The following is a 144,179-nucleotide window of genomic DNA, read 5'->3' on the forward strand; positions in this document are numbered from 1 at the left end:
CGATAGTCTAAGAGTTTAACCACGTGGTATGGTTAAAAGATTCAGCAATGGTCTACAACCTTTGTCTCCCCTAAAGGAGAAAAACATGGTTTGCAACCTTTAGCCATCTCGTAATTGAGGTAAGCTTGATCTGCTGATCGAAAACACGAGTGGGGTTTTTTTTCGGAAGGGCCGAAGAGGGCTGTCCCAGGATGTCTGACCCTAACTGGGCTCAGGGCGGGTCCTCTGATTTAGTTCAAATCAAAAGGGAATTGTATTTTTCTTCATTAAACAGTCCAAAATCATATTACACAATTATACAAACAGTATCATACTCACTCATTCATCTTATACAACAATTAGATGTAAATCTCATATCTGAGGCTATTATATAAACAGCGTTATGGTAATGTGGCCACACCGTCTCCCAAGAGCTTCCCCAAGTTGTGACAAACGGACCAGTTCGTAGCTGGATTCTTCACCAATCTTTAATACTTTCTCCGGAACATGACATTTGTTCGTACCTCAAGTTCTGTGAGGTGGAAGGAATTCCTTTGTCCTCTATGAAAATGTACTCTGCCTCTTATACTGTGTGTCCATGATGGGAAACCTCAGGAATTTATGACGTCTCTGACCACAGCAACCTAGTTGAAGGAGGCAAGTCATGACAGTGGGTATTAAATCAATAGATTAGCGATGGTGTTTATTGTGTGGTGAACAAACTTGCCCAATCAAATCTATCCAATGATCAGTCAGGGGCAAATCTTAACTTCCACCTAATTAGAATTTCCATTCCCATTGACATCAATGTGTGACTAATTGAAAATTTGACCTAAGTGGAGTTTAGTATTACCACATGTAACACACCAATAAGTTAACATTTAACATTATTAACAAATACCCATATTGATTCATCAACATATATACATAATGATTAGTAATGATTGTTGATTCATATTCATATTCACCATTTGACATGAAATATATTGTGGAAATATATTGTGATGAGCCTGAATGGACAAGATTATAACAGTAAAGTAAATAAATATCTCATGATCAAATCAGAAAAGAGCATTATAAAGCTTCACTCTAGTGTGGTGACCTCTACCACAGTTTACACAGCTCTGAAGTATCATGACTGTGCTGATAACAAACCCCAAACTCCTTATAGAGGGGCTGAGTGAATGTTGTCTGAACTCTATGGAGGAGGGTCATTATGTCCGAAACTCTAGTTGATTGTGAACGTTAAATATTTAAAGTCATTTTAATTCCTTCAATCTCTAAAGATCAGCAGTGAAGGAATTCAATCGCTAAAGATCAAACTTTTCAGAAAAATAATCAACCTTTTCAGAAATAAAATGTACTGCTGAAGCATCAGTCTAGCTTGTGTTCCTCTACCACTGTTTACACAGCGCTACAGTACCAGTGGGGTAAAACCCAGGATAGGAGGGGCTGAGTGAACATGGTCTGGACTGTGGAGGAGGGTCATTGTGTCAGAAGAGATGTTGTACCTGCAGCCCAAAAATTTGAGGGGGAACAAAGTACATGAGGAGGCTTGAGGGAGTTCTGGAGGGAGGTGGAGAATTTAGCATGTTTCAAACACCTGAATCTTCTTTTTTCTGCAATCGACACAGATCCTACCCTCTCACATATACTATGTTAGCCCAGGGTTATGGAGAGAACAATTAGTTTTTGTCTGCCCTGAATGCTTATTCATTGGCCTTTGCTCCCGCCTTTAACGAAACATTAGGGGAAAACCCTGCTCATCCGCTAGTGAGATGTTAGACCAGGGCAGGCAGGGTACAGACTTACCCTCTAGTTAGTTGTTAGACCAGGGTAGACAATGTGCAGACTCACCCTCTAGTTAGTTGTTAGACCAGGGCAGGCTGAGTACAGACTTACCCTCCAGTGGGATGTTAGACCAGAGCAGGCTGAGTACAGACTTACCCTCTAGTGAGATGTTAGACCAGGGTAGACAGTGTGCAGACTCACCCTCTAGTTAGTTGTTAGACCAGGGCAGGCTGAGTACAGACTTACCCTCTAGTGGGATGTTAGACCAGAGCAGGCTGAGTACAGACTTACCCTCTAGTGAGTTGTTAGACCAGGGTAGACAGTGTGCAGACTTACCCTCTAGTTAGTTGTTAGACCAGGGCAGGCAGTGTGCAGACTTACCCTCTAGTTAGTTGTTATACCAGGGTAGACAGTGTGCAGACTCACCCTCTAGTTAGTTGTTAGACCAGGGTAGACAGTGTGCAGACTCACCCTCTAGTGAGATGTTAGACCAGGGTAGACAGTGTGCAGACCTACCCTCTAGTGAGATGTTAGACCAGGGTAGACAGTGTGCAGACTCACCCTCTAGTTAGTTGTTAGACCAGGGTAGACAGTGTGCAGACTCACCCTCTAGTTAGTTGTTAGACCAGGGTAGACAGTGTACAGACTCACACTAGTGAGATGTTAGACCAGGGTAGACAGTGTACAGACTCACACTAGTGAGATGTTAGACCAGGGTAGACAGTGTACAGACTCACACTAGTTAGTTGTTAGACCAGCGTAGACAGTGTACAGACTCACCCTTTAGTTAGTTGTTAGACCAGGGTAGACAGTGTACAGACTCACCCTCTAGTGAGATGTTAGACCAGGGTAGACAGTGTACAGACTCACCCTCTAGTGGGATGTTAGACCAGGGTAGACAGTGTACAGACTCACCCTCTAGTGAGATGTTAGACCAGGGTAGACAGTGTACAGACTCACCCTCTAGTGAGATGTTAGACCAGGGTAGACAGTGTACAGACTCACTCTCTAGTGAGATGTTAGACCAGAGCAGACGGGGGTACATGAAGGTAGCGTTGGTGATCTGCTGACTGATGTCCTCATCCTCGTTGAAGGGGAACGCCCACATGTCCAGCGAGTTGTTGTAACCATGAAACAGTAACCATAATACAGTATATAATCTGAATAGAAGAAACTAAATGTTCCTACCAGGTAACGGAACTGATGTCCTTAAACACAGACAAACGCATGACCACAACAGCCGCAACTATGGTGAAGAATACTCATGAATGAATCATGAATAATGATGACTGAGAGAGTTGCAGAGGCTCTAAGATCCAAAATTCAAATGCTTGAACATTTCTGTATTTCTGGGGGTATGATCATAATTATTCTAGATTCATTCAGGATTATTATAATCATGGTAGTATCCACATTAATGTGTTCCCTCCTCACCCAGCCTGTCTATCATTCAACATCTCCCTCGACTTGTTACCTGAGATAATGTAGCTTTGTAATGTACTGTTAATGTGTAATGATCCCTCCTGGTCATAGAGAGAAGGGTGAAACACACACAGACACAAACTCACAAGACAAACAGGTGAATCAGACCATTGCCTCACCTACATCTGGCTGTTTCACAATCAATCATCACATCCTGCTTCATAGAGAGAGAGAGAGAGAGAGAGAGAGAGAGAGACAGAGAGAGAGAGAGAGAGAGAGAGAGAGAGAGAGAGAGAGAGAGAGAGAGAGAGAGAGATATAGAGAGAGAGAGAGAGAGAGAGAGAGAGAGAGAGAGAGAGAGAGAGAGAGAGAGAGAGAGAGAGAGAGAGAGAGAGAGAGAGAGAGAGAGAGAGAGAGAGAGAGAAAGAGAGAGAGACAGTGACAGAGACAGAGACATAAACAGAACTTACCATGAGTAATTCAATGATGTTATAACTAATCAGAGAGAGAGTCTTCTCATGCTTTGTTGATTTAAAAAAAGCCTTCGACTCAATCTGGCATGAGGGTCTGCTATACAAACTGATGGAAAGTGGTGTTGGGGGTAAAACATACGACATTATAAAATCCATGTACACAAACAACAAGTGTGCGGTTAAAATTGGCAAAAAACACACACATTTCTTCACACAGGATCGTGGGGTTAGACAGGGATGCAGCTTAAGCCCCACCCTCTTCAACATATATATCAACAAATTGGCGCGGGCACTAGAAAAGTCTGCTGTCATGTTTTGTCATATATTGTCATGTCTTGTCCTTGTGCTTCCCCTTCTGTTCGTTTCCCCCTGCTGGTCTTATTAGGTTCTTTCCCTCTTTCTTTCCCTCTCTCTCCCCCTCCCTCTCTCCCTCTCTCGCTCTCTCTCTCTATCGTTCCGTTCCCGCTCCCAGCTGTTCCTCATTCTCCTAACTACCTCATTTACTCTTTCACACCTGTCCCCTATTTTGCCCTCCGATTAGAGTCCCTATTTCTCCCTCTGTTTTCCGCTTCTGTCCTTGTCGGATCCTTGTTTGATGTTTGCTGTTCTGTGTCCTTGTTCCGCCCTGTCGTGTTTTTGCCTTCTTCAGATGCTGCGTGTGAGCAGGTGTCTATGTCAGCTACGGCCTGTGCCTTCCCGAAGCGACCTGCAGTCTGTGGTCGCGTCTCCAGTCGTTCCTCTCTACTGACGAGAGGATTTCAGTTTTCCTGTTTTGTATTTACCTAAGATAATATCCAGGATTATCGTTTTTGTTTAAGACTGGAATAAAGACTCTGTTTCTGTTAAGTCGCTTTTGGGTCCTCATTCACCAGCATAACAGAAGGATCCGACCAAGAATGGACCCAGCGACTACGGATTCTCTCTACTCTGCTGTCGAGTTCCAGGGAGCGATGCTAGGAAGACACGAACAGGAATTGTCTGCTGCTCGACATGCCGTTGAGACCCTGGCCGCCCAAGTCTCCGGCCTCTCGGAGGAGATTCGCAATCTCCGCCTCCATCCACCGGTTACCTCCTGGGCTTCCGGGTCTCCGGAGCCCAGAATTAATAACCCACCGTGCTACTCTGGGGAGCCTACTGAATGTCGCTCGTTTCGAGTTCGTGATTTCTTATCGCCCGGGTACTAAGAACACCAAGCCTGATGCTTTATCCCGTCTCTTCAGTTCTTCTGTAGCGTCTACCGACCCCGAGGGGATTCTCCCTGAGGGGCGTGTTGTCGGGTTGAATGTCTGGGGAATTGAGAGACAGGTCAAGCAAGCACTCACTCACACTGCGTCGCCGCGCGCTTGTCCTAGTAACCTTCTTTTCGTTCCTGTCTCTACTCGTCTGGCTGTTCTTCAGTGGGCTCACTCTGTCAAGTTAGCTGGCCACCTCGGCGTTCGGGGTACGCTTGCTTCTATTCGCCAGCGGTTTTGGTGGCCTACTCAGGAGCGTGACACGCGCCGTTTCGTGGCTGCTTGTTCGGACTGCGCGCAGAATAAGTCCGGTAACTTTTTTTCTGCTTCTGCTCCTGACCTTGCTGTGTCTCAGTCTGTCCCCTGCCACCGCCTCTCTCCTGTTCCTGGTCTTAGCCTTGCTGTGTCTCAGTCTGTCCCTAGTTGTTACTCTCCTGGCCTGTTTGGTCCTGATTGCTCTAACGCTTACAGTTCTCTACCCGTGTCTCATTTTTATAAGCGTAATAGCCCTAGATTCCCTCTTCATCGTCTCCCGTTACGGTCCTGAGGAGAGGAGTTGGGTTCTTTCTCGGGACGTGCTGGACCATTTGTTGATCAATGATTTCCTCCGTGCCGCCAGGGTTCCTCCTCGAGTGCGCCAGGAGGCGCTCGGTGAGTGGGGGGGTACTGTCATGTTTTGTCATATATTGTCATGTCTTGTCCTTGTGCTTCCCCTTCTGTTCGTTTCCCCCTGCTGGTCTTATTAGGTTCTTTCCCTCTTTCTATCCCTCTCTCTCCCCCTCCCTCTCTCCCTCTCTCGCTCTCTCTCTCTATCGTTCCGTTCCCGCTCCCAGCTGTTCCTCATTCTCCTAACTACCTCATTTACTCTTTCACACCTGTCCCCTATTTTGCCCTCTGATTAGAGTCCCTATTTCTCCCTCTGTTTTCCGCTTCTGTCCTTGTCGGATCCTTGTTTGATGTTTGCTCTTCTGTGTCCTTGTTCCGCCCTGTCGTGTTTTTGCCTTCTTCAGATGCTGCGTGTGAGCAGGTGTCTATGTCAGCTACGGCCTGTGCCTTCCCGAAGCGACCTGCAGTCTGTGGTCGCGTCTCCAGTCGTTCCTCTCTACTGACGAGAGGATTTCAGTTTTCCTGTTTTGTATTTACCTAAAATAATATCCAGGATTATCGTTTTTGTTTAAGACTGGAATAAAGACTCTGTTTCTGTTAAGTCGCTTTTGGGTCTTCATTCACCAGCATAACATCTGCAGCACCCGGCCTCCCCCTGGTAGAATCCGAAGTCAAATGTCTGCTGTTTGCTGATGATCTGGTGCTTCTGTCACCAACCAAGGAGGGCCTACAGACCTGGGCCCTGACAGTAAATCTCAGTAAGACCAAAATAATGGTGTTCCAAAAAAGGTCCAGTCACCAGGACCACAAATACAAATTCCATCTAGACACTGTTGCCCTAGAGCACACAAAAAACTATACATACCTTGGCCTAAACATCAGCGCCACAGGTAACTTCCACAAAGCTGTGAACGATCTGAGAGACAAGGCAAGAAGGGCATTCTATGCCATCAAAAGAAACATAAATTTCAACATACCAATTAGGATTTGGCTAAAAATACTTGAATCAGTCATAGAGCCCATTGCCCTTTATGGTTGTGAGGTCTGGGGTCCGCTCACCAACCAAGACTTCACAAAATGGGACAAACACCAAATTGAGACTCTGCACGCAGAATTCTGCAAAAATATCCTCCGTGTACAACGTAAAACACCAAATAATGCATGCAGAGCAGAATTAGGCCGATACCCACTAATTATCAAAATCCAGAAAAGAGCCGTTAAATTCTATAACCACCTAAAAGGAAGCGATTCCCAAACTTTCCATAACAAAGCCATCACCTACAGAGAGATGAACCTGGAGAAGAGTCCCCTAAGCAAGCTGGTCCTGGGGCTCTGTTCACAAACACAAACACACCCTACAGAGCCCCAGGACAACAGCACAATTAGACCCAACCAAATCATGAGAAAACAAAAAGATAATTACTTAACACATTGGAAAGAATTAACAAAAAAACAGAGCAAACTAGAATGCTATTTGGCCCTACACAGAGAGTACACAGCGGCAGAATACCTGACCACTGTGACTGACCCAAAATTAAGGAAAGCTTTGACTATGTACAGACTCAGTGAGCATAGCCTTGCTATTGAGAAAGGCCGCCGTAGGCAGACATGGCTCTCAAGAGAAGACAGGCTATGTGCTCACTGCCCACAAAATGAGGTGGAAACTGAGCTGCACTTCCTAACCTCCTGCCCAATGTATGACCATATTAGAGAGACATATTTCCCCCAGATTACACAGATCCACAAAGAATTCGAAAACAAATCCAATTTTGAAAAACTCCCATATCTTTTGGGTGAAATTCCACAGTGTGCCATCACAGCAGCAAGATTTGTGACCTGTTGCCATGAGAAAAGGGCAACCAGTGAAGAACAAACACCATTGTAAATACAACCCATATTTATGCTTATTCATTTTATCTTGTGTCCTTTAACTATTTGTACATTGTATATATATATATAATATGACATTTGTAATGTCTTTACTGTTTTTAAACTTCTGTATGTGTAATGTTTACTGTTAATTTTTGTTGTTTTTCACTTTATATATTCACTTTGTATGTTGTCTACCTCACTTGCTTTGGCAATGTTAACACATGTTTCCCATGCCAATAAAGCCCTTGAATTGAATTGAATTGAATTTAATTGAATTGAAGAGAGAGAAAGAGACACAATAAAAGACGTAAACCCTGTTATAACCTTTATTATTGACCCCTCAAACAGCATCATCAGTACCTTGATCTACTCTACATAGTTGATCAGAAACACCACACATCTCCAAATTATTATTTTTATTTGTGGTCCTATTTTCCCTTCTCAAACAATAACAACCATACATAAACCATAGAGATTTCAACAATGACATTACACCTGCTCAGACCCACATGCTGCTAACACAACCATGCACATCATGTTCATTCTCACAACAACACTCCCCCACATCCTTCATCCTCTGGAACTTTCCAGTGTACGTAGCACTCTATATGGCCTCAAATCGCACTAAATCGTACTATTCACACACTCGACCAACTTCAAATCCAAGATGGCAGCATGTCAAGTCGTTTGTCTGTGTCTAGTACATTTTAACCTACTAATAACCTATTTATTTATGGTTGCGTTACTTCGTTGTTGTGTAGTGCAAACTATTTTGTTTTTGCTGGTGTAAAGATCACGGGTCCTCCTCAACTTGGCACTTCATTACTTCAAGTTAACCAAAGTAACCCTATCTCTGGCTATCTCTGGCTATCTCTGGCTATCTCTGGCTATCTCTGGCTATCTCTGACTGGCCTGAGTTCCTCCTTCGTCTGCTGAGTGTCTCGTCCAAGCTGCTCCTTTTTTCTCTTCGCCTGGCTGTCAGTGGCAGCTCAACAATCCCCAACCCGTTCTCTCTATCGACCTCAACACCCAATCGACTCACATGCGCAAACACTAACATTCAGACTCATACATAGACGCTGTCTCTCTCTCCCCTTACCTTCGTTGGCCTCAAAACATTTTTTTTTTTTTTTTGTCAGAGAAAATGACAGTTTTCGTGGTATTGCTTTGTGCGCTGACTTTACTGAACTCTGGAGAAAACGAACATTGTCGCTGGGTGAATACATTTGACAATGTGCTCTCCCGTCCATTGGACATTTTGTCTGCAGGAACTCGCTCTTTTTCACTCGGTCCACTCGTCCAAGTACCGATGTATTTGTGGCATGATGTGAACAGTACGAATTTGTGTCACTACCAGTGACAGGGTTTTAAATTACTGTTTTGTATTGTCTGGAAACTCACTTGTAGAATTTGCTTGCAGTAGGTCTCTTAAAAAAGAGAAGCCGTACAAGGTTATTAAACAGAGGTGCCTAGTTATTCTTCTTTTGTTGATATCAGGTAACGTGCAACCTAACCCTGGCCCTGATATGCAATGTCTCCAAACCCCCTCTGATTTTAAATCAAGATCTGGTTTTGGATTTTTATTTAAATGTACACAGCCTGTTATATGTCAAATTTAAACTAAATGTAAGTGTGACGAAGTCTTAAACTATTTGTAAACAGTTGGAATTTCTTGCTTCGAATATTGAGGTTTCAAAGGGCCTCTCTATAACTGTGATTGGCTGTTATAGACCCCCCTCTGCTCTCTATAACTGTGATTGGCTGTTATAGACCCCCTCTGCTCTCTATAACTGTGATTGGCTGTTATAGACCCCCCTCTGCTCTCTATAACTGTGATTGGCTGTTATAGACCCCCTCTGCTCTCTATAACTGTGATTGGCTGTTATATTCCCCCTCTGCTCTCTATAACTGTGATTGGCTGTTATAGACCCCCTCTGCTCTCTATAACTGTGATTGGCTGTTATAGACCCCCCTCTGCTCTCTATAACTGTGATTGGCTGTTATAGACCCCCTCTGCTCTCTATAACTGTGATTGGCTGTTATAGACCCTCCTCTGCTCTCTATAACTGTGATTGGCTGTTATAGACCCCCTCTGCTCTGTATAACTGTGATTGGCTGTTATAGACCCTCCTCTGCTCTCTATAACTGTGATTGGCTGTTATAGACCCTCCTCTGCTCTCTATAACTGTGATTGGCTGTTATAGACCCCCTCTGCTCTCTATAACTGTGATTGGCTGTTATAGACCCCTCTGCTCTGTATAACTGTGATTGGCTGTTATAGACCCCTCTGCTCTCTATAACTGTGATGGGCTGTTATAGACCCCCCTCTGCTCTCTATAACTGTGATTGGCTGTTATAGACCCCCCTCTGCTCTCTATAACTGTGATTGGCTGTTATAGACCCCCTCTGCTCTCTATAACTGTGATTGGCTGTTATAGACCCTCCTCTGCTCTCTATAACTGTGATTGGCTGTTATAGACCCTCCTCTGCTCTCTATAACTGTGATTGGCTGTTATAGACCCCCTCTGCTCTCTATAACTGTGATTGGCTGTTATAGACCCCCCTCTGCTCTCTATAACTGTGATTGGCTGTTATAGACCCCCTCTGCTCTCTATAACTGTGATTGGCTGTTATAGACCCTCCTCTGCTCTCTATAACTGTGATTGGCTGTTATAGACCCCCTCTGCTCTGTATAACTGTGATTGGCTGTTATAGACCCTCCTCTGCTCTCTATAACTGTGATTGGCTGTTATAGACCCCCTCTGCTCTCTATAACTGTGATTGGCTGTTATAGACCCCCTCTGCTCTGTATAACTGTGATTGGCTGTTATAGACCCCCTCTGCTCTCTATAACTGTGATTGGCTCTTATAGACCCCCTCTGCTCTCTATAACTGTGATTGGCTGTTATAGACCCCCTCTGCTCTCTATAACTGTGATTGGCTGTTATAGACCCCCTCTGCTCTGTATAACTGTGATTGGCTGTTATAGACCCCCTCTGCTCTCTATAACTGTGATTGGCTGTTATAGACCCCCTCTGCTCTCTATAACTGTGATTGGCTGTTATAGACCCTCCTCTGCTCTCTATAACTGTGATTGGCTGTTATAGACCCCCTCTGCTCTCTATAACTGTGATTGGCTGTTATAGACCCCCTCTGCTCTCTATAACTGTGACTGGCTGTTATAGACCCCCTCTGCTCTCTATAACTGTGATGGGCTGTTATAGACCCCCCTCTGCTCTCTATAACTGTGATTGGCTGTTATAGACCCCCCTCTGCTCTCTATAACTGTGATTGGCTGTTATAGACCCCCTCTGCTCTCTATAACTGTGATTGGCTGTTATAGACCCTCCTCTGCTCTCTATAACTGTGATTGGCTGTTATAGACCCTCCTCTGCTCTCTATAACTGTGATTGGCTGTTATAGACCCCCTCTGCTCTCTATAACTGTGATTGGCTGTTATAGACCCCCCTCTGCTCTCTATAACTGTGATTGGCTGTTATAGACCCCCTCTGCTCTCTATAACTGTGATTGGCTGTTATAGACCCTCCTCTGCTCTCTATAACTGTGATTGGCTGTTATAGACCCCCTCTGCTCTGTATAACTGTGATTGGCTGTTATAGACCCTCCTCTGCTCTCTATAACTGTGATTGGCTGTTATAGACCCTCCTCTGCTCTCTATAACTGTGATTGGCTGTTATAGACCCCCTCTGCTCTCTATAACTGTGATTGGCTGTTATAGACCCCCTCTGCTCTGTATAACTGTGATTGGCTGTTATAGACCCCCTCTGCTCTCTATAACTGTGATTGGCTCTTATAGACCCCCTCTGCTCTCTATAACTGTGATTGGCTGTTATAGACCCCCTCTGCTCTCTATAACTGTGATTGGCTGTTATAGACCCCCTCTGCTCTGTATAACTGTGATTGGCTGTTATAGACCCCCTCTGCTCTCTATAACTGTGATTGGCTGTTATAGACCCTCCTCTGCTCTCTATAACTGTGATTGGCTGTTATAGACCCCCTCTGCTCTCTATAACTGTGATTGGCTGTTATAGACCCCCTCTGCTCTCTATAACTGTGATTGGCTGTTATAGACCCCCTCTGCTCTGTATAACTGTGATTGGCTGTTATAGACCCCCTCTGCTCTCTATAACTGTGATTGGCTGTTATAGACCCCCTCTGCTCTCTATAACTGTGATTGGCTGTTATAGACCCTCCTCTGCTTTTGTGAAAAAAATCTCTGACGAAGGCCATGAGGCCGATACTTAAGCTTATTAAAGTTCAGTGATACTATCAAGAGCAGTGTGCGGTTTCCTTTTTCATTCATCTTGTTCAACTGTTACCAGGCACCTGCAAAAAAAGATTGCTCAGATGTGCAAGTGCCTTTTTGAATTAGTGTTCTTAACTATGAAAGGATGCATGTTCTCAGCTTTACTTTTTGAAAATAGGCACCTGAAAAGATTCTGGGGATGAGCATCTTCAATATGTACCCATTGTTCCTCTTTAGTGCATTGAACAAATGACTATATCGAGAATAATAAGCTAAACTTTGGGAGCCATGCCACTCTGAAGAGGTTTATGTGACCAGCCTGTTGGAGCTCCTTCAGAAGCTTCTCTCTGTCCTGAACTCTCTGCTGGAACTGCTGACTCATCCCCAGCTGGCTCTGTGGAGAAACACTCTTCATTGACCAATCAAGCTTTATTGGTAGAAACTCTTCGAATGTCATGTTTTATGTCAAAATAAAGTGATACTATATGGCACAGCCAATAGTCCAATAGTATGCTAATATCCTTACAAACATACAGATACTGGTATAAGGGCTCAAATATTGAGGAATTCTCTTTGCAAAGTCATATTATCTATGTTGTTTAGGTCAATGACTTTAGCTTTACAGTACATGTATCAGAGAGCTCAGACTGAACTTGGGACTCATAAAATAAATGATGGGCTGTGCCACTAGAGATCCTGGTTCGAGTCCAGGCTCTGTTGCAGCCGGCCGCACAATTGGCCCAGCGTCGTCTGGGTTACGGGAGGGTTTGGCGGGAAGGATATTCTTGTCCCATCGTGCACTAGCGACTCCTGTGGCAGGATGGGAGCAGTGCATGCTGACACGGTCCCCAGGTGTACGGTGTTTCCCCCGACACATTGGTGTGGCTGGCTTCCGGGTTCAGTGGGCATTGTGTCAAGAAGCACTGCTCTCGACCTTCGCCCCTCTCCCGAGACCGAACGGGAGTTGCAGCGATGGGATAAGACTGTAAATTCCAATTGGATACCATGAAATTGGGGAGAAAAAATGTATAAATGTATAAATAAATAATAAATAAAACAAGATGGTGTTTGACAACAAAAATGGTAATACATTTGGAGAATATCTTTCATGTGAATAACTAATGATTCTTGTTTCTCTCATATTCAGACAGCCTTCCCTTTGTATCTTAAATGATTTGTTCATCTCCAACAAGTTGTTCTTGTTTCTCAGTTCTCTCTGCTGCAGCTGACACTGCATCATGGCCTTTCTGTTCATCCATAACACACAGATAACAGATACACTGTTGATCAGTACGACAGTAAACCTCCAGCAGCTTGTGCTTCTTAAGTCCAGGAATTTCATAGCTAGGTTGGAGGTGAGCCTCACAGTAAGACACCAGACACATCACACAGGACATGAGGGGTTTCTGGTCCCAGTGCAGAAATCACAGGCCACACCTCCAGGTCCAGCATAGCACAGAGCAGGAGGGGAAGCATCCTGGAGTCATGTCTTCTTCAGTTTCTCCACCAACTCAGCCAACATCTTATTTTTCCTCAGAGTAGGCCTTGGAGTGAAGGTCTGTCTGCACTGAGCACAGCTGTAGAACCCTTTCAGAACATCTTGATCCCAGCATCCCTCAATACATCTTCTACAACAGTGTTACTCACCATTTGTTTTGTAAGGGGGCCACTTTGGGTTGAGACAATCATTCAGAGGGCTACACAGATCTTTATTTGTTGTACTTTTTCTTCCAAAATGGTCAACTACCAATTCAGAACAAATTCAGAGCAATAGAGCACATGCAATTGATTTGATGTACAGCACATCACAAATATTTCCATACACACATCAAATGAGCTACATCACATGTATAAGGCCCATACTAAGGGTTACAACAGTAGCTGGATGAGTGAAAATGTCCCTTCTGCTCCTTGACTGAATTAATTCTAAATGTGTAGTCTGTTGTTGCTATCCTTGTGAGGCAATCCAGGTGTCCATTGGTCAGTCTGTTCCTCTGTTTTGGTTTCACAATGTTGATTGTGGAAAATGTGTTGACAAAAAATGATGTCACCTTTTGCACACACTGCTTCAGAAGTGGATACTCTGTGTCTGACACAAGGCTCCAGGAATGGGAAACACCTGATATTAGTTCACCTTGCAATGTGTCACTTGCCTGCAGCTCCACTATCTCACTCTCTATTCCAGCACGGTCAGGACAGAGGGCTGTGATGACTGGGGTCAGAGATTACACTATCTCACTCTCTATTCCAGCACGGTCAGGACAGAGGGCTGTGATGACTGGGGTCAGAGATGACACTATCTCACTCTCTATTCCAGCACAGTCAGGACAGAGGGCTGTGATGACTGGGGTCAGAGATTACACTATCTCACTCTCTATTCCAGCACGGTCAGGACAGAGGGCTGTGATGACTGGGATCAGAGATGACACTATCTCACTCTCTATTCCAGCACGGTCAGGACAGAGGGCTGTGATGACTGGGATCAGAGATGACACTATCTCACTCTCTATTCCAGCACGGTCAGGACAGAGGGCTGTGATGACTGGGATCAGAGATGACACTATCTCACTCTCTATTCCAGCACGGTCAGGACAGAGGGCTGTGATGACTGGGATCAGAGATGACACTATCTCACTCTCTATTCCAGCACGGTCAGGACAGAGGGCTGTGATGACTGGGATCAGAGATGACACTATCTCACTCTCTATTCCAGCACAGTCAGGACAGAGGGCTGTGATGACTGGGATCAGAGATGACACTATCTCACTCTCTATTCCAGCACAGTCAGGACAGAGGGCTGTGATGACTGGGGTCAGAGATTACACTATCTCACTCTCTATTCCAGCACGGTCAGTACAGAGTGCTGTGATGACTGGGGTTAGAGAGGACGCTATCTCACTCTCTATTCCAGCACGGTCAGGACAGAGGGCTGTGATGACTGGGGTCAGAGATGACACTGGCACATGAAAGGGGTTCTCAAAGAAGTTGAAAAACTTGTTGTACTCCATGACATCCTTGAATCTTGACTCAGACTCCAACTTCGACTCTTCCAACACACGCACAAATGCATCATAGCTAAAATGTTGCAGTGTGTCTTGCCATGTTCAGGTGGCAGGTGATGTCTGTTAAAAAAGCCAGCTTTAATATCCACTGTGGATCATCCAGCTCTGGCTCCTTTCTCCCCTTGCTTGCAACACATTTGTGGATTTGAGGGAGGAGAAAGAGGAATCTTTCCAAAACTCTACCACGAGACCACATTGTGAAATATCAAGTCTCCGTATTCTGTCTGGCATTCCTCCAGCAACTCACGGTGATTCAGTGCCCTCGCAATAATAATGTTCACCACGCGCACAACTTGCTGCATCGCATTCTGTAAGTCACAGATGAATGACACAATGAACCGTAACAAATTTGGGCATATCCTCTCTTTTTCTCATCAGGCCTAGGAGTCCCTTCTCCTTCCCTCGCATGTTTTGGGGAGCCGTCAGTTCACACAGTTGACAGATTTGACCAGTCAATATTATTACCAGCAGAAAATGTAAAAAGGTCTTTCAGAACATCCTCTCCTCGTGTTGGTCCCTGAAGGGGCAGTAAACATAAAAGTTCCTCTCTGAACGACTCATTTTGAGGGAAGCGGACCTAAACACATAATTGGCCAATGTCACCTACATCAGTGTTTTCGTCAAATGCAATACTAAAACACGGCACCACGGATATGTCAGTAATCCGTTTCTTAGCAATGTCCTCGCCGATGTCTTCAATGCGTCTTGTTATGGTAGAGTCTGAGAGTTGCAGTCCCTTCATTTGTTTTAAAATAGTTTCCTTGTCTGTGAAATCAGCGTACAATACTTTGGCTGAGGCCAAAATACAATCATTTGACAATCTCCGCATCTGTGAAGGCCATCTTGTTTCTCGCGAGTATCCAAGCAATCTCATATGTTGCCTTTGTCGTTTTCTCTGCAACAGTGCTAGATCCTTCCATCATTTGTTGTTGTCCTTTGAGCTGTCCTTTGAGCTGTCCTTTGAGCTGTCCTTTGAGGTGTCCTTTGAGCTGTCCTTTGAGGTGTCCTTTGAGCTGTCCTTTGAGCTTTCCTTTGAGCTGTCCTTTGAGGTGTCCTTTGAGCTGTCCTTTGAGCTGTCCTTTGAGCTGTCCTTTGAGCTGTCATTTGAGGTGTCCTTTGAGCTGTCCTTTGAGCTGTCCTTTGAGGTGTCCTTTGAGCTGTCCTTTGAGCTGTCCTTTGAGGTGTCCTTTGAGGTGTCCTTTGAGCTGTCCTTTGAGCTGTCCTTTGAGGTGTCCTTTGAGCTGTCCTTTGAGCTGTCCTTTGAGGTGTCCTTTGAGGTGTCCTTTGAGCTGTCCTTTGAGCTGTCCTTTGAGCTGTCCTTTGAGCTGTCCTTTGAGGTGTCCTTTGAGCTTTCCTTTGAGTTGTCCTTTGAGCTGTCCTTTGAGGTGTCCTTTGAGCTGTCCTTTGAGGTGTCCTTTGAGCTGTCCTTTGAGGTGTCCTTTGAGCTGTCCTTTGAGGTGTCCTTTGAGCTGTCCTTTGAGGTGTCCTTTGAGCTGTCCTTTGAGGTGTCCTTTGAGCTGTCCTTTGAGGTGTCCTTTGAGCTGTCCTTTGAGCTGTCCTTTGAGGTGTCCTTTGAGCTGTCCTTTGAGGTGGCCTTTGAGCTGTCCTTTGAGGTGTCCTTTGAGCTGTCCTTTGAGGTGTCCTTTGAGCTGTCCTTTGAGGTGTCCTTTGAGCTGTCCTTTGAGGTGTCCTTTGAGCTGTCCTTTGAGGTGCGAAATTGAGTTGTTTCTGAGGTAGCTTTGTGGCAGATATGTTTTGTGAAAGTGGGCATGGTGTGACTGGAAATGACGCTCTAAATTTGCTCATTTAAAACAATTGACTGCCTTCTAGCAAATAAGACAACGTGAGCAAGTCCCATCATGCAGTACACAAAATACTTGTCTGTCCATTTCTCTTCTGCTTGAATCGACGGTATCCTTCTCTTTGCCACCGGAGCCACGTTAACTAGCTGCATTTCCCCGCAGCCATCTTCCTGGTTCTCCTGGTTCTCCAGTGGTTGTTCGTTCATAACTGTCAAGTTGTCCTCCAGCTCGTCCCCCTCATATTCATTGTCAATAGAGTTACGTTCTTTTCTTAAATAATAAATCGATGCTAGTAGCAAACTGATATGTGTCGGTCGCTGAAGCTGAGCAGTTGCGTTCTATTTCAGTAAACCTTCTATTAGGCCTTTCTGTTCAACAGCTGCGCTATACTGTCATCTATCTGCCGTCCAGGGAACAATAGATATATTAAAAGAAGTGATTCAGGCCTGCATTAAACACATTGAATTTAAAATGTATCATTGTTATGTATTATGAATGTGAAAATAGAGAAATCACCACAGGCCGCAAATGAAGGGCCGTATGAGTACCACTGTTCGAAAATAACTGTGTCCACAGGGGATTGTGACGGGCTCCTTCAGTAGATCCAGACAGAAAGAACAACAACAGAGCTGGTCCTGGTTCAGCAGACATCCTTGTTGAGCCATTTGGACTGTTGTTCACCCGCGCACAGACAGACAGCACAGATACTCAGATCAGTTTCCTTGGAAGATAGTGTAGGAGGGGTACTTCCAGAGGGGCGGGGTTAGAGGGAAGGAGGGAGAGAGAGAGAGAGAGAACACTACATAGCCATACTATAATATTTCAAATGCCTCTATTCTTTTGAAACATTTGTGGGTATAATGTTTCATGTTCATCTCTTTTGTTCATTATCTACTTCACTTGCTTTGGCAATGTAAAGATGTGTTTCCCATGCCAATAAAGCCCTTTGACTTGAATTAAAACTGAGAGAGACAGAGATAGAGAGAGAAGTAAGGGGAAAATGTGAACTTATTAAACTGACAAACATTCTAGGAGTAATTAAATGATGGCCAATCACAGTGAGTTGTACATATGCATCTCACATAACAATAAATTGAGAGAGTAAGAGAGAGAGAGATAGACAAGAAGAGATTTAAACTATTTTAAAACCTTTATTATTAACCCCCTAAACAGTAGAATCAGTTACTTGATCTATTTTCACTCTAGATAGTGGATTTTTAACATCATACATTTCCAATTATTTAAAAAAAAAGTTACTGATTGTCAAATTTGACATTGACATTTTTCTGTCATTTAGTAGACGCTCTTAACCGGAGCTACTTACAGTCAGACCAGGGCAGGCAGGGGTCATATGGAGAGACAGGGTGGAGACAAGTCTCCATAGCCAGGGGAAGTAGGGGTGCTGAGGGTGGTGCAGCACACCCTGATAAATCACAAGAAAAATATTTTTATCCCACAAAATTTGTACCCCTTTGTGAGCGGAGAAAAAACTGCCACCTATGGTTTATATTTCTATGGCTGGTTGTGGCTGTAGGTTTGCCTTTTGCACATTTCAAAATATGACCACTGGGAAAAGCATATAGTTTGGAAAACAAAAATGCTTACTGCTGAAAAGAGAAGACTAATCTGTGATTAGACTATGGCTTCATCTTCATCATTAGGTGAGTCAGCGAGCTGCTGGAAATGTCAATGTCGAAAGTTCTGTGTTGGGTCCAATACTAACGCAGACAAGGTCGGTATTCTAACTGGAAGAATACTAGTGACAGTACTAAAGCATTTGCTAGGCACGCATCGAACAAAGAACAATTTATATGCACTGCTGTTGGAGGAAATTAATAGTTGAAATGATTCATTATGTATACATTTCAATCAGGACTGACTAGTCCAAATGCTATTATGTACTGTACATAAAGAATTGTCTCTCTTGCTCCCATTCCCAATTGTATGTAATATAGTCAGGAGTTTAGAACAGTGCCTTGGTACAAATGAATGAACTATCTCCAGATGGCAGGGATGGACTATCTCCAGACTGTCTAGAATGTTATCTACACAAACGGACCTTGGCTACAGGCGAGGAGGGAAGGCTTGAGAACTATAGGGCCTCTCTACCGGTGTCATGAAGAGATAGAACATTTAGGAAACGCTGACGTCATTTTCAGTTTATAACCTGTGGAAAAATGTGTATATACCCAGTACTCTCTTGAATGAAACGCTGTTACCTGACTTTTAAGACCGGGGCTCTGTCCATTTCTTATAATAATATTGGGTCTTACAATCCCTTCGAATGCATTGACAGAGTAATAATTCTGATTGGGAAACAATACAGAGGAATTTAGAATTCCACTAACAACTGCACTGTGGAAAGACAAACTAGTTTGACGTGCTATGGAAACACCAGTGTCAAAACTTGTTAATGATGAGCAGCTGGCAAGAAATCACATGTATTTATAAGACCTCAGAATAAGACCCAAATGCAGACAGTTCGAATCACAGATGTTTATGAACAAAAACAGGGGCAGGCAAATGACAGGTTAAGGGCAGGCAAATGACAGGTTAAGGGCAGGCAAATGACAGGTTAAGGGCAGGCAAATGACAGGTTAAGGGCAGGCAAATGACAGGTTAAGGGCAGGCAAATGACAGGTTAAGGGCAGGCAAAATGACAGGTTAAGGGCAGGCAAATGACAGGTTAAGGGCAGGCAGAGGTCGGTAATCCAGGACAGTTTCAGATAGATGCAGAGACGGCAGGCAGGGCCAGGGCAGGTGAAGGGGTTAAACCAAGGCCTCATATACCCTTCAAAGGGTTAACAAATAGTGTTATGATAAACTGTAAGGTCTCCTCTTCAGGAGACCTCTCTGTGTGTGTTAACACCTGTTTTGAGTGTTGTGCCCTTCAGACACTATCAGAAGGTGGAAACCGCGTACGTTCATACATACTCCTCCTGTCTGTGCCCCACCGTGGCTGTCTGAGGTTTTGAGAATACCACTGGTTTACTGAGAACACAAGGCTGCCACAGGCCTGATGAAAACAGCCAGCTGCCAGAAGATGCTTGGGCTCGTTCACCTTGTTATGACCTTATACTTGTGAAGAAAGATCAAGTTTCAGTCAAACCCACTTCTGAGCTTTTAACTGCTGACAAGATGGTTTCTGCTGTCAGGGGGAGGTCAGATTTAGTCTTATTCTGAGCACAGACAGTAGAAGCGGCAATGAACACAGAGACGTCAGAGACCATGGTGGGCCACCAAAAGCGCCTCACGTACCTGGTTCTCTATTCCCTAGATCAGTGAAGCCGCCAGGAACGAGGTAGAAAGGATGGTCTCAGGGTTCGAGGGTGTAGCAGCGGGGCTATAATGGCGTGAAAAATGCATCCGACTTAACATTCTTGGACCCCAGGCGGTAGGAGATGGTCAAGTTGAACCGGGTGAACAGCAGGGCCCATCGAGCTTGCCTGGAGTTGAGACGCTTGACGGTGTGGAGTTATTCCAGGTTCTTGTGATCCGTCCACACAATGAATGGATGTTTCCGCCCCCTCTAACCAGAGTCTCCATTTCTCCAATGCCATCTCCCCCGCGATTAGTTCTCGATTCCCCACATCATAATTCCTCTCCGTGGCGTTAAGACGCTGGGAAAAGAAGGCGCAGGGAAGCAGCTTACGGTCCAGGGCAGAACGCTGGGACAGGACGCCCTCCACTCCAACATCCGAACCATCTGCCTCCACCACAAACTGACGTTACGGGTCGGGATGGATCAATATAGGAGCTGTGGGGTTCTCGGGAAGCTGGGGTAGTTTGGGGTGAGGTGCCGATGGTAGCGCGGTAACTGACAGTTTGGGCGGTTACTGTAATGGCGGGCTGCCTAACAGACAATCCGCGGAATTGCTCCAGCAATGTATGGAAAGCACGGTCATGGCGTTCCGCCAAGTCTGGAATCCTCCCATAAGACCTTGAAGTAACTCCTCTGTCTTCCAATGGTGGCTCCTTGGGAGGAGACGGTGTTGGGGAGCTGGCCTGAGTCTGCTGGGTCAGTCATGGCCTTAGGATAAGACCCAGATGCAGACAGGTCGAATCACCGATGTTTATTAACAAAAACAGGGGCAGGCAAACGACAGGTCATGGGCAGGCAGAGGTCGGTAATCCTTGAGCCTTGAGACAATTGAGGCATTAATTATGTATGTGTGCCACACAAAGTGTGAATAGGCTAGACAAAATATTTATGTGCCATTGAATGGGGTATGGTAGTAGGTGCCAGGCACACCGGTTTGCATCAAGAATTGCAACGCTGGTGGGTTTTTCAAGCTCAATGGTTTCCCGTGTGTACCAAGAATGGTGCACCACCCAAAGGACATCCAGCTAGATTGACACAACTGTGCGAAGCATTGGAGTCAACAAATAGCAGCATCCTTATAGAACGCTTCCGACACCTTGTAGAGTCCATGCCCTGACATTTACATTTACATTTAAGTCATTTAGCAGACGCTCTTATCCAGAGCGACTTACAAATTGGTGCATTCACCTTATGACATCCAGTGGAACAGCCACTTTACAATAGTGACGAACTGAGGCCGAATTAGGAAGGTGGTTATGTTTGGTGTACCCAGTGTAAATTGTGTCATTCCTTCATCGATCTGGTATTTTGTTTAATAGGCTTACTACTTGGTACCGCAGTTTTTCTTCTGTTCGCATTCGTAGTTGTGTAACTATTCTAGGACAAACTGCTATCCACTATATTAGTTTGCATGCAGTAATAACTAGGCTACTACGTTCAGCATTTAGTTTGTATTATCTTGGGAAGACAGCTGTGTGTGCAGCTGCATTCTCATAAGGTAACTCACCTATTACAAACAGCCTAGCTATATCGTAGCCTATATTCATTACCAAAAGGCCTTGCTGTAGGGTGCTGTCCATTGTGCTGTTGCAGTGTAGCAGAGATAGGCTACAGATTTCAAAATAACCGAATGATCTCTGCATTTGAACCTTATATTTATTTTGGTACATTGTGATTCTATATCATTCAAATAAATTTTAAATTGCCCCTCAGCCACTTTATCCTGGGGCCAAGTCCGGTGGGGGTACATGAAGGCAGCGTTGGTTTTCTGCTGTGCGATGTCCTGGTCTTTGTTGAAGGGGAACGTTCCGCTCAGCCTGACTTACAGGACCACACCCACAACCTCCCACATGTCTAGCGAGTGGTTATAACCATCGCTAGCACGTTTGGAAAAGGGAAATGATATTACTATATATTAAAAGGACAGTATATTACTATATGTGTATTTGTGTTGTGTTTTTATTTCCCATAGCTCACCATAAAGGGAGTGGCAATAGTGTTGAAGTTAGTTCAGTTGCAGCTGTTCAGAAGTACAGAAAATGTCCAGGACAGTTCCTAGTTATACTAAAGAAGTACAAGAAATAACTATTTAAGGTTTGTTCAAATGTAAACACTCTGACGAGACTCTAAGACAACTAAAATACACACTTTATAGAAGAAACACTCAAAGACACAAATATCATATTTAACACAGAGTTTATTAGGGGTATAGTAGAAATACAGTATTAGTGGATATTAGCAGAGAACCTCAACCAGACACTCAGACTAAGTCATTCTTAACAGGACCATATTGAATATGTAAACACACGGCCCTGTTCACACTCAACTTGTACAACTCACCTACCACACATTTGGCACAATGGTTGTGATACAACAGAGAGTTTATCTGCAGAAAAACAATGAAGTGCTGTGGAGACACCACACAATGGTAGTGTAACAAACACAGAAACTAAGACAAAAATGTCCTTCACATCACAAACATTGTGTTAAGGTCTTCATACATTCATGCCAGGTCAGAATTAAGGAAGAGACAGTAGAGTTGAGGCACAGACAGACTGCCTACTACTGCAAGACTACTGAGACTTGTTATTTAGCACAAACACTAAAGGCAGAAAATATCACGTGAAACACTGAGTTTATTAGGTATATAGAAGAAGTACGGTATCAGTGGACATAAGCAGAGCAGCTCAATCATACTCAGGCTCAGGAGCACTGTTTATACCTGCCACTTATATGCGATCCTGTCCTGGTCTTGTACTGATCCTGGTCTTGTACTGATCCTGTCCTGGTCTTGTACTGATCCTGTCCTGATCCTGGTCTTGTACTGATCCTGGTCTTGTACTGATCCTGTCCTGGTCTTGTACTGATCCTGTCCTGATCCTGGTCTTGTACTGATCCTGTCCTGATCCTGGTCTTGTACTGATCCTGGTCTTGTACTGATCCTGGTCTTTGTACTGATCCTGTCCTGGTCTTGTACTGATCCTGTCCTGATCCTGGTCTTGTACTGATCCTGTCCTGGTCTTGTACTGATCCTGTCCTGATCCTGGTCTTGTATCCTGTCTTCCTGTCCTGGTCTTGTACTGATCCTGTCCTGGTCTTGTACTGATCCTGTCCTGGTCTTGTACTGATCCTGTCCTGATCCTGGTCTTGTACTGATCCTGGTCTTGTACTGATCCTGTCCTGGTCTTGTACTGATCCTGGTCTTGTACTGATCCTGTCCTGATCCTGGTCTTGTAGTGATCCTGGTCTTGTACTGATCCTGTCCTGGTCTTGTACTGATCCTGTCCTGATCCTGGTCTTGTACTGATCCTGTCCTGGTCTTGTACTGATCCTGTCCTGATCCTGGTCTTGTACTGATCCTGGTCTTGTACTGATCCTGTCCTGGTCTTGTACTGATCCTGTCCTGATCCTGGTCTTGTACTGATCCTGTCCTGGTCTTGTACTGATCCTGTCCTGATCCTGGTCTTGTACTGATCCTGTCCTGGTCTTGTACTGATCCTGTCCTGATCCTGGTCTTGTACTGATCTTGATCTTGCCAGTTTACACTTAAAATCTAATCAAAATCAGTTCACAATGCATCTTTTAATCGTCTACACATCAGGACAAAGGACTCATGATAGAAGCAGGTCTAAAAGTTGCTTCTCACAGGCTAATCAGTTACTTTTCATGATACCTGTGCTGTAGCAACAGTACATCGTTAATGGGGAAAAACTCAGTGATGCCAAGTGGAAATTTGTTTGCAATCATTTAACAATAACCTATGTAATTAAATAGTTAGTTACATTTATGATTGTGCCGTTATATCCACATTGCAGCACATTTTCCATCAGTCCAACTGTAGCCCACATGAAACAATGAGAAAGAACTGGCTTTTCATTTGCTTGGTGAAGATAAAGGCAATGTATAAATACTCACATTTTTAAAGAGCACTTTAATTAATTTTACACATTAGTTTCTCCCCCACACACACACACACACCTCCTGTCCTCCGCTCTCCTGAGAAACTTAGCTGCACTATCTAACCTCAATTTTTATTTTATTTTTTATTAATAATTTTTTCTTCACATTTTCAAACAGTACATTTATATTTTCCAATGGGGCTATACATTTGGGTGAGTTCTTTTTCTTGCCTGAGTAGCCTCGTTTCACTACCAAAAATAAAATTAAACCATCTAGTGTTCAGCTAAATAAAAACAATGTCAAATACAGGTTGCCTAGTCAAATAATTAACACCCAATCACATTAACCGTTACTCTCTCACGGGAAACCTTCACTCTCGCACAGACATTTAGAAATGAAACATGACAATTTGAAAAAATAAACCACGGGAGTTTATTTAGCGAGAATAAGGACGACTTTCGAATAGTAAGAAATTGTTGTGAACGTTGTGCAACAGGTAATTCATATGTTTACCTAAGTAGTGAGATGGTTTGTCATTAAAAGAATAACAACAATGTACAAAGCCATAATATGACATTTTTTTTTTTTACCTTTATTTAACCAGGCAAGTCAGTTAAGAACATATTCTTATTTTCAATGACGGCCTGGGAACAGTGGGTTAACTGCCTGTTCAGGGGCAGAACGACAGATTTGTACCTTGTCAGCTCGGGGGTTTGAACTCACAACCTTCCGGTTACTAGTCCAACGCTCTAACCACTAGGCTACGCTGCCCCCCATTTGAAATGTCTCTATTCATCCGAGACATTTGTGAGTGTAATGTTCCTCTATTCTGGGCTCTGTTATTTCCTTAAATAAGGAACACTCAAAATGTGCACTTAGAAATCATAACAATGTTAATCAAAATACAGCTGTAGATGGAAGTGAAAGACCAAACATACAGCTGTAGATGGAAGTGAAAGACCAAACATACAGCTGTAGATGGAAGTGAAAGACCAAACATACAGCTGTAGATGGAAGTGAAAGACCAAACATACAGCTGTAGATGGAAGTGAAAGACCAAACATACAGCTGTAGATGGAAGTGAAAGATACAGCCAAACATACAGCTGTAGATGGAAGTGAAAGACCAAACATACAGCTGTAGATGGAAGTGAAAGACCAAACATACAGCTGTAGATGGAAGTGAAAGACCAAACATACAGCTGTAGATGGAAGTGAAAGACCAAACATACAGCTGTAGATGGAAGTGAAAGACCAAACATACAGCTGTAGATGGAAGTCAAAGACCAAACATACAGCTGTAGATGGAAGTCAAAGACCAAACATACAGCTGTAGATGGAAGTGAAAGACCAAACATACAGCTGTAGATGGAAGTGAAAGACCAAACATACAGCTGTAGATGGAAGTGAAAGACCAAACATACAGCTGTAGATGGAAGTGAAAGACCAAACATACAGCTGATGTCTCTCCTGAGTTCTGCCCCGAACAAAAGAAAGATAGCATCTTATATACCCGAAACCTTACGGTGTGACCAGCTTTGTCAAACCCTGCATGTGCAGCTAAAAAACAAGTTGAAAAACAGAAGCTGTCTCTCTGTCTCGCTAACACTCAGCAAGGAGCTATGCAAATCTACCCAGAAAAACAGAGCTGTCTCTCTGGCACACTCAGTCTCTTTTCTCACCTTTTCTCACAGACACGGGGCTGTGGGTTTTGGCAGAGAGCTAGACACAGACAGAGGCCTCAATATTCAGCAATACAGAGGGCATCAGTGCAACGGCTCATAAGCAAATTCATAACAACATAATCAATAGTGGGGTTCTTTAGAAGACCCCCAAAATCAACTTTAACCCTACAAATGTTTACTGTTCATTTCTGATTGTTTATTTCGCTTTTGTTTATTATCTATTTCACTTGCTTTGGCAATGTTTCCCATGCCAATAAAGCCCTGAATTGAATTGAGTGAGAGAGTGAGACATAAATAATTAGCTTTGACTAAAGGCGGAAATTAGAATTTACAAAACGAACAAACATTCTAGACGTAATTCACTGAACGCTCTAGCCAGTCACACTGCGTTAAGTTCGCACCTTAATAAGAAACAGAGAGAGTAAGAGAGAGATAGACAAGAGTTTAAAACCCTTTATTATCAAGCCCCTGAACAGTAGAATCAGTTACTCAATCTATTATTCACTACAATAGAGATTTAGAAACACCCTACATCTTCAAAGATTTCATAGAAAATGTAGCTAATTACTGACTTACTGAGTGTCAGATCTACAGATTAGCAATGCTGTTTATTGTTTGGCAAACAGCCCCATCAGCTGGACAGGTTTATGATAGTTGATCAAGCTGTATGTGCAACCTAAGAGCAAACTATCCCAAAGAAATCTATCCAATGATGTTAGGGGCAAATCCTAACTTCCACTTTAGTCGAATGTTCACTATGTCTCCTATTAACATCAATGCATTAATAAATTAAAATGTAACTCGGAGTGGAGTTTATGATTCTCACCTAAATACGTATTACAGCACATTACATGCTAGTAGGAAAACAGATTAATACCAAGGAACCTATTTTGATTCATTGACTTACAGTACATAGATAATAATTAGTGATGATTAACAATTTTCAGTATTTGACATAAAAGTGAAAATATATCAATGATGAATCTGAGATTACAACAGTAAAGTCAACAAAAATCTCATGATCAAATCAGAAAAGAGCATTATAAAGCTTCACTCTAGTGTGGTGACCTCTACCACAGTTTACACAGCTCTGAAGTATCATGACTGTGCTGATAACAAACCCCAAACTCCTTATAGAGGGGCTGAGTGAATGTTGTCTGAACTCTATGGAGGAGGGTCATTGTGTCAGAAACACTTGATGAATTTGAACATGCAGTATAAGATTAAAACATTGTTTTATCAAAATATATTTAATTCATTCAATCTCCAAAGAGCAACGGTGAAGGAATTATATAGCTAAATATCTATTCGTTGAGGGGGGGAAAAGCACGGGGATTTCTACCACAGTTTATGTCAAAGCATAATCCCAGGATAGAGGGGCTGAGTGAATGTTGTCTTGGCTCTGTGGAGGAGGGTCATTGTATCAGAAGAGACGCTGTAGAAGGACAGAGTACCTGCCTTGTGATTCAGGTACACTCCTACTCTGGAAGACAGAGGGCCTGATACTTTGGTGGTGGAAACTCTCATCATTGCTGGCGCAGTTGAAACTCCAGGACGTTTCAGTGATGACCCTCTAATGACGTCTTTATAGGAGACTGCTATATGAACACTCCTCTCAACCACCCAGTAACAGCGTCCAGACTGGACCTGGATGGTCACGATATGGTTGGGGTTGTCTTGTATATGTCACCTTTCTGTTCTCCTCAGACAGTTTGTGTGCTGTGTGTGGGTCCAGTGTGAGCTGACGGGAGTCTAGGAGAAGAGCAGAGCAGAGACCAATGACGGGAGATAGATAGAACAATAAGTTCACTTGGTCCCACTGTATTTGAAGTGCATCTTATGAATGCTTCATATACACTGCATAAATGGGTCACAAGTCCTCTATAACCGTATTTCATGGTCTATAATAGATTCATATATGTGAGCAAATAAATGTATGGTTATGTCACTAGGTTATACCACATAACGGTTATAGATGATTTGTGAAGAGAACATTTAGCAATTTTATACCTCATTTCATACAATTCTACTCATTAAACCATGGGGCGGAGAGAAAAATGTTCCGTTTTACAGCTCATTTCCTGCAATTCTACACATTTTGCAATAAGGTGAGACAAATGTTTGCAATTTTTTTATATGACAACTGATGATCAATGTGCCTCATCCCGGTCAGTAATGCTTACTACAAGTTGAGATAGCTGGCTGCTAGACTAATTTACCAATAAATAAATAAAATATCTGACATGGGATAATTGAGAGACTGCTGATGCACAACCAAATTTATAAATGGCACCTTCTGTATTCTATTATTCTGAATCTCAACAGTAAATTGAGACCCCGACTGAGTCCCCCCCCCAATCATAAAAATAAACCATTTATTTTTATTGGTCTGCGGGCCACCAGTTGCCCGTCAATGCCTCAGAACCACTGCAATTTGCATACCGACCCAATAGATCCACGGATGATGTAATCTCCATAGCCCTGCACACTGCCCTGTCCCATCTGGACAAGAGGAATACCTATGTAGGAATGCTGTTCAGTGACTACAGCTCAGCCTTCAACACCAGGTGCTGTATATATCCTCGTTACATCTGTTGTATTAGACGCATGTGACAGATACCGTTTGATTTGATTTGCAACCGCAGGGCTCTCCAGAGGGTGGTGCGGTCTGCCCAACGCATCACCAGGGGCACACCGTCTGTCCTCCAGGACACCTACAGCACCCGGTGTCACAGGAAGGCCAAGAAGATCATCAAGGACTTCAGCCACCAGAACCACGGCCTGTTCACCCCACTAGCATCCAGAAGGCGAGGTCAGTACAGGTGCATCAAAGCTGGGACCGAGAGAAGGAACAGCAGCTTCTATCTCCAGGCCATCAGACTGTTAAATAGTCACCACTAGCCAGCCTCCGCCCAGTACCCTGCCCTGAACTTTAGTCACTGGCACTAACCGGTTAACACCCAGATACTCAACCCTGCACCTTAGAGACCGCTGCCCTAGGTACATAGTCATGGAATACTGGTCACTTCAGTAATGTTTACATACTGTTTTACACCCTTCATATGTATATACTGTACTCTAGACAAGACCTATCCTATATAATAATTGCTGTACAAATACTATTCTATCCTACATATTCTACAAATAAACAACATATTCAATCCATATATTCATGTCCGTAATGTCTATACGTCCCATCATATACATATATATTTATTTATATTGTGCTTTCCGACATTCCTCATCCTAATATTTCTATATTTTTTTATAAAAAAATTAAAACACATATTTGTGTGTATTGATTTGTGTTGTTAGATATCCCTGCACTGTTGGAGCTTGGAACATAAGCACTCCTCTACACCTGCAATAAAATGTTTAATATGTTTATGTGACTAACACTATTTTATTTTATTTGCAGGGAAGTGAAAGGGTGTCTCTATTCAGGTAAAAATAGAATACTCACCTTGAGAATCTCCTCAGCCTGCTGGAGCTCCTTCAGAAGCTTCTCTCTGTCCTGGACTCTCTGCTGGAACTGCTGACTCATCCCCAGCTGGCTCTGTGGAGAAACACTCTTCATTGACCAATCAAGATTTATTGGTAGAAACTCTTCTAATGTCAATGTTTAATGTCAAAATAATATGACACCATATGGCACAGCCAATAGTATGCTAATATCTTTACAAACATACAAAGTCATTATCTAGGTTGTTAGTTCAATGATTATTGCTTTACAGTACATGTATCAGAGAGCTCAGACTGAACTTTGGACTCGTAAAATGAGATGATGGGGTTTGATAGCAGCAAATGGTGATACATTTGGAGAATCTTTTTCATGTGAATAACTGCGCATGTTCTCTCATATTCAAACAGCCCTCCCATATTATCTTAAATGATTTGTTCATCTCCAACAAGTTGTTCTGGTCTTACCTGTTTCTCAGTTCTCTCTGCTGCAGCTGACACTGCATCATGGCCTTTATGTTCATCCATAACACACAGATAACAGATACACTGTTGATCAGTACGACAGTAAACCTCCAGCAGTTTGTCATGAGAACATATCTGCTCCTGTAGTTGGGCGGTGGTCCAGGGATTTCATAGTGAGATTGGAGGTGAGTCTCACAGTAAGACACCAGACACATCACACAGGACATGAGGGGTTTCTGGTCCCAGTGCAGAAATCACAGGCCACACCTCCAGGTCCAGCATAGCACAGAGCAGGAGGGGAAGCATCCTGGAGTCATGTCTTCTTCACTTTCTCCACCGCCTCAGTCAGCATGTTATTTTTCATCAAAGTTGGCCTTTGAGTGAAGGTTTTTCCTGCACTGGGGGCAGCTGAAGACACCCTTCCAATCATCTTGATCCCAGCATCCCTCAATACAGCTCCAGCAGTAACTGTGTCCACATGGGGATGGTGACCGACTCCTTAAAGTAGATCCATACAGAAAGAACAACAGAGCTGGTCCTGGTTCAGCAGACATCCTTGTTGAGCCATTTGGACTGTTGATCACTCTCACACAGACAGAGCACACAGAGACTCCGATCAGTTTGGATTGATAATGACAATGGAGTAGGAAAAAGCACAAACAGGTCAGAGAGAGAGAGAAGAGAGTGTGACATACAGACAGACACAAAGGCAGAGACAGACGGAGAGAGACAGAGGTGTCTTGCAGCCCAAAAATCTGAGGGGGAACAAAGTACATGAGGCTTGAGGGAGTTCTGGAGGGAGCTAGGCCGTCAGTCCGGAAGGTGGATAATATAGCATGTTTCAAACACCTGAATAATATTTTCCCTGAAATCTAGAGCCACACTCGTTATGTTTAATTCTATGAAAAAAAGTATTTTTTTCTGCATATTTAAGCATAACTCTTAAGCTGTCTGTACCCTCCAGACTGGTCCTTCTTTTTATAAAGAAACTAAATACCCTTCTCTGCATCTCTTCTAAAATCTGGGCATAAGATTAAAAGGAATGATTTAGTACATTTAGTTATTCCTTGCTTTTCTAAAGTTTACCAACCTTGCCAGCAGGCATGCCAGCTAATATACTATAGTTAGACAAGCTAGCTACTCTAGAAATGGCTTCTTAGTAGCTAGCTATGAGGTTGGGAGATTGGGAACCTATCTGGGCTGGCTAAATTCAACTTTATACAATTGCTAGGTTGCTAGTATTATTACAGAGAAACAACAACAACAACAATTAAACAGGACCAATCTGTGCCCCCTATGGACATGACTCCTCTGGAGAGAGAGATGAGACTGATCACTTTTGTTCTCAGAAGAGGTTGTGGGAGGGGTTTTGCCAGAGGGCGGGGTTAGGGGGAAAGGGGGAGGAGAGAGCGATAGAGATAGAGAAAGACAACCTAGATTTATACCCTTTTAGAGCCTTTAATATAAACCCCCTAAGCAATAGCACCAATTAAATGTATCTATTTTTCACTCTATATAGAGGATTTTAAACACCATACATTTGCAAATATTTGATAAAAAATTAAGCAAGTTACTGAGCAATGCTGTTTATTGTTTGGTGAACAGCACCATCAAGCGGACAGGGGTATCGAGAGCATCACGGCCTGGGACGGCAACCACACCTCCGCTGATCGCAAGGCTCTACAGAGGGTGGTACCATCAGCCCAACGCACCATGGGGTGCTCACTGTCTGACCTTCAGGACACCTACAACACCAGGTGTCACAGGAAGGCCAAGAAGATCATCGAGAACTTCAGCCACCCGAGCCACGGCCTGTTCTCCTGGCTTCCATCACTCAGATGCAGGCAGTATAGGAGTATCATGGCAAAAAAAATCACAGTGATCATATAAGACTTTTGTCCATAAAAAAAACATAGGTCGCTGTGTGCTTCTTTATCAGTTCATCAGAATTCATTTTCTTTTTGCTGGTCACCACCGAAACACACCAGTAGTCATCTTGTCCAGCCATTGACCTTTCACCTTTGTGCCTTAGGGTCACAGGCTGTTGTCGTGCCCTGGGGTCCAGGGGAGGTGAGAAGGGAAGTGCAGGCCTCTCTCCTGAGCGTGGTGTCTCCAGCGGTCCTCGTCTCCCTTATGGGTCAGGTACTGGCAGCCCATCCTCTGCTCAAACTCCCTCAGGTCACACCACAACTGGAAGTCCTGGGGTGTTAAGGTCATGGTTTTGGTTAAGAATAGGGTTATGGTAAATGGTTAGGAGAAGGGTTGGGATAGGGTTATGGTAAATGGTTAGGAGAAGGGTTGGGATAGGGTTATGGTAAATGGTTAGGAGAAGGGTTGGGATAGGGTTATGGTAAATGGTTAGGAGAAGGGTTGGGATAGGGTTATGGTAAATGTTTAGGAGAAGGGTTGGGATAGGGTTATGGTAAATGGTTAGGAGAAGGGTTGGGACAGGGTTATGGTAAATGGTTAGGAGAAGGGTTGGGATAGGGTTATGGTAAATGGTTAGCAGAAGGGTTGGGATAGGGTTATGGTATGTGTTAGAGTTATGGCTAGGGTCTCTTGGTCCTCCCACCCTTACGGGTGGTCAGCTCCCACTCAGCCCAGTCAAATCCCTTCTCTGTCCTGATACACCAATGGTGGAACATGCTTCCCCATGACGCTAGGAGAGCAGAGTCCCTGGTATCTTCAGAAAACATCTGAATCCCTACCTCTACACACAGTATCCTAAATAACCCCCCAGCCTTTCAGTGATTGTCCATTCATACAGGTTGAGGTCTCTTACCTGTAGCCAGGCGTGTCCCAGGGCCTTCCCCACACTGAACCTACGTCTCACTGACACCTGGAGAAGGTTGTTGATCAGACTCACCGCTACAGAGATAGAGACAGAGACAGGAGAGAGGCAATGTCAGCCCTGAATGCTGATTCATTGGCCTCTGCTCCCCGCCTTTGACAAAACACTAGCGGAAAACTCTGCTCACCCTCTAGTGAGATGTTAGACCAGGGTAGACAGTGTGCAGACTCACCCTCTAGTGAGATGTTACACCAGGGTAGACAGTGTGCAGACTCACCCTCTAGTGAGATGTTAGACCAGGGTAGACAGTGTACAGACTCACCCTCTAGTGAGATGTTAGACCAGGGTAGACAGTGTGCAGACTCACCCTCTAGTGAGATGTTAGACCAGGGTAGACAGTGTGCAGACTCACCCTCTAGTGAGATGTTAGACCAGGGTAGACAGTGTACAGACTCACCCTCTAGTGAGATGTTAGACAAGGGTAGACAGTGTGCAGACTCACCCTCTAGTGAGATGTTAGACCAGGGTAGACAGTGTACAGACTCACCCTCTAGTGAGATGTTAGACCAGGGTAGACAGTGTGCAGACTCACCCTCTAGTGAGATGTTAGACCAGGGTAGACAGTGTACAGACTCACCCTCTAGTGAGATGTTAGACCAGGGTAGACAGTGTGCAGACTCACCCTCTAGTGAGATGTTATACCAGGGTAGACAGTGTACAGACTCACCCTCTAGTGAGATGTTAGACCAGGGTAGACAGTGTGCAGACTCACCCTCTAGTGAGATGTTAGACCAGGGTAGACAGTGTGCAGACTCACCCTCTAGTGAGATGTTAGACCAGGGTAGACAGTGTACAGACTCACCCTCTAGTGAGATGTTAGACCAGGGTAGACAGTGTACAGACTCACCCTCTAGTGAGATGTTATACCAGGGTAGACAGTGTACAGACTCACCCTCTAGTGAGATGTTATACCAGGGTAGACAGTGTACAGACTCACCCTCTAGTGAGATGTTAGACCAGGGTAGACAGTGTACAGACTCACCCTCTAGTGAGATGTTAGACCAGGGTAGACAGTGTACAGACTCACCCTCTAGTGAGATGTTAGACCAGGGTAGACAGTGTGCAGACTCACCCTCTAGTGAGATGTTAGACCAGGGTAGACAGTGTACAGACTCACCCTCTAGTGAGATGTTAGACCAGGGTAGACAGTGTGCAGACTCACCCTCTAGTGAGATGTTAGACCAGGGTAGACAGTGTGCAGACTCACCATCTAGTGAGATGTTAGACCAGGGTAGACAGTGTACAGACTCACCCTCTAGTGAGATGTTAGACCAGGGTAGACAGTGTGCAGACTCACCCTCTAGTGAGATGTTAGACCAGGGTAGACAGTGTAAAGACTCACCCTCTAGTGAGATGTTAGACCAGGGTAGACAGTGTACAGACTCACCCTCTAGTTAGTTGTTAGACCAGGGTAGACAGTGTACAGACTCACCCTCTAGTGAGATATTATACCAGGGTAGACAGTGTGCAGACTCACCCTCTAGTGAGATGTTAGACCAGGGTAGACAGTGTGCAGACTCACCCTCTAGTGAGATATTATACCAGGGTAGACAGTGTACAGACTCACCCTCTAGTGAGATGTTAGACCAGGGTAGACAGTGTACAGACTCACCCTCTAGTTAGTTGTTAGACCAGGGTAGACAGTGTACAGACTCACCCTCTAGTGAGATGTTAGACCAGGGTAGACAGTGTACAGACTCACCCTCTAGTGAGATGTTAGACCAGGGTAGACAGTGTACAGACTCACCCTCTAGTGAGATGTTAGACCAGGGTAGACAGTGTACAGACTCACCCTCTAGTGAGATGTTAGACCAGGGTAGACAGTGTGCAGACTCACCCTCTAGTGAGATGTTAGACCAGGGTAGACAGTGTACAGACTCACCCTCTAGTGAGATGTTAGACCAGGGTAGACAGTGTGCAGACTCACCCTCTAGTGAGATATTATACCAGGGTAGACAGTGTACAGACTCACCCTCTAGTGAGATGTTAGACCAGGGTAGACAGTGTACAGACTCACCCTCTAGTGAGATGTTAGACCAGGGTAGACAGTGTACAGACTCACCCTCTAGTGAGATGTTAGACCAGGGTAGACAGTGTACAGACTCACCCTCTAGTGAGATGTTAGACCAGGGTAGACAGTGTGCAGACTCACCCTCTAGTGAGATGTTAGACCAGGGTAGACAGTGTGCAGACTCACCCTCTAGTGAGATGTTAGACCAGGGTAGACAGTGTGCAGACTCACCCTCTAGTGAGATGTTAGACCAGGGTAGACAGTGTGCAGACTCACCCTCTAGTGAGATGTTAGACCAGGGTAGACAGTGTAGACCAGACTCACCCTCTAGTGAGATATTATACCAGGGTAGACAGTGTGCAGACTCACCCTCTAGTGAGATGTTAGACCAGGGTAGACAGTGTACAGACTCACCCTCTAGTGAGATGTTAGACCAGGGTAGACAGTGTACAGACTCACCCTCTAGTGAGATGTTAGACCAGGGTAGACAGTGTACAGACTCACCCTCTAGTGAGATGTTAGACCAGGGTAGACAGTGTACAGACTCACCCTCTAGTGAGATGTTAGACCAGGGTAGACAGTGTACAGACTCACCCTCTAGTGAGATGTTAGACCAGGGTAGACAGTGTACAGACTCACCCTCTAGTGAGATGTTATACCAGGGTAGACAGTGTACAGACTCACCCTCTAGTGAGATGTTATACCAGGGTAGACAGTGTACAGACTCACCCTCTAGTGAGATGTTAGACCAGGGTAGACAGTGTACAGACTCACCCTCTAGTGAGATGTTAGACCAGGGTAGACAGTGTACAGACTCACCCTCTAGTTAGTTGTTAGACCAGGGTAGACAGTGTACAGACTCACCCTCTAGTGAGATAATATACCAGGGTAGACAGTGTGCAGACTCACCCTCTAGTGAGATGTTAGACCAGGGTAGACAGTGTGCAGACTCACCCTCTAGTGAGATATTATACCAGGGTAGACAGTGTACAGACTCACTCTCTAGTGAGATGTTAGACCAGGGTAGACAGTGTGCAGACTCACCCTCTAGTGAGATGTTAGACCAGGGTAGACAGTGTACAGACTCACCCTCTAGTGAGATGTTAGACCAGGGTAGACAGTGTACAGACTCACCCTCTAGTGAGATGTTAGACCAGGGTAGACAGTGTACAGACTCACCCTCTAGTGAGATGTTAGACCAGGGTAGACAGTGTACAGACTCACCCTCTAGTGAGATGTTAGACCAGGGTAGACAGTGTGCAGACTCACCCTCTAGTGAGATGTTAGACCAGGGTAGACAGTGTACAGACTCACCCTCTAGTGAGATGTTAGACCAGGGTAGACAGTGTGCAGACTCACCCTCTAGTGAGATATTATACCAGGGTAGACAGTGTACAGACTCACCCTCTAGTGAGATGTTAGACCAGGGTAGACAGTGTACAGACTCACCCTCTAGTTAGTTGTTAGACCAGGGTAGACAGTGTACAGACTCACCCTCTAGTGAGATGTTAGACCAGGGTAGACAGTGTACAGACTCACCCTCTAGTGAGATGTTAGACCAGGGTAGACAGTGTGCAGACTCACCCTCTAGTGAGATATTATACCAGGGTAGACAGTGTACAGACTCACCCTCTAGTGAGATGTTAGACCAGGGTAGACAGTGTACAGACTCACCCTCTAGTTAGTTGTTAGACCAGGGTAGACAGTGTACAGACTCACCCTCTAGTGAGATGTTAGACCAGGGTAGACAGTGTACAGACTCACCCTCTAGTGAGATGTTAGACCAGGGTAGACAGTGTGCAGACTCACCCTCTAGTGAGATGTTAGACCAGGCTGGACAGTGTACAGACTCACCCTCTAGTGAGATGTTAGACCAGGGTAGACAGTGTGCAGACTCACCCTCTAGTGAGATGTTAGACCAGGGTAGACAGTGTGCAGACTCACCCTCTAGTGAGATGTTAGACCAGGGTAGACAGTGTGCAGACTCACCCTCTAGTGAGATGTTAGACCAGGGTAGACAGTGTACAGACTCACCCTCTAGTGAGATGTTAGACCAGGGTAGACAGTGTGCAGACTCACCCTCTAGTGAGATGTTAGACCAGGGTAGACAGTGTACAGACTCACCCTCTAGTGAGATGTTAGACCAGGGTAGACAGTGTGCAGACTCACCCTCTAGTGAGATGTTAGACCAGGGTAGACAGTGTACAGACTCACCCTCTAGTGAGATGTTAGACCAGGGTAGACAGTGTGCAGACTCACCCTCTAGTGAGATGTTATACCAGGGTAGACAGTGTACAGACTCACCCTCTAGTGAGATGTTAGACCAGGGTAGACAGTGTGCAGACTCACCCTCTAGTGAGATGTTAGACCAGGGTAGACAGTGTACAGACTCACCCTCTAGTGAGATGTTAGACCAGGGTAGACAGTGTACAGACTCACCCTCTAGTGAGATGTTAGACCAGGGTAGACAGTGTACAGACTCACCCTCTAGTGAGATGTTAGACCAGGGTAGACAGTGTACAGACTCACCCTCTAGTGAGATGTTAGACCAGGGTAGACAGTGTGCAGACTCACCCTCTAGTGAGATGTTAGACCAGGGTAGACAGTGTACAGACTCACCCTCTAGTGAGATGTTAGACCAGGGTAGACAGTGTACAGACTCACCCTCTAGTGAGATGTTATACCAGGGTAGACAGTGTACAGACTCACCCTCTAGTGAGATGTTAGACCAGGGTAGACAGTGTACAGACTCACCCTCTAGTGAGATGTTAGACCAGGGTAGACAGTGTACAGACTCACCCTCTAGTGAGATGTTAGACCAGGGTAGACAGTGTGCAGACTCACCCTCTAGTGAGATGTTAGACCAGGGTAGACAGTGTACAGACTCACCCTCTAGTGAGATGTTAGACCAGGGTAGACAGTGTGCAGACTCACCCTCTAGTGAGATGTTAGACCAGGGTAGACAGTGTGCAGACTCACCATCTAGTGAGATGTTAGACCAGGGTAGACAGTGTACAGACTCACCCTCTAGTGAGATGTTAGACCAGGGTAGACAGTGTGCAGACTCACCCTCTAGTGAGATGTTAGACCAGGGTAGACAGTGTACAGACTCACCCTCTAGTGAGATGTTAGAACAGGGTAGACAGAGTACAGACTCACCCTCTAGTGAGATGTTAGACCAGGGTAGACAGTGTACAGACTCACCCTCTTGTGAGATGTTAGACCAGGGTAGACAGTGTGCAGACTCACCCTCTAGTGAGATATTATACCAGGGTAGACAGTGTACAGACTCACCCTCTAGTGAGATGTTAGACCAGGGTAGACAGTGTACAGACTCACCCTCTAGTTAGTTGTTAGACCAGGGTAGACAGTGTACAGACTCACCCTCTAGTGAGATGTTAGACCAGGGTAGACAGTGTACAGACTCACCCTCTAGTGAGATGTTAGACCAGGGTAGACAGTGTGCAGACTCACCCTCTAGTGAGATGTTAGACCAGGGTAGACAGTGTACAGACTCACCCTCTAGTGAGATGTTAGACCAGGGTAGACAGTGTGCAGACTCACCCTCTAGTGAGATGTTAGACCAGGGTAGACAGTGTACAGACTCACCCTCTAGTGAGATGTTAGACCAGGGTAGACAGTGTGCAGACTCACCCTCTAGTGAGATGTCAGACCAGGGTAGACAGTGTGCAGACTCACCCTCTAGTGAGATGTTAGACCAGGGTAGACAGTGTACAGACTCACCCTCTAGTGAGATGTTAGACCAGGGTAGACAGTGTACAGACTCACCCTCTAGTGAGATGTTAGACCAGGGTAGACAGTGTACAGACTCACCCTCTAGTGAGATGTTAGACCAGGGTAGACAGTGTACAGACTCACCCTCTAGTGAGATGTTATACCAGGGTAGACAGTGTACAGACTCACCCTCTAGTGAGATGTTAGACCAGGGTAGACAGTGTACAGACTCACCCTCTAGTGAGATGTTAGACCAGGGTAGACAGTGTACAGACTCACCCTCTAGTGAGATTTTAGACCAGGGTAGACAGTGTACAGACTCACCCTCTAGTTAGTTGTTAGACCAGGGTAGACAGTGTACAGACTCACCCTCTAGTGAGATATTATACCAGGGTAGACAGTGTACAGACTCACCCTCTAGTGAGATGTTAGACCAGGGTAGACAGTGTGCAGACTCACCCTCTAGTGAGATGTTATACCAGGGTAGACAGTGTACAGACTCACCCTCTAGTGAGATATTATACCAGGGTAGACAGTGTACAGACTCACCCTCTAGTGAGATGTTAGACCAGGGTAGACAGTGTACAGACTCACCCTCTAGTTAGTTGTTAGACCAGGGTAGACAGTGTACAGACTCACCCTCTAGTGAGATATTATACCAGGGTAGACAGTGTACAGACTCACCCTCTAGTTAGTTGTTAGACCAGGGTAGACAGTGTACAGACTCACCCTCTAGTTAGTTGTTAGACCAGGGTAGACAGTGTACAGACTTACCCTCTAGTTAGTTGTTAGACCAGGGTAGACAGTGTACAGACTCACCCTCTAGTTAGTTGTTAGACCAGGGTAGACAGTGTACAGACTCACCCTCTAGTGAGATATTATACCAGGGTAGACAGTGTACAGACTCACCCTCTAGTTAGTTGTTAGACCAGGGTAGACAGTGTGCAGACTCACCCTCTAGTGAGATGTTAGACCAGGGTAGACAGTGTGCAGACTCACCCTTTAGTTAGTTGTTAGACCAGGGTAGACAGTGTACAGACTCACCCTCTAGTGAGATGTTAGACCAGGGTAGACAGTGTACAGACTCACCCTCTAGTGAGATGTTAGACCAGGGTAGACAGTGTGCAGACTCACCCTCTAGTGAGATGTTAGACCAGGGTAGACAGTGTACAGACTCACCCTCTAGTTAGTTGTTAGACCAGGGTAGACAGTGTACAGACTCACCCTCTAGTTAGTTGTTAGACCAGGGTAGACAGTGTACAGACTCACCCTCTAGTTAGTTGTTAGACCAGGGTAGACAGTGTACAGACTCACCCTCTAGTTAGTTGTTAGACCAGGGTAGACAGTGTACAGACTCACCCTCTAGTTAGTTGTTAGACCAGGGTAGACAGTGTACAGACTCACCCTCTAGTTAGTTGTTAGACCAGGGTAGACAGTGTACAGACTCACCCTCTAGTTAGTTGTTAGACCAGGGTAGACAGTGTACAGACTCACCCTCTAGTTAGTTGTTAGACCAGGGTAGACAGTGTACAGACTCACCCTCTAGTTAGTTGTTAGACCAGGGTAGACAGTGTACAGACTCACCCTCTAGTGAGATGTTAGACCAGAGCAGACGGGGGTACATGAAGGTAGCGTTGGTGATCTGCTGACTGATGTCCTCATCCTCGTTGAAGGGGAATGTTCCGCTCAGGCTGACGTACAGGACCACGCCCACAGCCCACATGTCCAGCGAACGGTTGTAACCATGGATACTGATGACCTCGGGCGCCAGGTAGGCCGGCGTCCCCACCACTGAGCGGCGGAAAGACTTCTCGCCGATGATTCGGGCGAAGCCAAAGTCACACAGCTTAACCTGGGAGGAAGGAGGAGAGGAGTCAGCGTAAAGTCTGATGTGGAAGGATTATTAACCAAGTAGAGAGTCACACAGACAAACTGAAGGAACTAGACAAGTGTACACACACCGACCTGAGGGAAAGGATCTGGGGAGGCCACCAATACATTCTCAGGTTTCAGGTCACAGTGAGCAATGTGTTTGAAGTGCAGGTAGCGCAGGGCCTCTAGAATCTACACACACACACGCAGCAAATTATAACAGACAAGTGTTATAAAAGTACTACTTTTCCCCAGAACTACTTCAGTACCGCAGACCGTTGAAGAAACAATCAGTGTTCCCTTGCTACGTGACCAGTACCTGTGTAACCAGGAAGCGTGTCGTGCGCTCTGGCAGACGGCCCTTTTCATTGGACAGAATCATCTCCAGCATGTCTCCATGGAGCTTCTCCATGACAACGAAGACATGCTCCAGGGTCTCAAACATTCCCTCCAGTAGAACTACACCCAGGTGAGACAGATTCTGGACACACACACCACAATGGATGTTTTATTTATTTAACCTTCATTGAACTAGGCAAATCAGTTACAATGACGGCCTACACCGGCCAAACCCAGATGACACTGGGCCAATTGTGCACCGCCCTATGGGACTCTCAAACACGGCCGGTTGTGAAACAGCCTGGATTTGAACCAGGATGTCTGTAGTGACACCTCAAGCACTGAGATGCAGTGCCTTAGACCGCTGTGCCACTCGGGAGCCATGTTCATTTCAACTCCCTGTAATACAAATTGAATCCAAACACACAGCTCCTTCACCTGTAGAATTGCCTGCTCGTTCCTCAACTGTCTCTCCTGTTTGGTTGGGAAACGGGTTTTGTCGATGACCTTGATGGCCACTGGGTGACCAGACTGTCTGTGGGTGCCTGGGGACGAGAGTAGACTCTCAGCTAGCCATCTAATACAATGATAATACAGTATATCATCTGAAATGAAGAGACTAAAAGGTTCCTAACAGGTAACAGTATAGAAAGGATCTCTTCTAGTGTAACGTATCGTATCTAGAGTGATGTCAAACCCACCTCCATACACCACTCCAAACTGTCCCGAACCAAGCACCTCCTCGGTGAAGATCTGATACACTGAACTGATGTCCTGAAAGACACACACACATACACACACACACACACATGTACAGAGCATACAAAAACAGTGTTAGTTACTCATCTATCCATTTCAGACAAAAGCAACGAGTCTTTGAGAGTTCATACACAATATAGAGCCATTACCCTCCATCCTACCAACCCCTCCCACTTACCGGTTTCTCTCCACTCTGGGGTCCATGGTCTATAACAGAAAGAGTATTCTTTGATCAAAAGTTATGGAATATGGACATGAACTAAATCTAACATCCCTTAGGATCACAGCTTTACTTCAAAATCATTATGCAAACCATGTGAGAGACCATCCCTTGGCATGTCACAGAGATATGGAGAGTTTGGCCAACAGTGACACAGGATGCCATGGTGAGGAGTCGGGGTGCTCACAGAGGGTTCAGACAGAAACCTCAATGACCAGATTGTCTAAAATACATTACTCGGATGTCACTCATTTGCATGTCTCAGAACAATACGACACCACATAGTTTCTAAACCCAGAGGTGCAACATATTGATGCTACCGGGAACATTTGCGAAACAGACCACGCAGACCAGGCTGAGTTTCAATAGGCTGTGTTCAAGAGGATCAAAAACGCAATGTATAGCAGGGATAAAATGTGACTGACTGACTGATCTACAAACAATAACGAGTCGTTATTTATGATGAGGTGATTTGTAGATCAGTCATTCGGTTGTTGCTCTCGAACACGGCCATTGAGAGAAGCTTCCTTCATTTCAAATGTTCTCAAAATCAAAAGGCATGACCTAGATTCCAATGTCTTACGTAGTTGAACATGTTATTAAGGTTTGCCGTGTTCGCGGTTTTCCTGTACATTGTTCTACTTTGAAAACGATATCGCAGGTGAGCATATATGGGTTGCGGGTTTTGGGGCTACTTCTATATTGCACTGCGGCCGCCACGGCATTTCTCTTTTCTATTATCATCTATGAATTTCACTGTGACCAACTGCTGCTGACTACCAGGCAGTCAGGCATATGAGGCAGGCTGCTGCTGACTACCAGGCAGTCAGGCATATGAGGCAGGCTGCTGCTGACTACCAGGCAGTCAGGCATATGAGGCAGGCTGCTGCTGACTACCAGGCAGTCAGGCATATGAGGCAGGCTGCTGCTGACTACCAGGCAGTCAGGCATATGAGGCAGGCTGCTGCTGACTACCAGGCAGTCAGGCATATGAGGCAGGCTGCTGCTGACTACCAGGCAGTCAGGCATATGAGGCAGGCTGCTGTTGAGAGTTAGTGAGAGGTGGCGGGGAAGGAGCTTCATGTACAGTCAGTGGAAGTGAGGGGCGAACCGGGGGGGTGGTACAGTCGAGAGAGTGTGCAGCACCATGAATTCAACAACGAACAGCAGCGCTAGATAGCTACATACTTCTCCCTCAAAATGATTTGCTTCTTTCTTTGTATCCTGACCGCCCCCAGTCCTACCAATATTTAAAGCCAACACATGAAGGGAGAGAAACTGACAAATAATCGTCCAATAGTTTCAGAGAGGATCGAACAATGTGCTTCCTCTGTGTATGTATCCAGCTAACTAGCGAACATTGGGAAGAAAGTTGAAGTCAGAGGAACGAACCGGTTTGACGCGACAGTTTACTGGCAAGATACGATTCTACTGTCAGAATGGCAGGTAAATGGGCGAAAATATCGCAAAGACAGGGAAAGAGAACGGGATATAAAGGAATGGACTAAGAGCACCCCAGGAGATGACAGACGGTGTGTAACGTTATTGCAACAAAAAAAAATCGAGTCCATCACGCCGATCTTAATTCTCATGCACAAAACGGAGAAACACAAGAGAAATGCGGCTCCATTGTCTAATGCAATAACATTGTCTGACACAGGAACTACATTTGTACGGGAGAATAACACAGTTAAACGATCAGTTACAGATGGCTGCACATATTGACATGTCTCTCCAGCATTGCAACTGTGGATCACCTGGGATGTGTTGTTGAAGACATTGCTAACAAAGGAATCAATATCCACATAACAAAATGCACAGAGCTCATAAATGCATTTGTAGGGCCTGAGCTAGTAAAGGACATTGGGAATGAGTCTTACTCGTTGATTATTGATGAAAGTCACAAGAAAGAAGCAACTGTGTGGTGATAAGATACCACAGCAATAAACTCTCAAATTATAAGCACATTTGGAGAAATAATCAACAATCCAGCTGGTAATTCAATGACCATTGCCTTGTTCCAGTTTCTTGATGAAAATAAATTGCCCATTGACATCTATGTCTGTTCCTCTACTCTCTGTCTCTCGTGTGGTGATGGGGAATGGCAGCAGCACAAACAGGCATGGGGATCACCAGCATGTCCCTCCTTCGGCCCCTCACTGGCTGGAACCCTGTTGCTGAGGGTCCCCACCTCTTAACCATTCACTATCAATCACTTGGTTTGATTAACCAATAACAAAGGGAGAAATGCGGAGAAAGCAATTTGATCATATTGAGATGGTCATTGCGGAGAAACCTATTGAATAATTGTGCTAACTTCTCTCTTGCCGCTGAAAAAAATGCCGTAGTTTTCAGTCCTTATTTTACCTCGTAAAAGAAGTGACATACTAACGTTTTCATTTTCATCAACAACTTTATATGGACGGAGCGCATTTGATTTGACGGCCTGTACATGTGCAGTTCGCCGCGAGTCGACCGTTAGACCCGATGACATGTTTATGCACATGAGTTTAGCTGGCCAACGTCGCCTACAAGTGTGATTCTGCCCATCTTCATACGGTACTGTCTTTGACTACACTTCTACCACAGTCCAAACATGCTAGCTAACTCTCTGACTCACCCTGTCCCTGTTTGCCCGCCTGCCCGCTGCTCTGGACGGGCATCAGAGCCTGGCGTACTGCGGTCTCCCAGGCCTGCCCGTCCCTGCCCGCCAGCACACAGTATACCAGCGTGCCCGTCACCACCTCGAACGAGTGCGCACTGTTGTCTGGCAACAAGGGGCCAGACAGTTGAGCGGGGCCTCGCACCTGCAGCACATTAGACAGAGGAAGCTCCTAGAGATGGAGGGAGGGAAGACGGGAAGGAGAATGGATGAAAATGTAAGGAAAAGAATGAGACATGGGATAATTTTATTTAACTAGGCAAGTCAGTTAAGATCAAATTCTTATTTACAATGACGGCCTACCGCGGCCTAACCCAGACGACGCTGGGCCAATGGGACTCCCAATCACGGCCATTTGTGATACAGCCTGGAATCAAACCATGGTCTGTAGTGACACCTCTAGCACTGAGATGCAGTGCCTTAGACCGCTGCGCCACTCGGGAGCCCAAAATAAGGAACGGTGGAAGACAGAAAAAAAACATTTGTTGATATTCTATTTGGCCACTAGAGGTCAGTACTGTCGTGTTGAGGTGACTGACTGGCCTTGGTTTGGGAAACGCCAGATGATTCTCATCCCATTTTTAAATGTTTTATTTGACCTTTATTTAACCAGGCAAGTCAGTTAAGAACAAATTATTATTTACAATGACGGCCTACCAAAATACCTCCTGCAGGGATGGAGGCTTGGATGAAAAATAAATGAAATAAAAATATAGGATAAAACACACATCACGACAAGAGACAACACTACATAAAGAGAGACCTAAGACAACATAGCATGGCAGCAACACATCAAATCTAATTGTATTTGTCACATTCACATGGTTAGCAGATGTTAATGAGAGTGTAGCGAAATGCTTGTGCTTCTAGTTCCGACAATGCAATAATAACCAACGAGTAATCTAACTAACAATTCCAAAACTACTGTCTGATACACACAAGTGGAAGGGGATAAAGAATATGTACATAAGGATATATGAATGAGTGATGGTACAGAGCAGCATACAGTAGATGGTATCGAGTACAGTATGTACATATGAGATGAGTATGTAAACAAAGTGGCATAGTTAGTGGCTAGTGATACATGTATTACATAAGGATACAGTAGATGGTATCGAGTACAGTATGTACATATGAGATGAGTATGTAAACATAGTGGCATAGTTAAAGTGGCTAGTGATACATGTATTACATAAAGATGCAGTAGATGATATAGAGTACAGTATATACATATACATATGAGATGAATAATGTAGGGTATGTAAACATTATATTAGGTAACACAGTATGGTTGCAACACAACATGGTAGCATCACAAAACATGGTACAAAAATTGTTGGGCACAGACAACAGCACAAAGGGCTGCAGTAGATATCTCAGATAGGGGCAGTGTGGTCTGAGGCTGAGCAAGGGGCAGTGTGGTCTGAGGCTGAGCAACAACCAGTGACCTACCTTGTAGTACTTGGTGCTTGTCTCATTCTGATACAGAGTAATATTCTTCCAGTCCAATATCCAGTAATGACGTTTCCTCTGACAAAAACAATAGGAAAGTATGTTATAGGTGTTCTCCGTCTCTCTGTGTGTGTGTGTGTGTGGGGGGGGGGAGGGGGGGTGATAAAAAATATATATTATTGAGTGCTGCCTTATGGGGCTCCCAATCACATCCGGTTGTGATACAGCCTGGAATCAAACCAGGGTCTGTAGTGATGCCTCTAGCACTAAGAAGCAGTGCCTTAGACCGCTGCGCCACTTGGGAGCCCTCTTTTGTTTTAGGCAAAGACCCAAAACAGCCACATCAAATTAATATTTGTCTTGATGAAATAACATGGAAAACAACCACTTTCTGTGCAGTTTTCATTTACCATCCTTACAAACCACTTAATGTAAATGTACGTTACTGTATTGTATATAGGCTGGTCATCTAGGTTAGAACCTGTAGACTTTCCATCACCATGAAGAAAAACAATGTTCAATACAGTAACTGAGTACATTGAGACATCAAGTGGTTTGCGATGTGGCTCAGCATGGTGCTTACAATGCTCGGGTTGTGGGTTCGATTCCCACGGGGGACCAGAGTGAAAATGTATGCACTCACTGCTGTAAATTGCTCTGGTTAAGAGAGTCTAGTAAAATAAACGAATAAACCATTTCAGTTCACATAGAAATAAGTTACATTTACAAATCCATTGATTTGATATTTTGCACTGGGCCTTTACTGGTCCTGTATTAGCAGACCGATGTAGACGTCTTCAGCGCGGGCAAAACAAATGTTCTTCTGCATCCCCCCTTCCCCCTCTGCAGCTACTGTGTGTGTGTTCTCACCAGTGTGTCGGTGTTGGTGTGATGCAGTAGCCAGCCCGCTCTCAGGACTCCACTGGTCCTTCTCTTAGTGTGACGAACTGATTGGACCACCCGCATCAGAGGAATATAACTACTGAAACACGGACTGGGAGAGGGGGGGGTGGAGTGGGAGGGAGGGAGGGGAGGGGGAGGGAGGGAGGGATGGATGGAGAGATAGGGTGGAGGGTTGAGGGGGAGGGATGGAGAGATAGGGAGGAGGGGGGGGATGAAAGAGGGAGAGAGGACTATTACAACTTCAGTTGACAGACACTGATGTACTATACTCTATCATAAGTAAGTAATCATCAAAACTCAAAGTGGAAACATACTGAACTTTACGTCCTATCAAAGCCCAGCATTTTGTTATCACTCTTACGTGATTGGTGGCTGTTGTCCCACCTCCTTGATCTCAGCAAATGGGTCCTCAGTAGACGGCTCATCGTCATGGTCTTCTAGTGATGTCATACTGCATCTCATATCCTCCTCCTCTGTGTCGTCCTTATAGCCCAGACTGGCCACGGAGTCTGTGTAACATCTTTACTGCATCAATACTAAACCACAACACTAAACCACTACAATAAACCACAACACTAAACCACTACACTGAACCGCAACACTAAACCACAACACTAAACCACTACACTAAACCACTACACTGAACCGCAACACTAAACCGCAACACTAAACCGCAACACTAAACCACAACACTAAACCACTACACTGAACCGCAACACTAAACCACAACACTAAACCACTACACTAAACTGGAAACACTTATCTCCCTCACTAGCTTTAAGCACCAACTGTCAGTGCAGCTCACAGATTACTGCACCTGTACATAGCCCACCTATAATTTAGCCCAAACAACTACCTCTTTCCCTACTATATTTAATTAATTTATGTATTTTGCTCCTTTGCACCCCATTATTTTTATTGCTACTTTGCACATTCTTCCATTGCAAATCTACCATTCCAGTGTTTTACTTGCTATATTGTATTTACTTTGCCACCATGGCCTTTTTTGCCTTTACCTCCCTTCTCACCTCATTTGCTCACATCGTATTTAGACTTGTTTATACTGTATTATTGACTGTATGTTTGTTTTACTCCATGTGTAACTCTGTGTCGTTGTATGTGTGGAACCCCTTTGCTTTATCTTGGCCAGGTCGCAATTGTAAATGAGAACTTGTTCTCAACTTGCCTACCTGGTTAACTAAAGGTGAAATAAATAAATAAATAAACCACAACACTAAACCACAACACAAAACCACAACACTAAACCACTACACTAAACCACTACACTAAACCACTACACTAAACCGCAACACTAAACCGCAATACTAAACCACAATACTAAACCACTACTAAATCGCAATACTAAACTGTCACTGAATAAGTAAATACAGTACACAGTCAATTACATATGCAGTTTTTCTTTCATCTTGAAAGCATTAGGAATAGTTAACATTTAAGGCCATTATGTTTGTCATTGTCTCGCACCTCCTTCCCCATTGGTGTTGGTCCTCACTCCAGGACAGTCAGCGGGGACCAGGGAGGACTCACAGCGACGATGGCAGTTCAGCTTACAGTCTATATATATATGAATGAGAGAGAGAGATCAACTTCAGTGCACAGACTACTGACACAGCTGTAACACAAGATCTGGAATCTGACCAAGTGATTGACATACCTGCTTCAGAAACGTGTGATTAGAAAAAGCATCATACATGTATTTAGTACCCCAGTGACCAACCTCCCAATCTGAACTATGACCTTCAACCCCTGACCTCAGGCCCCTCTCACCGGAGCACTGCAGGCCCTGACGGAACAGGCCCTTAAGGAGGTGGTAGCAATGTTGGCACACGGTGGGCTTGGTGTAGCTGTGGATGTGGAAGGTGTGTGGCACCCTGGCCCTCCCCGCCACGCCACCCTTTCCCTGGACCAGCCCCAGCCACACCGGTTGATCTGCCCACGACGGAGGTCTGGGCCCGGGCTTGAACATACTGATCTGGAAGAGGGAGAGAGGGGGAAATGGAGAGAGGGGGGAGAGGAAGAGGGAGAGAGGGGGGAGAGGAAGAGGGAGAGAGGGAGAGAATAACAAATATTTCATGTCAGATTTTAGAATCACACACATAAATGTCACTTAAACAGCGGAATGGATTCGGCCCATAATGACTGGTGCTGACCTCCTCCATACTGCCCCCTGCAGGTGTGGAGAGGGAGTGTGTCCGGGGCCTGGCAGGGGGGAATAAGGACAGGCTGGGGCCACACACACGACGGCGTGCATGGCTACAGTCACTAGGCAACTGCAGCGCACAGCGCTTATGAAAGTCTAACCCGCAACCTACAGAGACGAGAGAGATGTGAGACATAATTAAGACAATCTATTTAGGTAAAATGGTAGATACGACAAAGAATTCAACACAATTCAACATGAAATAAATAGTGAAGGTTCTCACTGCGATTAAAGACATGAAGGATCAATTATTACTGTATCTACTTCCTTACCTTCACATTTTAACCCTTGACGTACCAACCCCCACAGCATCTCCCCACAGTGATGACAGAAGGTGGGGGTGCGATATGATTGGACAGCCAGGGAGTGTGGGCGGATCTTTATCCTCGTCACAGTAGCTGATCCTGAGTCAGATCGTAAAGAGCAGATATTCCATTACTTTATCTGGACACTTAACGTACTACATTTCAGTACATTCAATGAACTATATGTGGGCCCTGGTCATAAGTAGTGCACTACAGGGAATAGCTGGCCATTTGGGACACAACCCCGGTCTGACCTGAGAGGATGATCTCTATGAGGTCGCCGTCCAGCAGTGCATCCTGGTCCGTGAGTCTGTGGAGGAGGTGTTCCGAGCCTGTCTGGTGTCTGAACAGGAGGACCTTCTCCCCAATACCCACCACACTACAGTCTGGAGCCTGCAGTACACAGAACATGATCAATCAGTATACATCGGCTGATCGATCAATCAAGGCAGAGCAGGAGAGACAGATTATAGAGGAGGTCTGTCTGGTTAACATCACCGAAAGCATGCAGACAGACGTTGGCATTGAGGGAGGGTAGGCCATTATAGCGAGAGACTGGTCATGGAACTATGTGAGCGCTGTCGTTAGGGGCCAGAGCATTGGGCCAGGAACCGAAAGGTTGCTTGATAGAATCCCCGAGCTGACAAGGTAAAAATCTGTCGTTCTGCCCCTGACTATGGCAGTTAACCCACTGTTCCTAGGCTGTCATTGTAAATAAGAATTTGTTCTTAACTGACTTGCCTGGTTAAATAAAAGGTTAAATTAAAAAAACAAAGAAAATAGATTTTCAATTAAGATGGAAACAAGTGTGAGTGTGTGTTTGTTTGAGTGTTTGTTCCTATAGACAGGAGAAGTGCAATGATCTGAGAGATACAGATTATTCACACAAACCGCATACAAGTTCTCACACAAAGACTACACGGGCCAACTGACCTGCTGCCTGGAAACAGTCAGAAGATCAAAGGATAAGGGGGCTGATTTGAGCGAGACAGGCACGGCGGTGTGTGTGTGTGTGGAAGGCTGTGGTTGGAAAGTTAGCTGCAGACACAGCTAAACCACACGGCAGCCCCTCTGGCTGATGAAGTAACATGGCCATCTCTCACAGAGGTGAGGTAGAGACAGAGGGGGGGGGGGGGATAACAGTCAAAATTGGAAATAAACACAGACATGTATTTTCCCAAGGGTGCGGAGTGAACCAGGAACAACCTGAACTCAAGTCTATTTATTCATATACAGTGTACATTAATTGGCATAAACACTAGAACAACAGCCCCCCTGGTCTCACTCTTAACGACACAGAAATAAAATGCCTCCTGTATGCAGATGGCCTGGTGCTACTGTCCTCCACAAAAGAGGTGTTACACCAACAATTAGATCATCTGCAAACAGTTGTCAGACCTGGGCCCTAACAGTCAATCTCAAAAAGACAAAAATCGATCCAAAATACTCATTTTTACTGGGCTTTACTAATAAACAACACACATCTACACATATTTAGGAATAAGAATCAGCTCCAGAGGGACATTCAACCTGGCTGTGAAGTAACTGAAAGACAAAGCAAGGAGGGCTTTCTATGGCATTAAAAATATATATTAAATGAAATGGCTCAAAATATTCAACTCAATAATATAACCAAATGCACTATATTCAAGTGAAGTGTGGGGTCCGCTTACAAAAGAAGAATTTGACAAATGGGACAAACACCCAATTGAAACTCTGCAAGAGCATCCTCAGAGTACAGAGAAAAACTCCAAACAACGCATGCAGAGCAGAATCCTCAGATCCTCAAAAAGTTCTACAGCTGCACCATTGAGAGCATCCTGACTGGCTGCATCACAGCCTGGTATGGCAACTGCTCGGCCTCCGACCACAAGGCGCTACAGAGCATACTGCGTACGTCCCAGTACATCCCTGGGGCCAAGCTTCCTGCCATCCAGGATCTCTATACCAGGCGGTGTCAGAGGAAGGCCCTAAAAATGGTCGAAGACTCCAGCCACCCAAGTCATAGACTGTCCTCTCTGCTACCACAAGGCAAGCGGTACCGTAGCACCATGTCTAGGTCCAAGAGGCTTTTAAACAGCTTCTACCCCCAAGCCATAAGACTCCTGAACATCTAATCGAATGGCTAACCAGACTATTTGCATTTGCATTAAGACTGCATTGTTGGTTAAGGGCTCATAAGTAAGCATTTCACTGTAATACCTGTTGTATTTGGGGAATGTGACTAATAAAATTGGATTGAATTTGAATCAGCCCAATTCCTAGTTCTGATTATTATCCTAAAAAGAGACAACAAATGTTATTCACCAGCCAGCTGGTTCTGAGGCTCGGTTCACTAACCGCTACCAACCCAATAAAGCCTCAGGCACTCACAATCTGGCCCAATAAATCCTCAGGCACTCACAATCTGGCCCAATAAATCCTCAGGCACTCACAATCTGGCCCAATAAATCCTCAGGCACTCACAATCTGGCCCAACAAAGCCTCAGGCACTCACAATCTGGCCCAACAAAGCCTCAGGCACTCACAATCTGGCCCAACAAAGCCTCAGGCACTCACAATCTGGCCCAACAAAGCCTCAGGCACTCACAATCTGGCCCAACAAAGCCTCAGGCACTCACAATCTGGCCCAACAAAGCCTCAGGCACTCACAATCTGGCCCAACAAAGCCTCAGGCACTCACAATCTGCCCCAACAAAGCCTCAGGCACTCACAATCTGGCCCAACAAAGCCTCAGGCACTCACAATCTGGCCCAACCACAAAAAAAATTGAAGGAAACTTTAATGCTATTTGACCACTGAGACTGAAAACCGAGGAAAACACTATGTACAGACTCAGTGAGCACAGCACTGTCCATAGACCGGTCGTCGCAGGCACATCTGGCTGCCCAGAGAGGACAGGATGTGCTCATTCTGCACCCAGGAAGAGATGGAGACAGCTGCATTTTCTGTCAAACTGTGACAGATATTCTGACATAAGAAATACATTATTCTCCAAAAATGATAAAAAACAATATGAAGAATTTGCAAAAAACTTCAATGATGAAGACAAACTTAAATACAAAACTTGGTGAAAAAAACTAAATGCTGTGTTTTAATCAGCCAAATGTGTGGCGTCCTGCCACAACCTGAGGGACAGACAGTGAGAAGAGTGTGATTATTCTTCATTAATATGTGTTGGAATTGCTGTTAATATGAGTGACATTGTCATTTGTATTGCTTAATTACAAACAGTCTAGTATATGTTGGTCTTTGACCATCGTTAATATATTTACTTTGACAATGCGTTTTATTTCCATGTCAATAAAGTATGCTGAACTGACTTAACAGAGACAGAGAGAAACAGAGAGAAAGAGAGAGATGGAGAGCCCGAAAGAGAAAGATTATATATAGCCACTGTATGGTATCACAACGATAGTCAGAGTAGTTGGCTAAAATAAAACACACAGGTCTGGGACTGAGTGTACAAAACATTAGGAACACCTGCTCTTCCCATGACAGACTTTCCAGGTTAATCCAGGTGGAAGCTATGATCCCTTATTGATGTCACTTGTTAAATCCACTTCAAGTCAATGTAGATGAAGGGGAGGAGACAGGTTAAAGAAGAACAATTTGTAAACCGTGGCAATGAGACATGGATTGTGTATTTACAAAATACGTTTTTTTATCCGAGCAGCTAATCGATCGCAGCAGCTGTACATAGCCCATCTGTAAATAGCCCATCCAATCTACCTACCGCATCCCCATATTGTTTTTATTTACTTTCTGCTCTTTTGCACACCACTGGGCCTTTTTCTTTCATGTTTTATGAGATGGGAGAACACATTGGGTTGGATCTTAGACCATTCCTCCAAACAGAATCTTTCCAGATCCTTGATATATTTGGTCTGTGCTTATGGACTCCCCTCTTTAATTCAAACAAAAGGTTTTCAATGGCGCTGAAATCCAGAGACTGAGATGGTCATTACAAAATGTTGGTTTTGTGGTCAATTAAACATTTCTTGGTGGAGTCGGATGCATGCTTGGGGTCATTGTCTTGTTGGAAGTTTCATTTGTGGCCAAGTTTCTGCCTCCTGCCAGCAGCAAACAGGTTTTTGGCAAAAATGTTCTGGTACTTGGTAGAGTTCATGATGACGTTGACCTTAACAAGGGCGCTAGGACCAGTGGAATCAAAACAACTTCATAACATCAAATATCCACCACTATATTTTACAGTAGATATGAGGTTATTTTCTGCACATTGCATCAATCTTTCAATGGCAAACCCACTGCTGGTGTGGGTGGACAAAGACCTCTATTTCTGTCTCATATCACCATAGCGCCGGTTCCAGGGCAGTTTAGCAAGCTCCAGGAGTTTACATTTGTTGATCACGCTAAATAAAGGCCTTTTTACTGGCCACGCCCCTGAAGAGCCTATTGCCATGGAGCTGGCATCTAATTGTAGATTAAGAGACTTGGGGACCCCAAGATGAGACCCAGTTCCGTATTTCTCCAACTGCCCTTGGACTTTTCCTTGCTTCCAGAAGCATCTTCTTCACTGTGCGTGGGGACAAGATACACAGGCGAGTTTACCACTGTTCAAGTGGTTTTAAACTTCTTAATTGCCGCCTTAATAGTTGAAAGTGATATATATTTTTAGCAAATTTGTTTTGCCCATTGCCTGATTTATGAGGGTCACTAACCATTTTTCTCTCTTCGTTTGTGAGCTTTTTGCCTTTCCCCCAGTGTTGGAAAAAGCACCCATTTGTCACACTTGAGTAAAAGTAATTATAACTTAATAGAAAATGACTCAAGTAAATGTGAAAGTCACCCAGTAAAATACTACTTGAGTAAAAGTCTCAAAATATTTGGTTTTAAATGTACTTAACTATCAGAAGTAAATGTAATTGCTCAAATATAGGTAAGTATCAAAAGTTAAAGAAAAATGTATAAAACATTTCTTACATTAAGCAAACCAGACGGCACAATGAAAAACAATGTTTATTGCCGGATAGCGAGGGGCACACTCCAACACTCAGACATAATTTACAAAAGAAGCCTGTGTGTTTAGTGAATCTCCCAGATCAGAGGCAGTAGGGATGGCCAGTGATGTTCTCTGTTTAGTGAGTCTCCCAGATCAGAGGCAGTAGGGATGGCCAGTGATGTTCTCTGTTTAGTGAGTCTCCCAGCTCAGAGGCAGTAGGGATGGCCAGGGGTGTTCTCTGTTTAGTGAGTCTCCCAGATCAGAGGCAGTAGGGATGGCCAGGGGTGTTCTCTGTTTAGTGAGTCTCCCAGATCAGAGGCCAGTGATGTTCTCTGTTTAGTGAGTCTCCCAGCTCAGAGGCAGTAGGGATGGCCAGGGGTGTTCTCTGTTTAGTGAGTCTCCCAGCTCAGAGGCAGTAGGGATGGCCAGGGGTGTTCTCTGTTTAGTGAGTCTCCCAGCTCAGAGGCAGTAGGGATGGCCAGTGATGTTCTCTTGATAAGTGTGTGAATAGGACTTTTGGGTGTCAGGTAAAATGTATGTAGTAGAAAGTACATTATTTTCTTTAGGAATGTAATGGAGTAAAAGTAAAAGTTGTCAAATATAAATAGTAAAGTAAAGTACAGATATCCCCAAAAACTACTTAAGTACTTTACACCACTGCTTTCCCCGTGGTGATGAATGACAAATGGATTTGACATGTGTGTTAACTCATTTTTTTATACCCCAGTGGCACAGGAAACCATGGAAGGCCACATTACAGTTTCTTAAAAAAGTAAAATGTTAATGCAGATTCAATTGTTTGATTTCATCTCTAGGAATCTTTAGTAGTAGCAATAACCTTTACACCTTGCATTTTGGGAAAAAAATGGTTACTTGGTAAACAAAATCTACTTTTCTATATTAGCTTAAAATAATACAATTCTCTCATTTATTTTGAGCATACATTATAGCGCAGTATTTGTATTATTTATTTGATGGTATTTTGTTCTCATCTTTAACAGGGGTGACAGTACTTTGCGAAGTGATTGCATGTAAGGTCTATAAGTTCACCTTGCGTTCTATGATCTCTGCAGCCAGTCTCTTGGCATGGCAGTAGCTGAGCTGCCCCCCAGACACCCGAACCACCTCCCTGAAGAGGCCTAGCTGGAACTGGACCAGAGCAGTGCCGAGAGGACCCTGGAGGGGCCCGGGGGCAGCGGTGTGGGGGGGTCGACCAGGGCTGGACTGGGTCATCGACATGCTGGAGAGAGAACCTACAGGTGCAGACACAGAGGGACATGGCAGAAAAGCAATAAACAATATGATTGATTGGTTTGTTAATGCATCAGACTACTGATTATTGTATATAGCACTGTTTAAATGAAAACAACTGAGGGCATGAATCTACTACACATACAACTGCATGTAGTAGCTTCAAGTGAAGACGTTTTGCTGGCACTTTAAGCTACGGAGAACATGCATCATTTCTTCAGCTTCCATGAACCTACAGTACATTGATGATCATTGGTTTCCAAGAGTGAAACAAAAGCTTACTTGATATTCCAGAGTCCATATGGTCCAGCTTACACCTTCCAGGCCTGATCTCCTCTCCTTCAACAGACACCTTAACATCCACTCTTAAAAGTACAGCTACTGTTGTGAACCTTTTCTTCACACTGGTGGGTTTAGTTTCCTCATGTGAAGCTGTAGGTTTATAACAGTGACAGGAAGCCACTGAGAATCTCACCTCTGTGTGGTACATCTTCCACTACTAACACCCTCAGCCCAGGGTGTGAACACACACACACACACACACGTTTATGTGAAATAGATCTGGTAACTTGTGTTCCAGGATGCCCCTGGTTACACATGCAATATCTGTATTTAAAACTCATTTCAAATCAAGCTGTTTCATTGTGTTAAAAGAATGAGGAAACAAACCGATCAGGATCAGCTTGAAAAGTGGAGTTTTTCCTTTATTGAACCTTTAATAAAACATACACAATGTTGTTGGCCACTAACAATGAGACACACCCCCCCCCCTCCTACGGCTACATTCTAGTTTCCATAGTGACACACTGATTCACAGATGGTGAGGAGGGTGTTCTTACTTCTACATGAACATGTGGTATACATTTGTAGGAGCACTGTTTAGGTGTGTTCTTTGAAACATTTGTTGGTGTGTAAATACAGCATCTACAGACTACAGTCCAGTGTTTCAACAGACTTGTACATAGCTAGACAACATGGGTGCTTGCACATGTTGAGTGTGACAGAGATTGACAATTCTGTACATTATTTGCTGCAATGATACTTAAAAGCACTTTTCCATATTCCGCTCTCAAATGTTCCACTTTCCATTTCAATCACTGAATCTTTCGATTTTCTCACCAAACAGCACTTCATATTTCTATTTCCCCCGTTATCATTCATCATCAGTGTTCTCCTCCTCAGCCCTTCTAGCCTGTATTTGTCACATACTTAAGCTTTTGTTCCATCTGTTTCCCCAGTAAAAATCTAAAAATCCATCCCATTCCCACTTTACATTGCACTGAGCAACAATCAGGAGGTGAAACTCATTAGGACATATACTAATATACATTCTGTTGGCCAAGACTCTTGGTATCAGTCTTGGGACTCCTAACTCACAAACCAGACACTTAAAATAGCCAACACAACACAGTACACAGTCAACCTCTTCCCTCCCTGCCCCTCATCAAAGTAAAACCCAACATTCAAATCATCATTCAGAGTTCAACAACAGTGCCCCGCACATCGTCAATCGAGGTTGGAGCCAGTCACAGACAAGAATAAGACATAAATGATGAGAACATTTGGTGAAGGACTGTCATTGGTTAGATCAGAGATAAGTTCTCTGTAAACCAATCAGATTCTTTCCAAACAACATCAAGTTATAATAAAGGATCACTGTTGTATATAAAAAGATAAGGACATATCATGCTCTCATTGTTCAGTAAAGGCCAACCAAGGACAGATATCTATGATACGGTACCTACGGGATGCCTAATGCTTCCCTCTTACAGAAACACTGTATTGTATCATCTTAACTAATACGAGGGCATTACAACTATGTAGAGATCTAATAATATTTGGCTGGGGGAGAAACGTTGTGCTGTGGTAGCCATGTGACCATGCATTTGCTAAAACCAACGCTCAACATAGGAACACGTTCTCCTCCACAGCATCAGTCAGGCTAATAATGTGTTTTTCAGTACCAACACCACCGGATCACGTAAGAGAAATGGGACTTCAGTGGTGGAGTTAAACAGGCATTTGTACCACGCTTTGCTAACAGGCTGCACACGGACTGAGATACACTGGTACTGCTTGTCAGCATTTCCAGTATATTCCCCAAGTCTGAGATGAACTAAGATAACTTGGTCTCGCCATTCATTAGTGCACACCGTACAAAACCTTTTTGCAACAGAAAATGAAAATGAGAGTTTCTTATTGTAAAAATCCAGGTAGTTCCTCCCTGTTTCAGTCCGTTTTCTTCTGGAACCTGGTCTCTGATATGTTTGACCTTTAGCCAACTCTTATCTGTCATGTTCATAGTTGTCTGACAAGGCAACAAACGGAACAGTAGTTGATTAGAGCACAAACATATCTGACCAGATCAGGCTATAGATTCAGGGGGAAATTCTAACCTCCATTTTGTCAAAATTTCACTTCATATCAGTGGAAGACTAAGTTAGGACACCCATTAAGTGCCAATATTCTCCCCGTTTCTCTCTTCACTCTTTTCTGACTGTCCTCTTCCAGCGTCTGTCTCCAAATCAGAGGTTCTCCTAACCTCTAACCAGTTTAAACAAGAACCTGTCTGTGCGCTATATACAAAGAAAGAAATAGAAAATAACTTAAACCTGTATATACATAACCATTCAGACAGCAAAAAGGAGAGGTTAAACTGGTCAGCGCTGTTTTTTTCTCCCAGATGATGTTTAAATACAATGATTTATTTGACATCCCAAAAAGATTGTGTACCATCTGTCTTTTACATCGCTGAAGTTTCTAACAGCTGTAGTTCATACCTCGTCTTAAAAACAAATATGATTTATATGGCTTTCTTCACTGTGATTTCCATTGAATGGGTTGTTAGCATTCAGTAATCATGCCACTAGTGAGCGGAGTGTGATGCTTCTGTAACAGAGTTAGGAATGTACCGTAATGCTCCGCAGCTAGCTTGAAATGTTGCCGATGGAGCTAACCGATTGGTGCCTTTTGTATAGCTCAATCGTGTTCCCACGTTGTCATGGAAGGCGGTCACGTGTGTGACAAAACAGAGGATCACTGGTTCGAGCCAGGGATGGAGACAGGGACGGTGGAGGAAGCTAAACCGTTAGCGGCACACTGACGTCGGTTACACTTCTCTCAGATAGAAATCAGAATAGAACTAGCCTACCTAAGGTTGAGTGTCTGCATGAGAGTGTGCGGGTTAAGATAGAAATTCGTCACATGGCGATAACAATATGGATTCTGTCATGATGCTATGCCTCAGACTCACCATCATGAGTGTCTAGTGCAAAAATTCCACCTTCTAGTAAGCAGCATGCCGTTTAAATAGGATTTTCTCTACTTGTTTGATAGATGCCAGCGAAGTATATAGTAAAACAGACAGAGACGTCTGAGTCACTAAAAGCGTCAAGTCAGGTTTTTTTGTTTCTTTAGAAAATATGTCTTGAATGTGAGTGTTGGATCGGAAGTGTTTTGATCGCTTTGGGCGGCAAACTGCCTCTCCTCATTGGACTTTCTTCCTCCTGGTCCCGTCATTGGACCTTCCTCCTCCTGTCTCTGTTTAACCAATCAGGGAGCTGCGTCTTGACAAGTCCACATTGCTGGCACTCAGTCCTCTGCATTCTGATAGGCCGGTGTTGGCGTCCTGGAGAGAGGGAGGGAGAAAATAGAAAGGATATTTTTATTGATTTATTTCACCTTTATTTAACCAGGTAGGCCAGTTGAGAACAAGTTCTTATTTTCAACTGCGACCTGGCCAAGATAAAGCAAAGCAGTGCGACAAAAACAAGTTACACATAAAGGTACAGTCAATAACACAATAGAAAATAAAAATAGAAGTACAGTGTGTGCAAATGTAGAAGAGTAGGGAGGTACGCAATAAATAGGCTCTAGAGGTGAAAATAATTACAATGTTTGATAAAGGGTAGGCACCAAACAAGTGTTAACTAAATCTGACACTAATGAAAGTAAAATCATTTCATTCAGATGTACATCTCAGGAGCTCAGTGACAGCAGTCCTTGGCTGGTAACTAGCAGGTTAATAGCTCAGTGACAGTGATGGACAGCTAACACCAGGTACCTGTGAGGGGTCTTCTGCACTCTTGTTGAGGAAGTTGAGGGAGCTGGCTCTCTTCATCCTGAAGAACACACAGACAGACATTAAGGATCCAATTAGCCTCAATAGAAACAGTGTTATTGCCTGGGTTTTCCTTTAACATTAGGTTACTAACTCAAGTGCCTTGTCAGCTCCCCAATAAAGAACAAACCCACTGAGGCAAACACAAAACTGATTCACAGAGTATGAGCAGTGATGGGCTAGGGTGCAGACATACACGCAGTCTCTCTCACCCTGGGTTGCGGGGCTCCTGGGGGCCACTGCCCTGTAGTTTCTTCACCAGCATCTCACTGCTCCTACGCAGCGCTTCACGGATCTTCCCAAAGGAGCCGCTCCGACGCAATGAACCGTTACCTTCCTGAGAGAACAAGACAACCACTGCATATTAAAGGAGTGGCCTTTAAAACAGAATGTCATTTTTTAGGTAATTATTATTTTCAAAAACGTTTGTGTGAAAAAATGCTGTAAAGTAAGAATGCTTTCAAAAATATGTTTTTGAAAGAAAAGCACATTTGGTCCATTAAAATAACATCAAATTGATCAGAAATACAGTGTAGACATTGTTAATGTTGTAAATTACTATTGTAGCTGGAAACAGCAGATTGTTAATGGAATATCTACATAGGCGTACAGAAGCCCATTATCAACAACCATCACTCCTGTGTTCCAATTGCACATTGTATTAGCTAATCCAAGTTTATCATTTTAAAAGGCTAATTGATCATAAAAAAAACCTTTTGCAATTATGTTATGAAAACTGTTGTTCTGATTAAAGAAGCAATACAACTGGCCTTCTTTAGACTAGTTGTGTATCTGGAGCATCAGCATGTATGTTTGATTACAGGCTCAAAATGGCCAGAAACAAATAACTTTATGAAACTCATCTAGTCTTGTTCTGAGAAATTAAGGCTATGCCATGAAAGAAATTGCCAAGAAACTAAAGATCTCATATGATGCGGTATACTACTCCCTTCACAGAACAGCGCAAACTGTCTCTAACCAGAATAGAAAGAGGAGTGGGAGGCCCCGGTGCACAACTGAGCAAGAGGTCAAGTACATTAGTGTCCCGTTTGAGAAACAGACGCCTCACATGTCCTCAACTGGCAGCTTCATTAAATAGTACCCACAAAACACCAGTGTTTACGTCAAAAGGTGAAGAGGCGACTCCGGAAGGCTGTCCTTCTAGGCAGAGTATCTCTGTCCAGTGTCTGTGTTCTTTTGCCCATCTTAATCTTTTATTTTTATTGGCCAGTCTGAGACTGGGCAATAACTCTGCCTAGAAGGCTAGCATCCCAGAGTAGCCTCTGCGGGTACTATTTAATAAATCTGCCAGACTTGTGAGGCGTCTGTTTTTAACGGGCCTCTGTACACCTATGTAGATATTCCATAAAAGTAAATAAGCCATTTCCAGCTACAATAGTCATTTACAACATTAACAATGTCTACTGTATTTCTGATCAATTTGATATTTTAAATGGACAAAAAAAAAAGTGATTTTCTTTCAAAAACTAGGACATTTCTAAGTGACCCCAGACTTTTGAACGGTAGTGTACATCAAATCAATATTTGGTGTGACCACCATTTGCCTTCAAACAGCATCAATTCTTCTAGGTACACCTGCACACCGTTTTTGGAGCTCGGCAGGTAGGTTGGCCCAAATATCTCTGAGAAATAACCACAGTTCTTTGGATTTAGGCAGCCTCACGTGCTTCTCTCTCTTCATGTAATCCCAGACAGACATGATGATGTTGAGATCAGGGCTCTGTGGGGGCCATACCATCCCTTCCAGGACTCCTTGTTCTTCTTAACGCTGAAGATAGTTCATAATGAATTTCGCTGTATGTTTGGGGTCGTTGTTATGCTGCAGAACACATTTGGGGATCAGATGCGTCCCTAATGGTATTGCATGATGGATAAACATTTGCCTGTACTTCTCAGCATTGAGGGGACCATCAATTCTGACCAAATCCCCAACTCCATTTGCAGAAATGCAGCCCAAACTTGCAAGGAACCTTCACCTTGTTTCACTGTTGCCTGCAGACACTCATTCGTGTACTGCTCTCCAGCCCTTCAGCAAACAAACTGCCTTCTGCTACAGCCAAATATTTTCACTAATTAGTCCAGAGCACCTGCTGCCATTTTTCTGCACCCTAGTTCCTGTGTTTTCATGCATAGTTGAGTCATTGACCTTGTTTCCACGTCGGAGGTATGGCTTTTTGGCCGCAAGTCTTCCATGAAGGCCACTTCTAACCAGACTTCACTGGACAGTAGATGGTGTACCAGGGTCCCACTGTTTTCTGCCAATTCAGAGCTGATGGCACTGCTGGACATCTTCCGGTTGAGAAGGGAAGTAAACATGATGCGTCTCATCTGATGCAGTAAGTTTCCTTGGCCGACCACTGCGTCTACTGTCCTCAAAGTTTCCCGTTTCTTTGTGCTTCTTCAAAAGAGCTTGGACAGTACATCTGGAAACCCCAGCCTGCCTTAAAATGTCTGCCTGGGAGACCTTGCTGATGCAGTATACCTTGTGTCTTGTTGCTGGGTTCAGTCTTGCCATGGAGTAGGACTTTTGACAGTAAAATGTCTTCAGCAACCTCACCTTGTTAGCTGAGTTTGGCTGTTCTTCACCCAGTTTTATTCCTCCTACACAGCTGTTTCTGTTTCAGTTAATGATTGTGTTTCAACCTACATATTGGATCGATGATCATTAGCACCCGTTTGGTATAATTGTTTCATCATACACCTGACTATATGCCTACAAAATCCCTGACTTTGTGCAAGTGTACCTACGAGAATTGATGCTGTTGAGAAGGCAAAGGGTGGTCACACCAAATATGGATTTGATGTAGATTTCTCTCTTGTTCACTCACTTTGTATTTAGTTACTTGATAAATATAATATTTTAACATGTCTATTTTTTAAAGCATTCTTAGTTTAGAGCATTTTTTACACACCTGTCTAAAACTTTTGCACAGTACTGTATATCAATGTCTTTATCAGGTATATCATTATCTTTATCAGGCACAACAAACATCACACTAGATTTAAGCTACATAGTCATTAGTGTCAAAACGCTTCATTTCTTCAAACTTACGGGCGCGTCACAATATATATCTCAATTGTTCTTTTTCTCTCTAAATCAATTTGTTGCACAATTCTAGGTATATACACCGCATTTCAAAAAGTTTGGAATAATTTTATGAATTCAGGGCTTGTAAAATTATACCTAGGATAAATAAAAGCCTTCAACCATAAGACCCACTAATAATTACATTATTTTAACCTGCTGTTTTGAAATAATCACTGATCAAGCATTCAAGTCTACGAAAATGCCCCTTTTGTTACAAATGTAACCAGAACCGTGCACATCCACTAATAATGACCATCTTCTGGTAGCAGGCATTATAGAACATGAACACAGGTCTCATTAACAGCCTCTCAAGCACAAGCCCATGGCTAGTAAGTAGCCAGCTATTCTTTATATTTAAAGTCTGGCCAACTTGGATCTATTTGCTTGCTAACAAGGTAGAACAGTTGAGTTAAGAAGATGTTTTCATTCTGAGAAATAAGTGAGTTGGCAATTCCTTAAACAAATGCATATTTTTATACTCATTGCACATTTCTAAAACACAGACTAGACAGCTAGCACATAACAGTCTGTGGCTAAAACTCTGCTCGCATTACCAACAATCATGTTCATTGATACTCTCGTTTTAGTAGGGTCTGCTCGGTTCTAAAAGTTAGGAGTTGAGACAAAGAAATTATTGTGAAGTAAAAGTTAAGTTCTCCTCTATTACAAACAATTAAAATTATGTCTGAATGTGTTTCGTGTGTCTAGAAGACCGGTTATGTCGGACCAAACCTCAAATGCAAATTGTGAATTTAAACTGCTTGTTGTCAGAGAGAAATAAGGTGATATTTAGTTTCTTTGTTGTGAGTGGTAGGGGAGGGGCTTGGTGTCTGTGTGTGAGTGGGAAGGTGCACAGTACACACAGCACAGAAGGAGCGGAGACAAGACCATAAAACATTGATTCTTGCTAACAACATGTATTGGAATTCATTCCCATCCCTAATTTGACTGTATGTTCACACTTACGAATGCTTCATCTTTCAACAATAATAAGACAAAGGAGGTTCGTACCCCGTTCCACTCTGCTCCGTCGTCCCCCTCACAGTCCCCCCGCTGGGGCCCGTTGAGACCCTCCCGGCTCTGCCGTCGCTCACCCCCTCCTGGGGCCCCATCCTTCAGGAGCTCCACCACCTTACTCTGGTTAATGGCATCTATACCCTGGGGGAGAACATGATAATGAATCCTAAATGTCAGCAGGGTTGAAACAGAGTGTGTGAGAGCTTCAAGACTCTAGACTACAGTCTTTGATAATTGCACTGCCAGTGTCTCAGTGCTTGTACCTTCTTTTTCAGTGATTGTGTAGGACCTGCTTTTTTGAATGATTGCATAGTAAAACCTTTTTTGACTGAATGTGCAGTAACTGCTACCGATAGCGCATCACTGCTACCTGATAGCGCATCACTGCTACCTGATAGCGTTCTTTCCCTCTTTCTATCCCTCTCTCTCCCCCTCCCTCTCTCACTCTCATCACTGCTACCTGATAGCGCATCACTGCTACCTGATAGCGCATCACTGCTACCTGATAGCGCATCACTGCTACCTGATAGCGCATCACTGCTACCTGATAGCGCATCACTGCTACCTGATAGCGCATCACTGCTACCTGATAGCGCATCACTGCTACCTGATAGCGCATCACTGCTACCTGATAGCGTATCACTGATACCTGATAGCGTATCACTAGTGCCTGATAGCGTATCACTAGTGCCTGATAGCGTATCACTAGTGCCTGATAGCGTATCACTGATACCTGATAGCGTATCACTGATACCTGATAGCGTATCACTGATACCTGATAGCGTATCACTGATACCTGATAGCGTATCACTGATACCTGATAGCGTATCACTGATACCTGATAGCGTATCACTGATACCTGATAGCGTATCACTGATACCTGATACGCTATCACTGATACCTGATAGCGTATCACTGATACCTGATAGCGTATCACTGATACCTGATAGCGTATCATTAGTGCCTGATAGTGACAGCAAATTACTAGTGACTGATAGTGAATTACTAGTACCTGATAGTGACAGTGAATTACAAGTCCTGGATAGTGTAGGTACTAGTACCTGATCGTGTAAGTACTAGTACCTGATCTTGTAAGTACTAGTACCTGATCGTGTAAGTACTAGTACCTGATCGTGTAAGTACTAGTACCTGATCGTGTAAGTACTAGTACCTGATCTCTCAAGCACAAGCCCATGGCTAGTAAGTACTAGTACCTGATCGTGTAAGTACTAGTACCTGATCTGAGAAATAAGTACTAGTACCTGATGCAAGTACTAGTACCTGATCGTGTAAAGTACTAGTACCTGATCGCATGTACCAACAAAGTACTAGTACCTGATCGTGTAAGTACTAGTACCTGATTGTGTAAGTACTAGTACCTGATCGTGTAAGTACTAGTACCTGATCAAATGCAAAGTACTAGTACCTGATAAGGTGTATTTAGTACTAGTGGTACCTGATGGTACTAGTACCTGATCGGAAGGTACTAGTACCTGACAGAAGGAGCGAAGGAGACAAGACCATAAAACATTGATCGCTAACAACATGTACTAGTACCTGATCTGTATGTTCAAGTACTAGTACCTGATCGTGTAAGTACTAGTACCTGAGTGTGTGAGAGCTTCAAGACTCTAGACTACAGTCTTTGATAATTGCACTGCCAGTGTCTTGTACCTTCTTTTCTAGGACCTCTTTTTTTGCATAGTGATTGCAGGTAAGTACTAGTACCTGATCGTGTAAGTACTAGTACCTGATCGTGTAAGTACTGTACCTGATAGCATCACTGTACCTGATCGTGTAAGTACTAGTACCTGATCGTGTAAGTACTAGTACCTGATCGTGTAAGTACTAGTACCTGATCGTGTAAGTACTAGTACCTGATCGTATCACTAGTAAGTACTAGTACCTGATCGTCACTGTAAGTACTCAGTACCTGATCGTGTAAGTACTAGTACCTGATCGTATCACTAGTACCTGAAGCGTAGTACTAGTACCTGATCGTGTAAGTACTAGTACCTGATCACTGATGTAAGCTATCACTAGTACCTGATCGCTATCACTGTAAGTACTAGTACCTGATCGTGTAGTACTAGTACCTGATCGTGAAGTACTAGTACCTGATCAGTGAATTACTAGTACCTGATAGTGTAGGTACTAGTACCTGATCGTGTAAGTACTAGTACCTGATCGTGTAAGTACTAGTACCTGATCGTGTAAGTACTAGTACCTGATCGTGTAAGTACTAGTACCTGATCGTGTAAGTACTAGTACCTGATCGTGTAAGTACTAGTACCTGATCGTGTAAGTACTAGTACCTGATCGTGTAAGTACTAGTACCTGATCGTGTAAGTACTAGTACCTGATCGTGTAAGTACTAGTACCTGATCGTGTAAGTACTAGTACCTGATCGTGTAAGTACTAGTACCTGATAGTGATAGTGAATTACTAGTACCCAATTGTGAATTACTAGTACCCAATTGTGAATTACTAGTACCCAATTGTGAATTACTAGTACCCAACTGTGTACCTGACAATGAATTGCTAGTAACTGATAGTGATAGCGTATTACCAGTACCTGGTAGCGTATTACCAGTACCTGGTAGCGTATTACCAGTACCTGGTAGCGTATTACCAGTACCTGCTTGCGTGTCTTGGTAGAACACTCCTCCAGTGTCTCAGCTGCCTGTAATTTACCCTGTCTGCGGTACAGCGCCCCCAGGCTCTTCAGGGTGGTATTGACAGTAGGACTGACAGGAATGAGGTACATGTCAACATCATGTCATCATTAAACCACAATGTTAATATAATTTAAAACACTGAGTTCTGTGTATTTATCTCCCATTCAAATTAAGTTTAATACTAAGTCTCACCTGTCAACTTTGCAGGCCTTGTACCAGCTTCCATACTCTACACAGGGACTAGCTTCCTTCCTCTTCCCCTGAGAGAGAGGGGGGGCAAGAGAGAAATCGAGAAAGAGATAAGAGAGAGCGGAAAGGCCAGGAGAATAGAGGGGCAGTTAGCAGCAGTAGACATTAATTATGACCATATATAGACCCTCAATTATTAATACATGAATATTCTCCGTCTTTATTGGTCTACCCATCCATCAGAGTTCATAAGCTGCCATTAACAGGTATACAGAAGGACCATGGTTCAGATCAGTTATACTGCAGCCACCTTGCTCTCCTCTCTCTCCTCCGCATGCATCCAGATTGGCTTGTTGTCATCTGCAAGAGAAGAGGATGAAGAGAAGAGGGGATGAAGAGAGGAGGGGATGAAGAGAGGAGGGGATGAGTGGCATAGTTTTATTTGTATATTCATATATTTTGTTTCATGGACCAGAACCGCACACCGTGCGTAATGGACCGTATACCATACGTTTACCACGTTATGAACCGCACACCCTACGTTATGAACCGCACACCCTACGTTATGAACCGCACACCCTACGTTATGAACCGCACACCCTACGTTATGAACCGCACACCCTACGTTATGAACCGCACACCATACGTTATGAACCGCACACCATACGTTATGAACCGCACATCATACGTTATGAACCATGAACCGTATACCACGCGTTATGAACCGTATACCACGCGTTACGAACCGTATACCACGCGTTACGAACCGTATACCACGCGCGTTATTTAACCGTATACCACGAACCGTATACCACGCGTTACGAACCGTATACCACGCGTTACGAACCGTATACCACGCGTTACGAACCGTATACCACGCGTTACGAACCGTATACCACGCGTTACGAACCGTATACCACGCGTTACGAACCGTATACCACGCGTTACGAACCGTATACCACGCGTTACGAACCGTATACCACGCGTTACGAACCGTATACCACGCGTTACGAACCGTATACCACGCGTTACGAACCGTATACCACGCATTACGAACCGTATACCACGCGTTACGAACCGTATACCACACATATAACATATGGTATGAACCTTAAACTATATGTTGTGAACCGTATACCACACATATACCGTACGTTATGAACTGTATACCACACATACCGTACCTTATGAACCGTATACCGTACCTTATGAACCGTATACCATATGTTATGAACCGTATACCACACATATACCATACGTTATGAACTGTATACCACACATATACTGTACCTTATGAACCATATACCGTACCTTATGAACCGTATACCATATGTTATGAACCGTATACGTTTAGTATACCTTATGTTCCCTCACACGACAAATAAAAGGTATTTGCATTTAAAACCAAAATGGATTAATTTATGGCATATCATTAAAGATTATTCCACCTCAACGCAAATTCCGTGAAACCTACAGTGTGTGTGGAACACAAAGTGTCCCATGCCAGACCCCTGTACTGTGCTCTACTGAGCGTGACAGTGTTTAAGGGTTTGATTGGCTTCAAGGCAGTGCTGCATTAACATGTTTTACACACAACAGATAGCCTGTATTAACCCTGAACTGGCTGACTGGCCAGGACAAGACCACGCATGGTCAGCCAATGACCACAGGGTTTACAGGGTAGTCCCGGCCAGAATGGACATACTGTTGAATCACACATCTTCTAATGCAACATGAAGAGTTGGAGGTGGTTGGTCTGGTGGTAAATGTAGTAGTAGGGTGCATTCCAAATGGCACCCTATTCCCACAGAGCTCTGGTCCAAAGTAGTGCATTACATAGGGAATAGGGTGCCATTTAATTAATAATAATTGATTGGATTTATATAGTGCTTTTCTATCGAGGTACTCAAAAAGCTTTACATAGTAGGGGGAATCTCACCTCTTCCACCAGCAATGTGTTGCACCCACCTGGATGATGCATGGCAACCATTTCTGTGTCAGAACTCTCACCACACATCATCTATCAGGTGGAGAGGTGAGGAGTGATGTATGCCCATTAGGAATGAGGCCATGATGGAATGGGGCCAGGTTGGGAATTTAGGATGCAGCCCTAGCTTGTCAGTAAGTGTTGTGTTAATGTCCACTGTAGGACGGCTGGTCGTAGGAGACTCACTGTTGACTGATCCAAACTCCTTCTCATGTGCTCTGGTTAGGATCTCTTTGTACAGGGACTCAGCATCCTTGAACTTCCCCTGTTTGAGGTAGCATGTAGCCTAGAGAGATGAGATGAAACCTCAAATGGTTTGATGTGAAAATACAACTCAATACACAAGCCATTAAATGTAACAATACCAAGATTGCAAAAAAAACATCCGTCTGTTCAACTTGAATAAACTTGATTAAATCTCTCAGGGGGAATTCATTACTGAAAATGTAGCTCGTCAACCCTCTACGACAATGTCTAGAACCCCTCACCAGGTTGTTCTTGGTCTTGGCTACGTTGGGGTCATCAGCCCCCAGTTTGGACTGATAGATCTCCAGGGCTTGTCTGTAGTAAAACTCCACCTCCTCGTACTTTCCCTGGTTCTGACACAGCAGGGCCAGGTTGTTCAGCTGCTTGGCCACGTCAGGATGGTACTTCCCCAGGACCTGAACACACAACCATTTAAATACTTTACCTACAGAAAACGACAAGTCATACATATACTTTCACTTGTGAGTTATCATGGGCTATGAATTTATCTGACCAGGAAGAACTCTGTAATGATCCATACCTTCTCTCTAATCTCCAGGGCTCTCTTACAGAGCGGCTCAGCCTCCTTGTACTTGCCCCTCTTCCCGTAGAGCACAGCCAGGTTGTTGAGAGTGGCGGCTACCGCAGGGTGGTCCTTCCCCAGGGTCTTCTCTCTGATGGCCAGGGCATCGTTCAGCAGGTGGGCTGCCTCTTTGTACTTGTTCTGGTCCCTGGAACAAAACATCTCATCATGTTAGAAGATGAATACATGTACTACCAGTAGTTAATCATTAAGTCTTCAGCCAGCTAATCATCTGAGCAAGTGTATCTAAAACTATCCACACATCCATCCATCCTACACACACCTGTAGACCAGGGCCAGGATGTTGAGCATGGTGGCCACGTCAGGGTGGTCGTGTCCGGAGGTCTTCTCCAGGTCCTCCAGGGCCTGTTTGCAGAGGGGCACGGCCACCTCGTACCTCCCCTGGGAGGCGTACTGGATCACCAGGTTGTGGAGAGTCCTCAGGCGGGCCGGGATCTCATAGCCACCCTGCTGGGCCGCCACCTCTCCGCTGGGCTGGGCTGGAGGGGAAACACGGTGGAGGGGAAGCACAGCGGAGAAGGGAGGGGAAACACAGCGGAGGGTAAACACAGCGGAGAAGGGAGGGTGGGGAAACACAGCGGAGGGGAAACACAGCGGACAAGGGAGGGGGTGGGGAAACACAGCGGAGGGAAACACAGCGGACAAGGGAGGGGAAACACAGCGGAGAAGGGAGGGGGTGGGGAAACACAGCAGAGAAGGGAGGGGGTGGGGAAACACAGCAGAGAAGGGAGGGGGGTGGGGAAACACAGCGGAGGGGAAACAAGCGGACAAGGGAGGGGAAACACAGCGGAGAAGGGAGGGGGTGGGGAAACACAGCAGAGAAGGGAGGGGGTGGGGAAACACAGCAGAGAAGGGAGGGGGTGGGGAAACACAGCAGAGAAGGGAGGGGGTGGGGAAACACAGCAGAGAAGGGAGGGGGTGGGGAAACACAGCAGAGAAGGGAGGGGGTGGGGAAACACAGCAGAGAAGGGAGGGGGTTGGGGAAACACAGCAGAGAAGGGAGGGGAGTGGGGAAACACAGCAGAGAAGGGAAGGGGGTGGGGAAACACATTACTCAATATGTCTATAGGCATTTGGGAATGAAACCCTGTGACATCAAAGTTAGTGCCCTGCTACAGCTGATGATGTCACAGGTTTGGGTTCTCTATTGCTCTCCTACAGGTGTTGACTACAGTCTCTGGGTTGGACACATCGTAAACATATTTCGATTTTTTTAAATTATGTTAATCATTTAGACTTGTGGGATTCCCCTATATGGTCCTCTTCTTTATCAATTAATCAATCAAAACAGTAAATCATCATCATACCCTGTCCCTGGTCGTCATCGTTGGGGAACAGGTCGTCCAGGCTGTCTTTAGACGTCTCCCCTGCAGCCTTCTCCTCAGACTGCGACACGTCGTCATCAAACTTCTTGATCTTGTTCATGAACTCCAGGTGCTTCTTCTCTTCCTCCAGCTGGGCAACACTCTGCTCACTACGCTGCAGCTTGTGCTGGGGGGAGAAGAGGGGAAGAAGAGGGGGTATGGGTGTGAGGGAGGTGAAGCTCGACAAATGTTTTGCTTTGGAAGGGTATAAAATGATAGCATACTCCAAAATCTAAATTGACGAGATGAGCCCACATCATCGATGGTATACATTGGGACATGGACTCATAACACTTTAATCACTTTGGGTCTAGAAACATCTGAAAACCATTGATATTAGAGTGAACTACCAGTGCAAGCAGTATGTAGTGATATGCTGTACACGTACCTGTGTTCCTGCTAGCTCATCTCTTAACCACTGGTTCTCCTGACACAGTCGTCTGACCTGGGCTCTTAGCTTCTGTTTCTCTGACTCCACAGCACTCAGGTGACCCGACAGGGCAATGATCACCTGGGGGGAGAGAGAGAGAGGGAGGGATGGATGGAAGGAGGGGTTAACCCTCTAGAGTCTAAGCCGGAGGGGGGTTTCTACTAAGTTATGGAATCCTTATAAGGACCCATTTAGGTATCCCCAAAACATATAGTCATACAGACGTCTCATGGTCTGACAAACACGCTGTAGCTCTGCCACCTTTCACAGCAGATGCGGAAGGCAGATATCGGTGATTGAGACGCAGCCCACGGGGAAAGAAGAAGATATCTAGCTTAGACAGACAGATATTTACGGGGATCTATATTATGCTCATTAGATTTCCGCAAGGCCACAGAAATGGATTCAAGAGGATTAATTGAAGGAAGAGAGAAAGCTTTGAGAATGTTTCCGTTTCTAAAGAGTAAGCGGCTAGCCTTGGGGTGATGATCACCTGAAGAGAGGGACTCTGTTTGATCTATTCCATCTTTATTTATCTAGGCAGGTCAATTAGGAGCTAACTCATTTTAAATGACAACCTGGCAACTATTTGCCAGGGGGATGGATTCAAATAATACAGGAAAGCTTTGATAATGTTTTGGTTTCAAAGGGGGGGGGTCACGTGTGTATAATATTATTAATTTAGTGGGTGTTTTTTCTGTTCTATTGAACACATGTACACGTGTTTTAATACATGGTTTAATTGGAAATGTTTTTTTGTTGTTGCATATCCTATTATCAACAGAGACTCTGGAGCGATTAGGGTAAGTGCCTTGCTCAAGAGCACACCTTGTCGGCTCGGGCATTCGAAGAGCAACCTTCCTGTTACTAGCCCAACGATCTAACCGCTAGGCTACCTCCCATGACTGACTGCTTGTTGTAACCTATTCTGAGACCAGTGCAAATAACGTCCTCTTTGGAGGACAATAATATATTGTTCTATTCTACTCTATTCAAAACAGGGTGGGGAGGTGGAGGAGTGAGTTGAGTCGGAGCGAAAGCTTTGCATGTCTTTTGGGACGTTCTTTTACACATTTCATGTTTCATATCAGTCCATTAGTGTCTAAGGCAGATTCCCACTGGCACCTTCCTACAGGAACAACAACTCCCCTATTCTCTATAATTCAACGTCCTCTCTTTCTACAAGAGACATTATCTTTCTACAAGAGACATTATTCTAAATAAATCCTCTTGTTGAGTCTTAGTCACACAATGTACCACGTCGTCGTCGAGGACCAGAATCATCTTTCCCCCCCCTTCACTCATGATTTGTCATCATTGCATCATCATCCTGTACCTCTAAACCAGAGTAGTAAGCATCTTCCACTCAACCCATCTCTCCTGTCTCTCTTTCATCTCTTCCCCCTCACTGAATCCCTCAACCCCTTATTTGCCCCACATCTCTCTCCTACCTGTGCCTCTCCCAGGCCTAAATCTATGGCCTCCAGGCTCTTCCGCAGCAGGCCTGACTTCTCCTGGGCAGCAGGTGGCTGGGTGCAGTCCAGCAGGGACGTGAGGAGCTGGGCATGCTCCCCTCTGAGTGTCTCCAGGCCCTGCATCACAGTCTTTGTGTTGAGCACGATCTCATCCTGGGTCAGGCGCTCCAGGGCCTCCTCGCTGCGTGGGTACACCATGGTGGACATAACCTGAGTTCACACACACTGGAGGGGAGAGAGATTGTTTTGAGTTAGCATATTCTTGTTCGAAGCTCTTAGAATCAAGTCTAGTTGGAGAACGAGCCATCTAATCATATTACAAGACTCAGAAAAAAATAATGTCCGATTATGAGATTATTTCAAGGATGAGCATTAGAGGAACAAAATCCCTCGAGAGATTATGTTTACACAACTGTTCAGTCTGTTACCAACAACCAACCATGCCACAGCTCACTCCTCTGGGCCCTCTGCCTCTGTTCCAATGGGACTCATCTTTTGAGCTTGAATAAACCAATGAATGAGCTGTGAGCATTTCAGTTACAAACCTATTCGATGCATAGTTTGCGTGGCACTACCTTTATAGACAGTCTATATCGCGACTCGCGAGAGAACAGAATTGACTAAGTGGACTCATGGAAGTTAAAGACAGGCATCGTTGCAGACTTATAGCTGGACCGAGCAGAAATGCGCGACTCCGCGACTTCTCCTCCACTCCTCTGCTGTAGACGCGCACCTGTTCTCGTCTCGCGTCGCCAAGAGGCCCTCGCCCACACAATCACCTCCCTCCCCCACAATCCATTGACTGCAATGCACCAATATGAGCGATCCCGTAATTTCCCATCCGATTGCCACAACTAACAAATCTCTCAAACGCTGTATGGAACGTTTGGCAATTTGCAACGCTTGTTGTCGATCCATCTTACTGTCAATAGTAGCCTAGTATATGGACCAACACACTTTCGGAATCGCCCCTCTCACGGGATGACAAGAAATGAGAGACAGAGGATGAATGAAGGAGATCGACAGAGCAGAGCATTACAGGGAAATAAAATACATTCAGTATTTTTGAAGATCTAATTTATTACAAGATCTTGGCCTTTATCATACAAAGAATGATAGGCCTTAATGTCACACGCAGGCTCGTGTCCTATACAAAAAAAACACTCCGACATGTTTGTAAGCATAGAGGCAGGTTTGAGGCCCAGAACGAAATATGCTTCTGCAAGGGCTTTCTGCAATGGATGCGGTCGTGAGAGCACAGTACAAAGTATCTATGCTAATTCAATGAGGACCATGACAATTTCCCCAACACTTAAAATACGCGATGACTCGTCGAAACAACGTAGCGAACCAAGACGAGCTCGATTGGCAACATAGTAGAACGTTGGTGATATGACGAGGCTGGTCTGGGAGAGGAGCACAGGTATGATTTTGTAGCCCAACTCTCTCGATTGGACGTAAGAATATAAGCCAATACAATTCATATACTGTTAAAAAATACACTGATAAACCTCGTAATGACTCTCAATCCACACGTTACCTTAATTCGAAACGGTCCTATTTCCCCCAAGACAAGTGCGCTGCCCCCGGTAACCTCGAGCTCAAACAAAGCACCACGGACTGTTGTGATGCTCCACTTCAATCCCTTTTTGTAAGAGTGGGCGACGCTCCTGAACCGCAAGGCTGAAAAGATAACGGTACCGATATTAACCTGCGTTTACATAAAGATTAACGGTATAATATCACCGATTTTTAAAATGATACGTTTTCTACAGCTAAGCAAATTGTTAAATGGAGTCAGGTAACTTAACAAAAGTGGGTCTGTGCACCACGATAAACATCTATTTACCTTCTCTCTCCCCAGTCCGCCCGCCGGTTAAATCCTGATGACACGTTACTCGGTCTGCTGCACTATAAAAATAAACCCACGACACACCACTGGTTTTAATCCCGTTGTATAACGTCGCTGCCGTCTAAAAGCGAGCAAATTCCAAGCAATACATTGTAACCAATTATGCTAGCATGGCTGGCTGGCTGGCTGGCTAGCTAATGAATTCGAGCCTGCTACGAATTAGCCTAGTCAATGTTCTCGTCTTCCGTAACTTGAACCGGAACAGCGCTCTTAAATACAGGAACACTATTTGCCGTGATTCGGCATCGTTCTATCCATCGTCAGAATTTGTTTTAAAGATAGTGCGGGACTGGTACGTTCTCTCTCAGTTGGAGAAGTGTGTTCCAAGGATGACAGTCGCTACCCGAAAATGGCTGTTGTCCGAATTCTCCCACAATCCACAGCCTCAGTCTCAGTCAGCCCTGGCGCTATGACATCACCCCCCCGGGGAAGGGGCCTCAGTCTCAGTCAGCCCTGGCGCTATGACATCACCCCCCCGGGGAAGGGGCCTCAGTCTCAGTCGGCCCTGGCGCTATGACATCACCCCCCCGGGGAAGGGACACGACGTTCATTCTTCACTCTAATGTAGACCTATATTAGGCTATATAGATGGCGCGATTTTCATGTTTTTAAAATGTACTGATAGGCACACTCCAACACTCAGGCATAATTTTACAAACGAAGCATGTGTGTTTTGTGAGTCGGCCATATCAGAGGCAGTAGATGACCAGGGATGTTATCTTGATAAGTGTGTGAATTGGACCATACAGCTAGAGTCCTGCTAAACCTTCAAAATGTAACGAGTACTTTTGGGAGTCAGGGAAAATGTATGGTGTAAAAACGAAACTATTTTTATTTACGAATGTAGTGGGGTAAAAGTAAAAGTTGTCAAAAATATAAATAGTAAAGTACAGATACCCCCCAAAACGACTTTAGTACTTTAAAGTATTTTTTACTTAAGTACTTTACATCACTGTCTAGAGATGCCAGAAAAAATTTAACTGAACTTAAATTTATAAAATAGGTTGTTAATTCCTAGATTACTTTCAAATTAATGAACATACACCAGAGGACATAAAAATCAGGAGTATTTATTTAAAAAACAATGAACAGTTCCACTTTTCCATCACACAACATAAACATAAAAAAGCAGTACTACAAAAGATTTCAAATAAAAAACAAGGACTAAGATACATTACAGAAGTACATTTGTTTTGTATGTACAAGCATTATTATTGTTTATAGGCAAAAGGCAAAAAAAAGCTGCTGAAGAAACAATGGCATGTGCAAAAATACTCTCCAAATCCACAAGCGTTAGAATCCTCCCCTCAAACTACTAGCTACCAAGCATAACTATGGTCTATGCAGTGTTACACAAAAAACAATTCCCTTCTGTGATAGGCTGCTATGTTACAAGCAGGGAGATCCTTTCAAATGGGTTATATTAGATGCAAAGCTTGTGGAATCCTGACAGAGACTCTAGATCTTACGGTTTGTTCCAGACCTCTCACTCCATTTGTTCTGAAACACATTGTGATGATAGAGGAGAGGAAGGAGATTATTGATAATTAAAGGGATTTATTAATAGATCATATTGTTCTTCCCTTCACTAGGGACAGGTGTTTTTCAGGATCATGTGACCTGAACAGGAAGACCTGGTTATAGGTTTAGACCAAAGACGGTGGATAAATGAAGATATCTTATGTGATAGCAGCTGGGTCTGGTCTACTTAGTTAATTGACTGTATATGAACCAGAAAAAAACGAGGGAGCGAGATGTCTTGCTTCCTCTTCCGTCTCTGGTATTGACTATAACCAGGGCCCAGAGTTGTTCTAAGTCACATGGTTAGGAATAACTGCTGTCCCTAGGTTCTGACTGGAGGGAGTACAACTATGACCGGAAGTTACTTTTTCGTAGCAGGTTAGGAGAAATAAGCAGCAGGTTAGGATAATTAAAGTGGCAGATTAGGATACTTAGGTTAAGGTTAGGAAAAAGGTTAGGATTAGCTCAAATTTTCTCCTAACCTGCTACGAAAAGTAACTTCCGGTCGTAGACTATACTCCCTTTAGTCACAACCCTGTCCCTATACGTTAGTCATGAAGACCATCACAACCACAGATCAGTACAGCTAGAGACACAGATCAGTACAGCTAGAGACACAGATCAGTACAGCTAGAGACACAGGTCAGTACAGCTAGAGACACAGGTCAGTACAGCTAGAGACACAGGTCAGTACAGCTAGAGACACAGGTCAGTACAGCTAGAGACACAGGTCAGTACAGCTAGAGACACAGGTCAGTACAGCTAGAGACACAGGTCAGTACAGCTAGAGACACAGGTCAGTACAGCTAGAGACACAGGTCAGTACAGCTAGAGACACAGGTCAGTACAGCTAGAGACACAGGTCAGTACAGCTAGAGACACAAGTCAGTACAGCTAGAGACACAGATCAGTACGGCTAGAGACACAGGTCAGTACGGCTAGAGACACAGGTCAGTACAGCTAGAGACACAGGTCAGTACAGCTAGAGACACAGATCAGTACAGCTAGAGACACAGGTCAGTACAGCTAGAGACACAGGTCAGTACAGCTAGAGACACAGGTCAGTACAGCTAGAGACACAGGTCAGTACAGCTAGAGACACAGGTCAGTACAGCTAGAGACACAGGTCAGTACAGCTAGAGACACAGGTCAGTACAGCTAGAGACACAGGTCAGTACAGCTAGAGACACAGGTCAGTACAGCTAGAGACACAGGTCAGTACAGCTAGAGACACAGGTCAGTACAGCTAGAGACACAGGTCAGTACAGCTAGAGACACAGGTCAGTACAGCTAGAGACACAGGTTAACACACAGCAGGTCAAGTTGGAGACGACAGTCACACAGGAAGAATAGGCCTAGAGAAGGTAGGAAAAACAACAAACATGTAAACGGTGAGACCGGTGAAAGACCGGGACTGAACTGTGAACAGGGGGAGAGGAGAGGCAGAGTAAAACAGTGGAATGTTTCATGGTAACATCATCTTTTTCTAACATTGAAATACATTATTTTGGAACAAGAATCATGATTTAAAGTTTTGTTTTGTTGTTGTCACCAAAAACACTGAACACCTATATCTACACCTATACCTACACCCTCTCGTCAGCTTGGCTGTTATATCCATGTAACAGACATTTTTGGCAGTGATTTTTTGTCTGTCCCGTTCGTTGAATACTTACGATTCCCCTATGAAAAGAAAGCAGTTCAAATAGAATCATATCTTACACTCCTTATTATGCTAATAACACGCTACAAGGCAAAGAGCAGTTGGAGCTCTGGCAGTAGATGTCGCCCATTACGACTGATTCAGGGTCAGGTAGTTTTAACTCCCCCTAATGGTTATGGTTAGAACTGGAGGGCCTGGTAATCTGATCCTAGATCTGTGGTTAAGGAGACACATCTACACATCATAGATACAACCACGTACATAACATACATAGATACAGTCAGTTAAAAGATGGGTCCAAGTCCAGATGAAGATATGTGTCTGGGTCTAAGCCCGTGGCTGGTGGGCAGTGACACGTAATAAGAGCAGCAGAGTTTGATGGTCTGCTTTGAATAGTGCCACTGCCCTGGCCATATCTCTCTTTGGTACTCACAAGGGAAGTTGCACAAAGTATCCAAGCTCACAGGCTACAAAGTTACAAGGTCAACTGACTATGGAGTTTGGGGAGAGATTATTATGGTGCGTTTGTGTTCAAAGAACAACAGAAAATGCTCTAATGAAGTAACAGCTGGTTCTGGCCTATAAAAAGTGTTTTCATTTGTAAATTAACAGTCCGCTATCTCTCCTGCCATCAGTTTTTTTCTCTCTCGAATTAAACGAGACATTCACTGATAAAATAGGTTTAAAACTTCCAAAAATGGAGTGTTCCTAAATAATGACGCTTCTGACGACAGTGAGATCAAATAAACGAAGACGCGATCAATGAATATTATCTGCATTCAAATGAAGTTCATGGGATATCTCCAATGACTGTCGGAAATGCATCCTCGTACTGTGAAATCTTTGCAGGCTATCATTCAGACTTATTTGTGGAACATGCATAGCTGTGTATTCATTCTCAGTGAGTTTGAAGGCCTTGGTGCAAAACCCTTCCTTTGTAAGAGCCCCCCCGCCCCAAAAAAGAGAACAGGGACAGATATTGAGTTAGTTACACGAGATGTTGACGTCACTGCTGAGGAACCTCCTACCTCCAAGTTACCATGAAAATCATAATAATAACAGCAAAATTGGACACAACGGCATTGTAATACTTGACATTGGTCATAATACTTTACAGTGCACAGGTGGGGTTAGGGCTACAGGTGACCCAGCGCTAAGTTACTCACGACTGGTCAGCGTTCAGGTGGGGTTAGGGATACAGGTGACCCAGCGCTAAGTTACTCACGACTGGTCAGCGTTCAGGTGGGGTTAGGGCTACAGGTGACCCAGCGCTAAGTTACTCACGACTGGTCAGCGTTCAGGTGGGGTTAGGGATACAGGTGACCCAGCGCTAAGTTACTCACGACTGGTCAGCGTTCAGGTGGGGTTAGGGCTACAGGTGACCCAGCGCTAAGTTACTCACGACTGGTCAGCGTTCAGGTGGGGTTAGGGATACAGGTGACCCAGCGCTAAGTTACTCACGACTGGTCAGCGTTCAGGTGGGGTTAGGGCTACAGGTGACCCAGCGCTAAGTTACTCACGACTGGTCAGCGTTCAGGTGGGGTTAGGGCTACAGGTGACCCAGCGCTAAGTTACTCACGACTGGTCAGCGTTCAGGTGGCGTTAGGGCTACAGGTGACCCAGCGCTAAGTTACTCACGACTGGTCAGCGTTCAGGTGGCGTTAGGGCTACAGGTGACCCAGCGCTAAGTTACTCACGACTGGTCAGCGTTCAGGTGGGGTTAGGGATACAGGTGACCCAGCGCTAAGTTACTCACGACTGGTCAGCGTTCAGGTGGCGTTAGGGCTACAGGTGACCCAGCGCTAAGTTACTCACGACTGGTCAGCGTTCAGGTGGCGTTAGGGCTACAGGTGACCCAGCGCTAAGTTACTCACGACTGGTCAGCGTTCAGGTGGGGTTAGGGCTACAGGTGACCCAGCGCTAAGTTACTTACGACTGGTCAGCGTTCATTTTAGATGCCAAGAGGACTAGTGTGTTGCTTAGAACACATCGTCATTTAATAAAATCAAGAGAACAATGCCGACCACAATAACTGATTGATAAAGGGACCAGCCTTACAGACAGCAGTAGAGTTTGGACAAACAGTGAGCTCTGAATTTGGAGGACTGGACTGGACTGTGTTGTTCAAAGAAAGTTACAATGTTGTTACAACATCAAAGCGGAACATTTCAATTTTTTACTCTTCATATCATATCAACGTATATCATTGGTGAGATAAAAGCTTTTTCTTGTATTTAGGGAGCAGGAAAAGCATTGCTACTGTAGGTGTTGTCTGTTCCATTTGTCATGCACAGTTCCCCTCCATACCCCATAATAACCATGTCATTACTGTTAACACAATATGATGTTCTTGTTATAACTGGCAAGTGGGTGGTGGAGTTTACAGCATGCAGGCCTGGGTTAGAGCACGGATTGACCGTTGGCAGGTTCGATGTGATAAGAGACCTGGTCAGGGTTAAAGGGTCAGGGGTTCATAATGGGAGTTATTCGTGGGGTTGCACCTCATCGTTACGGTTAGTTGAACGGCAGTTAGTTATCTTGTGCTGTGTTCCCCTCATACACACACCACACAGGGAGAGAGGGGCATTTTAATTCATTAAAGTGACAAGTAGCGCTCCACCCCTTCCCTCCATCCCTCCCTCCTTATAGAGAAATAAAACAAATATAGAAAAAACCCTCCATCGTGACTGACCAATACAAGTGCCATGGCGTTCTGAGAGGCGGGGTCTGTGTGCGTAGGTGGGACGGGACTGGCTGAGGCAAGGGGGCCAAGGGGGAGGGGTAAAGGACCCTAGGAGGGGGGTTTGCTGTAACCAAACAGTCCAACAGGGAAGTACTTGACGTGCGTGGGCCACTGGGCGGCCAGTTGGAAGAACTTGACGTCGTTCCACTCCACTCCGTCTATGGACACTGCAGGGACACACACAAGGAAGGAGACACAGATAAGTATGGCTGTTGCTCAGACAGAGAACACCTGGGGCTGTGTCCAAAATGGCACCCTATTCCCTATATAGTACACTACTTTTGACCAGGGCTATTCCCTATATAGTGCACTACTTTTGACCAGAGCCCAATGGGCCCTGTACAGGGAATAAGATGCTATATCTGACACACTCTGAGAGACACTTAAGAGGTCCATTAACACAGCCCATTCTCCATTTCCTCTTTCCTACAACATCCCCAATAAATCATGTTCCCCTCACCCTGGCCTCACTCCACCCTTACCCCGTTTCTCTTCCTCCTCCTATTTTCAGAGATTCCTCTACAATACACCTTCACTGGATCATCCCTCCCTCCCTCCCTCCCTCCCTCCCTCCCTCCCTCCCTCCCTCCCTCCCTCCCTCCCCTCCCCCTCCCTCCCTCCCTCCCTCCCTCCCTCCCTCCCTCCCTCCCTCCCTCCCTGTGTTATGTTGCTGTACCTTTCAACATGGTATGATGCTGCTTGGCAGAACAGATGAGTCTGCTGATGGCCTCGATGACCTGGCTCTTAGAGTCTACGTCCTTCTCCTTCGGTTTCTTACCCAGGAAGATGGTGGGAACTACAGAGAACGAGAGTGACATAGAGAGAGAGAGAGAGAGAGAGAGAGAGAGAGAGAGAGAGAGAGAGAGAGAGAGAGAGAGAGAGAGAGAGAGAGAGAGAGAGAGACAGAGTCAATCTTCATAACAATACAATTCAATGCACGGAAGAAAGAAAACCACAACTAGAGGGCATGTATACATTCCACCTCCTGTCTCCATATTAAAAACTGTTGTAATGCTGAATGACTTTGCCTGTGTATTATAAAATAAATGATATTCTAAAACTCTTTACCCTTCTTGTTCTTCTCCTTGGTGACCACCGTCATGGCCATGGTGCTGACCTGGGCCTGGGTCTCACTGATGCCCCCTCCTGGTAGCCTGCTGACCTGCAGGGACCTGAAGGCACTCTTCAGGGTGTTCTTACCGCCCGTGTCACGCCGTTCCCCGTCACGTCGCTTCTCCGCCAGCGACGCCAGCCAGTAGTCCACCTGCAGCCCGATGGTGTCCACACCATGAGGCATACTGGGGCTCCTGGAACAGGAAGGGGAGGGGCCGGAGACAGGAAAAGGTGGGGGTTAGGGTACAATGCAGGAAAGGGGAAATGACGGAGATTCTTAGTTAAAAATGCCAAAAGGCTGTGTTGTTTTGGGAGGTTTAGGTATGGGGTATTTAGTGACAGAGCAGGTTATGGATTCAGGGGCATCCATGTCAAACAGCGCATCAACCCTGACCCTGAGTCAGGTCACGCCACAGAGGACAGTAGTGTCTGTTACAGCACCAAACCCCATCACAATGATGGGCTATAACACTAGAACCTGCTGATGTTGCTGTGTTTGTTTTTGTCTGTGGTCAGACTTGACTTTCAGCAGGACAGACAAGAAGGGGACAGAATGAACCTGAGATGGATGATCTGATCTGTTTTGAGGAGAAAAGGGACTGTTGGGAATATTTCTCTCTCTTTTTACCTCCCTCTCTAACTCTTTGTCTCTCTCTCCATCCCCCTCTCTCTTTCTAACTCTTTCTCCATCCCTCTCTCTCTCTTTTTACCTCCCTCTCTAACTCTTTGTCTCTCTCTCCATCCCCCTCTCTCTCTTTCTAACTCTTTCTCCATCCCTCTCTAACTTTGTCTCTCTCTCCATCCCCCTCTCTCTCTTTCTAACTCTTTCTCCATCCCTCTCTCTCTCTTTTTACCCCCCTCTCTAACTCTTTGTCTCTCTCTCCATCCCCCTCTCTCTCTTTCTAACTCTTTCTCCATCCCTCTCTCTCTCTTTACCTCCCTCTCTAACTCTTTGTCTCTCTCTCTCCATCCCCCTCTCTCTCTTTCTCCATCCCTCTCTCTCTCTTTACCTCCCTCACTAACTCTGTCTCTCTCTCTCCATCCCACTCTCTCTCTTTCTAACTCTTTCTCCATCCCTCTCTCTCTTTTTACCTCCCTCTCTAACTCTTTGCCTCTCTCTCCATCCCCCTCTCTCTCTTTCTAACTCTTTCTCCATCCCTCTCTCTCTCTTTTTTCCTCCCTCACTAACTCTGTCTCTCTCTCTCCATCCCTTTCTCTCTTTTTCCACTCTCTCTTAGAGAAGAGGCAACGCTGTCAGGTCCTTGGGGGCCACAGTGTATACTCTCTATAGGTCATGGACTTAGACATAAAATATGTGTCCAAACACTCTCTGGCACTTATATGATCCATTCATGATTGCCCAGAAAGAGAAGAGAAGACGTAGCAACTGGAATGATCCTCTAATAAGAAATAAAAGACGACAGCCATGCCAGGGGTTGCAGACCTACCCCTGTACTGCCTGAACACTGCCCATGGAGGGAGAGGAGGGGGGGAGTGGCAGCCTCTTTGATCAGCCCAGCGGGAGAGCTGTGGGAGGGAGGGGATGTAGAAGGAACAGCAAGGCTCACTGCCACACACTCTTCTGTGTCTCCTAGGCAAGAATAGATGATGGTGAGATAAATGTTATTATTTGTTTCAAAATAAGTATATATACACTACCGGTAAAAAGGTTTAGAACATCTACTCATTCAAGGTTTTTTTTTTTTTTTTACTATTTTCTACATTGTAGAATAATAGTGAAGACATCAAAACTATGAAATAACACATATGGAATCATGTAGTAACCAAAAAAGTGTTAAAAAAAAATTCAAATATATTTTAGATTTGAGATTCTTCAAATAGCCACCTGTTGCCTTGATGACAGCTTTGCACACTCTTGGCATTCGAGCATACCAGCTTCACCTAGAATGCTTTTCCAACAGTCTTGAAGGACTTCCCAAATATGTTGAGCACTTGTTAGCTGCTTTCCCTTCACTCTGCGGTCCAACTCATCTCAAACCATCTCAATTAGGTTGAGGTCCGGTGATTGTGGAGGCCAGGTCATCTGATGCAGCACTCCATCACTCTCCTTCTTGGTAAAATAGCTCTTACACAGACTGGAGGTGTGTTGAGTCATAGGCCCTCTAAGCCCAAACCAGAAGGGATGATGTATCGCTGCAGAATGCTGTGGTAGCCATGCTGGTTAAGTGTGCCTTGAATACTAAATAAATCACAGTGTCACCAGCAAAGCACCCCCACACCATCACACCTCCTCCTCCATGCTTTATAGTGGGAAATACACATGCAGAGATCATCCGTTCAACCACACCACGTCTCAGAAAGACACAGCGGTTGGAACCAAAAATATCACATTTCCACCGGTCAAACGTCCATTGACCGTGTTTCTTGGCCCAAGCAAGTCTCTTCTTCTTATTGGTGTCCATTAGTAGTGGTTTCTTTGCAGCAAATCGACCATGAAGGCCTGATTCACGCTGTCTCCTGTGAACAGTTGATGTTGAGATGTGTCTCTTACTTGATCTCTGTGTAGCATTTATTTGGGCTGCAATTTCTGAGGCTTGTAACTCTAATGATCTTATCCTCTGAAGCAGAGGTAACTCTGGGTCTTCCTTACCTGTGGCGGTCCTCATGAGAGCCAGTTTCATCATAGCGCTTGATGGTTTTTGTGACTGCACTTGAAGGTACTTTCAAAGTTCTCGAAATTTTCCGGATTGACTGACCTTCGTGTCTTAAAGTAATGATGGACTGTTGTTTCTCTTTGCTTATTTGAGAAGTTCTTGCCATAATATGGACCGGGTCTGTATTACCACCCCTACCTTGTCACAACACAACTGACTGGCTCAAACCCATTAAGAAGGAAAGAAATTCCACAAATTAACTTTTAAGAAGGCACACCTGTTAATTGAAATCCATTCCAGGTGACTACCTCATTAAGCTGGTTGAGAGAATCCACAAGAGTGTGCAAAGCTGTCATCAAGCCAAAGGGTGGCTATTTGAAGAATCTCAAATATATTTTGATTTGTTTAACACTTTTTTGGTTACTACATGATTTTCATGTGTTATTTCATAGTTTTGATGTCTTCACTCTTATTCTACAATGTAGAAAATTGTAAAAAATAAAGAAAAACCCTTGAATGAGTAGACATTCTCAAACTTTTGACCAGTAATGTAGATGTCATAAAATAGGCATGCTTTTTGGAAGATATATCTTAGAGGTAACAAAGTGAATGTCTTGATTGCTTTTTAAACCACCTACCAGTAGAGGATGGACCATGCTCAATCAGACCAACCTTCACCACCTGAGAGACATGACAACATCCTGTTACTGCAACATCAGGAAACATCAGGAAAAACACCTCATGTTCCTATAGAAACTCAAGGGTAGCTCTATGGAAGAGGCCACAGAGAGAACTAGACGTTTGGTTTGTACACATACCCCAATGAAGGGAATGAACTTCTGGTAGGAATCTTCATCGTGCCTGGAGAAAGAGAGAGAGAATGTTTTATGGGTTTTAATGAAATACCATCTTCTGGTTAAGGTGTGTGTGTGTGTGTTACCACTCACGTCCTGTGTTTACAGGTAAGCATGGCCTCAGCGATGGGCAGCTGGTGTGTGACTGTGGCGCCACTGATGTACTGAGAGATCCTACCTGCCACGTCCAACTGGACTACAGTGCAGGGAAACAGGAAGACAGGTCAAAGGGTTAGAGGTCACTGGTGAGAGGTCAGGCCCTGTGTGCTAACGTTATGTATCCAGATCCAGTATGTGTTTACCTTTCTGTGGGGGTTCAGAGTGGATGAACACGTCTCCCCACGCCCCATCTAAGAATGCAGAGCTGTAACGGTTGTCTAGGGCACCCAGGTGCTTAGCAACAGGATGACAGCCTATGAGAGAGAGAGAAAGGGTTCTATTTTAGTGATCAGCTTGATGACAACAACTCTTTCATACATCAACAACCCATCGCCACGCCGGTCATCATGGATACCGACGGCCATGTTGTTTGTCTCACCCAGGGGCACCACCAGGAACCTCAGGTGGCTGAGCCAATCAGAGGTCTTGCTGGCCAGCTGGGTGACGAAGAACTGCAGGATGGCACTGAGGTAGCTCTGACTGCCCACCACTGCCACCTTGACTGGCCTGGGCATGGACGAGTTACAGTTACAACTGAGAGGGAGAGAGGGGAGATGGTTAAAGATAATCACTGACGTCTTACAGCCTTAACTCAGGACTTCATCAATACAGAGTGCAGAGGGATGGAGGGAGAGGAAAACAGAGAAGAAGAAGAGAGGGAGAGAAGCAGGAAAGAAAGAGGAAGATAAAGAGAGAGAGATGGGGGCAGAGAAGCGGAGAGAGAGAGGATAAAAAGAAAGGATGCAGGAAGGAGTGAAAAGCAAAGATAGCGACAGTGGAATAAATGAGCGAAGAGAATCAACTGAATATTGTCTGTGACTGTGAGCTCTAAATATTTCATAGACAGACAGATTAACAAATCATACAAAACGTGTTAGATCCGACAGACTCACAACTTTGGGTGTGCGTTCGTGTGTGTGTGTGTGAGACTCACAACTTCTGGATGCGTGTGAGGACAGCAGAAAGCACCGCCTGGATCTCAGCTCCTGAACATGTACACACCACCGGGTGCCTCTGTACCTGCAGCTGCTCTACCACGTACTAGAACACACACACAAACACTTAGGGAACTGCAGCAACATACACGTTTGTTCTGCTGCAACATGCACACTTCTACATAGTTGTTACCTGGCCCTGCCAGTCGGTGCCATTGACCAGGATGAGACTCTCAGGAAGAGAAGAGTCAGACTGCAGGACATGGTTTAGCTGATCATACACCGCCTTCCTCAGGACCTACACCCACAGCGCACACACAAACACACAGCACGCACCCAAACACACCCACACACAGCACGCACCCAAACACACAGCATGCACAAACACACAGCACGCACCCACACGCATAGCATGCACCCACACGCACGCACCCACACACAGCACGCACCCAAACACACACACACACAGCATGCACAAACACACAGCACGCACCCACACGCATAGCATGCACCCACACACAGCACGCACCCACACACAGCACGCACACAAACACACAGCATGCACACGAACACACAGCACGCACCCACACAGCACGCACACACCCACACAAACACACAGCACGCACGCACACAAACACAGCACGCACCCAAACACACAGCACGCACCCACAAAGCACGCACGCACGCACCCACACAAACACACAGCACGCACCCACACACACAGCACGCACACAAACATGAAGTGGAACAGTTTCTTATTAGATGACTCATAAAAACATACATAATTTCTTCACGTCGTCATGGGTACATTTATGTGCTTTATTTAGACAAGAAGAAGAGATCAAGAGGAAGAGAGACAAGCTTTGTTTCTTGGCGTATAATGTGCAGTGTTTTATATATAATGTGCAGTGTTTTATATATAATGTGCAGTGTTTTATATATAATGTGCAGTGTTTTATATATAATGTGCAGTGTTTTATATATGTGCTGTGTTTTAAATATAATGCGCAGTGTTTTATATATAATGTGCTGTGTTTTTTATATAACGTGCAGTGTTTTATATATAATGTGCTGTGTTTTTTATATAATGTGCAGTGTTTTATATATAATGCGCTGTGTTTTATATATAATGTGCTGTTTTATATATATAATGTGCTGTGTTTTATATAATGTGCTGTGTTTTTTATATAATGTGCTGTGTTTTTTATATAATGTGCTGTGTTTTATGTATATAATGTGCTGTGTTTTTTTCCATATATAATGTGCTGTGTTTTTTATATATATATAATGTGCTGTGTTTTTTATATAATGTGCAGTGTTTTTTATATAATGTGCAGTGTTTTATGTATATAATGTGCTATGTTTTTTATATAATGTGCTGTGTTTTATATAATGTGCTGTTTTATATATAATGTGCTGTGTTTTTTTTATTTACAGTGCCTTGCGAAAGTATTCGGCCCCCTTGAACTTTGCGACCTTTTGCCACATTTCAGGCTTCAAACATAAAGATATAAAACTGTATTTTTTTGTGAAGAATCAACAACAAGTGGGACACAATCATGAAGTGGAACGACATTTTTTGGATATTTCAAACTTTTTTAACAAATCAAAAACTGAAAAATTGGGCGTGCAAAATTATTCAGCCCCCTTAAGTTAATACTTTGTAGCGCCACCTTTTGCTGCGATTACAGCTGTAAGTCGCTTGGGGTATGTCTCTATCAGTTTTGCACATCGAGAGACTGACATTTTTTCCAATTCCTGAGCTCGAGCTCAGTGAGGTTGGATGGAGAGCATTTGTGAACAGCAGTTTTCAGTTCTTTCCACAGATTCTAACACCTGGATATGTTTATTTTTGAACCATCCAAACATAAAGCAAAATCTACAATGGAATGGTTCAAAAATAAACATATCCAGGTGTTAGAATGGCCAAGTCAAAGTCCAGACCTGAATCCAATCGAGAATCTGTGGAAAGAACTGAAAACTGCTGTTCACAAATGCTCTCCAACCTCACTGAGTTTTTTAAATATAATGTGCTGTTTTTATTTATTTATATAATGTGCTGTATTTATTTATTTATTTATATAATGTGCTGTTTTTATTTATTTATATAATGTGCTGTATTTTGTTTGTATATAATGTGCTGTGGCGTCCTAAAACTGACAACTGGAACTATAGGACCTTGCTGTAAGAGCCGTGTGTGTGTATATATGTTACTATACTTGTGAGAACCAGAAGTCTGGTCCTCACTTGTAAAAAGGCTACTTTAGGTTTAGGGGTTAAGTTTAAGGTAAGGTTTAGGGGTTAAGTTTAGGGTAGGGGTTAGGTTTAGGGGTTAAGGTTAGGTACGGGTTAGGTTTAGGGGTAAGGGTTAGGTTTAGGGTAAAGGTTAGGATAAGGGTTAGGTTTAGGGGTTAAAGTAAGGATTAGGTTAAGGATTTAAGGATAGGGTTAGGTATAGGGATTAGGTAGGGGTTAGGGGTGAAGGTTAGGGTAAGGGTTAGGTTTAGGGGTAAAGGTTAGGGTTAGAGGTTAAGGATTCGGGTAAGGGTTAGGGGTGAAGGTTAGGGTAAGGTTTAGGGGTTACGGTTAGGTTTAGGCATTAATGTTGGGGTAAGGGTTAGGTTTTGGGGTTAAACTTTAGGGTTAGGTTTAGGGGTTTTAGGGGGTTAAACTTAGGGTTAGGGGTGAAGGTTAGGTGTTTAGGGTTACGGGGTTTAGGCTTTAATTTGGGGGGGTTACGGGGTTAAGGTAAGGGTTAGGTGTTAGGGTAGGGTTAGGTTTTGGGGTTACGGTTATGGTAAGGATTAGGTAAAAAGGATTTTGAACGAGAATCAATTGTTGGTCCCCAAAAAGTCCTCACAAGTATAGTAAGACGTGTGTGTGTGTGCGCGCGTGTGTGTGCATACAGTATGTGAGAGTGTGACATTCTCTAAGCAAGAATTTCTGTGTATGTTTGAAGAGCATCAATGAATGTTTACATATACCAGTATGAACATATATGTCTAAGAATGTGTGTGTGTTACCTGTGAGCTGCGTCCCAGTTCGGGGGACCTCTCGCTGTCAGAGATGTTGGTCTTCGCCCCTTCACTGATTGGTTTAGACAGCTGCCTCTCCTTCATAGGAGTATTGCTCTGTCTCTTCTGTTTGGGGGTGTGGCCTCCACCGTCCAACCTGAGGGAGAAGTTTCAACTCCAAATCAACCTGTAGCCCGTAGCAACATTACCCAGAGGAGTATGAAATAGAAAATATTCTACCTGGCCTCTTCAGAGAAAAATGGAAAATATTCTACCTGGCCTCTTCAGAGAAAAATGGAGTGTGTTGGTGCTTGTTTGTGTTCGTTACCTGGGGGAGGGCATAGTCTGTCCTCCTTCACTCTTACTGCTCTTCAGGGGTGTACAGGGTTTCTCAGCCACCGACACCTTAATGCAGGGGCCCTCTGGAAACATCTCCTGATCGTTCAACTCCTACACACACAACACACATTAGCTCGAGTTGATTTCTACTACACACACACACACACACACACACACACACACACACACACACACACACACACACACACACACACACACACACACACACACACACACACACACACACACACACACACACACACACACACACACACACACACACACACACACACACACACCTACTCTGGATTGTTAATTGGACTCGTTCTGGCATTTCTAGATGTTTTGTTCAGATTAGAGACACACTACTAGAAACAACAGCACCTGCTTTAACATCTGCAAATCTGTGTACACGACCAATAAACTTTGATTTGGAGTGTCTCACCAGTGTGTCTGTCTCGGAGAGGGCCTCTATCTCCAGGTTACGACTGTGAGAGTGTTTCATCTGCTCCCCCTGCTAGAGACACACAGGAAACATAGTCACACCTCACCTGCAGGGAATCTCAATCCTTCAGTCTCCCCCCCTTACTCTAACATCCCTCTCGTCTGTCTCCATTCTGTTTACAACCCATCTACAAGATGTTTCTCCCTTCCTCCCTCCCTCCCTCCCCCTCTCTCCCCTCCTGTCTCCCTCCCTCCCCATCTCTCTCCCCTGCTCCCTCCCTCTCTGCCCTCCTGTCTCCCTCCCTCCCCTCCTCCCTCCCTCCCCTCCTCCCTCTCTCCCCTCCTGTCTCTCTCTCTCTCCCCTCCTGTCTCCCTCTCTCTCCCCTCCTCTCTCCCTCTCTCCCCTCCTGTTTCCCTCTCTCCCCTCCTGTCTCCCCCTCTCTCCCCTCCTCCCTCCCTCTCTCCCCTCCTGTTTCCCTCTCTCCCCTCCTGTCTCCCCCTCTCTCTCCTCCTCCCTCCCTCCCCTCCTCCCTCCCTCTCTCCCCTCCTGTCTCTCTCTCTCTCTCCCCTCCTGTCTCCCTCTCCCCTCCTGTCTCTCTCTCTCTCTCCCCTCCTGTCTCCCCCTCTCTCCCCTCCTCCCCCCTCCCTCTCTCTCCCCTGCTCCCTCCCTCCCCTCCTGTCTCCCTCTCTCCCCTCCTGTCTCCCTCTCTCTCCCCTCCTGTCTCCCTCTCTCTCCCCTCCTGTCTCTCTCTCTCTCCCCTCCTGTCTCCCTCTCTCCCCTCCTGTCTCCCTCCCTCCCCTCCTGTCTCCCTCTCTCTCCCCTCATCGCTCCCTCTCTCCCCTCATCCCTCGTTCTCTCTCCCCTCATCCCTCCCTCTCTCCCCTCCTGTCTCTCTCTCTCCCCTCCTCCCTCTCTCCCCTCCTGTCTCTCTCTCTCTCCCCTCCTGTCTCCCTCTCTCTCCCCTCCTGTCTCCCTCTCTCTCCCCTCCTGTCTCCCTCTCTCTCCCCTCCTCCCTCCCTCCTCTCTCCCCTCCTGCATCCTCTCTCTCCCCTCCTGTCTCCCTCCCTCTCTCTTTCTCTCTCCCCTCCTCCCACCCTCTCTCCCTCCCCTCCTCCCTCTCTCTCCTCCTCCCTCCCCATCTCTCTCTCCCCTCCTCCCTCCCTCTCTCTCTCTCTTCCTAGCTCTCTCCACCCTCTACCCCCCGGACGCTCTATCTCCCCCACTCTCACTCTCTCCTCTCCCCTCCCCTTCCCTCCCCTCCATCTTTACTTACAGGGTTGAAGCAGGCGTCACGTCCCAGGCTCCCCCCTCTGCTGTTCAGACTAGTGATCTCTGTCTGAGAGCTGGACTGAGACATCCCCTCAAAGAACGGCCTGGATGGCCACACACAGAGGAGCAATACATGTTAGCACAGATTGAAACACTTTTCTGTCACATTTTTAAACCAATCACATACCCCGTTCCCTAATCTATCAAGTTCTAATGATCAAGACCGAATGCCAAGTTCAACCGAAGATTCTGAATCCATTTCACCATCCATCTATTCATTTGATTAGTGGAATACTGGCTTCATAAACTGATGAGAATCGGATGTTTAGGAATGACAAGTGTTCATTAACATACCAGTATTCATAAACATACCAGTGTTCATAAACATACCCGTGTTCATAAACATACCAGTGTTCATAATCATACCAGTGTTCATAATCATACCAGTGTTCATAAACATACCAGTGTTCATAATCATACCAGTGTTCATAAACATACCAGTGTTCATAATCATACCAGTGTTCATAATCATCCCAGTGTTCATAAACATACCAGTGTTCATAAACATACCCGTGTTCATAATCATACCAGTGTTCATAAACATACCAGAGTACTCTCAATAACAGTAGAATGTACTGTCATTTCTTGACCAGCAGAGGGGGCAGCATACTGAGGTACTAACTGGCCGTAACTGCACTTCCTTTGTGCCTGTTTTCTCTGTTCCTACGTCCCTTATATGGGAATGTATACTTCACACAGAGACTCAAGAGCGTTGATTCCTCTATAGGCTTCTTACATATACGTTGCTGACTGTTTGGGTTAGACGCACTGCGGGTTCTGGCTGTGTGTGGCACCATAACAGCTACCTGAGTTTAGGTTTGGGTGTGCTGAGGATGCTGTCCGTCTCCTCCATCTCTGGTCCGCTGTCAGAGGGGTTGTACATCTCCAGACTGTCATACAACTCATCTAAATCCTCCTCCACTTCCTGGATCTGTTCTCTAGAGACATGCTCCAGACCAAAACCCACCTGCACACACACACAGGGGCATTAGCAGTGATCAAATACACCCCCCCCCCACACACACACACACACACACACACACACACACACACACACACACACACACACACACACACACACACACACACACACACACACACAGTGGCATTAGCAGTGATCAAAACACACACACACACACGACTCTCAGTTGTGCAACCACATCGCCAGCACTGCATAGTACATAGTACACTGCATAGTACATAGTACATAGTACACTGCATAGTACACAGTACATAGTACACCGCCAAGTACACCGCATAGTAGACAGCATAGGACACTGCATAGCACATAGTACACCGCATAGCACACCGCATAGCACATAGTACACCGCATAGCACATAGTACACCGCATAGCACATAGTACACCGCATAGTACACCGCATAGTACACTGCATAGTACATAGTACACCGCATAGCACACCGCATAGTACACCGCATAGCACATAGTACACTGCATAGCACATAGTACACCACATAGCACATAGTACACCGCATAGTACATAGTACACCGCATAGCACACTGCATAGTACATAGTACACTGCATAGCACATAGTACACCGCATAGCACATAGTACACCGCATAGTACACCGCATAGCACATAGTACACCGCATAGCACATAGCACACCGCATAGCACATAGTACACCGCATAGCACATAGTACACCGCATAGTACACCGCATAGCACATAGTACACCACATAGCACATAGTACACCGCATAGTACACCACATAGTACATAGCACACCGCATAGCACATAGTACACCGCATAGCACATAGTACACCGCATAGCACATAGTACACCACATAGCACATAGTACACCGCATAGCACATAGTACACCGCATAGCACATAGTACACCGCATAGCACATAGTACACCACATAGTACACTGCATAGCACATAGTACACCGCATAGCACATAGTACACCACATAGCACATAGTACACCGCATAGCACATAGTACACCGCATAGCACACCACATAGCACATAGTACACCGCATAGCACACCGCACAGCACACCGCACAGCAGACCGCATAGCACGTAGTACACCGCATAGCACACCACATAGCACATAGTACACCGCATAGCACATAGTACACCGCATAGCACATAGTACACCGCATAGCACATAGTACACCGCATAGCACATAGTACACCGCATAGCACATAGTACACCGCATAGCACACCGCATAGCACACCGCATAGCACATAGTACACCGCATAGCACATAGTACACCGCATAGCACATAGCACACCGCATAGCACACCGCATAGCACATAGTCCCACGCATAGCACATAGTACACCGCATAGCACACCGCATAGCACATAGTACACCGCATAGCACACCGCATAGCACATAGTACACCGCATAGCACGTAGTACACCGCATAGCACGTAGTACACCGCATAGTACACCGCATAGCACATAGTACACCGCATAGCACGTAGTACACCGCATAGCACATAGTACACCGCATAGCACATAGTACACTGCATAGCACACCGCATAGTACACCGCATAGCACATAGTACACCGCATAGCACACAGCATAGCACATAGTACACCGCATAGCACATAGTACACCGCATAGTACACCTCATAGTAGATAGTACACTGCATAGTACATAGTACACCGCATAGTACATAGTACACCGCATAGTACATAGTACACCGCATAGCACATAGTACACCACATAGTACATAGTACACCGCATAGTACACCGCATAGTACATAGCACACCGCATAGTACATAGCACACCGCATAGCACATAGTACACCGCATAGCACGTAGTACACCGCATAGCACACCGCATAGTACACTGCATAGTACACCGCATAGCACATAGTACACCGCATAGTACACCGCATAGCACATAGTACACCGCATAGCACATAGTACACCGCATAGTACATAGTACACCGCATAGTACACCGCATAGTACATAGTACACAGCATAGTACATAGCACACCGCATAGTACATAGTACACCGCATAGCACGTAGTACACCGCATAGCACACCGCATAGTACATAGTACACTGCATAGTACACCGCATAGCACATAGTACACCGCATAGCATGTAGTACACCGCATAGCACGTAGTACACCGCATAGCACACTGCATAGCACATAGTACACTGCATAGCACATAGTACACTGCATAGCAGATAGCACACTGCATAGTACACCGCATAGCACATAGTACACCGCATAGCACACTGCATAGTACACCGCATAGCACACCGCATAGTACACCGCATAGCACATAGTACACCGCATAGCACATAGTACACCGCATAGTACACCTCATAGTAGATAGTACACCGGATAGTACACCGCATAGTACATAGTACACCGCATAGAACATAGTACACCGCATAGTACATAGTACACCGCATAGTACACCGCATAGTACATAGTACACCGCATAGTACATAGCACACCGCATAGTACATAGTACACCGCATAGCACATAGTACACCGCATAGCACGTAGTACACCGCATAGCACACCGCATAGTACACTGCATAGTACACCGCATAGCACATAGTACACATAGTACACCGCATAGCACATAGTACACTGCATAGTACATTTCATAGTACACCGCATAGTACACTGCATAGTACACTGTATAGTGCATAGTACACTGCATTGTACACCAACACCTTCAATTACAATGATACTTTGTGCACCAGCCATAGAAAAGGTGTTCAGAGATGAGTGAAGGAAGCAAAACAGTGAGGGGGAAAACTGCACAAGTATGTATAAGACAGAGAAAGTAACAACTGAAAGTTTGAGTTGAGAGACATTTTGTATCTCTTAGTCAATAAGTAAGAGAGACAGAGAGAGAGACAGAGAGAGACGGGAGTTAGAGACAGACAGAGAGAGAGAGAGACAAAGAGAGAGAGATAGAGACAGAGAGAGATAGGAGAGAGAGAGACCGACAGAGATAGATAGGAGAGAGCGAGAGAGACAGAGCGAGAGACAGAGATAGGAGAGGAGAGAAACGGAAAGGGAGAGAGAGAGACAGACAGAGAGGAGAGACAGACAGAGACAGAGAGAGATAGATAGGAGAGTGAGAGAGAAACGGAAAGGGAGAGAGACAGACAGAGATAGGAGAGACAGACAGAGACAGATAGATAGGAGAGAGTGAGAGAGTGAGAGAGACACAGAGAGAGAGAGATAGATAGGAGAGAGTGAGAGAGAGAGACAGAGAGAGAGAGAGGAGAGATAGATAGATAGGAGAGAGCGAGAGAGAAGAGAGAAACGTAAAGAGAGAGAGAGACAGACAGAGAGAGAGAGAGTGAGAGAGACAGAGAGAGATAGAGATAGGAGAGAGCGAGAGAGAAACGGAAAGGGAGAGAGAGAGACAGACAGAGAGATAGATAGGAGAGAGTGAGAGAGAGAGACACAGAGGGAGAGAGCGAGAGAGAAGAGAGAAACGGAAAGGGAGAGAGAAATGCTTACCTCATCTGAAACTTTGAATCTTTTCAGCAGGGCCACAAACTTCTGCTTGATGTTGGGTTGCTGTAAAAGAGACCAGGATGATTTTCCGCTGAGTCAAGTGTTCTGTCTAATGACCCACAGAACCACGAGTTAATGGATAACTGTCTACCAGCCACCTGGGCCGTCCCTCCCTGTTTCAGACCCTTTTCTATTGTTGCTGCCTCTTGATTAGGACGCTGTGTAATCGGTGCGTGTTGGTGGCAGGAAAGTCAGGCGCAGGAGAACAAACTTGGTAAAACGGAGTTGTTTAATAAATGCTGATAAATCTCCAAAAACCAAAATGTACAAAATAACAAAAGTGGGTACACACCAACATAATACATGTACATCACATACAATCAAACAATCTCCGACAGGGACATGGGGGGAAACAGAGGGTTAAATACACAACATGTAATTGATGGGATTGGAACCAGGTGTGATGGAAGACAAGACAAAACCAATGGAAAATGAAAAATGGATCAGCGATGGCTAGAAGACCGGTGACGTCGGCCGCCGAACACCGACCGAACAAGGAGAGGGACTGACTTTGGCGGAAGTCGTGACACCCAGTCTACAAAGACAGTAATGAATATCAACTGGACTGCAGGACTAGAAAACAGATCAGTTGAGGTGGCTAATGCTAATGCTAATGCTGACGATGATGAAGATCATTATTAAATTCATGTTGGATAGCGTACAGTGTGATGTGTCATTCAGGGGATATTACAGCCATGGCCTCATTCTGCGCTGTTTGCTGGCCGCAGGTGGTGTGACTGGGGAGTAGTGTGTGTGTGTGTGTGTTTGTGTCCACAGGCGGTGTTGTTAGGGAGCAGTGATGACAGACAGCCCCACCGTGACCTTCACAGGACAAACCCATTAATAACCCTCCCTCCCGATGTCACACACACACACACACACACACACACACACACACACACACACACACACACACACACACACACACACACACACACACACACACACACACACACACACACACACACACACACACACACACACACACACACACACACACACACACACACACACACACACACACACACGACATAACGTAAATACAGCAAAGACTTATACAAACCCCTGATACACTGCCCTTGTCACTACAAATCGTTGCCTCATCGCAATTTACGGAGCTGCCGACAAGTGTATGTTAATCGGTTTTGGCCGTGTGTGTGTATATGTGTGTATGTGTGTGTGTGTGTGTGTTTTGTTTGCGTGGGTGATTGGGTAAATTGTCTGAATTGTCTGTTTTCCTCCCGGGACACTGGCTGACTGAGAGGGATGGAGAGAGAGGAGGATAGAGGGAGAGGCTGACTGAGGAGAGGGATGGAGAGAGAAGAGATAGAGGGAGAGCCTGACTGAGGAGAGGGATGGAGAGAGAGGCTGACTGAGGAGAGAGATGGAGAGAGAGGAGATAGAGGGAGAGGCTGACTGAGGAGAGGGATGGAGAGAGAGGAGGATAGAGGGAGAGGCTGACTGAGGAGAGGGATGGAGAGAGAGGAGATAGAGGGCGAGGCTGACTGAGGAGATGGGTGGAGAGAGGAGATAGAGGGAGAGGCTGACTGAGGAGAGGGATGGAGAGAGAGGAGATAGAGGGAGAGGCTGACTGAGGAGAGGGATGGAGAGAGAGGAGATAGAGGGAGAGGCTGACTGAGGAGAGGGATGGAGAGAGAGGAGATAGAGGGAGAGGCTGACTGCGGAGAGGGATGAAGAGAGAGGAGATAGAGGGAGAGGCTGACTGAGGAGAGGGATAGAGAGAGAGGAGATAGAGGGAGAGGCTGACTGAGGAGAGGGATGGAGAGAGAGGAGGATAGAGGGGAGGATGAGAGGAGGAGGAGGGAGTGAAAGGGTTTCTCACTCTAGTGATGGAGGCGTTGGAGGTGAGCTTCCGTCTAGGCTTTTTCTTCCTCACCTCATCCTCTTCATCATACAGATACTGAGAGAGAGCGAGAGAGAGAGAGAGAGAGACAAAGACAGAGATCGAGACAGAAAGACAGAGAGAGAGACAGCAAGAAAGACAGACAGTTTGAGAGAAAGACAGAGACAAAGACAGAAGGAGAGAGAGAGAGACAGCGAGAGAGACAGAGAGAGAGACAAAGACAGCGAGAGAGAGGCAGAAAGAGAGACAAAGACAAAGAGAGACAGAGAGAGCGACAGACAAAGAGAGACAAAGCCAGCGAGAGACACAAAGACAAAGAGAGAGACAGAGAGACAAAGAGAGAGACAGAAAGACAAAGACAAAGACAGAGAAAAAAACAGAAAGAGAGAGAGTAAGAGACAGGAGGAGAAAGCGAGAAAGACAGAAAGAGAACGAGACAGAGAGACAGCGAGAGAGAGAGAGAGACAAAGCCAGTGAGAGAGACAGACAAAGAGAGAAACAGAGACAGTGAGACAGAAAGACAACGAAACAGAGAGACAGCAAGTGAGAGAAACAGCAAGTGAGAGAAACAGCAAGAGAGAGAGAACATGAAAGAGAGAGACAGAGAGAGAGAGAGAGAGAAGAGAATAGAGAGAGAGAGTTATTAAGAGCATCACACACACAGCGATCTCCAGGTTATTTATACCACACCGACTGTGACCTCCTTCCTTCATCCTTTCACATCTCACTGGTCCTCTCCTTCACTCCTGACCCCTTCCATCCCTCCTTTCACTCTATTCCTCTGTCCTCCCTGAGTAGTGTCCCCCTCTCTGAGCCATGTCCCCCTCTCTGAGCCTTGTCCGCCTCCCTGAGCAGTGTCCCCCTCTCTGAGCCTTATCCGCCTCCCTGAGCAGTGTCCCCCTCTCTGAGCAGTGTCCCCCTCTCTGAGCCGTGTCCCCCTCCCTGAGCAGTGTACCCCTCCCTGAGCCGTGTCTCCCTCCGAGCCTTGTCTCCCTCCCTCCGCCTTGTCTCCCTCCCTGCGCCGTGTCCCCCTCTCTGAGCCTTGTCCTCCTCCCTGAGCCTTGTCCCCCTCCCTGAGCTGTGTCCCCTCTCTGAGCCATGTCTCTCTCTCTGAGCCGTGTCCCCCTCTCTGAGCCGTGTCTCTCTCTCTGAGCTGTGTCCCCCTCTCTGAGCCTTGTCCCCCTCTCTGAGCCTTGTCCCCCTCTCTGAGCCTTGTCCCCCTCCCTGAGCAGTGTCCCCCTCCCTGAGCAGTGTTTCCCTCCCTGAGCCTTGTCCCCCTCTCTGAGCAGTGTCCCCGTGTCCCCCTCTCTGAGCCGTGTCCTCCTTCACCTCCCCTCCAGTTATCTCTGCTTCACACAGGACTAGACAAACACATACACACACACACACCTGGCCGTGGTCGTCACTGCCCTCCTGTTCTGATGAGAAGCTCTCCTCCTCTTCCTCAGAATAGTTATCAATGTCTGGAGAACGATCTGAGAGAAAGAGAGAGGGAGAGAGAGAAGAGAGGGAGAGAGAGTGAGAGAAGAGGGAGAGGAGAGAGAGAGAGAGGGAGAGAAGAGAGAGAGCAAAGAGAGAGAGGAGACAGGAGAAGAGAGAGAGAGAGAGAGAGAGGAGAAAGGGAGAAAGAGAGAAGAGAGAGAAAAGAGAGGAGAGAGATAAGAGAGGTAGAGAGGGAGAGAAGAGGAGAGAGAAAATAGGGAGAGAGAAGAGAGAGAGCGAAGAGAGAGAAAGAGAGGAGAGAGAGACAAGAGAGAGAGGGAGAGAGAAAGAAGAGAGAAGGAGAGAGAGAAAAGAGAGAGAGAAGAGAGGGAGAGAGAGAGAGAGAGAGAGGGAGAGAGAGCGAGAGAGAGAGGAGAGAGAGAGAGAGAAGGAGAGAGAGAGAGAGAGAGAGAGAGAGAGAGAGAGAGAGAGAGAGAGAGAGAGAGAGAGAGAGAGAGAGAGAGAGAGAGAGAGAGAGAGAGAGAGAGAGAGGGAGAGAGCGAGGAGGGAGAGAAGAGAGGGATAGAGAGAAGAGAGAGGGATAAAGAGAGAGAAGAGAGAGAGAGAAGAGAGAGAGAGAAGATAGGGAGAGAGAGAAGAGAGGGAGAGAGGGAGAGAGAGAGAGAGAGAGAGAGAGAGAGAGAAGAGAGGAAGGAGAAATGGTTAATAATCATTGACGTTGGACAGAATTCCAACAGAGTTTATCATCCATCATCAACCCTAAACAAAGAGGGAGAGATGAAAAGACAGAGAGAATGAGATAGTAAAAGAGTGATATCAACAAGATGGCGTATGTAGCAGAGAGAACGAGAGAGAGAGAGAGAGAGAGAGAGAGGTCTTACCAGACATCTTGGCCTTGGGTCCCTCGTGGTCGATGGGCTGGCTGGAGAGGGAGTAGACCCTGACCTCCGCCACGGGTACAGAGGCCTCCTTCAACTGGCTGTGGAGCCCCAACACCTGGGCCCCCTCACTGGGGTGCTGCATCACCTGGTGAACCGGAGCGGTGGAGGGTGAGAAGAACCAAAGAAAGACGGGAGGGAAGACATAGAAAGAGAGATGGGGATAAAAGAGAAGGATAGAGTAGAAAGAGAGATGGGGATAAAGAGAAGGATAGAGTAGAAAGAGAGATGGGGATAAAAGAGGAGGATAGAGTAGAAAGAGAGATGGGATAAAAGAGGAGGATAGAGTAGAAAGAGAGATGGGATAAAAGAGGAGGATAGAGTAGAAAGAGAGATGGGGATAAAAGAGAAGGATAGAGTAGAAAGAGAGATGGGGATAAAAGAGAAGGATAGAGTAGAAAGAGAGATGGGGATAAAAGAGGAGGATAGAGTAGAAAGAGAGATGGGATAAAAGAGAAGGATAGAGTAGAAAGAGAGATGGGGATAAAAGAGGAGGATAGAGTAGAAAGAGAGATGGGATAAAAGAGGAGGATAGAGTAGAAAGAGAGATGGGATAAAGAGGAGGATAGAGTAGAAAGAGAGATGGGGATAAAAGAGGAGGATAGAGTAGAAAGAGAGATGGGATAAAAGAGGAGGATAGAGTAGAAAGAGAGATGGGATAAAAGAGAAGGATAGAGTAGAAAGAGAGATGGGGATAAAAGAGGAGGATAGAGTAGAAAGAGAGATGGGATAAAAGAGGAGGATAGAGTAGAAAGAGAGATGGGATAAAGAGGAGGATAGAGTAGAAAGAGAGATGGGATAAAAGAGGAGGATAGAGTAGAAAGAGAGATGGGGATAAAAGAGGAGGATAGAGTAGAAAGAGAGATGGGATAAAAGAGGAGGATAGAGTAGAAAGAGAGATGGGGATAAAAGAGGAGGATAGAGTAGAAAGAGAGATGGGATAAAGAGGAGGATAGAGTAGAAAGAGAGATGGGGGTTAAAGAGGAGGATAGAGTAGAAAGAGAGATGGGATAAAAGAGGAGGATAGAGTAGAAAGAGAAATGGGATAAAGAGGAGGATAGAGTAGAAAGAGAGATGGGGATAAAGAGGAGGATAGAGTAGAAAGAGAGATGGGATAAAGAGGAGGATAGAGTAGAAAGAGAGATGGGATAAAGAGGAGGATAGAGTAGAAAGAGAGATGGGATAAAAGAGAAGGATAGAGTAGAAAGAGAGATGGGATAAAAGAGGAGGATAGAGTAGAAAGAGAGATGGGATAAAAGAGGAGGATAGAGTAGAAAGAGAGATGGGGGTTAAAGAGGTGGATAGAGTAGAAAGAGAGATGGGGGTTAAAGAGGTGGATAGATTAGAAAGAGAGATGGGATAAAAGAGGAGGATAGAGTAGAAAGAGAGATGGGATAAAGAGAAGGATAGAGTAGAAAGAGAGATGGGATAAAGAGGAGGATAGAGTAGAAAGAGAGATGGGATAAAAGAGGAGGATAGATGGGGTTAAAGAGGAGGATAGTAGAAAGAGAGATGGGGGTTAAAGAGGAGGATAGAGTAGAAAAGATGGGAGATGGGGGTTAAAAAGGAGGATAGAGTAGAAAGAGAGATGGGGGTTAAAGAGGTGGATAGATTAGAAAGAGAGATGGGATAAAAGAGGAGGATAGAGTAGAAAGAGAGATGGGATAAAAGAGAAGGATAGAGTAGAAAGAGAGATGGGATAAAAGAGGAGGATAGAGTAGAAAGAGAGATGGGATAAAGAGGAGGATAGAGTAGAAAGAGAGATGGGGGTTAAAGAGGAGGATAGAGTAGAAAGAGAGATGGGGTTAAAAAGGAGGATAGAGTAGAAAGAGAGATGGGGGTTAAAGAGGAGGATAGAGTAGAAAGAGAGATGGGGGTTAAAGAGGAGGATAGAGTAGAAAGAGAGATGGGGGTTAAAAGGAGGATAGAGTAGAAAGAGAGATGGGGTTAAAGAGGAGGATAGAGTAGAAAGAGAGATGGGGGTTAAAGAGGAGGATAGAGTAGAAAGAGAGATGGGGTTAAAGAGGAGGATAGAGTAGAAAGAGAGATGGGGTTAAAGAGGAGGATAGAGTAGAAAGAGAGATGGGGGTTAAAAAGGAGGATAGAGTAGAAAGAGAGATGGGGTTAAAGAGGAGGATAGAGTAGAAAAGAGATGGGGGTTAAAGAGGAGGATAGAGTAGAAAGAGAGATGGGGTTAAAGAGGAGGATAGAGTAGAAAGAGAGATGGGGGTTAAAGAGGAGGATAGAGTAGAAAGAGAGATGGGGGTTAAAGAGGAGGATAGAGTAGAAAGAGAGATAAAAGAGGAGGGGGGTTAAAGAGGAGGATAGAGTAGAAAGAGAGATGGGGTTAAAGAGGAGGATAGAGTAGAAAGAGAGATGGGGTTAAAGGAGGATAGAGTAGAAAGAGAGATGGGGGTTAAAGAGGAGGATAGAGTAGAAAGAGAGATGGGGGTTAAAAGAGGAGGATAGAGTAGATAAAGAGAGATGGGATAAAGAGGAGGATAGAGTAGAAGAGAGATGGGGGTTAAAGGAGGATAGAGTAGAAAGAGAGATGGGGGTTAAAGAGGAGGATAGAGTAGAAAGAGAGATGGGGGTTAAAGAGGAGGATAGAGTAGAAAGAGAGATGGGGGTTAAAGAGGAGGATAGAGTAGAAAGAGAGATGGGGGTTAAAGAGGAGGATAGAGTAGAAAGAGAGATGGGGGTTAAAGAGGAGGATAGAGTAGAAAGAGAGATGGGGGTTAAAGAGGAGGATAGAGTAGAAAGAGAGATGGGGGTTAAAGAGGAGGATAGAGTAGAAAGAGAGATGGGGGTTAAAGAGGATAGAGTAGAAAGAGAGATGGGGGTTAAAGAGGAGGATAGAGTAGAAAGAGAGATGGGGGTTAAAGAGGAGGATAGAGTAGAAAGAGAGATGGGATAAAGAGGAGGATAGAGTAGAAAGAGAGATGGGGGTTAAAGAGGATAGAGTAGAAAGAGAGATGGGGTTAAAGAGGAGGATAGAGTAGAATGGGGTTAAAGAGGAGGATAGAGTAGAGAGTGTTATGGGGTTAAAGAGGAGGATAGAGTAGAAAGAGAGATGGGGTTAAAGAGGATAGAGTAGAAAGAGAGATGGGGGTTAAAGAGGATAGAGTAGAAAGAGAGATGTTGAAAGAGGCGATAAAAAGAGATGAAAACATATCAGAAGGCTGTTTCACTGGACTGATTCTCAGAGCATCTGTCTAGTCAGCATCCTCTGTTTGATGGTCTCTCTCTCTGCAGTATGGTCCCAAGTTGGCTGTGTTAAGTCTACACACACAGCCAGGAGACACACAACATGCAGCTGTTTGTCAACATTCAAACACACTGAAATAACACTGAAACAGTGTTGTAGTTACAGGGAGGCGACAGTGTTGTAGTTACAGGGAGGTGACAGTGTTGTAGTTACAGGGAGGTGACAGTGTTGTAGTTACAGGGAGGTGACAGTGTTGTAGTTACAGGGAGGTGACAGTGTTGTAGTTACAGGGAGGTGACAGTGTTGTAGTTACAGGGAGGTGACAAGGTGACAGTGTTGTAGTTAGTGTTGTAGTTACAGGGAGGGAGTAGACAAGGTGACAATGTTGTAGCTACAGGGAGGTGACAGTGTTATGGTTACAGGGAGGTGACAGTGTTGTAGTTACAGGGAGGTGACAAGGTGACAGTGTTGTAGTTACAGGGAGGTGACAGTGTTGTAGTTACAGGGAGTTGACAGTGTTGTAGTTACAGGGAGGTGACAGTGTTGTAGTTACAGGGAGGTGACAGTGTTGTAGTTACAGGGAGGTGAGTGTTGTAGTTACAGGGAGGTGACAGTGTTGTAGTTACAGGGAGGTGACAGTGTTGTAGTTACAGGGAGGTGACAGTGTTGTAGTTACAGGGAGGTGACAGTGTTGTAGTTACAGGGAGGTGACAGTGTTGTAGTTACAGGGAGGTGACAGTGTTGTAGTTACAGGGAGGTAGACAAGGTGACAGTGTTGTAGTTACAGGGAGTAGACAAGGTGACAGTGTTGTAGTTACAGGGAGTAGACAAGGTGACAGTGTTGTAGTTACAGGGAGTAGACAAGGTGACAGTGTTGTAGGTAGACAAGGTGACAGTGTTGTAGTTACAGGGGAGGTGACAAGGTGACAGTGTTGTAGTTACAGGGAGTGACAAGGTGACAGTGTTGTAGTTACAGGGAGGTGACAAGGTGACAGTTTGTGACAGTGTTGTTACAGGAGATGAGTGTTGTAGTTACAGGGAGGTGACAGTGTTGTAGTTACAGGAGGTGACAGTGTTGTAGTTACAGGGAGGTGACAGTGTTGTAGTTACAGGGAGGTGACAGTGTTGTGTTACAGTGGGAGGTGACAAGGTTTTTGGTTCAGGGAGTAGACAAGGTGACAGTGTTGTAGTTACAGGGAGTAGACATTACATTTACATTTAAGTCATTTAGCAGACGCTCTTATCCAGAGCGACTTACAAATTGGTGCATTCACCTTATGACATCCAGTGGGACAGTCACTTAACAATAGTGCATCTAAAACTTAGGGGGGGTGGGGTGAGAGGGATTACTTAACCTATCCTAGGTATTCCTTAAAGAGGTGGGGTTTCAGGTGTCTCCGGAAGGTGGTGATTGACTCCGCTGTCCTGGCGTCGTGAGGGAGTTTGTTCCACCATTGGGGGCCAGGGCAGCGAACAGTTTTGACTGGGCTGAGCGGGAGCTGTACTTCCTCAGTGGTAGGGAGGCGAGCAGGCCAGAGGTGGATGAACGCAGTGCCCTTGTTTGGGTGTAGGGCCTGATCAGAGCCTGGAGGTACTGAGGTGCCGTTCCCCTCACAGCTCCGTAGGCAAGCACCATGGTCTTGAGCGGATGCGAGTTCAACTGGAAGCCAGTGGAAGAACGGAGGAGCGGGGTGACGTGAGAGAACTTGGGAAGGTTGAACACCAGACGGGCTGCGGCGTTCTGGATGAGTTGAAGGGTTTAATGGCACAGGCAGGGAGCCCAGCCAACAGCTCAGTTCAGTAATCAGACGGGAGATGACAAGTGCCTGGATTAGGACCTGCGCTCAGCTTCCTGTGTGAGGCAGGGTCGTACTCTGCGGATGTTGTAGAGCATGAACCTACAGGAACGGGCCACCGCCTTGATGTTAGTTGAGAACGACAGGGTGTTGTCCAGGATCACACCAAGGTTCTTGGCGCTCTGGGAGGAGGACACAGTGGAGTTGTCAACCGTTGGCGAGATCATGGAACGGGCAGTCCTTCCCGGGAGGAAGAGCAGCTCCGTCTTGCCGAGGTTCAGCTTGAGGTGGTGATCCGTCATCCACACTGATATGTCTGCCAGACATGCAGAGATGCAGTGCCACCTGGTCATCAGAAGGGAAAGGAGAAGATTAATTGTGTGTCAGTCTGCATAGCAATGATAAGAGAGACCATGTGAGGTTATGACAGAGCCAAGTGACTTGGTGTATAGCGAGAATAGGGAGGCCAAGAACAGAGCCCTGGGGACACCAGTGGTGAGAGCGCGTGGTGAGGAGACAGATTCTCGCCACGCCACCTGGTAGGAGCGACCTGTCAGGTAGGACGCAACAAGCGTGGGCGCGCCGGAGATGCCCAACTCGGAGAGGGTGGAGAGGAGGATCTGATGGTTCACAGTATCGAACAGCCGATAGATCTAGAAGGATGAGAGCAGAGGAGAGAGAGTTAGCTTTAGCAGTGCGGAGCGCCTCCGTGATACAGAGGAGAGCAGTCTCAGTTGAATGACTAGTCTTGAAACCTGACTGATTTGGATCAAGAAGGTCATTCAGAGAGAGATAGCGGGAGAGCTGGCCAAGGACGGCACGTTCAAGAGTTTTGGAGAGAAAAGAAAGAAGGGATACTGGTCTGTAATTGTTGACATCGGAGGGATCGAGTGTAGGTTTTTTCAGAAGGGGTGCAACTCTCGCTCTCTTGAAGACGGAAGGGACGTAGCCAACGGTCAGGGATGAGTTGATGAGCGAGGTGAGGTAAGGGAGAAGGTCTCCGGAAATGGTCTGGAGAAGAGAGGAGGGATAGGGTCAAGCGGGCAGGTTGTTGGGCGGCCGGCCGTCACAAGAGAGATTTCATCTGGAGAGAGAGGGGAGAAAGAGGTCAGAGCATAGGGTAGGGCAGTGTGAGCAGAACCAGCGGTGTCGTTTGACTTAGCAAACGAGGATCGGATGTCGTCGACCTTCTTTTCAAAATGGTTGACGAAGTCATCTGCAGAGAGGGAGGAGGGGGGAGGGGGCGGAGGATTCAGGAGGGAGGAGAAGGTGGCAAAGAGCTTCCTAGGGTTAGAGGCAGAAGCTTGGAATTTAGCGTGGTAGAAAGTGGCTTTAGCAGCAGAGACAGAGGAGGAAAATGTAGAGGAGGGAGTGAAAGGATGCCAGGTCCGAGGAGGAGGTTTTCCTCCATTTCCGCTCGGCTGCCCGGAGCCCTGTTCTGTGAGCTCGCAATGAATCGAGCCACGGAGCGGGAGGGAGGACCGAGCCGGCCTGGAGGATAGGGGACATAGAGAGTCAAGGGATGCAGAGAGGGAGGAGAGGAGGGTTGAGGAGGCAGAATCAGGAGATAGGTGGGAGAAGGTTTGAGCGGAGGGAAGAGATGATAGGATGGAAGGGAGAGAGTAGCGGGGGAGAGAGAGCGAAGGTTGGGACGGCGCGATACCATCGAGTAGGGGCAGTGTGGGAGGTGTTGGATGAGAGCGAGAGGGAAAAGGATACAAGGCAGTGCCCGGAGACTTGGAGGGAGTTGCAATGAGGTTAGTGGAAGAACAGCATCTAGTAAAGATGAGGTCGGCGTATTGCCTGCCTTGTGAGTAGGGGGAAGGTGAGAGGGTGAGGTCAAAAGAGGAGAGGAGTGGAAAGAAGGAGGCAGAGAGGAAAGAGTCAAAGGTAGCGTGGGGAGGTTAAAGTCGCCCAGAACTGTGAGAGGTGAGCCGTCCTCAGGAAAGGAGCTTATCAAGGCATCAAGCTCATTGATGAACTCTCCGAGGAACCTGGAGGCGATAAATGATAAGGATGTTAAGCTTGAAAGGGCTAGTGACTGTGACAGCATGGAATTCAAAGGAGGCGATAGACAGATGGGTAAGGGGAGAAAGAGAGAATGACCACTTGGGAGAGATGAGGATCCCGGTGCCACCACCCCGCTGACCAGACGCTCTCGGGGTGTGCGAGAACACGTGGGCGGACGAAGAGAGAGCAGTAGGAGTAGCAGTGTTGTCTGTGGTGATCCATGTTTCCGTCAGGGCCAAGAAGTCGAGGGACTGGAGGGAGGCATGGGCAAGATGAACTCTGCCTTGTTGACCGCAGATTGGCAGTTCCAGAGGCTACCGGAGACCTGGAACTCCACGTGGGTCGTGCGCGCTGGGACCACCAGAGTAGGGTGCCGCGCCACGCGGTGAGGAGCGTTTGTATGGTCTGTGCAGAGAGGAGAGAACAGGGATAAACCGACACATAGTTGACAGGCTACAGAAGAGGCTACGCTAATGCAAAGGAGATTGGAATGACAAGTGGACTACACGTCTCGAATGTTCAGAAAGTTAAGCTACGTAGCAAGAATCTTATTGACCAAAATGATTAAAATGATACAGTACTGCTGAAGTAGGCCAGCTGGCAGTGGGTGCGTTGTTGACACTACACTAATCAAGTCGTTCCGTTGAGTGTAATAGACAAGGTGACAGTGTTGTAGTTACAGGGAGTAGACAAGGTGACAGTGTTGTAGTTACAGGGAGTAGACAAGGTGACAGTGTTCAAATCAAATCAAATCAAATTTATTTATATAGCTCTTCGTACATCAGCTGATATCTCAAAGTGCTGTACAGAAACCCAGCCTAAAACCCCAAACAGCAAACAATGCAGGTGTAAAAGCACGGTGGCTAGGAAAAACTCCCTAGAAAGGCCAAAACCTAGGAAGAAACCTAGAGGGAGGAACCGGGGTTATGTGGGGTGACAGCCAGTCCTCTTCTGGCTGTGCCGGGTAGACATTATAACAGAACATGACCAAGATGTTCAAATGTTCATAAATGACCAGCATGGTCAGTGTTAATAATAAGGCAGAACAGTTGAAACTGGAGCAGCAGCACAGTCAGATGGACTGGGGACAGAGGAGCCATCATGTCAGGTAGTCCTGGGGCACGGTCCTAGGGCTCAGGTCCTCCGAGAGAGAGAAAGTGAGAGAGAATTGAGAGAGCATATGTGGGGTGGCCAGTCCTCTTCTGGCTGTGCCAGGTGGAGATTATAACAGAACGTGGCCAAGATGTTCAAATGTTCATAAATGACCAGCATGGTTGAATAATAGTAAGGCAGAACAGTTGAAACTGTTCTGCCTTACTGTAGTGTTGTAGTTACAGGGAGTGACAAGGTGACAGTGTTGTAGTTACAGGGAGTAGACAAGGTGACAGTGTTGTAGTTACAGGGAGTAGACAAGGTGACAGTGTTGTAGTTACAGGGAGGTGACTGTCAGGATTTGGCCAGGGTTGTTCCGGTTTTTGGTCACTAGATGGCCCCATTGTGCCTTTTGACCTTTTGTTTTCCCTTGATCCCCATTATTATTTGCACCTGTGCCTCGTTTCCCCGGATTGTATTTAAACCCTTTGTTTTCCTCAGTTCTTTGCTCTGTGTTTTTATGTTAGCACCCAGCCCTAGTACTCTGTGAACTCTTGTTGATCCCGGTGGACTCTCTTGTGGAATTCTGTTTTTTGTTCTTATTTGTTTGTTTTTGAGTATTTTTTTAGGCTTTTTGTGCTGTGCCTTCCACCTTGTGGATTTACCTTTTTGTCTTGGAGGATTACCTTTGTTCTTGTGGAATTCCTTTTGAGGTTGTGGAGTTACATGTTTTCCTGAAGAACTTCACTTTTTACTTCATTAAATACACCGTCTCAAGTACTGCTGTGTCTGCCTCATCTTCTGGGTTCTGCCAACTATTCGTGGCTCAGTTGGTTAAGTGATTGTTTCTCACTCCGGTGACCCGGGTTCGTAACCGGGTCCTGACGGTGACAGTGTTGTAGTTACTGGGAGGTGACAGTGTTGTAGTTACTGGGAGGTGACAGTGTTATGGTTACAGGGAGGTGACAGTGTTGTAGTTACAGGGAGGTGACAGTGTTGTAGTTACAGGGAGGTGACAAGGTGACAGTGTTGTAGTTACAGGGAGGTGACAAGGTGACAGTGTTGTAGTTACAGGGAGGTGACAGTGTTGTAGTCACAGGGAGGTGACAGTGTTGTAGTTACAGGGAGGTGACAATGTGACAGTGTTGTAGTTACAGGGAGTAGACAAGGTGACAGTGTTGTAGTTACAGGGAGTAGACAAGGTGACAGTGTTGTAGTTACAGGGAGTAGACAAGGTGACAGTGTTGTAGTTACAGGGAGGTGACAGTGTTGTAGTTACAGGAAGGTGACAGTGTTGTAGTTACAGGAAGGTGACAGTGTTGTAGTTACATGGAGGTTTACTGAAGGTTAGATAAACATGTAACTGTTTACATGAAGGTTGAATAGAGGGTTTGCTAGTTTAAATACAGACTGTTAGCTACATTTTGAATAAAGGTTGAATAGAGATTAAGTGAAGGTTGAATAGAGATTAAGTGAAGGTTGAATAGAGTTTGAATAGAGATTAAGTGAAGGTTGAATAGAGATTAAGTGAAGATTGAATAGAGGTTGAATAGAGGTTGAATAGAGATTAAGTGAAGGTTGAATTGAGATTAAGTGAAGGTTGAATAGAGGTTGAATAGAGATTAAGTGAAGGTTGAATAGAGATTTGAAGGTTGAATAGAGTTTGAGATTAAGTGAAGGTTGAATAGAGATTAAGTGAAGATTGAAAGGTTGAATAGAGGTTGAATAGAGATTAAGTGAAGGTTGAATAGAGATTAAGTGAAGGTTGAATAAGGTTGAATAGATTAAGTTGAAGGTTAGAGATTAAGTGAAGGTTGAATAGAGATTGAATAGAAGAAGGTTGAATAGAGGTTGAAAGAGATTAAGTGAAGGTTGAATAGAGGTTGAATAGAGATTAAGTGAAGGTTGAATAGAGGTTGAATAGAGATTAAGTGAAGGTTGAATAGAGGTTGAATAGAGATTAAGTGAAGGTTGAATAGAGGTTGAATAGAGATTAAGTGAAGGTTGAATAGAGGTTATGTAAGGGTTCCTACCTCAGCCATGTTGATGAGTCCCAGAGCCAGGGTCTTGTAGCCCAGGATGGTTCGGTTCTTATAACGTTTACGTCGCTGGAGCATGATCTGGAGTTGGTTGGCATCTCTCTTCAGGAAGTGGGGGTACTGTGGGGGAACACACACACACAGGTCAGCCTGCATAATTAGGATGGGAGGGAGGGAGGGATTATTGGAGTGCGGCGTAACATTCCTGTTCTCTGACCCGTCTCTGACTCCAGGATATGACGGATCAGGATCACATAACCTCTTTCTAAAGCTACATTCATGAAGCGCTGCGCGCCAACTTCCAATGGAGAGACCCCCGTTCCACCTACTATACTAACCCCAATGCCCATGTAGTTACAAATGACTTGGCCATTTGACCCGATCAGGAAACAAAAACCCTGGGTTGAAAAACGTAGTTATGAATCGACTCCATTCCTCTCTGCCGTTTCTAATCAACCAGCTGTAGTATACCTACCTGTAGAGAGAAGGTGAGCTGAAGATCTGTCTCAGTCAGCCCCGCGGAAGACAACAATATCTCATTGGACCTCAGGATCCTCTTAGAACCCTGGGAAAGAGAAGGAGGCAAGGAGGAAGGAGAGAAGAGGGGGGGACCGGAAGAGAGATAGAAAAGAGAGGGAGGAAGGAGAGATCTGGTTGAGGATAATCATTGACGTACCACAGATAACTCTAAACAATCAGCCTTCAACGACCCCATACAGAGGGAAGAGGGATGGAGGAGGACATGGGGAAACAGAGAGGGAGAAAAGAAGGGAGCAGTGAGAATGAGAAGAGAACAAGAGAGTAGTGAATGAGAAGAGGTAGGGAGAGAAACACAGAGAGAGAGAGAGAGAGAGAGAGAGAGAGAGAGAGCAGTTGGAGAGAGAGAGAGAGAGAGAGAGAGAGAGAGGGGAGAGAGAGAGAGAGGGAGAGAGAGAGACTGAGAGAGAGAGAGAGGAGAGAGAGAGAGAGGAGAGAGGGAGAGAGAGAGAGAGAGAGAGAGAGAGAGAGAGGGAGAGAGAGAGAGAGAGAGAGAGAGAGGGAGAGGGAGAGAGAGAGAGAGGAGAGGGAGAGGGAGAGAGAGAGAGAGGAGAGAGAGAGAGGGAGAGAGAGGGAGAGAGGGAGAGGAGAGGGAGAGAGAGAGGGAGAGAGAGAGAGACTTGTAGTTTGAGCGAGAGAGGTGAGAAGCTCCTTCAACATGAGAGCTTCTTCAGGAGGGAACAGCCTGTAGAACACAGGAAGGAGATCTGAGCAGTACATTATAGAATTTGACTTAAACAATATGACCACGGAGGTGAGGTCTTTATCAAGCTCCTTCAACATGAAAATCATCACATCAGATTAGCATCAGGTTGAACAGTTACTGTAGAAAAACATCAGGAAGGAAACACTGAGAAACATGTACAAATGTACCATTATAGAATGTTAGAAAATTAACATTACTTAAACAATATGACAGAAAACCCCATCACATCAGAACCGTCCCGAGAAGACAGGAGGGAGACACAGGTACAAACAACATTTTAGGTTATTCCATGGTATAGAACACACTGTCACTGACAGAAAACCCCATCACATCAGATCAGACACTGTTACTGACAGAAAACCCCATCACATCAGATGTACCATTATGGTATAGAACAGAAAACCCCATCACTGTCACTGACAGAAAACCCCATCACATCAGATCAGATGTACCATTATGGTATAGAACACACTGTCACTGACAGAAAACCCCATCACATCAGATCAGATGTACCATTATGGTATAGAACACACTGTCACTGACAGAAAACCCCATCACATCAGATCAGATGTACCATTATGGTATAGAACACACTGTTACTGACAGAAAACCCCATCACATCAGATGTACCATTATGGTATAGAACACACTGTTACTGACAGAAAACCCCATCACATCAGATGTACCATTATGGTATAGAACACACTGTTACTGACAGAAAACCCCATCACATCAGATGTACCATTATGGTATAGAACACACTGTTACTGACAGAAAACCCCATCACATCAGATGTACCATTATGGTATAGAACACACTGTTACTGACAGAAAACCCCATCACATCAGATGTACCATTATGGTATAGAACACACTGTTACTGACAGAAAACCCCATCACATCAGATGTACCATTATGGTATAGAACACACTGTTACTGACAGAAAACCCCATCACATCAGATGTACCATTATGGTATAGAACACACTGTTACTGACAGAAAACCCCATCACATCAGATGTACCATTATGGTATAGAACACACTGTTACTGACTACTCCATTTTTACAGAGAAGGAAGGGACCTTTCATTAGCTTTTACAATTGCTATTGAAGACACAGCTGAACAAAAACTCCTCAACTCCTCCACCTCAAAGACACGCACTGCAGCTGATCAGGATGCTTCCAGAAATCCGCCAAACAAACCCGTCACAACGACAGCATGTCTGACAATACCGGCCTTATTGTTTCCAAAATATTACAGGAAAGACTGTAAATGGAGGCTAGACCTCACCCTCCCTCCCCCTCAGCCCTCCCTACTCACACTCAGTCTTCACCCTCCCCACTCACACTCAGTCCTCACCCCCTCCCCACTCAGTCCTCACCCTCCCCACTCAGTCCTCACCCTCCCCACTCACACTCAGTCTCACCCTCCCCACTCAGTCCTCCCCACTCACAGTCCTCACCCTCCCCACTCCCCCTCAGCCCTCCACACTCACACTCAGTCCTCCCTACTCACCCTCCCCACTCACACTCAGTCATCACCCTCCCCACTCAGTCCTCACCCTCCCCACTCAGTCCTCACCATCCCCTCCCCACTCACACTCAGTCCTCACCCTCCCCACTCAGTCCTCACCCTCCCCACTCAGTCCTCACCCTCCCCACTCACACTCAGTCCCTACTCACCCTCCCCCCCACTCAGTCCTCACCCTCCCCACTCCACTCCCCCACTCAGTCCTCTCTACTCACCCTCCACACCCTCCCACTCAGTCCTCACCCTCCCCACTCAGTCCTCACCCTCCCCACTCACACTCAGTCTTCACCCTCCCCACTCAGTCCTCACCCTCCCCACTCCCCCTCAGCCCTCCACACTCACACTCAGTCCTCCCTACTCACCCTCCCCACTCACACTCAGTCATCACCCTCCCCACTCAGTCCTCACCCTCACCCTCCACACTCACACTCAGTCCTCTCTACTCACCCTCCCCACTCACACTCAGTCCTCACCCTCCCCACTCACACTCAGTCCTCACCCTCCCCACTCAGTCCTCATCCTCCCCACTCACATTCACCCTCCCCCCTCCCCACTCACACTCAGTCCTCCCTACTCACCCTCCCCACTCACACTCAGTCCTCATCCTCCCCACTCACACTCAGTCCTCACCCTCCCCACTCAGTCCTCACCCTCCCTCACTCAGTCCTCACCCTCCCCACTCAGTCCTCCCATCACCCTCCCCACTCACACTCAGTCCTCACCCTCCCCACTCAGTCCTCACCCTCCCCACTCCCCCTCAGCCCTCCACACTCAGCCCTCCACACTCACACTCAGTCCTCCCTCCTCACCCTCCCCACTCACACTCAGTCCTCACCCTCCCCACTCAGTCCTCATCCTCCCCACTCACACTCAGTCTTCACCCTCCCCACTCACACTCAGTCCTCATCCTCCCCACTCACACTCAGTCTTCACCCTCCCCACTCACACTCAGTCCTCACCCTCCCCACTCACACTCAGTCCTCACCCTCCCCCTCCCCACTCAGTCCTCATCCTCCCCACTCACACTCAGTCTTCACCCTCCCCACTCAGTCCTCATCCTCCCCACTCACACTCAGTCCTCTCTACTCATCCTCCCCACTCACACTCAGTCCTCACCCTCCCCACTCACACTCAGTCCTCACCCTCCCCACTCAGTCCTCATCCTCCCCACTCAGTCCTCAGCCCTCCACACTCACACTCAGTCCTCCCTACTCACCCTCCACACTCACACTCAGTCCTCACCCTCCCCACTCACACTCAGTCTTCACCCTCCCCACTCAGTCCTCACCCTCCCCACTCAGTCCTCACCCTCCCCATTCACACTGTTCTCACCCTCCCCACTCAGTCCTCACCCTCCCCAGTCCTCACCCTCCCCACTCAGTCCTCACCCTCCCCCCACTCACCCTCCCCACTCAGTCTTCACCCTCCCCCTCCCTCACTCACCCTCCCCACTCAGTCCTCATCCTCCCCACTCACACTCAGTCCTCACCCTCCCCCCCACTCCCTCCTCCCTACTCACCCTCCCCACTCAGTCCTCATCCTCCCCACTCACAGTCCTCACCCTCCCCACTCACAGTCCTCACCCCTCCCCACTCAGTCCTCACCCCTCCCTACTCAGTCCTCACCCCTCCCTACTCACACTCAGTCCTCACCACACACCCTCAGCCCCCCTCCCCTCACCTGGCTGCTCCCCCACCCCTCCTCCTCCCAACAACAGAACAGTCCAACCAGAAGGTCAGTGTGTTGAATTATTTACCTCTGTGGCCTCAGAGGCATAACGTAAACCAAACATTTGCCAGGACAGAGAGATGGAAAGAGAGAGGACGGACGGACGGACAGACGGACAGACAGGCAGACAGACAGACGGACGGACGGACGGACAGAGACAGGCAGACAAACAGACAGAGACAGGCAGACAAACAGACAGAAAGAGACAGAGGCAGACAGACAGGCAGACAGACATACAGAGACAGGCAGACAGACATGCAGAGACAGGCAGACAGACATACAGAGACAGGCAGACAAACAGACAGAAAGGCAAACAGACAGACAACAGAGACAGACAGAGACAGGCAGACAGACATACAGAGACAGGCAGACAAACAGACAGAAAGAGACAGAGGCAGACAGACAGGCAGACAGACATACAGAGACAGGCAGACAAACAGACAGAAAGAGACAGAGGCAGACAGACAGGCAGACAGACATACAGAGACAGGCATACAGAGACAGGCAGACAGACATACAGAGACGGGCAGATAGACAGAGACAGGCAAACAGACAGAAAGAGACAGAGACAGAGGCAGACATACAGAGACAGGCAGACAGACATACAGAGACAGGCAGACAGACAGAGACAGGCAAACAGACAGAAAGAGACAGACAGAGACAGAGGCAGACATACAGAGACAGGCAGGCAGGCAGACATACAGAGACAGGCAGATAGACAGGCAAACAGACAGAGACAGAGACAGACAGAGACAGAGGCAGACAGACAGAGACAGGCAGACAGACAGAAAGAGACAGACAGACAGAGGCAGACAGACAGAGACAGGCAGACAGAAAGAGACAGACAGAGGCAGACAGACAAAGACAGGCAGACAGACATAAAGAGACTCACAGAGACAAAAACAGACAGAGACAGGCAGACAGACATCAGGGATATTGTGGCCTGGACACAGCAGGGTAATGATTGTCCAAAGAACCAGTTAGTGGAGCCATACCCCAACCCTCTAGCCACTTTGTGTAGGTTTGAAAGGGTCAGTCAGATAAATATAAGCCAGCTATAATTAGGACTGGATAAGTACATGGTAATACAAGCTACAATCTGCCCTCTGATAGGTGGAAACCATTCAGATCTAGTACAACTAGGGTGATGGGAGTAGGATGTATGGAGTAGGGGGTAGGGGATAGGAGGTAAGGGATATGGAGTAGGGTGTAGGGGGAAGGGAGTAGGGGGTAGAGAGTAAACAGAGGATAGGGAATAGGGAGTAGGGAGTAAGGGGAGTGTGTAGGGAGTAGATAGAGGATAGGGGATAGGGAGTAAGGGGTAGGGTGTATGGGGTAGATAGAGGATAGGGAGTAGAGGATAGGGAGTAGGGAGAAGGGAGTAAAGGGTAGGGTGTAGGGAGAAGGCAGTAGATAGAGGATAGGGGACAGGGAGTAGGGGGTAGGGTGTAGGGACTAGAGGATAGACAGAGGATAGGGGATAGGGAGTAGGGTATACAGAGAAGGGAGTAGGGGATAGGAAGCAGGGAGGAGGGGATAGAGAGTAGGGGATAGGAATTAGGGGATGGGGGATATGAGGCGGGGAGTATGGATGGATTTGGGACTGGTCACAGAAACACAGGGTTGGGATTGAGGACAGTTAGAATGCTGCCATGGACAGGAGGTTGAGGACAGTTAGAATACTGATATGGACAGGAAGTTGAGGACAGTTAGAATACTGATATGGACAGGAAGTTGAGGACAGTTAGAATACTGATATGGACAGGAAGTTGAGGAGAGTTAGAATACTGCTATGGACAGGAAGTTGAGGACAGTTAGAATGCTGCCATGGACAGGAAGTTGAGGACAGTTAGAATGCTGCCATAGACAGGAAGTTGAGGACAGTTAGAATGCTGCCATGGACAAGGAAGTTGAGGACAGTTAGAATACTGATATAGACAGGAAGTTGAGGACAAGTAGAATACTGATATGGACAGGAAGTTGAGGACAGTTAGAATACTGATATGGACAGGAAGTTGAGGACAGTTAGAATACTGATATGGACAGGAAGTTGAGGACAGTTAGAATGCTGCCATGGACAGGAGGTTGAGGACAGTTAGAATACTGATATGGACAGGAAGTTGAGGACAGTTAGAATACTGATATGGACAGGAAGTTGAGGACAGTTAGAATACTGATATGGACAGGAAGTTGAGGACAGTTAGAATGCTGCCATGGACAGGAGGTTGAGGACAGTTAGAATACTGATATGGACAGGAAGTTGAGGACAGTTAGAATACTGATATGGACAGGAAGTTGAGGACAGTTAGAATACTGATATGGACAGGAAGTTGAGGACAGTTAGAATACTGATATGGACAGGAAGTTGAGGACAGTTAGAATACTGATATGGACAGGAAGTTGAGGACAGTTAGAATACTGATATGGACAGGAAGTTGAGGTATGGTTCCAGAAGAAAGACATGCAGAACATTAAAACACCAGACTGTCTGAGGGTTGATGATCAGTGTGCTATTATATCATTCTATTGATTCATTTAACCTTTATTAAATACATTGAGGATGAATCATGACAAGGTAGTTTATCAAGGACATCCTACTTACTTCCTGTTAATATTCATGATGAACTATGACCAAACATTTCTATTATATCTTTATTTAACTGGGCAAGTCAGTTAGGAACATATTCTTATTTTCAATGACAGTCTGCCTTGTTCAGGGGCAGAACGACAGATTGTCACCTTGTCAGCTTTGGGATTCGATCTAGCAACCTCTCGGTTTCTGGCCCAACGCTCTAACCACATGGAGTATCATCAAAAATGTCCATGAAATTACAAAGTGAGCATACTAAAAAACCTCCACCATGTCAATTTGAATTACAGACAGTCCACAGCCATGAGCCAAATTCATAATAAAGTCTCTAGTATGGAGGCCCATATTCACAGTGTCTCAGAGTAGGAGTGTTGATCTCGGATCAGGTCCCCCTCTGTCCATATAATAATACTAATTATGATTTAAAACGATAACTGATCCTAGATCGGCGGTCCTACTCTGAGACGCTTTGTGAATACAGGCCCTGTATGCCTAATCTTTACTACGACAGCTCTCTCCTGCTCTCTCCAAGCGTGAGACTGTCTGCCTCTCTCATCGACTGTCTGTCTGTATAGGAGGCTTCTACCTTAGAGACATCACTCTCTGATAGCATACCCCAACTATCAACTCCCCCCCCCTCTCTCACTCCCCTTCTCCCCCTCTTCATCTCGCTCTTGCTCTCAATCTCTGGGTTCTCTCTCTCCATCTGCCTCTCTCGCTCTTTCTCTCAATCTCTGGGTTCTCTCTCTCCATCTGCCTCTCTCGCTCTTTCTCTCAATCTCTGGGTTCTCTCTCTCCATCTGCCTCTCTCGCTCCCCTTCTCCCCCTCTTCATCTCGCTCTCTCTCGCTCCCCTTCTCCCCCTCTCCATCTGCCTCTCTCGCTCCCCTTCTCCCCCTCTTCATCTCGCTCTCTCTCACTCCCCTTCTCCCCCTCTTCATCTCACTCCCCTTCTCCCCCTCTTCATCTCACTCCCCTTCTCCCCCTCTTCATCTCGCTCCCCTTCTCCCTCTCTTCATCTCGCTCCCCTTCTCCCCCTCTTCATCTCGCTCCCCTTCTCCCCCTCTTCATCTCGCTCCCCTTCTCCCCCTCTTCATCTCGCTCCCCTTCTCCCCCTCTTCATCTCGCTCCCCTTCTCCCCCTCTTCATCTCACTCCCCTTCTCCCCCTCTTCATCTCACTCCCCTTCTCCCCCTCTTCATCTCACTCCCCTTCTCCCCCTCTTCATCTCACTCCCCTTCTCCCCCTCTTCATCTCACTCCCCTTCTCCCCCTCTTCATCTCACTCCCCTTCTCCCCCTCTTCATCTCGCTCCCCTTCTCCCCCTCTTCATCTGCCTCTCTCACTCCCCCTCTTCATCTCGCTCCCCTTCTCCCCCTCTTCATCTGCCTCTCTCACTCCCCTTCTCCCCCTCTTCATCTCACTCCCCTTCTCCCCCTCTTCATCTCACTCCCCTTCTCCCCCTCTTCATCTCACTCCCCTTCTCCCCCTCTTCATCTCATCCCCTCTCCCCCTTCTCTCCCCTCTTCATCTGCCTCTCTCACTCCCCTTCTCCCCTCTTCATCTCACTCCCCTTCTCCCCCTCTTCATCTCACTCCCCTTCTCCCCCTCTTCATCTCGCTCCCCTTCTCCCCCTCTTCATCTGCCTCTCTCACTCCCCTTCTCCCCCTCTTCATCTCACTCCCCTTCTCCCCCTCTCCATCTGCCTCTCTCACTCCCCTTCTCCCCCTCTCTCTCGCTGTGTGTGTGTGTGTGTGTGTGTGTGTGTGTGTGTGTGTGTGTGTGTGTGTGTGTGTGTGTGTGTGTGTGTGTGTGTGTGTGTGTGTGTGTGTGTGTGTGTGTGTGTGTGTGTGTGTGTGTGTGTGTGCGTGCATGCGAGTGCCATGAGTTTTAGCCACCTGCCTGTTGAAATACTACAGAAAATACCAGTGTTTTATACAGCTAAATTAACACTAAATTCATTCTAAATGTACAGCTAAATTAATGCTAAAATTAATCTAAATGTACATCTAAATAAATCTAATCTCTTCTCTCACTGATATGTATTCTAAAGTCTTAGGCATCTGTCTGCAACAACATAAATCCCCTATTTTGACGTATGAAGCACAGATCAATATGAAATAGTGGAGTGAAATGAGGCTTGTGAACAATACAAAGCCCTTAGATTCATTCTCCTTCACGGCTTTAGTAGAGAAAGGAATGAATATGGATGAAACTGTGAAATTACACACACACACACACACACACACACACACACACACACACACACACACACACACACACACACACACACACACACACACACACACACACACACACACACACACACACACACACACACACACACACACACACACACACACACACACACACACACACACACACATGGCTATTAGAGGAGGTTTAAATTCCTGATTGTGGCTTTCAGGGGCAAGTGCAATATGGTTCCCTTGGTAACAGAGACTAGCATGGAACATGACCTTGCTGTGTCATCTGTTTCACACAAGACACACACATACCTTCCCTCCTGTGCATGTTCTCAATCATTCTGCCTGAAAGCCCCCCCTCCTCTCTTTGTCTGTCCTCCATATATAGGTAATATGGTACCGTTGGAACACATCCAAACACCTATTGTCTTCAACAGTCAGGGGGAAAGACAAGCACACGGTTTAATTCTTACAGTCCGGGCTTCAAACCCACTAACCCTCCTTCAGACCTCTGACCCTGGCCGTGTGCTGGGGGATTGGTGTACCGTCGCCTGGTTCTTTCAGTGTGGAGTCCAAAAGGGGGTAGAGCCTACCCATAAGCCTCTTGGGGGATTTGAAAAATGAAAAGGGCACCATGTCAGGATTCAAGCTATCAGTCCCAGCCACCACCATCCTTTCACACACAAACTCTGCACAGAAAGACTTCTTCAATGGGTGTGAGGTGACAGCCATGGAACGAGAGGAGGGAGGAGGACAGTGAGGTGACAGCCATGGAACGAGAGGAGGGAGGAGGACAGTGAGGTGACAGCCATGGAACGAGAGGAGGGAGGAGGACAGTGAGGTGACAGCCATGGAACGAGAGGAGGGAGGAGGACAGTGAGGTGACAGCCATGGAACGAGAGGAGGGAGGAGGACAGTGAGGTGACAGCCATGGAACAAGAGGAGGGAGGAGGACTGTGAGGTGACGGCCATGGAACGAGAGGAGGGAGGAGGACAGTGAGGTGACAGCCATGGAACGAGAGGAGGGAGGAGGACAGTGAGGTGACAGCCATGGAACGAGAGGAGGGAGGAGGACAGTGAGGTGACAGCCATGGAACGAGAGGAGGGAGGAGGACAGTGAGGTGACAGCCATGGAACGAGAGGAGGGAGGAGGACAGTGAGGTGACAGCCATGGAACGAGAGGAGGGAGGAGGACAGTGAGGTGACAGCCATGGAACGAGAGGAGGGAGGAGGACAGTGAGGTGACAGCCATGGAACGAGAGGAGGGATGAGGACAGTGAGGTGACAGCCATGGAACGAGAGGAAGGAGGACAGTGAGGTGACAGCCATGGAACGAGAGGAGGGAGGAGGACAGTGAGGTGACAGCCATGGAACGAGAGGAGGGAGGAGGACAGTGAGGTGACAGCCATGGAACGAGAGGTGGGAGGAGGACAGTGAGGTGACAGCCATGGAACGAGAGGAGGGAGGAGGACAGTGAGGTGACAGCCATGGAACGAGAGGAGGGAGGAGGACAGTGAGGTGACAGCCATGGAACGAGAGGAGGGGAGGAGGACAGTGAGGTGACAGCCATGGAACGAGAGGAGGGAGGAGGACAGTGAGGTGACAGCCATGGAACGAGAGGTGGGAGGAGGACAGTGAGGTGACAGCCATGGAACGAGAGGAGGGAGGAGGACAGTGAGGTGACAGCCATGGAACGAGAGGAGGGAGGAGGACAGTGAGGTGACAGCCATGGAACGAGAGGAGGGAGGAGGACAGTGAGGTGACAGCCATGGAACGAGAGGAGGGAGGAGGACAGTGAGGTGACAGCCATGGAACGAGAGGAGGGAGGAGGACAGTGAGGTGACAGCCATGGAACGAGAGGAGGGAGGAGGACAGTGAGGTGACAGCCATGGAACGAGAGGAGGGAGGAGGACAGTGAGGTGACAGCCATGGAACGAGAGGAGGGAGGAGGACAGTGAGGTGACAGCCATGGAACGAGAGGAGGGAGGAGGACAGTGAGGTGACAGCCATGGAACGAGAGGAGGGAGGAGGACAGTGAGGTGACAGCCATGGAACGAGAGGAGGGAGGAGGACAGTGAGGTGACAGCCATGGAACGAGAGGAGGGAGGAGGACAGTAAACAACATGAAATATGGCCCAGGTTCTGAGCCATTTTGAAGGGAAACTGACAACAATTTTAAAATAGAACTGTTAAAGTCTAACGACTGCATGTATCAAGGGAAAACCACTGTGGAGATGACAATGTCTGCTGTTGTTGTTGTTGTTGTTGGGAAGACACGCTGTAACATCTATTTCAAATCCCCTATTTAATACAGTAGCAACGTCAGTATAACCCAGTGAAGTGTTGTCCTGTAGGGACACAACACATTACATATTTAATACAGTAGCAACGTCAGTATAACCCAGTGTAGTGTTGTCCTGTAGGGACACAACACATTACATATTTAATACAGTAGCAACGTCAGTATAACCCAGTGTAGTGTTGTCCTGTAGGGACACAACACATTACATATTTAATACAGTAGCAACGTCAGTATAACCCAGTGAAGTGTTGTCCTGTAGGGACACAACACATTACATATTTAATACAGTAGCAACGTCAGTATAACCCAGTGTAGTGTTGTCCTGTAGGGACACAACACATTACATATTTAATACAGTAGCAACGTCAGTATAACCCAGTGTAGTGTTGTCCTGTAGGGACACAACACATTACATATTTAATACAGTAGCAACGTCAGTATAACCCAGTGTAGTGTTGTCCTGTAGGGACACAACACATTACATATTTAATATCAGTACTGAACTGTACAGTTCTCATGTATTCTGGAATTCGTCAAATACAAAGCTCAGCTGAACTGAAATCCCCTGTTTGGTGTCAGAATTGACTAGACGTCACCGTTATGTTTAGTGCTGTGACGATTGTGGAATGTTGGGTAACGATTAATTGTCATGCACATGGCCACAGATATTGTCATAATTGTCATTTTTGTTGAAAAAGTGTAATACTGTAACGTTCGTCGTTGGGAGAAAGAGAGGACCAATGAGCAGCGTGGTAAGTGTCCATATTGATAATTTATTGTCACGATTACACTAAACAAAATAACAAAGGAGAATGAAATGAAACAGTCCTGTCTGGTGTAGACACAAAACAGAAAACAATCACCCACAACTCAACAGTGAAACCAGGCTGCCTAAGTATGGATCTCAATCAGGGACAATCAGGCTACCTAAGTATGGTTCTCAATCAGGGACAACCAGGCTGCCTAAGTATGGTTCACAATCAGGGACAACCAGGCTGCCTAAGTATGGTTCACAATCAGGGACAACCAGGCTGCCTAAGTATGGTTCAGAATCAGGGACAACCAGGCTGCCTAAGTATGGTTCTCAATCAGGGACAACCAGGCTGCCTAAGTATGGTTCACAATCAGGGACAACCAGGCTGCCTAAGTATGGTTCACAATCAGGGACAACCAGGCTGCCTAAGTATGGTTCTCAATCAGGGACAACCAGGCTGCCTAAGTATGGTTCACAATCAGGGACAACCAGGCTGCCTAAGTATGCTTCACAATCAGGGACAACCAGGCTGCCTAAGTATGGTTCTCAATCAGGGACAACCAGGCTGCCTAAGCATGGTTCTCAATCAGGGACAACCAGGCTACCTAAGTATGGTTCTCAATCAGGGACAACCAGGCTACCTAATATGGTTTCAATCAGGGACAACCAGGTACATGGTTCTCAATCAGGGACACCGATTGACAGCTGCCTCTGATTGAATACAAACACAGAAATACCAAATCATAGAAAAACTAACATGACAACCCGCCCAACTCATGCCCTGACCATACTAAAACAAAGACTTAACAAAGGAACTAAGGTCAGAATTGACAAATACATCATAATGCATTTTTTTTAAATGAGCTCTGACAAAACTAATGTAAACACAGCTCTGACAAACCTAATGTAAACAACACAGCTCTGACAAACCTAATGTAAACAACACAGCTCTGACAAACCTAATGTAAACAACACAGCTCTGACAAACCTAATGTAAACAACCCAGCTCTGACAAACCTAATGTAAACAACACAGCTCTGACAAAACTAATGTAAACACAGCTCTGACAAAACTAATGGAAACAACACAGCTCTGACAAACCTAATGTAAACAACACAGCTCTGACAATTTAATGTAAACAACCCAGCTCTGACAAACTAAAAACAACACAGCTCTGACAAAACTAATGTAAACACAGCTCTGACAAAACTCTGTAAACACAGCTCTGACAAACCTAATGTAAACAACCCAGCTCTGACAAACCTAATGTAAACAACACAGCTCTGACAAACCTAATGTAAACAACACAGCTCTGACAAAACTAATGTAAACAACACAGCTCTGACACACCTAATGTAAACAACCCAGCTCTGACAAACCTAATGTAAACAACACAGCTCTTCACACCTAATGTAAACAACCCAGCTCTGACACACCTAATGTAAACACAGCTCTGACACACCTAATGTAAACACAGGCTGACACACCTAATGTAAACACAGCTCTGACACACCTAATGTAAACAACACAGCTCTGACACACCTAATGTAAACAACACAGCTCTGACAAACCTAATGTAAACACAGCTCAGACACACCTAATGTAAACAACACAGCTCTGACAAACCTAATGTAAACAACACAGCTCTGACAAACCTAATGTAAACAACACAGCTCTGACAAACCTAATGTAAACAACACAGCTCTGACAAACCTAATGTAAACAACCCAGCTCTGACAAACCTAATGTAAACAACACAGCTCTGACAAACCTAATGTAAACAACCCAGCTCTGACAAACCTAATGTAAACAACCCAGCTCTGACAAACCTAATGTAAACAACACAGCTCTGACAAACCTAATGTAAACAACACAGCTATGACAAACCTAATGTAAACAACACAGCTCTGACAAACCTAATGTAAACAACCCAGCTCTGACAAACCTAATGTAAACAACACAGCTCTGACAAAACTAATATAAACAACCCAGCTCTGACAAAACTAATGTAAACAACCCAGGCTGACAAACCTAATGTAAACAACCCAGCTCTGACAAACCTAATGTAAACAACACAGCTCTGACAAACCTAATGTAAACAACACAGCTCTGACAAACCTAATATAAACAACACAGCTCTGACAAACCTAATGTAAACAACACAGCTCTGACAAACCTAATATAAACAACACAGCTCTGACAAACCTAATGTAAACAACACAGCTCTGGTGACACCCGTCTCAAAAATGAATGGTTCTGACCACTTCAAACGATTGAAAGAACCTTCTCCTCCCAATGGTGCCGTTCTGCTCATAAAATGACCATCAACTTTACCCACTTAGAAAAATTGGAAACTGCTATTGGGTAAATCATATCTATAAAGTTGAATCCCCCTTGTCCGAAAAAAAAGAATATGTATTAAGACGATTATAACAACTATTAGTTCATGGTTATTGTCCATAATCGTCTGTTACACGATTATATATATATAATAATAATAATTGTACCAGCTCCAGTTATATTATGGTTGAGAAGAGACCAACGCAGACAGTTATCAATGGGTTGTGTTAAGATGGCAGACCGTTATCAATGGGTTGTGTTAAGATGGACAGTTATCAATGGGTTGTGTTAAGATGGACAACACAGCCGTTATCAATGGGTTGTGTTAAACAACACAGTTATCAATGGGTTGTGTTAACAACGGACAGTTATCAATGGGTTGTGTTAAACAACCCGGACAGTTATCAATGGGTTGTGTTGACAGTTATCAATGGGTTGTATTAAATAGACCGACCCAGACCGTTATCATTGGGTTGTGTTAAGATGGACAGTTATCAATGGGTTGTGTTAAGATGGACAGTTATCAATGGGTTGTGTTAAGATGGACAGTTATCAATGGGTTGTGTTAAGATAGACCGACCCAGACCGTTATCAATGGGTTGTGTTAAGATGGACCAACGCTCTGACAAACCGTTATCAATGGGTTGTGTTAAGAACAACCCAGCCGTTATCAATGGGTTGTGTTAAGATGGACAACACAGCTCGTTATCAATGGATTGTGTTAAGATGGTAAGTTATCAATGGGTTGTGTTAAGATGGACAGTTATCAATGGGTTGTGTTAAGAAACAGTTATCAATGGGTTGTAAACAACACAGCTCAATGACAAACCAGTTATCAATGGGTTGTGTTAAGACAACCCAGTTATCAATGGGTTGTGTTCTGACAGTTATCCTGGGTTGTGTTAAACGGACAGTTATCAAGTTGTGACAAAACTCAATATAAACAACCCAGCGTTATCATTGGGTTGTGTTACAAAACAGTTATCAATGGGTTGTGTTAAAACAACCCAGCCGTTATCAATGGGTTGTGTTAAGATGGACCAACGCAGACCGTTATCAATGGGTTGTGACAAAGTTATCAATGGGTTGTGTTAAACGGACAGTTATCAATGGGTTGTGTTAAACAACAGTTATCAGTTGTGTTAAGACAAGTTATCAATGGGTTGTGTTAAACAAGTTATCAAGTTGTACAAACGGACAGTTATCAATGTTAAAACAGTTATCAATGGGTTGTGTTAAAACAGTTATCAATGGGTTGTGTTAAAACAGTTATCACAGCTCTGTTAAAACAGTTATCAATGGGTTGTATTAAACAAGTTATCAAGGTTGTGTTGACACCAGTTATCAATGGGTTGTATTAAGAAAGTTATCAATGGGTTGGTTCTGACCAGTTATCAATGGGTTGTGTTAAACGACAGTTTCAATGTTAAGATGGACAGTTATCAATGGGTTGTATTAAGATGGACCGACCCAGACCGTTATCATTGGGTTGTGTTAAGATGGACAGTTATCAATGGGTTGTGTTAAGATGGACCCCACAGTTATCAATGGGTTGTGTTAAGATGGAAACTGACCGTTATCAATGTTGTGTTAAGATCATATCGTTATCAATGGGTTGTGTTAAGATGGACCAACCCCGTTATCAATGGGTTGTGTTAAACGGACAGTTATCAATGGGTTGTGTTAAGACGGACAGTTATCAATGGGTTGTGTTAAACGGATTAGTTATCAATGGGTTGTGTTAAGTCGGACAGTTATCAATGGGTTGTGTTAAGACGGACAGTTATCAATGGGTTGTGTTAATAATAGTTATCAATTGTATTACCAGTTATCAATGGGTTATGTTAAGATGGACAGTTATCAATGGGTTGTGTTAAGATGGACAGTTATCAATGGGTTGTGTTAAGATGGACAGTTATCAATGGGTTGTATTAAGATGGACCGACCCAGACCGTTATCATTGGGTTGTGTTAAGATAGACCGACCCAGACCGTTATCAATGGGTTGTGTTAAGATAGACCGACCCAGACAGTTATCATTGGGTTGTGTTAAAGACCGACCCAGACCATAATCAATGGGTTGTGTTAAAGACCGACAGACCGTTATCATTGGGTTGTGTTAAGATAGACCGACAGTTATCAATGGGTTGTGTTAAGATAGACCGACCCAGACCGTTATCAATGGGTTGTGTTAAGATGACCCAGACAGTTATCAATGGGTTGTGTTAAGATGGACAGACCGTTATCAATGGGTTGTGTTAAGATGACCGACCCAGACCGTTATCATTGGGTTGTGTTAAGATAGACCGACCCAGACCGTTATCATTGGGTTGGGTTAAGATAGACCGACCCAGACCGTTATCATTGGGTTGTGTTAAGATAGACCGACCCAGACCGTTATCATTGGGTTGTGTTAAGATAGACCGACGCAGACTGAAATACATATCTTGCTGCGTTTTGTAAAGCCAGATCTAAAATCCTTAGTGTAACTCCTGCTCAGCATCAGACTAACTTTGTGCTTCAGTTGCACTTCTCCACTCGGTTGAGAATTCACCAATGGCCATTCTATCAGCAAACAGCGTTCTGACTGATGTGGAGCTACTTTTCTCTGGTAAAATGCCACTTCAAGCAAAACATTAATAAAATGTAGCTGGCTATGATAAACATTCAAAATATGATGGCCAAGCATATGTTTTGCAAAAAATACTTTGCCTTTTCATTGTAAGCTCATTTAGTTTTGTGGCTGCCAGCCAAATAGCTGCTTCTGTTGTCATCTGATTAACATTAAGCTATTTTCTGCCGAATGCACTAAAGTATTTTCAGAGAAATCTGTAATTGCACGCCCCTGATCACTCTATTGAAGCAAAACAACACTGTTAACTTTTAATATAAAACGCAGGTGACATTTGTTGATGGTTTATGTTTCAAAATGCAGATTTCTGAACTCTAAAGCTACCCCTGCACAGCTATAAGCTTTCATAACAGCTATAAGCATTCATAACACAGCTACAATAATTCATAACACAGCTATAAGCATTCATGACACAGCTATAAGCATTCATAACACAGCTATACGCTTTCATAACACAGCTATAAGCATTCATAACAGCTATAAGCATTCATAACACAGCTACAAGCATTCATAACACAGCTATAAGCATTCATAACACAGCTATAAGCATTCATAACACAGCTATAAGCATTCATAACACAGCTATAAGCATTCATAACACAGCTACAAGAATTCATAACTCAGCTAAGCATTCATAACACAGCTATAACCATTCATAACACAGCTATAACCTTTCATAACACAGCTATAAGCATTCATAACACAGCTATAAGCATTCATAACACAGCTACAAGAATTCATAACACAGCTATAAGTATTCATGACACAGCTATAAGCATTCATGACACAGCTATAAGCATTCATAACAGCTATAAACATTCATAACACAGCTACAAGAATTCATAACACAGCTATAAGCATTCATGACACAGCTATAAGCATTCATGACACAGCTATAAGCATTCATGACACAGCTATAAGCATTCATGACACAGCTATAAGCATTCATAACTCAGCTATAAGCATTCATGACACAGCTATAAGCATTCATGACACAGCTATGAGTATTCATAACACAGCTATAAGCATTCATAACACAGCTATAAGCATTCATAACACTTCACAGCTCCCTTTACCAACCAATAACACACAAATGCTCGTCAAAGCATTTATAATCCATTACACATCTCATAGTGAATGTTTCTGATGTAGCATTAGCCGTGGAGTGGGTAACAGGCTATCACGCTTTAATAGCTGGGTGCTCTGCCATATATGGCAATGTCTTCAAATGAAATCCCAAGTTCCAGAAACATTGGGAAACGGCGGCACTCCAAAAAGTTTCTTTTCAAAAAAGGACACCTCCTTTCACTTTTTTTTAAATTTTCGGGCCAGACAGACGAACGTGATTCGGCAGTGCTGCCTTTATCAGAGCGTCAATGTCATGTTTGTCATTTATTATCATGTCTTGTCCCTGTGCTCCCCATTCTATTCGTTTCCCTCTGCTGGTCTTATTAGGTTCTTTCCCTCTTTCTATCCCTCTCTCTCCCCCTCCCTCTCTCACTCTCTCGCTCTCTCTTCTCTCTATCGTTCCGTTCCTGCTCCCAGCTGTTCCTATTCCCCTAATCAATCATTTAGTCTTCCCACACCTGTTCCCGATCCTTTCCCCTGATTAGAGTCCCTATTTCTTCCTTTGTGTTCCGTTCCTGTCCTGTCGGTTCCTTGTTTAGAATTCACCGTGCTGTGATTGTGTATCGCCCTGTCGTGTCGTGTTTTCCTCAGATGCTGCGTGGTGAGCAGGTGTCTGAGAGTGCCTTCCCGAGGCAACCTGCTGTTCACCTGCTGTTCAAGATCGAGTCTCCAGTTAGTCCTCGTCATTTCGAGTGAAAGTTGTGTTTTTTTGTTTGTATTCACTTTACTGGATTAAAGACTCTGTTTTCGCCAAGTCGCTTTTGGGTCCTCTTTCACCTGCATGACAGTCAAGAGATCAGCAGTGTTAGCGGTTAGCCTAGCAGCAGACGGGCTGGGGAGATGGGCTGGCCCTGGCGATTGGGATCTTATCAATGTTAGTCTAACACCTGCAAAACACATCATAGATTATGGCAGGACGTATATGGAGAAGATAGTGTCTGTTTCCTGTCCGCTTCACAGGGACTGCTGCAAGCCAATAAATGAACACACACAGCGACACACATCATCTAATAGAAAAACACAACACATCACACACTGATGGCCTCATCATAGACAAGGGAAGGCAGATCAACTAAAGACAAGGTCACACGTAGAAAAAAAGACACACACACACCAGATAATTACAGTGGTGCTAATCAGTATGCATGTACACTTGACTGCACCCAGACTGGGTTGTGAGTCTGTTAGCCCCTGTAGTGCCAGAGAGATGGAGAGAGAGAGAGAGAGATTAAGAGATACACTGGGAGAGCCAGAGAGAGAGAGACAGAGAGCCAGAGAGAGAGCCAGATAGACAGAGAGAGAGAGCCAGAGAGAGAGAGAGACAGAGAGAGAGAGGAGTCCTACCCTCACATCACACCCGTTGGCTGCGCTGCTCATGCATTGAATCTGCTCCTCAAGGACATCATGGTACTGAAAACAATGCATACACTCTACAAGAGAGCCAAGGAAATGGTTAGGTATGTGAAGGGTCATCAAGTTATAGCAGCAATCTACCTCACCAATCAAAGTGAGAAGAATAAGAGCACCACATTGAAGCTGCCCAGCAACACCCGTTGGGGTATTGTTGTCATCATGTTTGACAGTCTCGTGGAGGGGAAGGAGTCTCTCCAAGAAATGGCCATATCACAGTCTGCCGATATGGACAGCCCCATCAAGAGAATCCTCCTGGATGATGTATTTTGGTAGACAGTGGTTAGCAGCCTGAAACTCCTGAAACCGATAGCAGTAGCCATTGCACAGATTGAGGGAGACAATGCCATCCTGTCTGATGTTCAGACTCTGCAGATGTAAGAGAAGAAATCCATAAAGCCCTGCCCACTTCACTGGCGCTCCAAGCAGAGGAAACTGCAGTTCTGAAATACATTAAAAAGTGTGAAGACTTCTGTCTACCCCAACTATACTGGCAAGAGCATCCTGTCTGGTGCAGAGATCAACAAGGCCTATGGTGTCATCACTACCGTGTCTCGCCACCTTGGCCTGGATGAGAGCGAGGTTCTTGGCAGTCTGGCGAAGTACACTTTCAAGCAAGGGCTTTGTGATGGAGATGCAATATGGCAGTCGTGCCAACATATCTCATCAGCCACCTGGTGGAAGGGACTTTGTGGATCTGAGGCTCTTTCCCCTGTTGACTCCATCATCCTCCAAATCCCACCAAGATCAGCCGCCTCAGAGCGCAACTGGTCCTTGTTTGGGAACATACACACCAAAGCACATAACAGGCTGACCAATACAAGGATTGAAAAATTGGTGGCCATCTGGGCAAATTTGAGGCTTTTTGAGCCTGACAACGAGCCAAACTCAACAAGGTTGGAAAGTGACAGTGAAGATGAGGCCTCAGAGTCTGATGTTCAAGAGGTGGACATTGAGGAGGTCCAGGGAGAAGACATGGAAGCCTGAGAGGAAGACAACCAAAGCTTTAGTTTCTAGACTATCATTTTACAGATATATGTTGAAAACATTTTTGGGAGATGCGATGGATCATTGGGGATCATTCAATATTCCCTTTCTTTTGTTGTTCAGTGAAATCATCCCACGTGAAGAGTCAACTCATTTAACTAAAGTTAAATTCGTAACTATATACTGTATATATATATATTTTTCTATTGGAAGGATTTAATCATTTGCAATTATGTCTACTTATGATGAGGTAAAAGGTTTATGTTTCTGTCTCCATATGATATGGTAAATATATCTAATGCAAAAACCCTACTTTTAAATGGTATTAATATTAATTTGCATATATTGGTGAGAGAGACAGACATACAGAGACATAAAGAGAGATGGAGAGAGAGACATACAGAGAGATGGAGAGAGACATAGACATACAGAGAGAGACATACAGAGAGATGGAGAGAGACATACAGAGAGATGGAGAGAGAGAGAGAGAGAGACATACAGAGAGATGGAGAGAAAGACATACAGAGAGATGGAGAGAGAGAGAGAGAGAGACATACAGAGAGATGGAGAGAGAGAGAGAGACATACAGAGAGATGGAGAGAAAGACATACAGACATACAGAGATGGAGAGAGACATACAGAGAGATGGAGAGAGAGAGAGAGAGACATACAGAGAGATGGAGAGAAAGACATACAGAGAGATGGAGAGAGACATACAGAGATGGAGAGAGAGACATACAGAGAGATGGAGAGAGAGACATACAGAGAGATTGAGAGACAGTGAGACATACAGAGAGATGGAGAGAGAGAGACATACAGAGAGATGGAGAGAGAGAGACATACAGAGAGACATACAGAGAGATAGAGAGAGAGACATACAGAGAGATGGGGAGAGAGACATACAGAGAGATGGAGAGAGAGAGAGAACAACAGGACACTAATCCAGCAGTTTTTAATACAAGCAGCTAAACTCCAAACTCAGGTGTGTTACGCGGAGTGGAACAAGGCAACCCAAGAGCAGACTCAGACGAGGAGACTGGGATGAAGTAATTATTATTTAAATACAGGGGGAAGATGGAGTGCAGGCAGGGGAAGCTCAGGTGGGTTGCAGGAAACCATTTCCGGGGGCTTAGGCTGGAGCGAGAGGAGTTGGGACAGGATAAGCAGGGGAATCCAAGGGAGTAGTAGAGTGGGGAATCCAGGACAGAGAAGCAGGATGACGAGACGTGGAACTGGAGACAGGGACCAGAGTCAGAGCGGTCGGAACTGTAGCGGAGAGGAAAACAGCACCAGGCTAGGAAAACAGGCACAACAGGAACAAACAGCTAGAAACATGGACTGACTGAGCAGAGATTACGATCTGGCAGCGTGGAAGTGGCAGAGCTGAGTATTTGTAGAGGTCTTGATTATGGAACAGGTTGCAGCTGGTGGTGATCTGCTCTGACTCCAGTACACCTGTCTCCGCCAACACAATCACACACACACAGAGAGAGGGAGAGAGTACTGGGGGAGTGGTGGTAAGTCAAGGAGACACAGGATGAGCAGTAGAGGGAGTGGCAGAAGCAGATGTAATAATAGCTCCCCCCTCTACAGGTGCCCCTTGGCACCCAAACCACACTTATCTGGGTGTGAGGTATAGAAAGAGGGAGGGGTCCAGGATGTGAAGGCAGGCATCCAGCAGTGCTCCTCAGGCCCGTATCCTTACCAGTCCACCAGGTACTGCCAGCTGCGACCCAGACTGCGTATATCCAAAAGTCGCCAGACGGTATAGGCAGGATGGTCATTGATGAGCCGAGGGGGTGGAGGAGCCGCTGCAGGAGGAGACAGGGGACTGGAGCAGACAGGTTTAATCAGGGATACATGGAAGGTAGGATGGATCCTGAGAGAGGCTGGTAGTTTCAGGCGCACAGTAGAGAAGTTAATGACACGGCCATTTTCAAAAGGACCAATAAATTGGGGGGAAAGTTTCTTCGGTGCCACCTTCAATGGCAGGTCCTTCGATGAGAAGCATACCTTTTGACCTGGGGGGTAGACTGGAGCTGAGGCCCAGCGACAGTTGGCTTGGGACTGGGTCCTGTCAGAGGCACGAAAAGGGCAGCTCGGGCCTTCCTCCAGGTACGGTGACAACGGCGCAGATGTTCCTGGACAGAGAGAACCACAATCTCAACCTCCTGGGCGGGGAACAAGGGGTGGGATGGTAACCCAGAGCACACTCGAAGGGTGACATACCTGACGAGGCATTGATGAGGGTGTTGTCGGCATATTCAACCCAGGGTAGCTCCAGGAGGAAGGGTTAGCAGAAGTCACACAGCGTAGGGCAGTCTCCATCTCTTGGTTGGCCCGTTCGGTCTGGCCGTTGATCTGGGGATGATATCCAGAACAAAGCCTGACATTGATACCAAGAGCTGAACAGAAGGATCTCCATACCTGGGATGTAAAGTGAGGTCCTCTGTTGGAAATTATTTCAGTGGGAATGCCATGCAGATGAAACACATGGGATACTAACAGGCCCGCAGTCTTCCTGGAGGACTGGTGCTTGGAGAGGGGAATGAAGTGAGCCATTTTGGGAAACCTGTCAATAATGGTGAGGATGACGGAGTTCCTGTTAGATGGGGGAAGGCCAGTGACGAAGTCCAGAGCTATGTGTGACCAGGGGCGACTGGGTATGGGAAGAGGGCAAAGCAGACCGGAAATGGGTTTAGTGGAGGTTTTGTTCCGGGCACAAACCAAACAGGCTGAGACAAACTCTTGCACATCTCTCTCCATGGTGGGCCACCAAAAGCGCTGGCGCAGGAAGGCGGGGGTCTGGTTCATACCAGGGTGACAGGTGAGGTGGGTAGAATGGCCCCACTGAAGAACATCAGAGCAAACACAATCTGGAACAAACAGAGCGTTTCTAGGACTGTTACCCTGGTCAGGCTGGTTCTGCTGAGCCTCCAGCTAGATTTCAGTCCACACGATGAAGGGGGGTACAGAGCCCTCCAGCTAGTGACACCATTCCCCAAGAGCCAGCTTAACTGCCAGGAGATTCCGGTTTCCAATGTTAAAATTCCTCTCTGCAGGTGAGAGCTTACAGGTAAAGAGTGCACATGGGTGGACGCTTGAGTTCCAGGAATGCTGCCTCTGCCTCAGGAGTCCAGTGGAACAGAGTGGAGGTGGGAGTGGTGAGAGGTGCTGCCAGACGGGAGTAGTTGTGGATGAAACGTCTGTAAAAATGTGCAAACCCCAGGAAACACTGTAGCTGCTTCAGGATGGAGGGCAAAGGCCACTGACTGCCATGACCTTGGCGGGGTCCATATGTAACTGTCCCTGTGCAATAATGTAACCTAGGAAAGACACTGAGGCAGCATGGAACTTACATTTTTCAGCTTTAACAGACAGACTGTGTTAGCGCTGTGAAACTATGACTACAGCGTGACAGAATGTGTTACGACTACAGCGTGACAGACTGTTAGCTGTCAATCTATGACTACAGTGGGACAGACTGTTAGCTGTCAATCATGACTACAGCGGACAGACTGTTAGCTGTCAATGACAGACTATGACTACAGCGTGACAGACTGTTAGCTGTCAATCTATGACTACAGTGGGACAGACTGTGTTAGCGCTGTGAAACTATGACTACAGCGTGACAGAATGTGTTACGACTACAGCGTGACAGACTGTTAGCTGTCAATCTATGACTACAGTGGGACAGACTGTGTTAGCGCTGTGAAACTATGACTACAGCGTGACAGAATGTGTTACGACTACAGCGTGACAGACTGTTAGCTGTCAATCTATGACTACAGCGTGACAGACTGTTAGCTGTCAATCTATGACTACAGCGTGACAGACTGTTAGCTGTCAATCTATGACTACAGCGTGACAGACTGTTAGCTGTCAATCTATGACTACAGTGGGACAGACTGTGTTAGCGCTGTGAAACTATGACTACAGCGTGACAGAATGTGTTACGACTACAGCGTGACAGACTGTTAGCTGTCAATCTATGACTACAGTGGGACAGACTGTGTTAGCGCTGTGAAACTATGACTACAGCGTGACAGAATGTGTTACGACTACAGCGTGACAGACTGTTAGCTGTCAATCAATCGTGACAGACTGTTAGCTGTCAATCTATGACTACAGCGTGACAGACTGTTAGCTGTCAATCTATGACTACAGCGTGACAGACTGTTAGCTGTCAATCTATGACTACAGCGTGACAGACTGTTAGCTGTCAATCTATGACTACAGCGTGACAGACTGTTAGCTGTCAATCTATGACTACAGTGGGACAGAATGTGTTACGACTACAGCGTGACAGACTGTTAGCTGTCAATCTATGACTACAGCGTGACAGACTGTTAGCTGTCAATCTATGACTACAGTGGGACAGACTGTGTTAGCACTGTCAATCTATGACTACAGCGAAACAGACTGTGTTAGCTGTCAATCTATGACTACAGCGTGACAGACTGTGTTAGCTGTCAATCTATGACTACAGCGTGACAGACTGTGTTAGCTGTCAATCTATGACTACAGCGTGACAGACTGTGTTAGCTGTCAATCTATGACTACAGCGAAACAGACTGTGTTAGCTGTCAATCTATGACTACAGCGAAACAGACTGTGTTAGCACTGTCAATCTATGACTACAGCGTAACAGACTGTGTTAGCACTGTCAATCTATGACTACAGCGTAACAGACTGTGTTAACACTGTCAAACTATGACTACAGTGTGACAGACTGTGTTAGCTGTCAATCTATGACTACAGTGAAACAGACTGTGTTAGCTGTCAATCTATGACTACAGCGAAACAGACTGTGTTAGCTGTCAATCTATGACTACAGCGTGACAGACTGTGTTAGCTGTCAATCTATGACTACAGCGAAACAGACTGTGTTAGCTGTCAATCTATGACTACAGTGTGACAGACTGTGTTAGCTGTCAATCTATGACTACAGCGTAACAGACTGTGTTAGCTGTCAATCTATGACTACAGCGTAACAGACTGTGTTAGCACTGTCAATCTATGACTACAGTTTGACAGACTGTGTTACGACTACAGCGTGACAGACTGTATCAGCTGTCAATCTATGACTACAGTGTGACAGACTGTGTTAGCTGTCAATCTATGACTACAGTGGGACAGACTGTGTTAGCTGTCAATCTATGACTACAGTGAAACAGACTGTTAGCTGTCAATCTATGACTACAGCGTAACAGACTGTGTTAGCACTGTCAATCTATGACTACAGTGTGACAGACTGTGTTAGCTGTCAATCTATGACTACAGCGAAACAGACTGTGTTAGCTGTCAATCTATGACTACAGCGTAACAGACTGTGTTAGCACTGTCAATCTATGACTACAGCGTAACAGACTGTGTTAGCACTGTCAATCTATGACTACAGTGTGACAGACTGTGTTAGCTGTCAATCTATGACTACAGCGTAACATACTGTGTTAGCTGTCAATCTATGACTACAGCGTAACAGACTGTTAGCTGTCAATCTATGACTACACGTAACAGACTGTGTTAGCTATCAATCTATGACTACAGCGTAACAGACTGTGTTAGCTGTCAATCTATGACTACAGCGAAACAGACTGTGTTAGCTGTCAATCTATGACTACAGTTTGAAACAGAGTGTAACAGACTGTGTCAATTAGCTGTAACAGATCTATGACTACAGCGTAACAGACTGTAGCACTGTCAATCTATGACTACAGTGTAACAGACTGTGTTAGCTGTCAATCTATGACTACAGTGGGACAGACTGTACAGTGAAACAGACTGTTAGCTGTCAATCTATGACTACAGTGTGCTGTCAACAGACTGTGTTAGCACTGTCAATCTGTGACTACAGCGTAACAGACTGTGTTAGCTGTCAATCTATGACTGTACAGCGTAACAGACTGTGTTCTATGACTACAGCGTAACAGACTGTTAGCTGTCAATCTATGACTCGTAACAGACTGTGTTAGCTGTCAATCTATGACTACAGCGTAACAGACTGTTAGCTGTCAATCTATGACTACAGCGTAACAGACTGTGTTAGCACTGTCAATCTATGACTACAGCGTAACAGACAGCTATGTAACAGACTGTTAGCTGTCAATCTATGACTACAGCGTAACAGACTGTGTTAGCACTGTCAATCTATGACTACAGCGTAACAGACTGTGTTAGCTGTCAATCTATGACTACAGCGTAACAGACTGTGTTAGCTGTCAATCTATGACTACAGCGTAACAGACTGTGTTAGCTGTCAATCTATGACTACAGCGTAACAGACAGACTGTAACAGACTGTTAGCTGTTAGCACTGTCAATCTATGACTACAGCGTAACAGACTGTGTTAGCACTGTCAATCTATGACTACAGCGTAACAGACTGTGTTAGCTGTCAATCTATGACTACAGCGTAACAGACTGTGTTAGCACTGTCAATCTATGACTACAGTGTGACAGACTGTGTTAGCTGTCAATCTATGACTACAGCGAAACAGACTGTCTCGTTAGGTCTCATTGTCTGCACGTTTCTTAATTTCCCCAATTCTTATCACCCACGGCAACATGAACAATGAAAACAACAATCTCTCCCTCTCGCTTGTCCCTTTCATTCCACTGCTGTTATTCCTTAATTCTCTCCCCTAGACTGTACCTCTCACTCCCTCTCCTCACATCTTCTCCTCTCTCCCATACTCTGTTTGCAATGCAGTGCTATGTCTCTCTCTCTCTCTCCCAAAGCATGTGTGTCTGACTGAATGTTAGAACTAGCTCTCAATCAGTGCATTCCCTTTAAAACCCAAAGCTGGTTCAGTGTGTGTCAGAGAGGGGGAGGGGAGAGGGAGGGGGAGAGGGAGGGGAGAGAGGGAGAGGGAGGGGGAGAGGGAGGAGGAGAGGGAGGGGAGAGGGAGGGGGAGAGGGAGGGGAGACGGAGGGGGAGGGAGGGAGGGGGAGGGGGGAGAGGGAGGGGAGAGGGAGGGGAGGGGGAGAGGGAGGGGAGAGGGAGAGATTGGTAAAAAAGGATAAAGATTATATGTATTCATGTATATTTACCATATGTGCGTATGTGTGTGTGTTCGGACTCACACAGGCACATTCCTCAAAAGATGTGCCTGTGTGTGTGTGTGTGTGTGTTTAGTGATTGTGTCTATGGGTTTCTCCTTCGCTCCAGCACTTCCTGTGCTCTTCACAGACCATCACCATAAAAACTACAATATGGCAACAATATGGCCTAAAAATCATATCTATGGGCGATTCACAATATATATCTTGTTTAAAAAATAATAATTCTCTCAATAAGCTTTCACTCAAAAACCTTTCACGAGTATAAGACCCACTTATAATTGTATTATTTTATCAAAATAGTTTAACCTGCTTTTTCTGCATTAATCACTGATTTGGCTTTCAAGTCTATGAAAATTGACCTTTTTTTGTTACAAATTTAACCATTGATACTGCACATTCACTAATAACTGTATTAGGCATTATAGAACATTAACACAGGTCTCATAAACAATCTCTCAAACACAAGCCCACGTGTTACTGAGTATGCAGCTAATCTTTATATTTCAAGTTTCGGCAACTTGGATCTATTTGCTAGCTAACACACAGCAGAGAAGGAGCAGAGGAGACTGAAAATACAACATGAGAACGAGCAGACAAACGCTCAGGAAAACGATACTGCGCAAAAACATACATTCAAATGAAGGCAAATCATTTAATTCAAATACGTGTGTCAATGTTTGTAGTTCTAATGAAGACACAACAGAGAGGGGCAGCGAGGGGGGATGAAAGAGAGAGTCATCAACAACAGAGAGGGGCAGCGAGGGGGATGAAAGAGAGAGTCATCAACAACAGAGAGGGGCAGCGAGGGGGATGAAAGAGAGAGTCATCAACAACAGAGAGGGGCAGCGAGGGGGATGAAAGAGAGAGTCATCAACAACAGAGAGGGGCAGCGAGGGGGATGAAAGAGAGAGTCATCAACAACAGAGAGGGGCAGCGAGGGGGATGAAAGAGAGAGTCATCAACAACAGAGAGGGGCAGCGGGGGGGGATGAAAGAGAGAGTCATCAACAACAGAGAGGGGCAGCGGGGGGATGAAAGAGAGAGTCATCAACAACAGAGAGGGGCAGCGGGGGGGGATGAAAGAGAGAGTCATCAACAACAGAGAGGGGCAGCGGGGGGGATGAAAGAGAGAGTCATCAACAACAGAGAGGGGCAGCGGGGGGGGGATGAAAGAGAGAGTCATCAACAACAGAGAGGGGCAGCGGGGGGATGAAAGAGAGAGTCATCAACAACAGGGGGGGATGAAAGAGAGAGTCATCAACAACAGAGAGGGGCAGCGAGGGGGATGAAAGAGAGAGTCATCAACAACAGAGAGGGGCAGCGAGGGGGATGGGGAGATCAACAACAGAGAGGGGCAGCGAGGGGGATGAAAGAGAGAGTCATCAACAACAGAGAGGGGTCATCAACAACAGCGAGGGGGGATGAAAGAGAGAGTCATCAACAACAGAGAGGGGCAGCGAGGGGGGATGAAAGAGAGAGTCATCAACAACAGAGAGGGGCAGCGAGGGGGGGATGAAAGAGAGAGTCATCAACAACAGAGAGGGGCAGCGAGGGGGATGAAAGAGAGAGTCATCAACAACAGAGAGGGGCAGCGAGGGGGGATGAAGAGAGAGTCATCAACAACAGAGAGGGGCAGCGAGGGGGATGAAAGAGAGAGTCATCAACAACAGAGAGGGGCAGCGAGGGGGGATGAAAGAGAGAGTCATCAACAACAGAGAGGGGCAGCGGGGGGGATGAAAGAGAGAGTCATCAACAACAGAGAGGGGCAGCGAGGGGGGATGAAAGAGAGAGTCATCAACAACAGAGAGGGGCAGCGAGGGGGATGAAAGAGAGAGTCATCAACAACAGAGAGGGGCAGCGAGGGGGGATGAAAGAGAGAGTCATCAACAACAGAGAGGGGGCGAGGGGGGATGGGGATGAGCGAAAGAGAGTCATCAACAACAGAGAGGGGCAGCGAGGGGGATGAAAGAGAGAGTCATCAACAACAGAGAGGGGCAGCGAGGGGGATGAAAGAGAGAGTCATCAACAACAGAGAGGGGCAGCGAGGGGGGATGAAAAGAGAGTCATCAACAACAGAGAGGGGCAGCGAGGGGGATGAAAGAGAGAGTCATCAACAACAGAGAGGGGCAGCGAGGGGGATGAAAGAGAGAGTCATCAACAACAGAGAGGGGCAGCGAGGGGGATGAAAGAGAGAGTCATCAACAACAGTCATCAACAACAGGGGCAGCGGGGGGATGAAAGAGAGAGTCATCAACAACAGAGAGGGGCAGCGAGGGGGGATGAAAGAGAGAGTCATCAACAACAGAGAGGGGCAGCGAGGGGGGATGAAAGAGAGAGTCATCAACAACAGAGAGGGGCAGCGAGGGGGGATGAAAGAGAGAGTCATCAACAACAGAGAGGGGCAGCGAGGGGGATGAAAGAGAGAGTCATCAACAACAGAGAGGGGCAGCGAGGGGGGATGAAAGAGAGAGTCATCAACAACAGAGAGGGGCAGCGAGGGGGGGATGAAAGAGAGAGTCATCAACAACAGAGAGGGGCAGCGAGGGGGGATGAAAGAGAGAGTCATCAACAACAGAGAGGGGCAGCGAGGGGGATGAAAGAGAGAGTCATCAACAACAGAGAGGGGCAGCGAGGGGGATGAAAGAGAGAGTCATCAACAACAGAGAGGGGCAGCGAGGGGGGATGAAAGAGAGAGTCATCAACAACAGAGAGGGGCAGCGAGGGGGATGAAAGAGAGAGTCATCAACAACAGAGAGGGGCAGCGAGGGGGATGAAAGGGGATGAGGGGGGATGAAAGAGAGAGTCATCAACAACAGAGAGGGGCAGCGAGGGGGATGAAAGAGAGAGTCATCAACAACAGAGAGGGGCAGCGAGGGGGGATGAAAGAGAGAGTCATCAACAACAGAGAGGGGCAGCGAGGGGGGGATGAAAGAGAGAGTCATCAACAACAGAGAGGGGCAGCGGGGGGGATGAAAGAGAGAGTCATCAACAACAGAGAGGGGCAGCGAGGGGGATGAAAGAGAGAGTCATCAACAACAGAGAGGGGCAGCGAGCGGGGGGGGGATGAAAGAGAGTCATCAACAACAGCGAGGGGGATGAAAGGAGAGTCATCAACAACAGAGGGGGATGAAAGAGAGAGTCATCAACAACAGAGAGGGGCAGCGAGGGGGATGGAGTCATCAACAACAGAGAGGGGCAGCGAGGGGGATGAAAGAGAGAGTCATCAACAACAGAGAGGGGCAGCGGGGGGATGAAAGAGAGAGTCATCAACAACAGAGAGGGGCAGCGGGGGGGATGAAAGAGAGAGTCATCAACAACAGAGAGGGGCAGCGGGGGGGATGAAAGAGAGAGTCATCAACAACAGAGAGGGGCAGCGAGGGGGGATGAAAGAGAGAGTCATCAACAACAGAGAGGGGCAGCGAGGGGGATGAAAAGAGAGTCATCAACAACAGAGAGGGGCAGCGGGGGGATGAAAGAGAGAGTCATCAACAACAGAGAGGGGCAGCGAGGGGGATGAAAGAGAGAGTCATCAACAACAGAGAGGGGCAGCGAGGGGGATGAAAGAGGTCATCAACAACAGGATGAAGGGGGATGAGAGAGTCATCAACAACAGAGAGGGGCAGCGAGGGGGATGAAAGAGAGAGTCATCAACAACAGAGAGGGGCAGCGAGGGGGGGATGAAAGAGAGAGTCATCAACAACAGAGAGGGGCAGCGGGGGGGATGAAAGAGAGAGTCATCAACAACAGAGAGGGGCAGCGAGGGGGATGAAAAGAGAGTCATCAACAACAGAGAGGGGCAGCGGGGGGGATGAAAGAGAGAGTCATCAACAACAGAGAGGGGCAGCGGGGGGGATGGGTCATGAGCGGGGGGATGAGAGAGTCATCAACAACAGAGAGGGGCAGCGAGGGGGATGAAAGAGAGTCAGTCAACAACAACAGATGAAAGGGTCATCAACAACAGAGAGGGGGGAGGGGGATGAAAGAGTCATCAACAACAGAGAGGGGCAGCGAGGGGGGATGAAAGAGAGAGTCATCAACAACAGAGAGGGGCAGCGGGGGGATGGGGATCAACAACAGAGAAGGGGGGGATGAAAGAGAGTCATCAACAACAGAGAGGGGCAGCGAGGGGGATGAAAAGAGAGTCATCAACAACAGAGAGGGGCAGCGGGGGGGATGAAAGAGAGAGTCATCAACAACAGAGAGGGGCAGCGAGGGGGATGAAAGAGAGAGTCATCAACAACAGAGAGGGGCAGCGAGGGGGGGGGGATCAACAACAGAGAGGGGCAGCGGGGGGATGAAAGAGAGAGTCATCAACAACAGAGAGGGGCAGCGAGGGGGGATGAAAGAGAGTCATCAACAACAGAGAGGGGCAGCGGGGGGGGGATGAAAGAGAGAGTCATCAACAACAGAGAGGGGCAGCGAGGGGGATGAAAGAGAGTCATCAACAACAGAGAGGGGCAGCGAGGGGGATGAAAGAGAGAGTCATCAACAACAGAGAGGGGCAGCGAGGGGGATGAAAGAGAGAGTCATCAACAACAGAGAGGGGCAGCGAGGGGGGGGGGGATGAAGAGAGAGTCATCAACAACAGAGAGGGGCAGCGGGGGGATGAAAGAGAGTCATCAACAACAGAGAGGGGCAGCGAGGGGGGATGAAAAGAGAGTCATCAACAACAGAGAGGGGCAGCGGGGGGGGATGAAAGAGAGAGTCATCAACAACAGAGAGGGGCAGCGGGGAGGGGGATGAAAGCGGGGGGGAGAGAGTCATCAACAACAGAGAGGGGCAGCGGGGGGATGAAAGAGAGAGTCATCAACAACAGAGAGGGGCAGCGGGGGGATGAAAAGAGAGTCATCAACAACAGAGAGGGGCAGCGAGGGGGGATGAAAGAGAGTCATCAACAACAGAGAGGGGCAGCGAGGGGGATGAAAGAGAGAGTCATCAACAACAGAGAGGGGCAGCGAGGGGGGATGAAAAGAGAGTCATCAACAACAGAGAGGGGCAGCGGGGGGGGATGAAAGAGAGAGTCATCAACAACAGAGAGGGCAGCGAGGGGGGATGAAAAGAGAGTCATCAACAACAGAGAGGGCAGCGAGGGGGGATGAAAGAGAGAGTCATCAACAACAGATGAAAGGGAGTCATCAACAACAGAGAGGGGCAGCGGGGGATGAAAGAGAGAGTCATCAACAACAGAGAGGGGCAGCGGGGGGGATGAAAGAGAGAGTCATCAACAACAGAGAGGGGCAGCGAGGGGGGATGAAAGAGAGAGTCATCAACAACAGAGAGGGGCAGCGAGGGGGGATGAAAGAGAGAGTCATCAACAACAGAGAGGGGCAGCGGGGGGGATGAAGAGAGTCATCAACAACAGAGAGGGGCAGCGGGGGGGATGAAAGAGAGAGTCATCAACAACAGAGAGGGGCAGCGAGGGGGATGAAAGAGAGAGTCATCAACAACAGAGAGGGGCAGCGAGGGGGGATGAAAGAGAGAGTCATCAACAACAGAGAGGGGCAGCGAGGGGGGATGAAAGAGAGAGTCATCAACAACAGAGAGGGGGCAGTCATCAACAACAGAGAGGGGCAGCGGGGGGGATGAAAGAGAGAGTCATCAACAACAGAGAGGGGCAGCGAGGGGGGATGAAAGAGAGAGTCATCAACAACAGAGAGGGGCAGCGAGGGGGATGAAAGAGAGAGTCATCAACAACAGAGAGGGGCAGCGGGGGATGAAAGAGAGAGTCATCAACAACAGAGAGGGGCAGCGGGGGGATGAAAGAGAGAGTCATCAACAACAGAGAGGGGCAGCGAGGGGGGATGAAAGAGAGAGTCATCAACAACAGAGAGGGGCGAGGGGGGAGCGTCATCAACAACAGAGAGGGGGGGGATGAAAGGGGAGAAAGAGTCATCAACAACAGAGAGGGGCAGCGAGGGGGATGAAAGAGAGAGTCATCAACAACAGAGAGGGGCAGCGAGGGGGATGAAAGAGAGAGTCATCAACAACAGAGAGGGGCAGCGAGGGGGGGGGATGAAAGAGAGAGTCATCAACAACAGAGAGGGGCAGCGGGGGGATGAGGAGTCATCAACAACAGAGAGGGGCAGCGAGGGGGGATGAAAGAGAGAGTCATCAACAACAGAGAGGGGCAGCGATGGGGGATGAAGAGAAAGAGAGTCATCAACAACAGAGAGGGGCAGCGGGGGGATGAAAGAGAGAGTCATCAACAACAGAGAGGGGCAGCGAGGGGGGGATGAAAGAGAGAGTCATCAACAACAGAGAGGGGCAGCGGGGGGGGATGAAAGAGAGAGTCATCAACAACAGAGAGGGGCAGCGAGGGGGATGAAAGAGAGAGTCATCAACAACAGAGAGGGGCAGCGGGGGGATGAAAGAGAGAGTCATCAACAACAGAGAGGGGCAGCGGGGGGGGGGATCAACAACAGAGAGGGGCAGCGAGGGGGGATGAGAGTCATCAACAACAGAGAGGGGCAGCGAGGGGGGGGATGAAAGAGAGAGTCATCAACAACAGAGAGGGGCAGCGAGGGGGATGAAAGAGAGAGTCATCAACAACAGAGAGGGGCAGCGAGGGGGGATGAAAGAGAGAGTCATCAACAACAGAGA

The 144,179-nt window shown here is 45.9% G+C and overlaps 3 protein-coding genes, 1 long non-coding RNA gene and 1 pseudogene across 6 annotated transcripts in view; all 5 read right to left on the reverse strand.

Moving 5' to 3' along the window:
- Positions 1-11,895: 11,895 nt before the first annotated feature.
- On the reverse strand, positions 11,896-17,171 carry LOC124008891 (annotated as a pseudogene).
- Positions 17,172-25,850: 8,679 nt separating this feature from the next.
- On the reverse strand, positions 25,851-55,276 carry LOC124008588 (serine/threonine-protein kinase D3-like). 2 transcript variants are annotated; one of them, XM_046319983.1, is made up of 21 exons: positions 55,163-55,276; positions 54,680-54,882; positions 48,921-49,059; positions 48,634-48,765; positions 48,312-48,469; positions 47,929-48,133; positions 47,626-47,715; positions 46,502-46,649; positions 46,108-46,231; positions 45,238-45,315; positions 43,744-43,957; positions 41,082-41,110; positions 40,846-40,918; positions 40,583-40,689; positions 40,125-40,286; positions 39,899-39,997; positions 39,518-39,785; positions 32,119-32,204; positions 29,340-31,535; positions 28,876-28,968; positions 25,851-27,164 (listed from the first exon to the last, which is right to left on the reverse strand). In XM_046319983.1, the coding sequence occupies exons 1-19, from the start codon at positions 55,179-55,181 to the stop codon at positions 31,371-31,373; spliced, it is 2,499 nt and encodes an 832-aa protein (XP_046175939.1). In that variant the 5' UTR covers positions 55,182-55,276; the 3' UTR covers positions 25,851-27,164; positions 28,876-28,968; positions 29,340-31,370. The 2 variants fall into 2 exon arrangements, with proteins under 2 accessions (XP_046175939.1, XP_046175940.1); XM_046319984.1 differs by lacking the exon at positions 25,851-27,164 and adding an exon at positions 28,189-28,245.
- A 3,125-nt stretch (positions 55,277-58,401) lies between these two features.
- On the reverse strand, positions 58,402-74,425 carry LOC124008284 (kinesin light chain 2-like). Of its 2 annotated transcripts, XM_046319441.1 has the most exons (16): positions 73,949-74,424; positions 73,640-73,782; positions 72,076-72,324; positions 70,583-70,705; positions 70,138-70,321; positions 69,093-69,309; positions 68,768-68,957; positions 68,469-68,642; positions 68,167-68,266; positions 66,304-66,353; positions 65,997-66,064; positions 65,765-65,873; positions 63,121-63,267; positions 59,213-59,337; positions 58,944-59,001; positions 58,402-58,508 (listed from the first exon to the last, which is right to left on the reverse strand). In XM_046319441.1, exons 3-16 carry the CDS (start codon positions 72,304-72,306, stop codon positions 58,425-58,427), a joined length of 1,860 nt encoding a protein of 619 aa, XP_046175397.1. In that variant the 5' UTR covers positions 72,307-72,324; positions 73,640-73,782; positions 73,949-74,424; the 3' UTR covers positions 58,402-58,424. The 2 variants fall into 2 exon arrangements, with proteins under 2 accessions (XP_046175397.1, XP_046175398.1); XM_046319442.1 differs by lacking the exon at positions 73,640-73,782 and having other exon boundaries at positions 73,949-74,425.
- A 2,265-nt stretch (positions 74,426-76,690) lies between these two features.
- On the reverse strand, positions 76,691-114,218 carry LOC124008893 (phosphofurin acidic cluster sorting protein 1-like). Its single transcript, XM_046320490.1, is given in 25 exon segments — positions 76,691-80,105; positions 80,615-80,734; positions 81,007-81,245; positions 82,500-82,544; positions 82,546-82,642; positions 84,305-84,347; positions 84,485-84,527; positions 84,614-84,716; positions 84,823-84,933; positions 85,059-85,213; positions 85,614-85,720; positions 85,808-85,912; positions 88,638-88,785; positions 88,957-89,078; positions 89,413-89,484; positions 90,686-90,785; positions 91,548-91,708; positions 95,223-95,282; positions 97,123-97,200; positions 98,533-98,618; positions 99,468-99,612; positions 109,664-109,789; positions 110,145-110,234; positions 110,827-110,857; positions 114,199-114,218. Coding segments are annotated over 25 exon segments (2,526 nt in total). The 3' UTR covers positions 76,691-79,986.
- An 18,263-nt stretch (positions 114,219-132,481) lies between these two features.
- The window catches only part of LOC124008251, a 58,620-nt gene continuing 46,922 nt past the window's right edge, over positions 132,482-144,179 (reverse strand). The window contains exons 2-3 of the long non-coding RNA XR_006834071.1: positions 132,746-132,877; positions 132,482-132,657 (exon numbers count right to left, since the gene is read on the reverse strand). This is a non-coding gene — a long non-coding RNA (uncharacterized LOC124008251). The remainder of the gene's footprint in view (positions 132,658-132,745; positions 132,878-144,179) is intronic.

Source organism: Oncorhynchus gorbuscha, linkage group LG21 (genome assembly GCF_021184085.1).
Source record: "Oncorhynchus gorbuscha isolate QuinsamMale2020 ecotype Even-year linkage group LG21, OgorEven_v1.0, whole genome shotgun sequence".
In the NCBI taxonomy this organism is placed as follows: domain Eukaryota; kingdom Metazoa; phylum Chordata; class Actinopteri; order Salmoniformes; family Salmonidae; genus Oncorhynchus; species Oncorhynchus gorbuscha.

Bases quoted from the DNA above. Each gene is read 5' to 3' on its own strand.
- LOC124008284 (XM_046319442.1), bottom strand. From the start codon at position 72,306: ATGTCCACCATGGTGTACCCACGCAGCGAGGAGGCCCTGGAGCGCCTG. The intron at 70,706-72,075 runs GTAGGAGAGAGA...CTCTCCCCCCAG, and splicing joins TAGGCCTGGGAGAGGCACAG to GTGATCATTGCCCTGTCGGG. The intron at 66,065-66,303 runs GTGGCTGCAGTA...CCTCTCTCTCAG, and splicing joins AGGAGAGAGAGGAGAGCAAG to GGGAAGAGGAAGGAAGCTAG.
- LOC124008588 (XM_046319983.1), bottom strand. The intron at 47,716-47,928 runs GTGAGAGGGGCC...ATATATATATAG, and splicing joins TCAGGGCCTGCAGTGCTCCG to ACTGTAAGCTGAACTGCCAT. The intron at 39,998-40,124 runs GTACTGGTCACG...GTGTGTGTGTAG, and splicing joins CACGCTTCCTGGTTACACAG to ATTCTAGAGGCCCTGCGCTA.